The 132,700-nt window shown below is 45.2% G+C and overlaps 3 protein-coding genes and 1 pseudogene across 15 annotated transcripts; 2 read left to right on the top strand and 2 right to left on the bottom strand.

The window, feature by feature from the left end:
* Positions 1–60,184: 60,184 nt before the first annotated feature.
* On the bottom strand, positions 60,185–74,066 carry LOC127784569 (uncharacterized). Of its 8 annotated transcripts, none has more exons than XR_008019552.1 (10): positions 73,606–74,024; positions 72,239–72,362; positions 67,341–67,406; positions 64,920–66,229; positions 63,892–64,828; positions 63,015–63,107; positions 62,543–62,692; positions 62,300–62,448; positions 60,780–61,413; positions 60,185–60,574 (listed from the first exon to the last, which is right to left on the bottom strand). XR_008019552.1 is itself a non-coding variant. In XM_052311899.1 (2 exons), exon 2 carries the CDS (start codon positions 70,480–70,482, stop codon positions 69,589–69,591), a length of 894 nt encoding a protein of 297 aa, XP_052167859.1. In that variant the 5' UTR covers positions 70,483–72,362; positions 73,437–74,066; the 3' UTR covers positions 68,993–69,588. The 8 variants fall into 8 exon arrangements, 2 of the variants coding, with proteins under 2 accessions (XP_052167859.1, XP_052167858.1); XR_008019553.1 differs by having other exon boundaries at positions 62,271–62,437; XR_008019554.1 differs by having other exon boundaries at positions 62,271–62,437; positions 62,543–62,623.
* A 10,808-nt stretch (positions 74,067–84,874) lies between these two features.
* LOC127784300 (uncharacterized) lies at positions 84,875–96,504 on the top strand. Of its 6 annotated transcripts, XM_052311510.1 has the most exons (17): positions 84,875–85,535; positions 85,623–85,693; positions 85,855–85,946; positions 86,033–86,188; positions 86,324–86,428; positions 87,108–87,193; positions 88,813–88,984; positions 93,908–94,111; positions 94,914–95,021; positions 95,119–95,154; positions 95,236–95,331; positions 95,410–95,502; positions 95,607–95,717; positions 95,826–95,858; positions 95,951–96,001; positions 96,086–96,163; positions 96,281–96,504. In XM_052311510.1, the coding sequence occupies exons 7-17, from the start codon at positions 88,898–88,900 to the stop codon at positions 96,308–96,310; spliced, it is 927 nt and encodes a 308-aa protein (XP_052167470.1). In that variant the 5' UTR covers positions 84,875–85,535; positions 85,623–85,693; positions 85,855–85,946; positions 86,033–86,188; positions 86,324–86,428; positions 87,108–87,193; positions 88,813–88,897; the 3' UTR covers positions 96,311–96,504. The 6 variants fall into 6 exon arrangements, with proteins under 6 accessions (XP_052167470.1, XP_052167471.1, XP_052167472.1 ...); XM_052311511.1 differs by lacking the exon at positions 85,855–85,946; XM_052311512.1 differs by lacking the exon at positions 84,875–85,535 and having other exon boundaries at positions 85,542–85,693.
* A 20,901-nt stretch (positions 96,505–117,405) lies between these two features.
* On the top strand, positions 117,406–118,177 carry LOC127784665 (glucan endo-1,3-beta-glucosidase 14-like). Its single transcript, XM_052312005.1, has 2 exons — positions 117,406–117,844; positions 118,131–118,177. Exons 1-2 carry the CDS (start codon positions 117,406–117,408, stop codon positions 118,175–118,177), a joined length of 486 nt encoding a protein of 161 aa, XP_052167965.1.
* A 1,706-nt stretch (positions 118,178–119,883) lies between these two features.
* Positions 119,884–132,172, bottom strand: LOC127784664 (uncharacterized; annotated as a pseudogene).
* Positions 132,173–132,700: the final 528 nt, after the last annotated feature.

Below are 132,700 nucleotides of genomic sequence, written 5' to 3'. Positions count from 1 at the left end.
GGTTCTCATCTGCCAGATAAATTAGAAATAAACTTTCTAACAAAATTTATCTTGCCGATCATCTCCTGCAGTTCTGTCTTATTTTTTGGAGGCTGAATCTTCTTAATCGCGTTAACGCTCCTTTGCGTTATCTCAATCCCCCTCTCATGAACAAGAAACCCCAAAAATTGGCGAGTCGATACACCAAAAGCACATTTTGTCGGATTCATCTTCAGGCCATATTTCCTAGTCCTCTCAAAAACCTTCCTCAAATCGGATGTGTGGTCCTCTACCTCTTTAGATTTAACAACCACATCATCAATGTAAACCTCAACCAACCAGCCGATCAAATCATGATATATATAATTCAAGGCTCTTTGATATGTAGCCCCAGCACTTTTCAAGCCAAAAGTCATTACAACCCACTCAAATGAGCCGATTGCACCAGGACACCTAAAAGCTGTCTTATGGATATCTTCTTCAGCCATAAAGATCTGATTGTACCCTGCATTACCATCCATAAAACTTAAAATCTTGTATCCTGAGGTAGCATCAACCAGCTGATCGGCTACTGGTATTGGATATTCATCCTTTGGGGTAGCTTTGTTCAAGTCTCGGAAGTCAATGCACACCCTGACCTTGCCGTTTTTCTTGATAACAAGAACTATACTAGAGTCCTGAGAAGACAATTATATCTATTAATTAGGATATTTTATGTAATTTCCTTAGAGATATGTTTGGACAAAAGTCTGCCGCAAAGACTTATGGTATCTTAGAGTTTGTTAGAGATAAGAGTCGTGTCCGATATGGACATGTTGTGTAATCTTGGGTATAAATAGACCCCGAGCCCCATGTAATCGAATTAACACACGTTCAATACAATCTTGGCGCATCGCCACCCTTTTACTTTCGTTTTGTTTCGACGAGTTCTTGCTTTCCGGTTGAGCTGCATCAGTTTCTATCTTCAACAAGAGGTAAAACTTGTTATGGTGGCTTGCGTTCTCGAGATTAGTGCTTTCATCTTTATGATACTCTAATCTTATTTATGTAATTCGTTGAGTTATCATATATCTTACATAATCTCTGGCAATATCGATATTTAACCTACAATCGGCTAACATCTGTCAATAGAAGACAACCGATTAGGTTAAATACCGATGTTGACGTAGATTATATGAGATATCCACCACTCTATGACACTTCCAATGGCTTGATTGTCTAGATATTGTCATTCTTTTCATACTTATAGCTGCATCAGTTGAGTTTGATCTTATGAGTCGTGATTAGAATCTCAATCTATAGCCTGCTTCTTGGTTGCCGACTAGGGTAGTATCGGGGTTTCAGCTAATCTTACCTGATTTAACTACTTTTGTCCTATATGCCTCGTTGACATGTTAAATCTGCCCTTTATGTTAAGATCCTACTGCATTTAAGTATATTAGGCTTTTGTTTAGTATATTCTACTTGCTTTAATATCTTAATATAGAGTAGTATCGGAGTATTAGCCGATACATGCTAGATCTATCTGATCGGCTATGCTATGAACATATATAGTCTCATTATTAATATATATATTTCGATCTAAGTGATTTATACTGTCTCGGCATGGCGACTGATCTATCCCAATCACTTGATTTAAGTATACATTGATATAAGGACTATACATTGTTAATAACTACAGCCGATCGAATAGATTTAGTTCCTTCTTATTTTTTAATGACTGCCGATCGATGCATATATGACATCGGCCCGAAGATAAATGATATGTCATCGGCACCTAGCCGATCGGCTATCGTTTATGGATTTAACCGCGGTTTCCTGTCTTTGTTTCTTGTTGATTGTAGGATCAAATCAACTGGCTCGCTAACATACCTGAAGGCGAGTTTTGGACCTGCACTGGAGTTAAGCAGATCTCCCAGGCCTCGTGTTTTATGTCAATAGCCATTGATGGTTACAGCTCAATATGGGTATTCCTGTTCCTCATCCTTTGGACTCTTCTCTTCTGATTCTTTGTAAAAATACCAGAAGGCCACCATTGTGATTTCCACCTTCATCCTTCTCCTGAAGATGATCTTGATGCGTAGGACCCAACCTCTGATGAACAGGTAGTCTTTTCTGACTCAGCCGGTTTCCTCTGTTGTAGGATCGGCTTGGACCCCTGCATTGTCACTGCATCCAGGGCAATCTTCTATCGATGGCAGTCTCATCTCTTCGTTCCAGCAAAACCTGAAAAACTTACAATCCCAATGTGGGTCAAAGCCATCATCATCTTCCTCAAAATACCTTTCCTGTTGCTTGTCATGCCTCCTTTGATATTTATTGATAATCCTGGCTGAATTCAGCTGTGAACTCCGATTTTTTCCCCCATCAGCTACTCTCCCAGATGTATGCAACATGTTGACAGGAAAAAGATGGCTATCTACCTTCATTGGCTTCTTTGAGTCATCAAATTTAATCTTTCCTCCCTCAATAGCCAACTGGATTTGCTGCCTAAAGACTTTGCAATCATTAGTAGCATGAGATCCAGAATTATGCCACTTGCAATATTTCCTCTTTCATAGCTCCTCAGCCGATGGAATTATATGACCAGCAGGAAGTTGAATTTGATTCTCCCAAAGTAGCAAATCAAAAATTTTCTCAGCCTTGGTGATATCAAAATCATATTTTTCGTCTTTTCCAGGACTCGTCACCCACTAACATGTCACAACTTTTTGGCTTCTTGCCCACTCGGCCGCTGCTACCTCAGAGCCATCTTCTTCTTCAGATTCACACATATAAGGATAAACATGGTTGACCTTTTTGAAGTTTTTTTTAGCCTCTGCAAACCTTTATTCATGCAGGGTTACCTTCTGTATAAGATGAGACAAGCTTTCAAAATCTTGAGACGAAAACTTTTCCTTGATTGGAGCTATCAAACCCTGAAATGCAAGATCGGCTAGCTGAAAATCGGTCAAAGCCAAGCTATAGCATCTATTCCTCACATTGGATATAATCTTGCATGGTTTCATCATGCCTCTGTCTAACTGCTATCAAATCAAGAAAGCTTCATTTCATGGTTCCCACTGTAAAAGTAACTATGAAACTGCTTCTCTAAATCGGCCCAGCTGTGAACATAATTATAAGGCAATAAAGAAAACCACGTGAATGCCGACCCAGACAAAGACAAAGGAAACAATCTGACCCTCAAAGCATCAATAGCCAATGCCTCACCACACTGAGCCAAGAATCGGCTGACATGCTCATAAGTCGACACTGTTGGTATTTCTTACGACCACAGATAAATCCGCAAGCGCACGGAATACCGCTGTAGCACGTCACCTTCGGGTGACCCCAAAAGGATATCGAACTCAGGAAACGTGTGTAATCTACCTAAGGCTAAGATAATCCAAGGACAACAACTGATAATAGGTAGGCTAGGCTAGAGAGGACTTTCTATGTGTTTTAATTATCTACGCTAAGCAAGGTAATTCCCTATCTGTTGCTTCGGGCACTGACCCCTACTGGTCTGCCAGCGTGGTTCCGGCTATAGCTCTATGATGCATCCGAATGTGGAGGATTACTGGGACGGAATTCAGGGTTGTCACCACCTGCCGCCTACGTCTGACAAATCCGTGGGATACACAACAAACAAAGGTAATCTCTAACCTAGACATCACGCCTAAGTGTCACGCCTGGAATTTCTATCCAAAATTCCAAACGCTTACATGTCTGTAAACCCTCGTCCAGGAATCAGCCGAGGCACACAATAACAAATTGATAATAGAGTGCAATTATTACTCTAATTAATAAGCGAATGTAAAGTCATTACAGAGGTAGATAGTTCCTTTCAAACAATAAAGATCTAAGCAGCGGAAAATAAAATAAAGAGCGCAGACGCCTCCATACCACAAGCAGCTTGACCAGGGCTACGCCTAATCCTCCACACCTTCAGCATCACTGTAGAACTCCTTCTCTGATGAATGATTGCAAGGTGAGTATATGACATACTCAACAAGCCACGTAGCAAATATGCAAGTGCAGGGGATAACAAAGGATGACATAATATAGTCTCATTTGCATAAATGGCATTTAATAAATATTTTAGAATTTAATAAAACAGTAAAGTATTTAATTAAACAATATTAATCCAACGCTATACAACATATCCGTTGCATAGGTCCAACCATTCTGAACAACCATTCCCGGCTGCACAGTTCTATCTCCAATCCAGGAATATACCATTCCAAACTAGGAGCTAACAAGTTATTACCAATTACAGCATCATTTATTATGGTGAGAGGTATGAGACTAATCACGAAAGACATTGTTAGACCCACCCATAACCGCGGGCACGGCTATTCGAATAATTTTACTCTGGCCAGAGGTGTACCACTGTACCCACAAGACACAACCTCAACATCATGTCAACCATGCGTCGTGATACTTAACAAGTACCCGAATAGAGATTGTGACAATACCCTTCACATAACACAATTCAAAGTAGTGCACCGTTCCTGGATCATAATCACCCCCTTATAAACAAGGCATGGACTCCCCAACGACCCCCGTGGGCTTATCTTCACCACTTCATAGTCTGGTGCTCCACAATGAACCACACTATACAAAAGATAAAGCCGTTGCCCATGCTGGCTTGTGGTTGGCACAGTTAATGTTTCATAACCGAAAATCGTGAACCGGTCCTTAATTGTCATGAGCACGACCATCGAAACCATGTGCTCACAACCCACCATTATCAGGTTTTAGTTAGCATATTAATTAATTAACCAATCACGATTAACCATCGTGAGCTATCATTAAACCATCATTAAGTAATAGTGAATCATTAATTATCCCATTCATATGAGCTAGTGTCTCTAAGCATGGCTAAGCATCCTAATTGCTTTAGCTAAAACCATATAATGTTCTAGCTAATCCAATTATTAACCAGGTGACAAAGTATAGGTAAGCAATAACAAAGGGCTATAACAAAGGCAATAGGTTATTCCCACCCAATGACATTCAAAAATAAATGCAATAGTTGAATAGAACAATAGCTTTAAACGGGATCAACATGCTCAAAGGGTTGTTTGGGATCTGTGTGACTTGCCTTGCTGGCCTTGGAACTCTTCAAAATCTTCTCCTGCAAATTCGGACTCTCCGGGAACGTCAGAATCTAAGCATAAAAGAGCAAAATCACCAAAACAGCACATAAACAATCATAAACAGTACATGTGGATATTTTTATCATGTAGATCTCAATTTTAGAAAAATTTAGAGACTTGAACAAACTAAATCCGAGCTAAGATGAATTAGTTATGAATTTTTAAAGATTAAACCGGATTAAATTATTTATTTAGATTTTAATTGAATTATGATGCAATAAAGAATTATTTTTGAAAAGGAAAAAGGATTATTGCGTCAGCGGGCTCAGGTTCACGGTGGACCGGGTGCACGAAAACGGTCTACGAAACGAACGGCCGAGATCTAATCTAATCAAAACGGACGGCCAGGATCGATTCGATCCACCGCGGGTCTACGGCTGACGTGGCACTGACGTCGACGATGACGTCATCACCGGCGGCGGCTTGGCACCTCGTGCTCGCCGGCGAACGACGGCGCGGCAGCGCAAACGGAGGGCATCAACGGGTAGAGGGCAACGCGGCGAACTCACCGAGGGCTCGGACGACGACGGACGGCGACGGACGGCGACGGCGACGAGGTCGAAGCGGCGGAGACGTTCGGGTCGACGACGACGGCGATGCTCCGGCGGTCTTCGGCGGAAACGGAGGATGGGACGAGGATGGTGACGACTTGGCGAACCCAACGGCGGCCTTCCTGAGCGGCGACGACGACCGGAGCGGCGGCGGCGCACGACTGGACTTGCGGCGGCGACGGTGGCGCACGGCTTGACGCGGAGGCGGCGCTACAAGCGGCGGCAAGCTAAGGCGAGGGTGGCGACGAAGAGAAGAGGTCCTGGGGTCCTTTCATAGGGGCTAGGGGGCAGCGATGGAGGCCCGCGGCGGCCGGCGGCGAGATGGAAGGTTTAGGGCTAGGAGGGAAAAACAAATCCGAATCGAGATCAAATCGTTTTCCAAACGAAATTAGCCGAAGTTTCTAAAAGAGAAAAGGAAGAGGAGATCGAGGAGATTATTTCCCCTCAATTGATTTGGCTGGAGAAGGAAAGGGGCGACAGAATTTTGGAAGGGGGCGGCGGCGGCTTGCGCGCGGCACGGCTGGCGGCGCGAGGTTGAAGACGGCCCTGACAGGTGGGCCCCACCTGTCAGCGGGAGAGAGGAGGGAGAGTGGGCGGCTCGGCTCGGTGGGCTGACTTGGGCCGGGCGCGCTCAGGCCGGAGAGAGAGAGACTTGGGCCAACTTTCGGCCCAAAGCCAAAAGAGGATTTTAAAACCTTTTTCTTTTTAAATTAATCATGAAATGCAATTCCATTTATTAAAAATACTTTCTTGGCTCAAATAAATCCCAGAAAAATCTAGGAACTATAGAATCAAGAGAAGTATTTAATAAAATTTTATCTAGCCCACTTTTATATTGGAATTTATTATTTAAAATTAGATCTTTTCTTCTAGGCTTTTAAAATCATTTCTAATAATTCAATTTAAACAATAATTTATAGATTTGGGATTTTTAGGGTGTGACACTAAGTTATTAATTACTACTCTAATACTTGCGCAGGAACTTCCTTCTCTATCCGGAGTCCTAGTACTAGAGCACTTAGTACGAATACTAAACAATGAACCCGCAAAGATGGAAATCTATCTTACTTAGACTAAATAATTAAAGAACATAAGAAAGGAACACGAATGCTTACTTAATAGAAGAAGTTCTCCGAACCCGGAGCAGAGTGTACCGACAGCTCCGGTACTCCTCCCGAATTTCTCCTAAGAAGCTACACTCGTCGAGGTAGAAGTCGGATGAGCGCCAAACTTCCAGGCACTCCTCCAGAGCTTCCCCTCACTCTCTACCTTATTCTAATGTACAAAAGATACAATAAAGCCTCTTGTAATTTAGCTTAAAGTTGTGTATTGGAAATGAGAGTGAACTACTCCTTATATAGGCTCCAAATGACGGTTACTGCTATGGGAAATGACCAAACTACCCCGTAACCGCCATCAGAAAGTAATCAGGAGCGTACACGTGTAATTTGGTGATCAACGGCCGCAACAATGGTTCGGCCGAACCAAAAAAATGTCTTCCCGGCCTCTCCTTTGGCCGGAAGGTAGCTTATTGGGCCCCCAACATCATGTACTTTGATTTGGCTCAATTCTATGTGGTTTTGGTTGACATATGGGCCCTCCATTCCGTGTAAACGCGTCCTGAATGCGCGAAGGTACATTTTGTCGCATGATGGATGTGTTTTCTCCTCAAAATACCTGCATACACATATTTCACCAACACTAGTGGAAATGATCAGTAGTAAACCCTACCACTAAGTTGGATTCATATTTTATTTCATTATATGCAAGTATTGATAGTCAGATATTATGATTTAAGGACCGTCAACAGACACATTGTCTTGGGACCTTGTATCGGGTTGGCAATGGAACTCTCTCGAACCACTCAGGGTGGGGGTGCCGATACAGATTTCCAGTATCCTTCGGTTTAAGCCCAAACTGTTCCTTCATCACATCTACAATCATATCGGCCCAAGGCTTCTACTGAGGCACTCCTTGCATTTGCTGTTGGATCGGATCGAAATGGTTGAACTAAGGCTGAAGCTGAGGTTGAGGTGATCCTCCTAGTTTATACTGAACTTGAGGTGAATGAGGCTGATATTGAAAGTTTAAATTGTCACCAAGATAGTTCTGAGGAGGTTGTCGCACATTATGCAGTTAATGTTCAGGAATAAACTGAGCTCCAACAGGCTAATGTTGCTGATTGATAGGTGTTCTCTGCCCTGCTGGTATTTGTTGAATCGTCTACTGCCTAATTGGCTGAACCACTTGCTGCCTAATTGGAGTCGACTGAATCGGCTTGACAACCGGTTGAGATGGCCCAAAAATAGCTGCAATCTGCTCTTGAGTCAGCCGATTATTGTTTTGCCCAGGATGCTAAGGTTGCTCCCTGGTCAGCACATAAGGATTGACCGATGGTCTCTGCGCCGAAGATGATGCACCTGGTCTTAAAGCCGAAGCTGACACCGTCGGCTGCCCTAGAGGTACATTCGAAACAGGCTGTTGATTACCAGTCACCAAGTTTCTATATGGAGGGAATCCACCTTCTGGCATAAAGACTAGCCCCTTATCCTGATGCTCAGCAATTGTACCATCAACCATGGTCTTGATCATATTTGTTAAAGTATTGACAAGCACTCGCGATTGGTTAACCAAAGCCTGATGAACAGCGTAATCAACTTGATCCTAGAAGTTATTGAACTCTAAGGTCTCTTGCTCCTCAGTTTCATCCTCCTTGGGCCCTTCACCCTTGTCGCCTGAATCATCCGTACTACCTTTAGCACCTTTAGCTTTGCCGTCCTTAGATGCGCTTGTTTCAGGTTCATCGGCAGCAACCACCTTCAGCTTGTACTTCTGAACAACTACTCCTGAGCGGGTCTGCTTGAATGAATCCAAGAACTTGTTCTTCACATTGCTCATCACCTGCTCAAATTCCTACCTTTGTTCTGGTGTCAATTTGTCTATAGTGACTGGGATGATGTTCCCAGTGTCGACGTCTCCCGCCGGCGGCTTGGTTCCCGGAGGTTTAGTTCCCGGGGGCTTAGTTCCCAGTGATTGCTTGTCCGCCATGATGAGAAGTTGTCGTAACTCGGTCCTACCGGGCGTGCCAAAATCATATTGATGCGAAAAATACACACTGGCCTGGAAGATCTGCTTAACTCCTGTGCAGGTCCAAAATCTTGTTTTTAGAGTCGTGAGCATGCTTGTTGATTTGATCCTGCAATCAACAAGAATAAAAGACAAGAAAACCTAGGTTAAATCCATAAACGATAGCCGATCAGCTAGGAGCCGATGACGTATCGTCAATCGTCAAGCCGATGTTATTGACATTTGATCGGCGACGATGAATATAGCAATATAAAACTAAATCTACTCAATCGGCTGTAGATATTAACGATATATAATATTTCTCTCGATGTATATTTAAACTATCTGATTGGGATAGATCGACCAACACGTCGAGACAGTATAAAGATACATTAAGATCACGATTATAGAAACGTTTATAGCATAGCCGATCAGATAGATCTAGCATGTATCAGCTAATACTCCGATACCACTCTATATTAAGATATCAAGACAAGCAAAATATATTAAACAAGAAGCCTAATATACCTTAATGCGATAAGATCTTAATATAAAGGGCGGATCTAGCATATCAATCAAGCATACGAGATATAAAGTAGCTAAATCAGGTAAGGTCGGCTGAAACTCCGACTCTATCTCTATTAATGATCATGAAATAGGCTAGATATCACAGCTATAGATAGAACTTAATAGATCGAACTCAACTGATGCAGCATTAAGCATAAAGATAACTGAAAGATCTAAACAAGATAATGAAAACCTTTAAGAGATGGTAGATACACGATATAATCTAGACTAATAATGAGACATAACTCTATGGACTACTTTCTAATAGTAAAACCAGCCGATCACAAGTTATATATTGCGCAACTAATACAAATTATGAAGTGTATATGATAACTCGATGAATTACATAAACAAGATTAGAATGTCATAAAGATGGAAGCACTAATCCCGACAACGCAAGCCGTCATGACAAGTTTGCCTCTAGTTGAAGATCGCAACCGATCCAGCTCAACCCGAAAGCAAGAACTCGTCGAAATAGAACAAAAGTAAAAAGGGTGGCGATGCACCGAAAGTGTTATTGAACTGTTGTTGTAAATTATATGGGTTCGGGTCATATTTATACTAGAGATACATGATATGTCCCGGCCGGACACGACTCTTATCTCTAACAAACTCTAAGATACACATAAGTCTTTACAGCAGACTTTTGCCCAAACATTGCTCTAAGAAAATTACATAACATATCCTAATTAATACATACAATTGCCTATCTGAGAGCTTATCTCCATCGTGGCAATCCTTCTGTAGCATGTTGATCGATTCTACAAACAGTTTTACAATTGTCCCCAGCATAATTGGCTGTATCGGTTGTATCAGCCGTCCTCAGTACAATCCATCTCAGCCGATGCAGACTCCAGCCGATACCTTCGCAGCCAATATACACCCTGTTCTTCAAATCTAACTCTTTGCCGAACCTACTTTGATTCCAACGTATTGATATCTTACCAAATTTGGTCATTAACATGCGCCCAAATGGCATTCACCTTTCCATTGTGTAGTTTTCCACCGGGATCAATTGATTCGCTGGCGTTGGCTCTCCGTCGAGGTTGTAGGTGTAGTTTGAGGAGGAGCCAATGTATGGCATCAGGGATTTCCTAGCCATTAGTGATTGAACAGGGGATCAAGGAATTGGGTTGAGTTGGAGAGGGGAGTTTGCAAAGGTGGAGAGAAGGAGGAAGAAGAAGTATTCTGGTGTTGATCCGAACGTTCTACCTCCAAATGCGCATCTAAACGGACTCAAACGAGCGTGAGAGGGAGCTGTTCAAACTTGGGGCTGATCGGGTGACACCCTGGTTCGGCCGAACCCTGGTGGGCTCGGCTGGCTGCCAAAATTTGCACATGCTCGGTCTAACTTATTCTTAGCACAGAAATGACAATTTTACAGGAAATTAAGCATGCTCTAGATGAGATCATTATGGTTCATAATCGATTAATTCAATAATATCCACTTCTTCATCTAAAGACTCATTAGGCTCAAGGCAAATTTTTAAACCTTGATCGTTTACCTTAATTATATTACCTGAGTCATCGCGGAGTGTGATTGCCCCGTGTGAAGAGGAGTCAATAACATCAAACGGTCCTTCACATTTATTGCACAGTTTTCCATGGCCGAAGAGCTTAACCCTGGAGTTGAACATTAGCACTTTGTCTCCTGGCTTGAATTTCTTGATTTTTATCCTTTTATCATGCCAGCGCTTCGCCCTCTCTTTGTATGTCTTGGCGTTGTGATATGCCTTTTCTCTCCATTCTTCAAGTTTTGCTAACTGCATTTTTCTCCATTCTCCTGCTCCTTCAAAGTCCATGTTCCAATTCCTGATGGCCCAGTACTCTCGGTGCTCAAGTTCTACAGGGAGTCGGCATGACTACCCGTAGACTATCTGATAGGGGGACATTCCAATGGGTGTCTTGTATGCTGTCCGCTATGCCCACAATGCGTCTGACAATTTCTCCTTCCATCCTGTTCCCATTTTGTTGACCGTCTTTTGCAGAATATTCTTGATTTGCTTATTTGATATTTCTGCTTGACCACTAGTCTGTGGATGGTAAGGTGTGGCCACGTTGTGTTTGGCTCCCATGTCTCGTAGGAGGTCTTGAAAGGTTTTGTCGATGAAGTGCGATCCTCCATCACTTATGACCATCCTTGGGGTATCAAACCTTGGGAAGATGATTTCTGTGAACATCTCACCTTATAGTGGTCACTATGGTGCATTCTGCACCCAGGCCAAGATTTGGCAATACGGTTTCTTCTGGCCGACGATGTATGAAGATTCAAAAGAATTCGTCAGAAGATTCCCAAGTTGCCAGAGGCAAGGAGGAATCACTGCTCGCGATGCAATGCCCCTCACATACAACTTGCAAGTAGAGATATTTGATGTTTGGTGTATTGACTTTAAGGGACCCTTTCCTAAGTCCAGTAACTGCGAGTATATTCTGGTGGCAGTCGACTATGTCTCCAATTGAGTTGAGAGGTGGCGGTTCCATGATTGGAAGTTTGAGTCTCACCGGGTTCCGCTACCTCTTTGGTGAACTCAGGGGCTTCATTTTCCAGAAGGGTCTCGGGAGATTCGTGAGGGGGAACTGCCGTAACCTCCTCTACAGACTCAATTTCTGGGAGAGGGTCGGTCATGCCCATGAGAATGGAACTAAGAATTCATTCCCTCCCAAAGTTATTTTGAGGCTATCTAATCGAGGCGTGTTTACAAGGAGTTGCTCAATGGGAAGCCTGATAAGGATGTCAAAATCTTGGATTTCAAAGACGTGGAAATCCAAGATTGCCTCCCTGTCTTCAAAGCAGACAGGTACATCTTGCATAATCCCAAATCCTTCAATGATATTTCCATTCGGGTGCTTGAAGAATTTGTCTATCGGGGTTACTGCCTTATCGCTCAGATAAGTGAATGCAAACGACTCAGAAATGAGATTAACGCCGACAGTTGGACTGTAGAGAATACCAACGTCGTTCACTTCTAGGTGACAAGGATGAAAGCTTAGGATGAAAGCTCTTCCTACCTTAGCCATTCATCACTCATTATGGATGTCAGCTCCCGGACAGTTTCTTTTAGTAACCCAAGTTCCATAGGATCGGGAGGCGGCAAAGAGACGAGTGGTTTCTTTTTACTAAAGTAGTTCAGGGTGTTGTCATAATCTTCGTCAAAATCGTCCGTGAACAGAATTCCGGCATGATCCGGAATCTGAATTTCTTCATTCTCAACGGATGGTTGCTCGGGAACTTTGTCACCAATCGAGTCAGTGGAAGTGGAAGGTTCAGATTGTGACTCGATTGTTGAAGGTTCATCTATCTTGGACATGGATGCCTCCGGATGGGGTTCATCGGATTGCGTCATGAAGGAAGTATTTTCTAGAATGCGATCTAGAATTACTTTTCCTTCTGACGGTGTTTTGTGCATCAATGATGCTCCGACGGTTATGTCCAGATAGAATGCAGACTCCTTATCCAGACCCGTATGAAAATGTTACGAAAGCACATACTTGGGTAAGGACAAGGTTGGTCCGGACTGCACTAAATTAGTGAATCTGGACCAGGCTGCACCGATTGATTCGTTTTTAATCTACTGAAAACAGAGGATCTCTACTCGAAGGACAGTAATACGAGTAACTAGGAAGAAGGCAAGAAAGAATCTATCTCACAACTTTTCCCAACTACCGTTTACACATCCAACGGTAGAGGTGTACCATTGCTTCGCTCTCTCTTGAAGGGAGAACAGAAACAATTTCCACCATACAGTTTCTTGACTCATGCCACGAGTCTTAGGCATGAGCAGTCTTGCTCAAAGTCCCGTAGATGATGGTAGGGATTTTCTAGATCAAAGGCAGAAAAAGGATTTTCCCTAACCATGCTGATTAGTTCGGGGTGAATTTCATAGCCAGTTGTATAAATTGGCTCCAATGAAGGAGCAGACAACTCGAAAAGAGGTTGCTCCATCATCGAGAAGAATTTAACAGGAATGCTTCTCTGGGTAACAGGGGTGAAGGTAGAATAAAAATGAAAAAGAGATACGAGAATGAACTGGGTTCGGAAATGATCAACAACCGTTCCCCGGCAACAGCGCCAGAAATGCTAGTTGGTAATTGTCACGCACAGAAATTCACAAGTAATTTTCGAACTAATTTGTGCATTAAATCCTCATCCAGGAATTAGCCGAGGTACACAAACTAACAATTTAATATACAGATTCATCAAAAAAAAACTAAAGAGAATAAATACTTACATTAGAGGCACTTAGTCCTCACCACGAAGAAAACTGCAGTAGAAAATAAAATCTAGCGAAGCTTCAGCTCCACTCCCACAGGCAGTTCAACTGGGATCTAAGCTAAAGGTCTACTCCTTCTGGATCCTTTTTTCTTCAACTGAGGTTTGATAATTATTGCAAGGTGAGTACATGGAATACTCCGCAAGCCACACAGTAAGTATGCAAGTGCACAAGGATACCAAAGGATGGCATAATATAGGGTTCATTTGCGAAAGCAGCATTTAGCAAAGATTTAAGAGTAGTAAAACAATAGAGTAATTAATCATCAATATTAATCAACACTGAACAACACACCCATGCTGCATAGGCCCAACCAAACCTGAACAACCAACCCCGGTTGTACAAATCAAACCTCCAAACCAGGAATTATCCATTCCAAACCAGGAGTCAAATTAATTATCACATTATTAACATTAATGAGTAGTGTGGGACACGAAAACTATTGCTTAACCTGCCCATAATCGCGGGCACGGCTATTCGAATAGTTTTACTCTGGCTAGAGGTGTACCACTGTACCCACAAGACACAGCCTCAACATCATGTCTACCATGCATTGTGATACTGGAACGTACCCGAATAGAGGCTGTGACAATACCCTCTGCACAACACAACTCACCACAGTAGACCATTCCTGGATCATAATCACCCCTTCTACAACCAGAGGCATGGACTCCCTAGCGACCCCCACGGACTTCTCGCCGCTTCTCAGTCTGGCACCCTGCAATGAACCATGCTAAACAAAAGGTAAAGCCGTTGCCCACGCTGGCTTGTGGTTGGCACGGTTAATGTTTCACAACAGGAGCTCGTGAACCGGTCCATAATTGTCATGCTCACGACCTTTGTCATGACCGGAATTAACCCAACGGGCATTCCTTACGTGCGTGCATTATTCCTTGTCCCAGGAGGCAAGGTACACCAAAAGTTGATACAATTCAGAGTTTAACAAGCGGTAGCGTGAATAGTTAATTTATTACATGGGCGGCGAAGGCCCAGCACACACAAAGACAAACGGGAAACAGCGGAAGACTAGGGCGACGACCACAGGCGCTTGACGGCAGGCACGAGCTAGACACCAAAGCCTTCATCATCCAGGGGCTCCTCTTCTGGGTTTGGGAAAAATTGAGCAAGACTGAGTACAACCACCGTACTCAACAAGACACACCCACGAGTGCAGAATAAATGCAAGGGAGTACAAGGGGGTTATAATATAAGGGGTTACGGTTTGCAGTAAACAGCATTCAAAGGCACTTAGTTGCTCAAAGCTATTTTGTAAATACGATCCTAGAGCTATACAATATTATTAATCAAGGCCGTGAACCCACACGAACCTGCCTTAACCCAAGGCCTACGATGATTCAGACCGAACTGGCAACCCGACCCTGGGTCCCAGCTCGTCCCAAGCCAACCCAGGCCAACCATTCTACATTTTAGTTGTTAAGCAGGTTTTAAGAATTAAAATACTAACTTGGGTACATTGCTCGGCTTGCCCATAACCGAGGGCGCGGCTATTCGAATAGGTTATACTCTGATCAGTGGTGTACATCTTTACCACAAGACACATCTTCCTCATGTGTAACCACGTGCCATATACCACCACGGTATACGGACGGAAGACATGACATAGTTTCCAACCCATCCTAGCCATAGACAAGAGTACCGACCCAACCCCACCAACGGCCGGGACCTCCGGGACAGGTAGGCAGGACTGAGCCCCTAGCAGCAGGACACCGGCCCTGTGCCATGACATCTCGACTACCGGGCCGCAGCTCGTGTAGCCTTCATTTGCCCTAGAGATGTCCATCGACCCCCGACTTCGTCCATCTCTATCCGTGTACTTTTGTTTATAACCAGACTGAGCCACAAACTAAGCCTTACCCACTAGACATGTGGAAGTACGGTAGTGCTTTGCAACAGAGGCCCGAAGACCGGTCCTTATATGGCCGAGGTGCTACTATCAAAACCATGCACCCCGAGCCCAGCCTAAAACCATTTTGAGGATTTTGAATAGAGGGGGAGGTATGAATCCAATTCCACAATAATCCAACCATTCCATAGTGTCCAGGTGATATGAATATTCCCAAAGTCTAGAGTTGTAAAACCACCTAATGTTGCCTAATTAACCAGCGAAGCATCTACCTAAATTCATACTAGTGGTACCATAAATAGAGTACCCACTAGTTGGGGTTTTGTTTATTCTAGGGTGAACAAGGTATTAATAACAATAACAACAATAATAAGGTCATAACAAAGGTAAATAGGCATGGCTAAATAAAACAGTGATAACACGGGAATTTAAATAAAGCGATAATGCAATAATTTACATCAAAATAATTTTATAAAATGGGATTCAATATGTTCAAGGATGATGTGACATGCCTTGCTCGCTTTCCCAAACGTCGGCTTCAACCTCCACGAAGAGCGGATCTTCCGAAGCTGCAGCGTCTACACGACCAACGGAAAAGAAAAGGGCTTTTACTCTAATAAACTCCACATAACAAGCAGGAACAAAGCACAAAAATGGGTTCTTGACTTCTTAAGGAAAAATTAGAGACTTGAACGGTCCAATTCCGAGTTCAAATGGCCAAGTTATGGCCATTTGAAGTTTATATGCTCTTTAAATGAATATTTGCGATTTTCTTCATTTAAAATTTAATTTAAAAAGGATTTATTGCGTCAGCCGAGGGGGAGGGGCGCACGGACCGGGTCCACGGGAGTGGGGCCCACGCGGCAGCGTCACGGTCCACGGTGGACCGGGTGCACCCGGGCTCACACCGGCCGGCGCCGTGGGCCCCACGCGGCAGCCACTCGGCGCGCCGGAGGGCGGCCATGCCGGCGCGGTCGGCGGGAGGCGGCGCGCCCGCGCCCCTATGGTCGCCGGCGGCGGCCATAGGCACGGCGGAGCGGCGGCCGAGAGAGGGGAGGGAAAGGGGGAAACGAGGCGGCGGTCCACGGCTCACCCCGAGGCGACGGCGGCGACGGAGGAGGCGGCCGGAGCGGAGGGAGGTGGTGGCGCGGCTCGGGTCGACAGGGTTGGCGGCGCTCCGGCGGTCAGCGACCAAAACGGAGGGGTGGACGAGGTCGGCGACGATGCGGCGAAGCCGAAGGAGGCAGCGCCGAGGTGGGAGGCGGTCCGGGGCGACGACGGCAGCGGACCGGAGCTCGGCGGCGACGGCGGAGAGAGAGAGCGACGTCGCGAGGTCGAATCCGGCGAGGAGGAAGGGCCGCGAGAGGCGGAAACGGTCGGAGGAAGTGCGGGGAGGGTTTAAATAGGGTTGGAAGGGGGAGAGGGCGGCCGGGGAGGAAGGAAACCGGTGCGGGAGGTCGGCCGCCATCAATGGCGCCGGCGAGATTTGCGGGGGCAAATCCGCCCGTTTGAACGCAAGAGAGAGAGGGAAAAATGGGGGGAAAGGGAGAGGGGATCACGGGGAGTGATTTCCCCCACTTTATTGCACGCGGGGACGGCGAGATGCGGTGGATTTGGTGGCGGCGGCGGCGCTTGGCGCGGGCGGGGCGGCGGGAGCGGCGGGAGGTCAGGGATGATGGGTGGGCCCAACCCGTCAGCGAGGGTGGCGGGCGGGCCCGCCCGTCAGCGGCGCGCGCGCGGGGAGGGAGGCCGAATGGGCCGAGGGGGAGAGGAGAGAGAGAGGGGGGGAAAGATGGGCCGGGCCGGCCCAAGGGAGGGAAGGGGGACTTTTTAGGGTTTTTCTTTTTATAAAACTTTTTCAACTTTGTTTATTTCTTAATAATTATTATTTATGCTCTGAAAATTCCACTAAAATTTATTTACACATTTTAGGCTTTTAGGGTCATTTTGGGATGTGACAACCTTTAAAACCATGTGCTCATAACCCACCATTAATTAGATTTTAATTATCAATTAATTATCATAACACGATTGACCATCATGATCTACCATTAAATATAACCATAAGTAATAATGAAGCATGATTTATCCCATTAATGAGCTAATGTTTCTAAGCACGGCTAAGCAACTATAAATAACATCTAGCTGAACCAATCCAATATACAATGTCCATGCTTGTCAAATTATAACCCATAGGAAAATAAAGTCATATTCGGCCAAAATTAAATGGGAATGGCTCACCACCCAATGACATTCGAAAAATAATGCATAAGTTGAAATAAAACAATAGCTTTAAATGGGTTTAACATGTTCAAAGGGTTATTTGAGATCTGTGTGACTTGCCTTGCAAACAAGCATCTTCAATTCGTCTTCAGGAACTTCTCGAACGAACGAACGATCCCCCGAAACAACAGAAAACTAAATCTAGAATGCAAAACGAGGAAAAACACTAATAAAAACCAAATAAACAGTACAATTAGAATTCATAAATGGGTAGAGCTTGATTTTAGATGAATTATGAGACTTGAACGACCTCATTCTGATTTCGTATGAATTAGATATGAATTTTCCAAGATTTAATATAATTTAGCCTTATACAGAAAAGGAATTACAATTTATTTGGAAAAGAATAACAGCCGCTGACGTCAGCGATGACATCATCGCCGGCAACGCACTAGACCGCAAGGTCGTAGGCGCTAGGAAGCTCGGCCAGGTTATCCGAGAACACCAACGCGGAGAGGGCGATGAGACGCACTCACCGAGTGGCGGCATGACCACGAACGACGACGGGAGTGTTGGGATACGCGTAGGCTACGATAGCATAAATCAAAATTTTCTACCGCGTAAACCAGGAACCATGCAAGTATTAGATTATAGATCGTTACCACTCGACGTGCTGCGCGGCGGAAGAAAGCGCTGAGAAGTCGAAGGAACTCTCGCGAAGTAGCGTGCGTCGATGTAGAGGAAGTAGTCGATCGCACCGGCTCGACCTTCTCCTCCTCGTGTGTTCTCCTCGCCGTACTCCCACGCCGATCAGCACCACAAACCAGCGGCGCCTCTACCGGTATCCACACGTACAGGGACGGAACGCCACGCGCAGATGTGCTAGCACCCGCACGCGGCTAGGGTTTTGCTCGGGGAAGGAAGTGGCGGCTAGGGTTTCTCACGTGATGCAATACCTCCGCCGGTCACACCCCTCACGAATATATAGGATCCATCACTCGGGCCTCTAAGGCCCGTAGGACTCCTATTCGGATCCCTAACCGGATTAAGCTCATATTGGATCTCTGTCCAATCCCTTTATTCCGGCCCATTAAGCGTGCGACCCTGTAGGTTTATGTACACTCGGCTGTAACACGAAAACTCCTTTTCAGTCCACACGTCAATAGCGGCCCCTAGCAGAACGTATTGACCCACCAGGCATACATAAAGATCATATCGGCTGAACCTCTAGTGTATACTTGTATGAACCCCTTTGCCTCACGATATCGATTAAGCTCAAGGCTAGATATGTGCCATCCTCTAATAGCTCAATCATTCACTCGAACCTGTGATAGATTATATAACTTGTGATTGACTCCTCAATCACCTTTGGCATGGCCAATGCACTTTCGTAATCTATAACATCGATGGGCCCAGAGATATCTCTCCATAGGAGGGGCAAATTCCATCTTGATTATTCATATCTCACTACATGTTTCATGACATACCCGAAATCTACTTTTATAACTACCCAATTACGGAGTAGCGTTTAGCAGTGCCTAAGTAAGCTACTACACATGTTGGGAACCATGATAATCTCATGTCACGCCCGGAATTTCTATCCAAAATTCCAAACGCTTACATGTGTGTGAACCCTCGTCCAGGAATCAGCCGAGGCACACAATAACAAATTGATAATAGAGTACAATTATTACTCTAATTAATAAGCGAATAAAATGTCATTACAGAGGTATATAGTTCCTATCAATCAATAAAGATCTAAGCAGCGGAAAAAAAAAAGAAAAACGGCGCAGACGACTCCACCCCACAAGCAGCTTCACCAGGGCTACACCTAATCCTCCACACGATCAGCATCACTGTAGAGCTCCTTCTCTGATGAATGATTGCAAGGTGAGTATATGACATACTCAGCAAGCCACGCAGCAAATATGCAAATGCACAGGATAACAAAGGATGGCATATTAGGGTTTCATTTGCATAAACAACATTTAATAAACATTTCAGAATTTAATAAAACAATTAAGTAATAATTAAACAATATTAATCCAACGCTATACAACATACCCTGTTGCATAGGCCCAATCATTCTGAGCAACCAATCCCGGCTGCACAGTTCTATCTCCAAACCAGGAATATATCATTCCAAACCAGGAGCTAATCAAATTATTACCAGTTATAGCATCTTTCATTATGATGAGAGGTGTGAAACTAATCACGAAAGACATTGTTAGACCCACCCATAACCGTGGGCACGGCTATTCGAATAGTTCTACTCTGGCCAGAGGTGTACCATTGTACCCACAAGACACAGCCCCACGACATGTCACCATGCGCCTTGATACCACCACGGTACCTCGGAAAGGAGCTGTGACAGTACCCCTCGCACAACACAATCCACCACAGCGCACCGTTCCTGGATCATAATCACCCCCTTATAAACAAGGCATGGACTCCCCAGCGACCCCCGTGGGCTTATCTTCGCCACTTCTCAGTCTGGTGCCCCGCAATGAACCATGCTATACAAAAGGTAAAGCCGTTGCCCACGCTGGCTTGTGGTTGGCACGGTTAATGTTTCACAACCGAAACTCGTGAACCGGTCCTTAATTGTCATGAGCACGACCATCAAAACCATGTGCTCACAACCCACCATTATCAGGTTTTAGTTGGCAAATTAATTAATTAACCAATCATGAATAACCATCATGAGCTATCATTAAGCCATCATTAAATAATAGTGAGTCATAAGTTATCCCAATAGTGTGCTAAAGTTTCTAAGCATGGCTAAGCAATCATATCTAATATCTAGCTGAACCAATATATAATGCCCAACTAGTCAAGTTATAATAACCCAAGGTATCAAGGAATAAAGTAATCAAGAACAAAAGGGCTATAACAAACAATAGGTTAATTCCACCCAATGACATTCGAAAATAAATGCAATAGTTGAATAGAAACAATAGCTTTAAACGGGATCAACATGCTCAAAGGGTTGTTTGGGATCTGTGGGACTTGCCTTGCTGGCCTTGGAACTCCTCAAATTCTTCTCCTGCGAAAACGAACTCTCCGGAAACGTCGGAATCTAAAGAGAAAAGAGCAAAAACACCAAAACAGCACATAAACAAGCATGAATAGTACATGTGGATATTTTTAACATGTAGATTTCAATTTTAGAAAAATTTAGAGACTTGAACCAACTAAATCCGAGCTAAGATGAATTAGTTATGAATTTTCAAAGATTAAATCGGTTTAAAACACTTATATGGATTTTAATTGAATTATGACGCAATAATGAATTATTTTTGAAAAGGAAAAGAGGATTTATTGCGTCAGCGGCTAGGGTTTGCGGTGGACCGGGCGCACGGCGACGGTTCACGGGAACGGACGGCTGAGATCGATCCGTCCAAAACGAACGGCCGAGATCGACCGGTCCACGGCCAGACCACGGCGGACGGCATCGATGACGTCGGCGATGACGTCATCTCCGGCGGCGGCTCGGGCACGCAAGCTCGCCGGCGAACGACGGCGCGACGACGCGAACGGAGGGCACCTACGGGTAGCGGACGGCACGGCGAGCTCACCGGTGACCAAAGAAGCGGCGGAGGAGCAACGGACGGCGACGGCGGCGAAGAAGAAGCGGCGGCGACCTTCGGCTTGATGACGGCGACGGTGTTCCGGCGGTCGACAGCGACGACGGAGGGGCGGACGAGGACGGCGACGCGACGGCGACCATGACGGCGGCCTTCCCGAGCGACGGCGACGACTGGAGCGACGGCGGTGCCCGGCTGGAGCGGCGGCGACGACGGCGGCGCGAGGCTACACGGTGCTAGAGCTCTACCGGCGACGAGAGGCAAAGGTGAGGGTGGCGGCGGGTAGCGGAGACACCGAGGGTCCTTTTATAGGGGTTGGAAGGCGGCGGCGAAGGCCCACGGCGACCGGCGACGTGATGGAAGGTTTAGGGTTCGGAGGAGAGAGATCGATCCGAATCGAACTCGAATCCACGAATTTCCAAACCGAATTGGCGATCGATTCCAAAAGGAAAAAGGTAGAGAAGATCCCGAAGATCATTTCCCCTCTATTGATTTCACCGGAAACGGAAAGGGGAGGCCGGATTTGGAAGGAGATGGCGGCGGCGCGGCGCTAGGGTTCGGGCGGCGGCGGCGGCGCGAGGAAGACAACGAGTCCGACAGGTGGGCCCCACCTGTCAGCGAGCGGACACGCGTGCGAGCGGCGGCTGCCGGACTGGGCCGACTGGGCCGAGGGAGAGAGAGAGAGAGAGAAATGGTTTTGGGCCGACTTTCGGCCCAAAGCCAAAAGAGACTTTTAAAAACCTTTTTCTAATTTAAATTATTGATGAAATATAATTCCATTTATTAAAAATACTTCCTTAGCTCAAATAAATCCCAGAAAAATCTAGGAATTATAGAATTAAGCAAAGTATTTAATGAAATTTTATCTAGCCTCATTTTATATTGGAATTTATTATTTAAAATTAGATCTTCTCTTCTAGGCTTTTAAAATCAATTCTAATAATTCCAATTAAACAACAATTTACATATTTAGGATTTTTAGGGTGTGACATCTCAGGTCTAAGGATTCAACACCAACACTAAATGAGATCACTGATGACACAACACATATGGCTCTTGCAGTGTCTCATGTTGGGTCTATCCAACAACATGTTCACCAACATGTGTCCACATTATTAATTTGGTATCTCTATACCATGATCCATGAGACATGATCATCAATTAATACATGTGCTGGTCATTTAAACATATTTGTTCCACACATGATATTTGATCAGGGATCCTTTAGAAATAGTAACAAACAACATAAAGAGTCTCATGAAAACATAGTATGTGATACATTCATCTCTATGATTGCCTTTAGGGCATATCACTAACAGGGAGATGGCCGGCGACGAGTTTGAGCGGCGGCGTGGCTCTATCCACGGTGACGGTGGTGTTTCTGCGAGGGGAGACGGCAACCGAGGGGCGGACAGTCTTCACCTCGCTCCTCCGATCCCGTGGGTGGTGACGGCGAGCGAAGGCGGCGATGGACGGTGACGAGCGGCACGGCTGAAAACGCGGCGACGGAAGATTGCCTCGGGTTGATAGAGACGACGAAGCTCCGGTGGTTTGCAGCGGTAGCGAAGGGGTGGACAGGCTTCGGCTTGGCGTTGTGATGCCGACGAAGGCCTCGGGGAGGTCCGTCGACCTCGGGAGAAGCGGCAAAGCTTGGACGGAGATCAGAACATGGCGATGGCTCAGCCTTCACGGTGACGGGATTTGGCGGAAAAGAACGAGTGGCTGAGATAGAGCTCTTCACTGCGAAGCCGAGGGAGGCGACGGCGCAGGTTGGGGACGACCAAGGAGGCGGCGCGATGTGGCTGGAGCGGCGGCCGGCAAAGGAGAGAGAAGCCGAGCGTGGCGGCGGCCCTAGGGCTAGGGAAAATTTCAGGAAAAAGGAGGAAACGGAAGAGGAGGCCAAGGGGCTGCTATTTATAGCCAAAGGAGGAGGATATCGGCTCGGACACGAGGGGAATCGGCGGCGGAAGAGCTAGGGTTCGCCGGCAAAATAGAAGATAAACTCCACTTCGAATCCACACGATATACCACGGGATTTGCTCCGATTCTTGTGGGGAAAGGAATAGGAGGATATGGGCAAAAAATCCCCTCAAGCAATTCAGAAACGGGGCACGGGATGCGACGGATTTGGCGGTGGTAGCGGCTGCACACACGGCTCGGTAGGGAGTATGGAGGTTAGGGCTGAACTAGGGAGCTCGCCGATCGGTTCAAAAATTGCAGGGGAGCCTGGTACAGCTGCAAGGGGTTGAGCCCATACAGCATTCACCCCTTCCATCGTGTATTCTTCGACTGGAATCAATTGGTTTGCTGGTGTCGGCTCTCTGGTGAGGTTATATGTGGAATTGGATGAAGAGCTGACGAATGGAATCAAGGATTTGCCAGCCATTGGTGAGTTGGAGATGATGGAGCAAGGGAATTGGGTTGAGATGGAGAGAAAGGTTGCAAAAATGTGAGAGAGAGGAGGAAGAACAGGGGCTCTGGTTCTGGTACGACTGATCTACCTCTGAACTCGCATCTAAACAGACTCAGGACGAGCGGGGGAGACTACCGTTGAAAAATGGGGCTGAATGGGTGCCGCTCTGGTTCGGCCGAACCCTGGTGGGTCCGGCAGGCCACCAAATTTTTCCTAGGCCCACTAAAACCTATTCTAAGCACAAAAACGACAACTGTACAGGGTTTTAAGCATGCAATAGATGAGATCATCATGGTTCATAATCAATTAATTCAATAACATCCACTTCTTCATCTAAAGTTTCGTTTGGCTCAAGGAAAATCTTTAAACGTTGACCGTTTACCTTAAATATGTTACCTGAGTCGTCGCGAAGGGTGATTGCCCCGTGCGAAGAGGTGTCGATGACGTCGAACGGTCCTTCCCATTTGCTGTGCAATTTTCCGTGGCCGAAAAGCTTAACCCTAGAGTTGAACATCAGTACTTTGTCTCCTGGCTTGAATTTCTTGATTTTTATCCTTTTGTCATGCCAGCGCTTCGTCCTTTCTTTGTATATCTTTGCGTTGTGGTAAGCCTTTTCTCTCCATTCCTCAAGTTCAGCGATCTGCATTTTTCTCCATTCTCCTGCTCCCTCAAAATCCATGTTCCAATTCCTGATGGCCCAATATGCTCTGTGCTCAAGTTCTACGGGTAGTCGGCATGGCTTCCCGTAGACTATCTGATATGGGGACATCCCAATGGGTGTCTTGTATGCTGTTCGGTATGCCCACAGTGCGTCCGGCAATCTATCCTTCCATCATGTTCCCATTTTGTTGACCGTCTTTTGCAGAATATTCTTGATTTGTTTGTTCGATGTTTCTGCTTGACCACTGGTATGTGGATGGTAAGGAGTGGCCACATTGTGTTTGGCTCCCATTTCTATTAGGAGGTATTGGAAGGTTTTGTCAATGAAGTGAGAACCTCTGTCACTTATGACCATTCTGGGGGTACCAAATCTTTGGAAGATGATTTCTGGGAACATCTTCTTGGCATGCCTCACATCCACGGCGCTGCACGGCATAGCTTCAACCCACTTGGAGACATAGTCGACTGCCACCAGAATGTACTCGTAGTTGCGAGACTTAGGGAAAGGTCCCATGAAGTCTATACCCCAAACATCGAATATCTCGACTTGCAAATTGTATGTGAGGGGCAGTGTATCGCGAGCAGTGATTCCTCCTTGCCTCTGGCAGCTGGCGCATCTTCTGACGAATTCTTTTGAGTCTTCGTACATTGTTGGCCAGAAGAAACCACTTTGCCAAATCTTGGCCTGGGTGCGGAATGCACCATAATGACCACCATAAGGTGAGGCATGGCATCGTTCTATGATCTTCAGTCCTTCTTCAGTGTGCACACATCTTCGTAGTAGGCCGTCGGAGCAGACCCGATATAGGTATGGCTCATCCCATATGTGACGGCGACTTTCATACTTCAGTTCTCGTTGATTTTCCCCTGGTGGTATGTACTTGGATACCATGTAGTTCACTATGTTGGCATACCACGGGTTGGAGTCGCGAACCATCATCAGCATATCATCTCTTAAGAAATCATTGATCGGCTGTTCCTTCATGTTAGTGATCTGCAGCCTGGACAAATGATCTGCTATGGAATTTTCTACTCCCTTTTTATCTTCAATTTCTAAATCAAATTCTTGGAGCAGCAAAAGCTATCTTAAGAGACAAGATTTAGCATCTTTCTTAGTTAGCAGGTATTTCAAAGCAGCATGGTCAGTATAAATTATCACCTTGGCTCCTACTAAGTAAGATCTAAACTTGTCGATAGCAAAAACAACCGCGAGCAGCTCTTTTTCAGTAGTTGCATAATTCAACTGGGCTCCGGTTAGAGTTTTGCTAGCGTAACAGATTGCATGATGCTTTTTATCCTTGGTTTGGCCCAAGACCGCACCAACAGCGAAATCGCTTGCATCACACATAATCTCGAAGGGCAGAGTCCAATCGGGAGGTTGAATGATTGGAGCAGAAATGAGTGCCTTTTTAAGAATTTCAAAATATTTAAGGCACGCGTCATCGAACTCAAAGGGCGCATCCTTGGCTAGCAAATTTGTCAGAGGTCTGGCAATTGTAGAAAAGTCCTTAATGAACCTTCTATAAAAGCCGGCATGACCCAAGAAGCTGCGGATTCCTTTGATGTTCACGAGAGGAGGAAGCTGATCTATCACATCGATTTTAGCACAATCAACTTCGATTCCTCGTTCGGACACTCGATGCCCAAGAACTATCCCTTCACGGGCCATAAAATGGCACTTTTCTCAATTAAGCACTATGTCCTTTTCTTGGCATCGTTGTAAGACTTTGTCTAGATTCTGCAAACAATGAACGAAAGTCTTTCCATAAACTGAGAAGTCATCCATGAAGACTTCCATGATATCTTCGATCATGTCCGAGAAAATAGACATCATACACCTTTGGAAAGATGCAGGAGCATTGCACAGTCCGAAGGACATCCTACGATACGCATAGGTGCCATATGGACATGTGAACGTAGTCTTACTCTGGTCCTCCGGATGGATGTGAATTTGATGGTATCCGGAATACCCATCAAGGAACCAGAAAAAGGAATGATTTGCCAGCCGTTCCAACATTTCATCTATGAAGGGTAGCGGGAAATGATACTTTTTTGTAGCCTTGTTGAGTTTCCTGTAATCAATACACATCCTCCATCCGGTTACGGTTCATTGCGGAATTAGTTCATTTCGAGCATTTGCAACGACCGTCATTCCTCCCTTCTTTGGCACAACCTGGACTAGGCTAACCCACTCACTGTATGGTACGGGATAGATAATCCCGGCATGCAGGAGTTTTAAGACCTCTTTCTTTACAACCTCTTGCATTGCATTATTGAGCCGTCGTTCAGGTTCCCTAGAGGGAGTACTCTCGGGGTCAATAGGAATACGATGGGTGCAAAGCACGGGATTAATCCCCCTAAGATCCTGAAGCGAGTAGCCAAGCACAGAACGATGCTTCTCTAACACGATGAGAAGACGTTGAGTCTCATCTTCAGAGAGCTTTTCACTGATTATGACAGGGGCTTCTCTGCCATTGTGTAGGAAGGCATATCGTAGGCCTGGAGGTATAGGTTGAAACTCCAGCGGAGGTCGAGGTGGCGGTTCCATGATTGGCAGGTCGAGAGTCTCAGCGGGATCTGCTTCTTCCTTGATGAAGTCGGGGACCTCATCTTACAAAAGGGCCTTGGGAGACTCATGAGGAGGAACTGCAGTAACCTATTATGCTGATTCAATTTCTGGGAGAGGGTCGGTCAAGGTGATCCTTGCCTGCGAGAATGGAATTGAGAATTCATTCTCTCCCAGTGTTATTTTGAGGCTACCTAATCGGGGTGTGTTGATGAGAAGTTGCTCAATGGGCAGCCCGATTAGGATGTCAAAGTGTTGGATTTCAAAGACATGAAAATCCAAGATCGCCTCCCTGTCTTCAAAGCAGACAGGCACATCTTGGACAATCCATAATCCTTCGATGATATTTCCATTCGGATGCTTAAAGAATTTGTTTATCGGGGTCACTGCCTTATCGCTTAGATAAGCGAATGCAAAAGATTCAGAAACAAGATTGGCCACGACAGTTTGACTGTAGAGAATACCAACGTCGTTCCCTTCCAGATAGCAAGGGATGATTCGGGGAGCAGTATTTATCCGAATTACTTCGGATGAAAGCTCTGCCTCCCTTAGCCATTCATTGCTCATTATAGATGTCAATTCCCGGACAGTTTCTCGTAAGAACCCGAGTTCCATAAGATCGGGAGGTGACAAAGGAACGGGTGGTTTCCTCTTGCTAAAATAGTTCAGGGTATTGCTGTAGTCTTCGTCAAAACCGTCCCTGAACATAATTGCGGCAAAATCTGGAGTCTGAATTTCTTCATTCTCGACGGACGGCTGCTCAGGAACCTTCTCATCAATCGAGCTAGCAGAAGTGGATGGTTCAGCAAGTGGCTCGATCGTTAGAGGTTCCTCTATCTTGGACACGAATGCCTCCGGCTGGGGTTTATTGGACTGCGTAATGAAGGAAGTATTTTCTAGAATGCGATCCAAGATCGTTTTTCCTTCTGACGGTGTTTTATGCATGAACGATCCTCCAGCGGTTATGTCCAGATAGAATGCAGACTCCTTATCAAAACCCATATGGAAATGTTGGAGAAGCACGTACTCGGGTAAGGACAGGGTTGGTCTGGACTGCACTAAGTTAGTGAATCTGGACCAAGCTGCACCGATTGATTCATTTTCGATCTGCTTGAAACTGAGAATTTCTACTCGAACGGCAGTAATACGGGTAACTGGGAAAAAGGCAAGACAGAATTTGTCCTGTAGCTTTTCCCAGCTACCGTTTACACATCCAACGGTAGAGGTGTACCATTGCTTTGCTCTCTCTTGAAGAGAGAACGGGAATAATTTCCACCGCTCAGTTTCTTGTCTCATGCCACTAATCTGAAGGCATGAGCAGACTTGTTCAAAGTCTCGTAGATGATGGTAGGGATTTTCTAGATCAAAGCCAAAAAAACGATTTTCCCTAACCATACTAATTAGTTTGGGGCGAATTTCATAGCCAGTTGTATAAATGGGCTCCGATGAAGGAGGTGGCTCATAGAATTCGCCCCGAGGAGCAGACAGCTCAAAAAGAGGTTGCTCCATGGTCAAGAAGAGTTTGACAGGAATACTTCTCTAGGATAGCAGGGGTGAAGGTAGGATGACAAAAATGAAAAAGGATACGAGCATGAACTGGGTTCGGAAATGATCAGCAACCGTTCCCCGGCAACGGCGTCAGAAATGCTTGTTGGTATTTGATACGGTTACAGATAAAAATCCGCAAGCACACGGATATACCGATGTAGCACTTCCCCTACGGAGTATTCCAAGGGTATTGAATCCAAGGGAACGTGTGTGATCAGAGCTTCCTCTGGTTCATCCAAGGACACCAAGAAAATGATAGGCTAGGATAGAGAGGATTCACTAGTGAGAAACAGTGTCTAGGGAAAGCTTAATTTTAATCCTAACGCAATACTTCAGGCACTGGCAACCCGCTGTTCCCAGATGTCACTCTACTACGTACCCGGACAGGGAGGACTTTAGTGATCTCGAGGGCTGTCACCACCTCTACACCCACCTCAACATACTGTGGGATACGCAGCAATTACTGGATAACAATTACCTAAACACCACGTCTAAGCAATTAATATCTACTTTAGTGTTTATAACTCACCAAAGCGATCACTATATTTTAGTTGATTATAGTGAACAATAATCCCGTATGCTAATTAGGAACTAACCAATAGATAATTCTCACAAGATAAATCTAAATTACTCAAGAAGAATATTATATTGAATTCAGAGTAATAAACAGAATAAAAGAAATAGGAGAAGATTACCGACAACTCCGGAATTCTTCCGACTCCTTCTACTCTACTCTCTTCCTATTCTAGTATACAATATAGTACAATAGAGCCTCTTATAATTCAGCTCAAGCTTCGAAGTGTGTGTATGAAGTGAGGAAGCGAAGCCTTTATATAGAGGTAGGTATGACGGTTATACTATGCGAATTGTCAGAAATGCCCCGCAACCGCCATCAGGAGATGATCAGGACCGTCCACGCCAAAACCTGGATCCAACGGTGTTTGCTAGGGTTCGGCCGAACCTGGGCTAGGTCCATCTGGCCTGGCTTTTGGCCCAAGTCCTCCCCTGGTCCTCTTCTATTCATTTCTTGGTATTTTGGGCAGATTTAATGATGTCTCGATGAAGTTCACAACCCATCCTTGTATGGATACAGAATTCTCCTCACTTTAGTCTAGATTTCCTCCCGCACCGGGGTTTATTACCTGCATACAATTATATACCAACACTTGTGGAATATGTGAGATTAAACACCTATCACTATGTTGGTTGTTTTATTATCTGATCTTTATGCAGATGTTGGCGGTATAGAATCGACATTTAACAGCCGCCAACATGGCCCACCTCTCATCCACAGCATATAACTCCAAATAATGATATCCCGTAATCTAGACACCACATCTAAACTATTAGATACTACTCTAATATCATCGTCATGACATAGAGTAATTGCATATGCAAACATTATACTCGCACCAAAGCATCTCCCAGATAAGCTAGCAATGTAATCAGTATAACATGAACATATGTAAAGTAGGCATTCATATACTCGGAAAGTATTTCAACACCATAAATGTATAAAGAAGAGTATTCTAATAAAAGTACAAAGCTTACAAAAGAGGAAAGGAAAGCTACTAGAGCCATACCCGAACTCTTTTGAAGGCTTTCGGACTCCCGATTTCTACTTTATTCCTATACCACTAGCTTAAGAATACTAAACTAACTTGAGAGTATGAGAGAGCTCTTGCTTGAGGTGTGTGTTTGAAGTGAGAAGAGGAGCTCCTTTTATAGCCAGGTAATGATGGTTGTGACAGTTGGAATGGTCGGTAATACCCTCCAACCGTCATTGGGGCTTCATCTCAACCATCCAGCTAAAACCTGGATGCAACGGCGGCACGGCGGGTTTCTGCCGAACCCCCTGGTTCGGCCGAACAATGGGACGGCCCAATCCAGCCCAATTTCGGCTGGCAGCCTCTTCCGTTGTTCTCCTTCGCAGATTTGTGAATTTTGGCCCAATTCAGCATGTCAACTTTGAGTTCTTGGCCCATTCATACATAAGTCTGATTCTCGACATCGTCCGATTGATTTATCGTTTGTGTTTGATGTCGATTTTCCTCCACTTTATGGTTATTCTCTACAAAAGGTTAGTATACCCAATAGTAGTGGAATATTATTATTCTAACATGTATATGCATTGCAAGCATAACTTGTTATCCTCTATTTTGGAAATATCGACGGTCGAAACTAATTGATAACAACCATCAACAAAGTTCACAACCCATCCTTGTATGGATACATATTTCTCCTCACTCTAGTCTGATTTTGCTCCCAACTTCGGGGTTGATCATCTACATACAACTATACACCAACACTCGTGGAATATGTGAGATTTAACACCTATCACTATGTTGGATGTTTTATTATCTGGACTTTATGCAGATGTTGGCGGTATAGAATTGGTATTTAATAACCGCCAACAGCGTGCTTGCGAGAAACGCCGCATATACTCCCTTGTTGATTCGCCTGGCTTATGGGAATGCCGAAGAGGTCTTGCTGCATTTTCGGTTCCTCGTAGGTGCCTCGGAAGTTAAGAACAAAGACATCAGTAGTTGCTCCCACGAGTATATGCTATTAGATGAAAAATTTAAATACCAAGAGCGGGTGATCCCGTCAAGCGCGAAATGTATTACCTTCGCCTTGGTATTGTCATCGCTGTGAGCCGCTTTGATTGCGGACTCGTAGATCGACAACAACTCGCTTGGGTCTAATTTGCCCTTGTATATTGCCAAAGGTGGGTACTTGAACTAGGGTGGGATGGGATGGTTCATGAGATCCCAGCTTAACGGTAGTCTCCTTTCGCCTCCGCCCTTTAGCATTGTGCCTTGAAAAGGCGAGGTCAGGCTTGAGTATGGGACGGCAAACAGAGAAGCCATCGCTTGCCCGTGTGATTGGCCCATTGTGTTTGGCTGGGGCCCGGTTCCAAATGGTGCTCCCTGCATTTCTGCCGAAATTGCTTGGGCCTCCTGGATTGGGTCGAATTGTGGTGCTTGGGCCCAAGCCAAGCCATGGTGCCCGTGTTTGTCTAGTTTGCTTGCTGTGCGGAGCCAAAATCGGTAATCATCCCTTGAACATCAGTTGTTCGTGCCTGGGTCATGGCGTTCTGCACGAAATACGTCGCTTTCTGCTAGGCCACCGTCCCTTGACTTGGTTGGTTGGTTGCCGCACTGAACTGGCTTGATGGTTGCCAAATCGGAGCGCCCTGGCTTGGCTGGTTCGCTTGGGGCGCCGCACCGAACTGGCTTGATGGTTGCCAAATCGGAGCACCTTGACTTGAGTTCCCAACGGCATTAGCCGAAGGGGTTGACATGGGAATGGTGTGGGGGTTGATTGAGCTGTTAAAGGAAAGCTTGGAACTGGGCTTGCAAAGTTGAAGCCGCTTCCATGGCGGCGTGTTGTGCTTGGAATTGTTTCGTCTGTTGTACTTGGGCCGCAGTTGGCCGAACAGGTGCCACGAAGGTGTGAGGAGTCGGTCGCACCATAACGGCCGACCGGCTTTGGCGACATATGCCGGGGATCGATAGACTTGTCCAGACACGGCCGAAGCTTGCGGGGCGTGGGATTGTGCAGCTTGACCGAAAGCTTGAGTGGTGGCCATAGCTGTCGAAGCTGGGTGGGGGGCTGACGGTGCTGGCTTGACCTGTTTCACCGCTTCATAGGCTTGATGCTGCTCTTGCATTTGGCGGAGCATGTCTTGTAGCTTGTTCATGTTCTGCCTCCATCTCAGCTTCGGCTTGTGCTTCGAGATCGATGCCTTCTTGGGTCATGGTCGCCGCTTGTTGAGACGAAGCCGTCGCTTGGGGTCGAAGCTGTTGCTTAAGACTGGGTAACGGCGGTTGTCAAAGGGGCATTCGCCGTCGTGGCCATTCGGGCTGTGGCTTGTGAGGTCGAAGCCGCTACCTTGGATGGTACGATTGGGGCCGCGGCCGGGCCCAAAGGCTGAGCTGCTTGCATCACCCCCGGTGGTGGCATTCCTCCGTCTTGGGCGGCCGAAAGCTCTACTTCCTCTTCGCCGGACATCTCCTCTACGCCTTCGCCCTCCTTTCACCTAGGCACAACTCTCTCTTTCATGACTTTCTTGGGTGGCATCTGTGGTTTCGCTCTGGGTTCCCCACGGTCGGTGCCAGCTGTTGTCGAATGACAACTGCATCACGTCGAAGGATGTGGAAACCCGTTGGGTAATTGGAAAAGTAAAGCAATATATTAATTGGTTAAAATTTTTGGGATCCCCCCATTACATGGCCCTAGGGGGCTATTTATAATCCTAGTACAGGCTCATACCCTCTAGGGTTTGGTTAGTACAAGGCAATTTACATGGTTACCCTTGTGATAGGTGTTGGCGGTATGGCATGAGGCCCTTCGACCAAACCTGCCGAAACCACGCGACCAGTGAGGATTCAAGCCTAAGACGTCAAGATTACTCGGGGCGAAGCCCTCGTGGCGAAGACAATGGAGCAAAGATGGCAAAGGGTGGAGAATCGCACGGGTGCCTCGCACGGCCAAAGGCCTCTTGGGCGAAGGATGTAAGGCGAAGGATGTATGTCGAAGGGATACGACTTCGCTATAGCGAGTTCGGCCCCACAAAGGCCCATGAGGCCGTCCTAGCCTATCAAGCCCAGTGGCTATTGGGCCAGCGATCGGCTGGCGGCCCATTAGGAGCCCATGTACCTCAATTACATTGTATACCCATGTAAATGTCCCTTTCATAAGGGCAACCATGTAAATTCCCCTGTATAACCTAAACCCTAGTAGTAAGAACTTCTAATGAGGCTATAAATAGTCTCATAGGGCCATGTAATAGGGGGATCCCGAGGAAAAATTCTCAATTCAATACTCTACTTTTTTCCAACCACAGTTGAGTAACCACGTCTTTCAATGTATGCAGTTGTCGTTTCGACAACAGCTGGCGCCGACCGTAGGGACCTCTGAGCGAAACCACTGAGAGCGAATGCCACCGAAGAGGGTCGTGAAGGAGAAGGCTATAAGGCGAAAGGAAAGCGAAGCCGGAGGAGAGATGGCCACCGATGAGGGTGTGGCGCCTTCGGCGCCTATCGCCGAAGAGGGCGAAGCGCCACCAGCTTCGGCAGCCGCGCCACTACTGCCATCTTTGGCTCCTGTCACCTCGCTGGGGCAGGTGCCGAACACGGTTGACGCGGCGAATGCGGCCGCGGCGGCAAGGGCACTCAAAACCAGGGTGGAGGTCCTTTCGACAAGCCATCTGCTGGTGTCCCAAGCCGCTCCGTCACAGCCGGCAACGGTCTCGACTGCGCTCACCGCCACACTAGCCAACCCTGACCCCGAAACACAAACCGAAGCCGACATGGAAGCCATGCGACAGAACATGACCCGACTCCAAGACATGCTTCGACAAATGCAAGAATAGCAGCAGGCGTACGAGGCAGCCAGGCGGGCCAAGGCCGCTCCGGCCCCGATCCTCCAATATTCAGCAGGCTACGTCCCACCCCAAATCTATCCACAAGCGCCAATCCAGCCCTTTCCGCCACAAGCCACGCAAGCGCCGGTATACTTCACCGGCAGCCTTCGACCGCAGCAGTACACCCGGCCCCTCACGTGCAGCTGCAAGCTCAGCCGGTCGCTGCCCAAGTACACCCACAACCGCCCGGCCAAGTATCACAAGCACTGGCAGAAGGGGCTTCGACTCTGCAGGCGCAGCTTCAAGCTTTCCTTCAGCAACTTGGCCAACCCCACAGCATTTCAGGTACAGCCCCTTCGGCCCAGCCGGAGGGGAACACAAGTCAAGGTGCGCCCAAATGGTTGCCGTCGAATCAGCCAGGTCTGGGGGCTTCGCCTTGGAGTCAAGGACCGCAGCTCGACTTCATCAATCCTGCTCAGTGTCACGCCCAGAATTTGTGCATTAAATCCTCGTCCAGGAATCAGAAGAGGTACACAAACTGACAATTTAATATACAGATTCATCATAATAATAACGTTACATACTTACAAAAGAAAAAAAACAGTAGCGGAATTACGGTCTAGCGAAGCTCCGGCTCCACTCCCACAGGCAGCTCAATTGGGGTATAAGCCAAACGTCTTCTCCTTTGCAACTTGTCTTCAACTGAGGTTTGATTGATTATTGTAAGGTGAGCATATGACATACTCAACAAGCCACACAGCAAATATGCAAGTGCACAAAGATACCAAAGGATGGCATAATATAGGGCTCATTTGCAAAAGCAGCATTTAGCAAACATTTGAGAGTTATAAAATAGTAGAGTAATTAATCATCAATTTTAATCAACACTAAACAGCACACCCATGCTGCTCAGGCCCAACCATCCTGAACAACCATACCCGGCTGTACAAATCTATCTCCAAACTAGGAATGTACCTTTCCAAACCAGGAGCTAATCAAATTATTACCAGTTATAGCATCATTTATTATGGTGAGAAGTGTGATACTAATCACGAAAGATATTGTTAGACTCGCCCATAATCGCGGGCACGCTATTCGAATAGTTTTACTCTGGCCAGAGGTGTACCACTGTACCCACAAGACACAGCCCCACAACATGCCACCATGCACCTCAATACCACCATGGTACCTTGGAAAGGAGCTGTGACAGTACCCTTCACACAACACAATCCACCACAGCGCACCGTTCCTGGATCATAATCACCCCCTTATAAACAAGGCATGGACTCCCCAGCGACCCCCGTGGGCTTATCTCCGCCACTTCTTAGTCTGGTGCTCCGCAATAAACCATGCTATACAAAAGGTAAAGCCGTTGCCCATGCTGGCTTGTGGTTGGCACGGTTAATGTTTCACAACCGAAACTCGTGAACTGGTCCTTAATTGTCATGAGCACGACCATCAAAACCATGTGCTCACAACCCACCATTATCAGGTTTTAGTTGACAAATTAATTAATTAACCAATCACGATTAACCATCGTGAGCTATCATTAAATATCCATCATTAAGTAATAGTGAAACATTAGTTATCCCAATTGTGTGCTAATGTTTCTAAGCATGGCTAAGCAATTATGTCTAACATCTAGCTGAACCAATATATAGAGCTCAACTAGTCAAATTATAACCCGAGGTAATCAAGAAATAGGGTAATCAATGCAAATTGGCCATAACAAAGGAATAAGTTTACACCACCCGGTGACATTCGAAAATAAATGCACAGTTGAAAGAAATAGAGAATTTAAATATAGGATCAACATGTTCAAAGGAATTGTATTTGGGATCTGTGTGATTTGCCTTGCAATAATCGGTCTTCAATTAATCTTCTTGGATACTTCCAACGCACTCGCGAACCTTCGAAACGACGGAAACGACAAGCTAACACGCAAAACGAGAAAAAGACTAATAAAAACCAAATAAACAGTACATATAAAGTAAACAAACATGTAGAATATGATTTTAGATGAATTATGAGGCTTCAATGGCCTCATTCCGATTTCATATGAATTAGTTACGAATTTTACAAGATTTAATTCCAATTAATCCTATTAAAGAAAAAGACTATTCCAAATTAATTAAACAATTTACAACTAATTTATAACTGAGATAAAAGATTAAAACAACCTCCGGAAAAAGATTAGATTATATTTGGTAGATGACATATGATAAAGGACTAATAGGCCATTGAAAAGAGAGAACGAATTTATATTGATTTTGGGCGGCTGAGATTAATATTGACCGAGTCAACCAAGATCGGATGGCTTGGATTGATCTGGCAAGTGGGCCTCACGAGATACCAACTCAACGAGTCAGTTCTACGTGACACGGGATCACCCAAATGATCAACCGAAACCGGCGAACGGAATCGGCGGCTCTGAACGGCTCTAAACTAAAGGACGACTCAACATAGACGAATGAACGAAACACGGGGAACACCTTGTTCGAATGAATGAGCGAACGACTCAACAACGGCTGTGACTAAACCAGTGAGCTAGACACAATTCACGGTAAAGCCCCGGTACGGCAAAGATAGGCCGGTAGGAACCTAGGGATACACCTACGGCTAGACAACTTGGCTACCGAGCAACGGCTAAAGCGGCGGCTAGATTAAAGCGGCACACAGCTGCGACACGGCGGCACTAGGGCGACTTGGCTCGGCTAGGCGGCGGCTCGGTGGAAACACACAGCTAGGGTTAGGGTGACGGCACAACCTGTAGCGATGGTGCACGGGCTAGGGCAGTAGAGCTGCGAGCAACAGCGCAACGGCTGCGGCTGTGGCAAAGCGGTAAACAGCGGCAGCGGTAGCGATGCACGATAGCGGCACGACAACTGCAGTGTGTGCACTAGGGCAGCGGCTACGCGGCGGCTAGCAGCGGACAACAGCGGGTGCGGTGCACAGGCCCTATCGCTGCTTGACCAGCTGTATGCACCATATTAACAGGAAAAGGATTCCCATCGACCTTCATCGGCTTCTTGGAATCATCAAACCTAATCTTTCCCCCCTCAATGGCAACCTAGATTTGCTGTCTAAAGACCTTACAATCATTAGTAGAATGAGACCCAGAATTATGCCATTTGCAATATCTCCTCTTGCCTAATTCCTCAGCCGATGGGATCGTATGACCAGCAGGAAGCTGAATCTGCTTTTCTCGGAGTAGCAAATCAAAAATCTTGTTAGCTTTGGTGATATCAAAGTCATACTTCTCCTCTTTCCCAGGGCTTTTTACCCATTGGCATGGTATAACCTTCTTACTCCTCACCCATTCGGCTGCAGCTATCTCAGAATCATCTTCTTCATCGTCCGACCCATACATATATGGACAAACGTGATTAACATTCTTAGAGCTTTTCCTGACTTCCACCGACCTATGCTCATGCAAGGTTACCTTCTGTATCAGATGCGACAAGCTATCGAAGTCTTCGGATGAGAATTTCTCCCTGATTGGAGGAATCATACCCTGGAAGGCCAAATCGGCTAACTGAGCATCAGTTAAACTCAAGCTAAAGCACTTATTCCTCATATCTTTGAACCTCTGAATATACTCGTGCACGGGTTCATCATGCCGCTGCTTGATTGATGTCAAGTCGGACAACTTCATCTCATGGACCCCACTGTAGAAATAGCTGTGGAATTGCTTCTCCAAATCGGCCCAACTATTGATCGACCCATATGGCAAAGAGGAAAACCAAGTAAAAGCTGATCCGGACAGAGATAACCGGAACAACCTAACTCTCAAGGCATCTACAGCCGATGCTTCACCGCACTGAGCAAGGAATCGGCTGATGTGCTCATAAGTCGACACGCCCTCTTGTCCCGATGCATTTGCCGACCCCGGGTGCTGAATCGGCTGGACGATCTGCTGTCGCACCGGAGTCTGTTGGATCGGCTGAAGCCGCTGCCTTGGTGGCGTTTGCTAAATCGGTTGCAGAGGCTACTGCCCTGGTATGTTTGCTGAGCTGGTTGTACGACCTGTTGTTGGATCGGCTGTACAACTGGCTGGATTGGTGGTGTCAGCTTAATCGGGTGCTGCTGCACTGGATCACCAATAGATGGATGTGGCAAAAACATGGCAGCAACTTGATCTTGGGTTGGCTAATTTGCGATCTGCCTAGTAGGCTGTGGATGCTCCCTCATTAACAACCGAGGGTTCATCGGCTGGCCTGGCGCCATAGCTGCTGTAGCAGGTAGAGGAGTTGATGTTGGCGCCGTCGGCTGAGTTGTGGGTGCAACGGAGGGAACCGCCTGAGAAGATGGCTAAACATCAGTGATCAACGATCGATAATTCGGGAAGACACCTCCTTGCAAATAAACCGGGCCTGCAACCTGATGCTCAGCTATTGAGCCATCGGCTATTGTCTTCATCATGTTTGACAATGTATTGACTAGCCCTCCTGATTGATTGATCAAAGCATGATGCACAGCGTAATCGACCCGATCTTGAAAATTATTGAAAAAGTCCTATGCTAGTTCATTGTTCCGATTAAGATTTCCTCCTTGTGGTCCTTGAGCACCATCACCTTGATCCCCATGCGCTCCATCACCTTGTACTTCGTGGACTCCTTGCAGATTGTCGCCTTGATCGCTCAGGGAGCCGTCAGTAGCACCTTTAGCACTCGGTTGAGCCGAGCCGCCATGAGCTTGTTTCACTTCTCCATCTTTACAAGAACCGATCCCAGGATTATCTGCAACCACTTTTATCTTATACTTCTGAACAAGCGTTCCCTTGCGGGTTTGCATGAACGAGCTTAGGAACTGATCCCGTGCTTGCTGCATCGTTGCTTCAAACTCCTACTTCTGCTCAGGCGTGAATTTCTCTGGATCGATTGGCATGATGTTGTCATCAATGATGTCGGTCAATCCCGGCTTCGGCACCTTGCCTTTAACGGAACCTGGGCTTGATGGTGGCGGTGGTTGTTTCTCGGCCATGAGGAGGGACTGACGTCTGACTTCTAATCAGGTCCCACCGGGCGTGCCAAAAGCGTGTTGACAGAAAACACGTGGCCTAGGAGATCTGCTTAACTCCAGTGCAGGTCCGAAATTCGCCTTCAGATGTATTAGCATGCCAGTTGATTTGATCCTGTAATCAACAAGAAATAGAAACAAAGAAACCGTAGTTAAATTTATAAATGATAGCCGATCGGCTAGATGCCGATGACATATCATTTATCTTTGGGCCGATGTCATCTGTGTATCGATCGGTGTGGAGATTATGGGTACCCCATACCCACACGGTATGGTTATCTGACTAGTTATAGGGGATAACTTATATCTATGAAATATGTAACGGATCATGGCTTGGGTATTACGTTTCCTTGTATATTATGCAACGGCTTAAAGTCCTGGTTTGATAACATTGTAAAGTAGATTTAGAAAACCGATACCGTATTGGTTAAGGTTTCTATCTTGTGATCCAGGCCCCCACCCTATATAAGGTGGGCAGGAGGCCCTCTAGGGGGCATGAGCACATATGATCGTCAGATCTATACTATACCCGGCGGATTCAAATCCCCAAACAGGAGTAGGGTATTATCTCTCATTGAGAGGGCCTGAACCTGTCTAAATCCTTTGTCTCCACATCCATCCATTTTTAGGTCTCGTGCGCTACCCCCTTTTATTATTGCCGAATTCATGTTTCGATAGTTGGCGCGCCAGGTAGGGGCGGCGTCGAGTTTTCTGTCGAGAAGTGTGATGGAATTATTTACCGGCATCATCGGTGCTACTCTAGTCCCTGGGAGTTCTTCTTAATAAGATCGGCCGGAGTCATCATCGTCAAAAATTTCGACTGGATCAAGCCAGTCAACCAGAAGATTAACCACCGATCAATCTAATCTACAACCGGACGTCAGTCGTCAAGTTGTCCCCCTGATCATCAGAAATTGAAGTTATCGGCTTTTTCTTCGCTCCAGGCTGGGAGGATTAATCTCGGCAATTTTAATGGATTTAATCTCTGCTGCCGCTGAGTTATTTCCTTGATTAGGAAGACCAGAAACCTCCACAACCAATCGTACAAGTCTGCTTTACCATCTGATATACACACGCATGACCGTGCATGGGAATCTAGCCAAACAGTCAGGAGCTACCAACAGATTATCCCAATTAATATGATCAGTGCATTCTCTTTGTTGATCGAAGGAATTGTTATCATCAATCAACTTTATCCAGGAGGTCAAATTTCTCATCGCCGTGTTCGCCGGCTCATCGGCTTCCTTAAAGAAGGCTGCAGCTATCGTCATTCAGCTAGCTCAATCAATTCGGTGATACTGATAGTATTAATCTACATCACTAGCTGCCGGTGTCTTTTCTTGTTCGTATCAAATTTTCCGGCGAGATTCAATTATTATTTATCCAAATCGGAGTCAGCGTGCCCTACGAGCCAACCGATCTGAGCAATCGTCGCTAAATATCAAATCGATCTACAACAGGACGTCAGTCACCACCGAAGTTTTCGGTTCAAACTTATTCATCAGACACATGGCCATGCTGTCGGATCCGACAACTATTATTTACTCGGCCTGATTCCGACTTAGCACGGTCAGCAGATGCAGAACGAAGGGAGCATTTTTATGTGAAATTGGAGCATATATTCATTATGCGCGTGATTTCTCCTCCATATCGTGTCCTGTTTCTGTTAGCCTGAAAGAAATCAACGTGCATGCACACATCGAGTCGTGCATATTGGCAACCTGCATACATGGCTTCGTATACTGTACAAGCTCCCGGGCAATAAAGGATATATGTACACCCTGATCAAGCATATTCTTTTGGGCTCCATTTTCCAGCAACATCAGGCTGCGCCATATCTCCACGATTTCACTTCGCTTGGGGATCTCAATCAACTTTCTTCACCGCCGGCTGCCTTCGTCGTCGCCGACTGGTGTCTCCGCCTACCCGGTTGGTTAGTTACACCACCGTTGTTGCGCGTCTACGACTTCACCGCCGGCTTGCCTCCGTCGCTGCCGACTGGTGTTCTCGCCTATACGGTTGGCGGACTCCGCCGCCGTTGATGGGCCTCATCATCTACACCACCGGTTTGCCTCCGCCGCCGCCGACTGGCATTTTCATTGCCATTTGATGGACGACTTTGTTCCCACATCAGCCACCTCTGCCGTCATCAAGAGGAATATTACAAAGCTAAGTCATCATTTTTTCTTATATGATATTTTCCTTTTCTTCTGCCTCACTACATCAACTGGTTCGCCGTTGACTAGTCAGTCGGGGGCTACAGATGTTATATCATATTTTTTAAACAATTTTCATAATATTTATCTTGATTGCTTGCGACATATTCTGAGTACAAAAGTGCCTATCGAGTTATGGAGTTCCATCTTCCTATGATTTCCGTTTGGTTTGCCAATGGATAGTTGCCTTTGGGCCGATTCCTAGCACCCGGGGGCTTGTTGGATGGACCGAATAACGCAAGGTGCTAATTATTATTCGGAATAAATCAAAAGCATAGAGATAAGATAATTTATTTTCTGCTCTTAATAATTGCAAAAGTACCCGAGTAGTAAACTCCGACCCGTGAAACTTTGTTCCATTAATGACGAACTCATGTCACTCATATGCATGTTTGGGAAGTGCCTAGGCCGACTCCCGGTGCTTGGTGGCTATGACTAGTCGGGCAGAGTGTTTAAACGTAATGAGTCATCTGCTCGAGGAAATCAAAATTGACGAGAGGAGGAATACATATTTATAAATATTTTAAAATGCTTGAATTTTTCTCGAGTATTATATTTACATCAGATACTACTCATCCTATCTGTTTGTTCTGTAGGATCCAGATCCAGATATGCATAAAAGGAATTCATGGCTTTAAGCTTATCTCCTACGCTTCAGAAATGGATCAGTCAGAACATCACCACCGGCTTGCCTTCGCCGCCGCCGACTAGTGTCTCCGCCTACACGGCTGGCCTATTATGCCGCCATCTGTTGGGCGTCTACGTCTTCACCGACCGGCTTGCCTTCGCCGCCGCCGACTGGTGTCTCCGCCGGCCGGTCGCCTCGTCTGCCGCCGACTGATGTCTCCGCCTGCACGGCTGGCCTATTATGCCACCGTCTGTTGGGCATCTACGTCTTCACCGACCGGCTTGCCTTCGCCGCCGCCGACTGATGTCTCCGCCTACACGGCTGGCCTATTATGCCGCCGTTGTTAGGCATCTACGTCTTCACTGACCAGCCGCCTCGTCTGCTGCCGACTGGTGTCTTCGCCTGCACGGCTGGCCTATTATGCCGCCGTTGTTGGACGTCTACATCTTCACCGAACGGGCGCCTCGTATGACGCCAACTAGTGTTATCATCTTCACGGCTGGCCTCGTCGCCGTCACCGCTAATCGGCGTCATCATCTTCAATGCAAGCTGTCTACGTCTGCTGCCGACTGGTTTCTTCACTTCCATGGCTGCATGATTCTGCCAGTGTTGATTGGCCTTATCGTCTTCACCTCCGGTCGTCTCTTCTGCTGTTGACTAGTGCCGTCGCCTCTACTACTGGTTTATACAGCTACCACTACTGATGGACATCATCGTCTTCCGTCGCCGACTGGTTATGCCGCCGCCGACTGGTGCTTTTATCTTCACAATTGCGCGTCTTCACTACCGGTTTGCTTCTGTTCCCGCCGACTCGTGTTCACTTCATCACGGATATGCAACTTTGTCACCATGGTGGAGTAACTTCATTTTCTATTATCTTTGGCATCGGCAAACTCTATTGCCTCAACTTCGCAAGCTTTGCTACTTCACCAACCATGACAACTACAAGAGTTTCGACACCTCGGCATACGTCACCAAATATGATGCCGTGTTATTTTATTACAACAAGTGGTGTTCCAATCTTCAATATTTATCAAGCAATGACTACTCGACGACAAGAAGTTACAGTTCTCAACTCTATGTTCAGTTGTTTCCCAACTAACCAAAGAGTCGGGGGCTACACAAATACAAGACTCTCAAAATTCGACAAGCTGAAGCAATCAATTAATCAGCCAACGAGTCAATTCCAGGAGTCATTATCTTCGTCTTTACTTTAGAGCAGAGTTATCAACCAATCAGCTCAGTTTCGACGAGTTGGACAACATCATCTACTTTCCTCCAAGTGAAGCATTTGCAACAGCTGTAACACCAATTTGATGGATTACTGTCACTGACATCATCACCAGCACCTCTGCTTCATCGGCCCTGACATCAACTCTGTTGCTAATGGATGACTATGTCTTCGCCGACTAATTATTTCACTTTTACGGTTGCTATCGACTGGATCACTGACATTGTTATCTTTCGTCACCACCGACCGGTATCCTCGCCTTCATGGATGGCTTATTATGTCACCACTAATGGGCATCTTCATCTTCTTCACCAGCTGCATCGTCTGTCACCGACTGATTATTTCACTGCCATGGCTACACAACTTTATCGCTGGGCGCCTTCATATTCATTGCTGGCTGACCTGACTGTTGCCGACTGGTTTCTTCGCCTCCACGGCTATGCAACTTCATCACTTTTGATTGGTATCACTATCTTCACTACTACCAATATTTTTGCCACCTCTGGTGGGCAATATTATCTCTATATTGGTCGTCTTGTCTCTATGCCAACCGCGTCAGCTACCATCAATGGACAATGGTGACTACGACAGAAGGACAAGCTATATACTCAGGGGCTTACTACCTCAAACACAAGTATCATACCTTCAATTTGGACTTGTTACGGATACATGCAACATGAATTTGATGATCATGGGTCTATTTTTTTTGCTCAAAGACTGGACTATTTATTATTCCCCGTAAGGGTTATCAACCGAATACTTGCGCCAGTCGGAATTCAATTGTTATATCTATTTTGGAGTATCCCATAAAGGATAATCACTCAGATCAGAAGCTATTCATATGAGCTACACTTGGTCTATATCACCCGAAACATTTATTACTCGGGAGCATGTTACATGCGTCATCCTTTAAAGGGTGTCGAAGGCATATTTTTTGGCTTAGGCCTAATATGTCTGCAGCCCATATTTTCAGGTGTGGCCTGTCACGTTCTTTTAGGGACTTAGGCATCTTTTTGCTTAGGCAAAAGTGCGCGTGATTATGTGCCCTACTCCTTAAAATCCTTTTATACCGTAGTTACTCAACTTTTTAGGAGTTGGTACAATGCATTTTAAAAGGTGCCAAACAGTAATGCTTTATATAGCTCCCCGCTGACTTTTTTATATAAGTCAAGGCGCTGTTTGGGTTCATAAAGCAATTGATTGGATACAATATCATTGCTTTTTGCCACGTAAGTGTGCACTTTTATTGACCAATATTATGGCTTAGGTTGATTATATATTTTGGTCATTTTCCAGGCGGTTGGTAAATCCTTTATGAGTTTATTTACTCGGATTTTATACCACATATGCCATATATTTCCAGGTGTGGTGGAACCATGTGTCTTCTAGGGACTTAAGCACATCTGTTAAAGCAGTGTGCGCATGGTGTATGCCCAATACTTTGGAAATTTATTTATTCACAACATACAAGCTTCTTTATAGCTGTTTTGCTATGCGAATTTTCAATGATATAGTCAACTTTAGGTTGCTCGCATCAATTTTTACAAAGCAGTCGGTATATCACTTGGATCATGTTATTTCGGGGATTCACACAGCATATACTATATATTGATATCAAGTCACTTGGTTGATTACAATTATCAAAACCACTCGGTTGGTTGGATTATTTATTCCTTGACTATATGCTTAGTTTGTTCAGTTAACCACATAGTCGGGGGCTACACCTATTAGGTGCATCTAGTCGATGCACCTGACTTTATTTTTCAGCCCTCCATAGTCTTCATATTTGATAAAAGTACTTTGGAGACCATGGCGAAGATGATTGAAGCACTCAGCTTTGGAGTAATCTAGTTCGAGAGAAGATTATCTTTTCGACTGTGAAGGTCTCAGGGGCTACTGTGGAGATTATGGATACCCCATACCCACACGGCATGGTTATCTGACTAGTTATAGGGGATAACTTATATCTATGAAATATGTAACGGATCATGGCTTGGGTATTACGTTTCCTTGTATATTATGGAACGGCTTAAAGTCCTGGTTTGATAATATTGTAAAGTAGATTTAGGAAACCGATACCGTATTGGTTAAGGTTTCTATCTTGTGATCCTGCCCCCCACCCTATATAAGGTGGGCAGGAGGCCCTCTAGGGGGCATGAGCATATATGATCGTCAGATCTATACTATACCCAGCGGATTCAAATCCCCAAACAGGAGTAGGGAATTACCTCTCATTGAGAGGGCCTGAACCTGTCTAAATCCTTTGTCTCTGCATCCATCCACTTTTAGGTCTCGTGCGCTACCCCTTTTATTATTGCCGAATTCATGTTTCGACAATCGGCAGTCATGAATAAGTAAAGAAGAACTAAATCTATTCGATCGGCTGTAGATATTAACGATATATACTCCTTATATCGATATATACTTAAATCAAGTGACTGGGTAGATCGGTCATCATGCCGAGACAGTATGTATCACTTCGATCGAAATATATGTCAATAACAAGACTATATATGTTTATAGCGTAGCCGATCAGATGGATCTAGCATGTATCGGCTAATACGCCGATACTACTCTATATCAAGATTTTAAAGCGAGTATAATATATTGAGCAAAAGCCTAACATACTTAGATACAGCAATATCTTAACATAAAGGGCAGATTTAACATATCAATAAGGCACATAGAACAAATGAAGTTAAATCAGATACGATCGGCTGAAACTCCGATGCTATTCTAATCGGCAACTAGAAGGCAAGCTAGAGATCGATATTCTAAGCACGACTTAATAGATCAAACTCAACTGATGCAGCATTAAGTATGAAAAGAAGAACGATATCTAGACAATCAATCCGCTAGAAGTTTCATAGAATGGTAGATGTCTCATATAATCTACATCAATATCAATATTTAACCTAATCTGCTACCCTCTATTAACAGATATTAACCGATGGCAGGTTAGATGATGATATTGCTAAAGATTATGTAAGACATATGATAACTCGACGAATTACATAAACGGGATTAGAGTATCATAAAGATGGAAGCACTAATCCTAAGCACGCAATCCATCATAATGAATTTTACCTCTTGTTGAAGATCGAAATCGATGCAGCTCAACCCGAAAGAAAGAACTCGTCGAAACAAAACTAAAGCAAAAAGGGTGGCGATGCGCCGAAATTGTGTTGAACGTGTGTTGTTGTTGTTTACATAGGGCTCGGGGTCTATTTATACCCGAGGATTACAAGATATGCCCATACCGGACACGACCATTATCTCTAACAAACTCTAAGATACCATAAGTCTTTGCGGCAGACTTTTGCCCACACTTATCTATAAGGAATTTACATAAAATATCCTAATTAATAGATACAATTGCCTTCCCAGGACTCTATCCATGCGTGGCAATCATCTTGAAGTACATTAACTTGAACCCGATGTCGCATACAAATCGTATTGTCGGAATCGGCTACATCGGTTTATTTAGCTCGACTCAGACTCAGCCGATCCTAATCGTAGCCGATCCGGACTCCAGCCGATTCCTACTCTGTTATCGAACTTGATCTCCACTTCTGACTTTGCTTCGATCTAATCTTCTCTCCGACGCTGATGTTACCAAATTTGGTTGTTAACAGCCGTATCCGTAGCAAGGTACCGTGAACAGGGCAGAGGGGAAAAGGGGCTACCACTGAGCGGGGGAATCAAGATCCATCCAATCCCACCCCAGTTCAAGTTCCCACCCGTCCCAAAGGAATTCCTCTCCATCTACGAGTCCGCGATCGAAGCGGCTCATGGCGACAAAAATACCAAGGCAAAGGTAATACATCTCGCTCTAGACGGCATCGCCCATTCTTGGTACTTCAATTTACCAGCCAATAGCATTTACTCATGGGAGCAATTGCGTGATGTCTTTGTCCTTAACTTTTGAGGCACTTACAAGGAGCCGAAGACGCAGCAGCATCTACTCGGTATTCGCCAGAGGCCTGGGGAATCGATAAGGGAGTACATACGTCGCTTCTCGCAAGCCCGGTGTCAAGTACAAGACATAACCGAGGCGTCTATCATCAACGCCGCTTCGGCCAGGCTACTCGAGGGCGAACTCACAAGAGAGATCACCAACAAAGAGCCGCAGACGCTTGAACACCTGCTTCGCATCATTGACAGGTATGCAAGGGGCGAAGAGGATTCCAAGTGACGGCAAGCAATCCAGGCCGAGTACAACTACAATACCATCTTTGGCCATGCGACCTTGAACAAGTTTGAAGCCATTTCCCACCACAATTATCTCAAGCTCAAGATGCCTAGCCCGGCAGGAGTGATCGTGGTCAAGGGGCTTCAGCCTTCAGCCGCTTCAAAAGGCGATCTGGCCATAATCAACAGAGCAGTGCATAATGTTGAGGCCGAATCACATGACCGGGCGAAGCACGCGCCCAAACCCGCCCCTCATGGCAAGGTAATTAAGATACAGATTGACGATAACGATCCCACAAAGCTTGTATCGATAGGGGGTGACATGGGCGAAGGAACGGTTGAGAACATCCTAGAGGTGCTCAAGAAAAACATTGATATCTTCGCCTGGGGCCCTGATGAGGTGGGAGGTGTTTCCACTAATCTCATCATGCATCACCTGGCAGTCAAGCCGGATGCCAAGCCAAGGAAACAGAAGCTACGCAAGATGTCTGCTGATCGCCAAGAACCAGCAAAAGCCGAAGTCCAAAAGTTGCTCAAGCCTGGGGTCATTCAAGAGATCGACCATCCTGAGTGGCTGGCGAATTCGGTGCTGGTGCGGAAATCAAACGGCAAATGGCGCATGTGTGTCGATTTCACAGACCTGAAGAAGGCATGTCCGAAGGACGATTTCCCCTTGCCACGGATCGACCAGCACATGGATTCGACAGCCGGCTGCGAACTCATGAGCTTCTTGGATGCATACTCTGGCTATCACCAGATCCACATGAACCCGGCCGACATCCCCAAGACAGCCTTCATCACACCATTTGGCACCTTTTGCCACCTCAGGATGCCTTTCGGTATGAGGAATGCCGGGGCAACCTTCGCCAGGCTAGTGTACAAGGTCCTTTACAAGCAGTTGGGGCGAAATGTGGAGGCTTATGTCGACGATATCATCGTAAAAAGCCGCAAGGCTTTCGACCACGCGTCCGACCTGCAAGAGACCTTTGACAACTTACGTGCGGCTAGTGTGAAACTGAATCCTGAGAAGTGTGTTTTTGGTGTTCGCGCGGGCAAGTTGTTGGGTTTCCTTGTTTATGAAAGGGGCATCGAGGCGAACCCTGAGAAAATCGATGCCATTCAGCAAATGAAGCCCCCATCGAGCGTATGAGAAGTACAAAAGCTCGCAGGCCGAATTGCAGCACTCAGGCAATTCCACTCAAAGGCAGCCGAAAGAGGTTTACCCTTCTTTAAGACCCTCCGGGGCGCGGGAAAATTCACCTGGACACCCGAATGCCAAACAGCGTTCGACGAGCTAAAGCAATATCTGCAAAGCCCGCCTGCTCTGATTAGCCCAGCACTAGGAAGCGAACTGCTACTATACTTGGCAGCTTCGCTAGTGGCAGTCAGTGCTGCCCTCGTCCAAGAAACAGAGTCAGGCCAGAAACCAGTCTATTTCGTCTCCAAAGCATTGCAAGGAGCGAAGACAACATACATTGAAATGGAGAAGATTGCTTACGCCCTGGTGATGGCTTCGCGCAAGCTTAAACACTACTTTCAGGCCCACAAAGTCACGGTGCCAACGCAGTACCCTTTGGGCGAAGTACTCTGGGGCAAGGAAGTTACTGGCCGGCTCAGCAAGTGGGCGGCGGAGCTATCCCCCTTCAACTTGCATTTTGCTGCTTGCACTACTGTCAAGTCTCAAGTTCTAGCTGACTTTGTGGCCGAATGGACACCGGCGTTCACCCCTGAGCCCGAGCCCGTCGAACAATCATGGGTTATGTACTCCGATGGCTCGTGGTCGCACAAGGGGGCGGGCGCTGCGGCAGTACTCACTTCGCCAGGGGGCGTGCCGATTTGGTATGCCGCAAGGCTGCAGTTCGACACAACCAACAACGCGGCAGAATACAAAGCCATTCTTTTGGGCCTAAAAAAGGCGAAAGCATTGGGGGTTCGACGCTTGCTCATCCGAACCGACTCCAAGTTGGTGGCAAGTCATGTTGACAAGTCCTTTGAGGCGAAAGAAGAAGGAACGAAGAGGTACTTGGAAGCTATTCGGTCTATGGAAAAGTGCTTCGCCGGCATAACGGTCGAACATTTACCCAGAGGCCAGAACGAGGAAGCAGACGTCTTGGCGAAATCTGCAGGTTGTGGGGGCCCATATTCGCCTAACATCTTTTTTGAAGTCCTATACGCACCAAGTGTGCCCATAGAAAGCCTGGAAATTATGGCAATTGACCAGGCAGAACTGGGTGAAGATCCAGAAGACTGGCGAACCCTGTTCGTAAGGCACCTCAAGAGCGGTTGGCTTCCGGAGAACGAAGCAGAAGCAAAACGCCTACAGCTTAGAGCCGCAAAGTACAAGATGGTCTCGGCTCAACTATATCGCTCCGGGTGCTCCAACCTTTGCTTCGCTGCATCTCCTTTGACGAAGGGGAGGAAATGGCGAAGGAAATACACCAGGGACTGTGTGGCGCAAACCAGGCCGCAAAGCAAAGGTTTCGACAAGGTGTGTACTGGCCCACCGTGTTGAAAGTCTGTGTTGAGCAAGTCAAGAAATGCGAAAGCTGTCAGCGCCATGGCCGAAGCCAAACTGTGCCCCAATACAAGCTGCAACCTATCGCACCAATTTGGCCTTTCGCTAGATGGGGGTTGGACATTATTGGACCATTCCCGGTGGCGTGAAATGGGTACAAGTTCACAATTGTGGCCATTGAATACTTCTCCCGATGGATCGAGGCCGAACCACTTGGCACGATCACTTCGGCAGCAGTATAGAAGTTTATATGGAAAAACATTGTTTGCCGTTTCGGAGTGCCAAAGGAGTTCATCACTGACAATGGCAAGCAATTTGACTCCGACAAGTTCAGAGAGATGTGCGAGGGGCTAAACCTGGAAATCAGGTTCGCGTCGGTCACGCACCCACAGTCAAATGGGGCGGCCGAACGCACAAATGGTAAAATCCTAGAAGCACTAAAGAAAAGGCTTGAGGGGGCAGCAAAGGGTAAATGGCCGGATGAAATGCTATTTGTTCTCTGGGCCCTTCGGACGACCCCCACAAGGCCAACCAAGTTCAGCCCGTTCATGCTTCTCTATGGCGACGAAGCAATGACCCCAACAGAGCTAGGGGCTAATTCGCCAAGGGTGATGTTCTCTGGGAGCGAAGAGGGGCGCGAGCTGTCGCTCGAACTCCTAGAGGGGGTGAGAGTCGAAGCACTTGAACACATGCACAAATACGCCACAGGCACTTCGGCAACTTACAACAAAAAAGTTCGACCGACGAAGCTGCTCCCTAGCCATCTCGTCCTAAGGAAGAAAGCAAACCCGGTGGCGGTCAGCAAGCTTGAATCGAAGTGGGAAGGACCGTCCCTCATCAAGCACAAGTCCAGGACGGGCTCCTTTCGCCTAGCGACACTGGAAGGCGAAGAGTTTGACCATTCTTGCAACGCTGCCTCTCTCAAGCGTTTCTATGTGTAGAACGGGTGGCACCCGAATCGCCAACTTGTAAAAATGTACATATTGTTATGTAAGCCTTTCGGAACTATGTAAGCCCTTCGGCACAAAAATGCAAAAAAAAAGAGAAAAAAGAAAAAAACTAGATGTAGGGCTATTATCCATCCCGGAGGCCCGAACTAGTACAAAATCTTTGTGTCTTTCGCCTTTTTATTTGTGTGGTTGATAATTTGTGGAAAAACCCTAAGGCAAACGCCTGATCAGCGAAAATGCCAGGGGGGTGAAACAAATCGGCCAAAGCACCGCTCGCCGAACGTTGAAACTGCAACAGCTTATTTCGGGAAACAACTAACCGAACATCGTTACATTCGATCAAAGCGAAAGCACAAGTGCTTCCTTCAGCGTAGAATAAAACAGATCGAAAACGGAAGCCGAAAGCTGAAAAGTCAAAGACCTATTTCGCTAATACACACAAAGGGGCCGACACGTTCCAGCCAAACGAAAGCACGAGAAGTGACATTGCAAAAATAGCGAAAAGGAAATAAAACGCATCTTTATTGACTTCGAAGAAAAAATATATCGAAGAACACAAACCCTACAACATGGTACAAGTAAGGAAAAGCGATGGCTATACAGCCTAGCTTACAGATAAATTACATCCTCGCCCCCACAATCGTCCTCACTCTCTAAGGAATGGTCGAGCGAACTAGGTTCGTCACCACTACCAATATCATATACGACGCTGAGAAATCGCCTCTTGCCGATCGGTCTTTTGATGGTTTCGCCAAAAGCGAACCATATCCTCCAAACATTTTGTATGAACACGGTCGTAATCTTCCAAGGTTCGCCCGGGGTGCGCCCGCATCCAGCCGGCAACCTTAAAAACCTTATAGCTGTGGCCGTTTATTACCATTTCATGATAAACGGGCCGAAATGGGCATCGCACCTTCGGTAGACCCTTTAACGCCACAAACTTCTCGTTCTTGCTTCGCCAATTCCCATAGGGGGCCCGAATGCAAGATTTTCGGCGAACACCCAGCTAAAACAGTGCAAAAAGGCAAAAGGCGAAGTGCATAGTAAGAATGGGCGAAAAAGAGCAAATGTTAGATAATGCGAAAATGACGTAATCATATACACCAAAGGCATCGACCATAAAAAATGGCTAAAATAGAGTCATACATTCCAAATATCCAAAGGGCCTTTTTCGGCTACAATAAGGAGGGTAAGGGGCCGAATATACATTGTGAGCCTTTCCCGGCAAACGCAAAAAAAGAAGAAAGAAAAAATTCAAAAATCTAAGGAAAGGACGGAGGGCCTCACACCTCTGGGTGATCCTGGGCATCGCCTCCACCCCCTCCGGCCGCTGCATCCTCTTCTTCGCACCGGTCTGCCGCCTCCGCCTTCGCCAGTTGCTCCAAGAGGCGCGCCTTGGCGGTGGATCGGCCGTCTTTCTGCCCGACCGTTTTCGCCACGCACGAAGCGCGGCCGAAACATTCTGCGCACTAACCTCCCAGTCCCCTTTTGCATAATTAGGGAACTCGGCGACGTGCTCACAGCCGAACTGCTGCATAAGGCCCATAGTGAAGGCTGCCGATACACGCGCACAGCAATCGCCGTACGTAGTGGCGCAGTCTGAAACTGCACCACCAGCCTACTGGGTCCACTCCGAGAAGTCGAAGGCTGAGGCGTCATTGGCAGGGACTCCTCGCACCCTTGCACCCATGTCAGAGAGGGCAAGGCGGAGCGTTTGACACGCTGTCCTTGCGGACTCGGTGGCTTTCGCCATCTCCCGCGAAAACCGTTGCGACTCCTCCGCAGCGTTCGCCTCGGCCTTGCTGACCTCCAGGCGAAGAGCCTTCATCTTCGGCTTAGTAAGGTTGTAATAATCGGTCAGCGCGGCGGAATGGGCTTTTTCTTTCTTCAATTCGGCCTCGAGGCGATCAACCTCAGCTCGAGCCTCTTTCCCCTTCTCTAGTTCAGCCTTGAGGCGATCGACCTCAGCCCTAGCCTCTTTCCCCTTCTCCAATTCGGTTTGGAGCCACTTGTTTTCGGCCTTCGCCTCCTGGAGGGTGTTAGCAAGGGCCTCCATCTCCAGGCTCTTGCGGCCTATTTCATCATCTTTGGCCCGAAGACGGTTCCTAAATCTGTCAAGTCGGGCACGCACGGTTCACTCTGTCGAACAGTGAGCTGCAAGAATCTGGACGAAAGATAAAGCGGACGAAGAGAATAAATGTTAGGTATGGGATCTGTAAAAAAAGGGGGAGGGGAGGGAAGCTAAAAAGAGAGCGAAAAACATACCCGAACCGCCAAGCTTTTAATAGCGGAACACCCTTCGTCGAATTCATTCAGTTCAGTGAATAGACTCGGGGTGCCGGCAAGTAAGACGAGGTTGCTTACTCCCTCGACGAAGGGAATAAGCTCCGCTCGGGTCTCAAAATCACCAGGGCCAAAGTGGGGTGCCGCGAGAGAATACTCCGAGGCAGATGTTTCGACGGCCGCCCCCTTCCCCTTTGGCTTGACAAGTGGCGAAGCTACCGGCTGACGCAAGGGGCTTCCGAAAACCCTAGCCGCAGCCTTCACAACCCGATCAGCGGAAGCTGAGGCCCCGGCGGCGGCACTACCACCCGCCCCACCAGCGTCAATCGGAAGAATGGGGGCAGTCGAAAGATCCAAGCTGCAACCAGCGGGCAAGGTCAGGGTCTCGTCAGAAGACTCATCGTCGCTGAAAACGCGAGCAACATCGACGAGTCCTTTCTTCTTGGAGATTTTCTTAACCGGACCTCTCTTCATCACCTTGCCCGCCGAAAACGCAACTAGCGCTTTCGCCCCCTCCAAATCATTTCGATGAAGGGGGGAGCTATTCGACTCAAACCCAGTCTCGTTGTGCCCTGGACTTGGAGTAGGTGTGTAGCCAGGGGTCTCGGCGCGGTTTTCGACCGCCTCGTCCGCGGCCTTTTCGGCCACGGCCTCCGTCTCCTCTTCTTCTTCCCCTTCCTCCTTGCCGTCATGATCTTCGACATCGTCCTCGTCGTCGGCGTCAGAATCGGAGGAAGCAGGGACCCTTCGCTTCCTAGGGGCCAGCTTCACTTGTCCGCGCGTCCGCTTTCGCGAAGGCCCTACATCGTCATCGGCCTTGTGGGGGTTCGCCCGGGGAGGCAATTCGCCGTCGTGAACTCGGTTCGACCGACCGGCCACCTGTCGTGTGAGCAGCTGGCTGTACTCGACGACCGACACATTGCCGATCATCTTCCGGGCTTCGGCGTCGGCCTGATCGAGAGTCAACACTGCGAAAATAAAGGGTGTAGCCATATTAAGCGTCGAACCAGGCAAAATAGCGAAGCACAGGAGTGCATAGCGAAAGTGCAATCTCACCGTTCGCCCCCTCAGGAAGAACCAACTTCGGCAAACCATCGACCTCTTCGCCTTGGTCAACCATGACTTGCCATGACTGGGAGAGGGGAAAAATACGAAGCATGCAGAAATCCTCCACCAAGTCGCAGCAGCTAAGACAGGAGCAAACCTTGCGCAGCAAGGCGAACCATGCCTCCATAGCGCCGTCCACGGCGATCTTGGTTTCCGGCTTGGCGCAATCGCCCGGCGCCGACACCGGAGGGCCTTCACCCACTTAGAACCAGCCTCGAAAGGGATGGTGTGATAGAACCACCTCGCCATCCAATGGCGATCGCACGTCGACATGGCGGCATTCACCGGCCAGAGAACGGAGCGCTCGGGGCGAACGTTAAAGTTTACGCTCCCGAACACTGTCTTCTTCGTTCCGGCCGGGGTAATCACCGTCTTCGAATTCACGGTGGCGAAAAATATGGCACCGAAGAGTTCGGTGCTAGGCTCAAACCCGGAGGTCCGGCACGCCCAGTCAAAAATGGAGATCTGAACTAGCGCCGACGGGCTCAACTGTGGGAGCTCCACCTGGAAAAGGCAAAGGATCTCCGGCAACAACACGTTGCACGGAAACCGAAGCCCTGCCTCAAAAAAGACGGCGAACTCTACCGTTCGGTTGTCGACGGGCTTTGGTACCCACGGCTTTCCCCGGGGCGAAAGCCTGTCCCTCGACCAACGCCCCAGAGCTAACCAACTTAGCCAACTCGCCGTCGTCCATGAGAGAAATCCCCAAAAAGGCGGTGGTGTCGTCGTCAATCCGACCGGGGTCGGGCCCTTTCACCGAAGCAGGGTTTGGCTTGCGAGGAGCCATGGCGAAGAGTGTGTGCAGTGGCGAACAAAGAGAGCGGGCGAAAGATCTGAAGGGTCAAAGGGCGCCGTGAGAGGAAAGAACGGAGGAAGAGAGCACGCGCGGTGAAAATGACAAGTGTGGCGGTAAAAAGGAAAAAAAAGGGGGGAATATATAGCCCACCTAGGTGACGGTTCGCCTACCCACCAGTAGTAAAGCGCCACATGTCGCGAGGGTAGGCGAAATGGTAAATTCCCATCGACCGAGCCGCACAGTAATAAGCCCACGAAGGGAAGGCCCATTACTGTTCCTTTCGGCCCGGGAAGATTAAAAAATAATACACCACCGTCCGCAGGAGGCGAAAGTGGCAAAACAATCCCAACCAAAAAGACAACAAACTTTACTTGCAGGAACAATATAGGTTTCGACAGGAGCATCGGTTGAAAGGGGGTGCCACATACCATACCACATGGTTTGCACGGTCTCGGCCGAAGCTCCTATCTCACCCTTGCCCGTGAGGGGCTTGTTGGCGGTATGGCATGAGGCCCTTCGACCAAACCTGCCGAAACCATGTGCACCGGTGAGGATTCAAGCCTGAGATGTCAAGATTAGTCGGGGCAAAGCCCCCGTGGCGAAGACTATGGAGCAAAGACGGCGAAGGGCGGAGAATCGCGTGGGTGCCTCGCACGGCCAAAGGCCTCTTGGGCGAAGGATGTATGTCGAAGGGTGCAACTTCACCATAGAAAGTTCGGCCCCACAAAGGCCCATGAGGCCGTCCTAGCCTATCAAGCCCAGTGGCTATTGGGCCAGCGATCGGCTGGCGGCCCATTAGGAGCCCATGTACCTCAATTACATTGTATACCTATGTAAATGTCCCTTTCATAAGGGAAACCATGTAAATTCCCCTATATAACCTAAACCCTAGTAGTAAGAACCTGTAATGAGGCTATAAATAGTCTCATAGGGCCATGTAATAGGGGATCCCGAGGAAAAATTCTCAATTCAATACACTCTACTTTTTTTCCAACCACTGTTGAGTAACCACGTCTTTCGACGTATGCAGTTGTCATTTCGACAACAATAAGGACATTACAATGGGTATACAATGTCTTTTGCATTTATGGGCCCTGAGGTGATCTTCCTAGGCCATCCTATTAGGTGGTGAAGGGCCTCCATGGGCCACCAGGCCTCTCAAGTCCTCAACTGAAGGCATCCTCTACTCCAGACTACGACTTCGTACTTCGCTCTTCGGCTTTCGCCCTTCGTAAGCCTTCGGTCGGTCGCCAAGCTTGGTGGCGAACCCATCGATCTTCATCGTCAAGCTTCGCCCGATGCTTAGTGGTGAACCCCTTGGTCTTCATCGCCAGGCTCCGCCCGGTGCTCGTTGGCGAACCCCTTGGTCTTCGCCCTACGGCTTCACCCAAAGGACTTAACCGATGTTTTGATGGCTTTAGCGGTTTCGGTAGGTTAGCCGCGAAGTCCCTCATGACATACCTCCAACATACTACAACATCCGTTCTCCTCCTCTCCAATCCCCTTTGTAGCATCAGTTGGTCCAATTAATGGTGATGAGGACTAGGGCCACTAGATTCGAGTGCGAAGGAGGCGCAAGGCCACTGGGTATGCATGGCAGCAGGGACGAGCACCATGGTTGTCCATTCCGGTTGGCACTGGTGAGCGGTGGCCGCAGTCAGAGGAGGCGGCAACGGGTGGCACATGGCCAGCGACGCGAGGATGGAACGTCGTGCCGGCGATATCCAGGTGGTGTGGGCAGTGGGATACTCTTCTAACTGATAGCTCAATCGTACATGATGAGGACAGCGATGATGCCGTTCACATCCATGCACGTTCATCCTCCTGCCGTCGTCAGGCCAGCTGCATGACTGCATCGTCCTCACTCTTCCATTTGTGCTACGCACATCCAGCATAGCCATTGCAATGACCACACTGTCGTTCTCATCTTACACCACCTGTTTGACGTGTCGATTTAGAGGGTGATACCATGACTTGGAGAAGCCGCCGCCGCTTGGATCCAACCGTCAAGCTCGTTCCAGTTCATGCCGTCGGGATAGGTCGGCGAGATGGGTACGACCCGACTCATGCTAATTGTATAGAGTTCTTCTTGGTGCGGTTTCTGATGGAGGTTCTTGTTTAATTTCTTTCTGCAGTTTTATGTGGTGTTATCGGGGAACCTACCTTGTTGCTGGATGTGGGTAATTTGTGTTGCCTGCCTGGTTATTGAGTGGTCAGGCTGCCTCATGTCAAACCTGGCCACCGCAGCGTCGCTAATGCCACGCCAGTCTTCGCTTCTTGCTTCTTCAGATTTTTTTGAATTTTGCCTCACCGATGCTGGGGATGTTAACAAAATCGGCGGCGCTCGAAGAGGGCATCCATGCTGCTCACTCGCCTGTCATCCGCATCCACACACTTGCTAGTCGTGCTCATCATCTCCAGGCCTAGAAAATGGCTACTGTGTTGGCCATTTGTACTTTTTTTTACTTCAGCTTAGGGAATTGTGGATGCCATCGGGGGAGAATGCATGATTAGGGGTGGACAGGAAGTTCGTGGCTCGTTAGCTCGCTCGGCTTGTGACAAGCTTGGCTCGAATCGGCTCGACTCGTTTGAATTTCCTAACGAGCCGAGCTGACTTCAAAGCTCATTAGAGATAACGAGCTGGCTCGAGCTAGCTCACGAGCCTTAACGAGCCAGCATGAGAATTGAGGACCAACAGGAGCCCAACTGGACAGCCCACAAAAACCCTAGTGACCTTGAGTCTTTGACCTAGTCTCACTCTCCACCGATCCCCTTCTGGCCTTCTGCCCTTCTCTGATTCTCTCGGTCGGTCGATCCCCTTCTCTCGACCTTCTCTCAACTCCTACCCGCCTCCAGCCGCCAGCCGCCGCTGGCGTCTGCTACCGAAGGAGCACGGCGCCGGCGTATTCTCTTGCCGTCGCATCCGGCCAGGAGCACCAGGGGAGAACGCTGGCGGTGGAGTTGTGGCCACGAGTGGCAGCCTCTGACGATCTTCCTCAGCAACCTGCAACCAGCGACGGCGGAAAAGCTCTTCTGCCGCGGCGGCCAAAAAGACTTCTCCGGCTACAGAGAGATGACGATGAGGTCGAGTCTGCTGCCACCGTCCTGACGCTGTCCTCATTGACAGTGAGCACCAGATCCGATTGGGTTCCCAGTGGTAAATCTTTGTTGTATTGCTAAAAAAATTCAGGATTTTGTTTGACTGCATCCCTCTGTTCTCTCTTAATCTAATCTACTGCTGATATGTGATATGATCATGTGAATTGTGAATTGTCATGCTTGCTGTGCTGAAGCTCGCGAGCCTAACGAGCTAGCTCGTTATCCTAACGAGGTAGACCGAGCCGAGCTGAGCTGGCTCGCTATCCACCCCTATGCATGATGTAATTTTTTGTGTGAGTAATAATTCTTTTACCTACGTGTGATTCTAGGAAACAATGTATAGTAAAGAAATTATTTTACTGGCATATGAATCATGCGTAAAAATAGTAATGTCATTCTACCCCGGTAAAACGGAGCACGATAAATTTTTCTAGGTCCCATGGAATTTGCTACTGCTGTGTTGATTGTTTTGTATCAAGCTACTCAAGACCCTGCCTCGTCAGTCGGATCAGAGTAAAAGTACCCTGCCTCGTCAGTCGGAGAGTAAAAGTTACCGTCATGTTTGTGCTAGCAAAACGGAGTAAATTTATTACTGATTGGTGAAACTACAAGTCTACAACACTAAGTAAAAATATTATCGATGGAAGTGACATGATGGATGGTAATGTTTGGGTGATCGGGAACATGAACAGGGCACGATAGTTTGTTTGTAAAAAGTTTTACAACTTACATGAGGAACCATTCATCAAGAATGCAGTGTATACTGATATATATGCCACCAGACGAGACCCCAGCAAAAGAGGCTGAGGCGGCCGGTGCTGATTCTTGGGTGGGTCGACCTTGGTCCCGTTCTTTTCTCCAACCAGAGTTAGATGAAGATTAAAATTACTGCTAAACGTGTGTTTCGTACGAAAACTTTCTATATGAAAGTTGCTCTAAAATATCATATTAATCTATTTTTTAAGTTTATAATAATTAAAACTCAACCAATGATACGTTAATACCACCTCGTTTTGCGTAAAAAAACTTAATATCTTCATGAGAAAAGAATACCAGACCGTGGATAGAAGATTCGGCCCAAGCTCTCGCAGAGGACGTGGCAGGGCTAGGCACGCACTCCTCATGGAGTCATGGAGTGGTCGAGACTAGAAAAGGAAGGGGAATGAGGAAGGGAATGGTGTAGATGCAGTGATCGAGGGAGGAGTGTTTGTACCACAACACGGTATGCGCGGTCAATGGCAAGGGAGGAGTGTTTGTACCACAACACGGTATGCGCGGTCGATGGCGAGGGAGGAGTGTTTGTACCACAACACAATTTGGCTTATAGTTAGTGCATTGTCCAGACCAGATTGTTTTAGAATAGATTAGTAAAGGTGCACGTGCAGTGCACGTCATTAACTTAAATAAAATTAAGTCTAACATACAAGTGCAATCATATACTCTATTTGAAAACCAAATTCATTGCATAATATCAACAGAAGCTAGAGCACATTCTTTTAAAAAAAATCATATTTCAAAGTCACCTGCATAATACACAATAATTAATCAAATGCTCCTATTTTTTAACAGGTACGACTGGAATTACATGTAAAGACATGTTCAAAAAGTAATTTGGGAGATGTATTCTAGAACAAAACAAATGCATATTCCATTTGTTTTCCATTTGGATGTGTACAGAAAACTCATCACATAGTGCAACTGAGGTGAATTGAATTTCAGTTTGGATCATACTGTTTCTAAGCTTCCTAAAATGGGATTGACACTCATTCAGTTTCAGGCTTCAGCAGAAGGAACAACCACGAAATTTGTATAGCTCCCAAAAATCGATTCAATCTCGAGCATGTACTGGTGAAAGGAAATTTACCCATTACCAGAAGATTAATAGCAGTTGAAGTGTACTGTACTAAACTTTGGAAGGCTTACCAGTATAGATTAAACTATAGAAAAATGGTATCTTTTATCAGGACCAACATCTACAGCTGTTGCACATCCAATATGATCTAAATATGGCCATTTGCACAAATAACAGAAAACATGATATGCAATATCGATCTATAAATTGTATATTTGATTCAACTGCACATCTCTTGTACAATGGCAAATAACTGTACAGATGACCTAAAATTGATTAAAAGTTGTTTCACTCACATGTATTTATATAGTGATTGACTGAGAAACATAACATGGTCATTGATGTTAGCTCTGAATCTATATGTGTAGCTAACAGTTATCCTTCCCAGCTGATGATTAGTTCTGAATTAATCAGTACGTATTTGTCTTCCTGACAAATGATATACTTTGTCTATTGCTGTCTCAAAAATAGATAATTGCAGTCGCCTTAGGAATGTAAAATATAAACGTTTCTACTCTGCCTAGAGCAGCTAATTTACCAAAAATACCAGATGCAGTCAGTAGACTGACTGAAGCTTTATAAAAAAAAATTATTGGACTACTGAACTCAATGAAGAGTCTGTTACCATGCTTACTGACTGAAAGCTCAGTTAACCCCAAGCACATTCATTACAGGAAACAACCTCAACTAACCATTTCCTCTGACATAAACTGAGAAAGCATATAAACACATCAGTTTTTCCTAGAGAAAAAGATGGCAACTATTGCTACTTTTTTTATCCAACTACAAAATACAAATGTACATGTCAATCGATTGCCATGAGATCGGCGGAGATAAAAGCCACAACAAAGCATGATTGCCGCTCTGATTTGTCACTCGAGGCCTGAAAGAAAAGAGAAAACAAGTCCTCGTCATGCAGGAAATAAAAACCCCCAAGTACTTGACACGCACATCAAGAGCAACCAACCAACATCAACATAAATACAGAATGCTTTGAGCCTGTGACCTGAATGCATTAAGCCCGTGCTTGCATCGAGTTCGATTAAAAGTTGGAAAATAAGAGTTCAAAGTTGCAGCCTGAGACCAACCTCATGTGTAGAGACCATTGTGCTGGTGGAGATGGAAACTCGACGCAGCTCATGTGTAGAGACCATTGTGCTGGTGGAGACGGAAACTCGACGCAGATTGAGGCTGCCGGCGCCGGCACCGGCGATGGCGCCATTTGGCGGTTGGGATGGCCAATTCGGCTTGGACAGTTGCTGCTTTGGTGGAGACAGCGGCAGCCGCGTCGGTCGACATGGGCACGGAGGGGATTACTCAGGCGTGGAGCGATGCAGATTGTAGCACACGCAGACCATTGCCGCGAGAGAGACTGGGGCAAGCCTGCAGCGAGTTGCAACACAAGTGAAGGAGCAGGGCACAATGGGGACAGGGATCGCCAGTGGTGCTTTGCGTGATGGAGGGCTGCGATGACAGGAGTTGGAAGGCGATGGGCTACGTGACGGATGTAGGGTGGAGGACGGGAGGCGAGAGGAGTTACGATGGAGGGCAGAGGCGGCAGGGAATTGGAGGGCGCCGGGCTGTAGGATGGAGGGTGGGAGCGGGATTAGCACGACGTGGAGCGGAGTATGCGCGAGAATGATTTCACTGGGAGGATCGTCAAACTGATCTGATCCATTGGATATGGGAATCGAACATCCAGGTTGTGTACGATGATTTCACCTGTAGAATTAACTCCTTTTTATATTAGTATTTTTATATTAATATAGATGATATATCATAAACTGTTGGAATAACCATAGCTGTCTGTTAATAATATTCAAAACTTAACAGTAGTTAAATGAAAATGTATACAGAGAAATATCATCAAATGGCACATATTATTCACATCATTTGCTGAGACGAAATGCAGTAATATAAGAAGTTTTAGGGTTGGACACGGTTATTAAGAAAGTAGGTAGTAGTGAGTGGAGGGTTGTGATTAGATGAGTAGTGGAGGTAGGTGAGAAAAGTGAATGGTGGAGGGTTGGGATTGGTTGGGAAGAAAATGTTGGTGAAGTTAATATATTTTGGAATAAATCGTAAGGGCTAAAAGTTGTTATATTTTGGGACGGAGGGGGTACATGACTAGCACAAAAATCTGGCTACAGTTTCACGTTCACTTGCCTAATGAACTCCTCCATGAATGATGAAACATTGGAGGACTTAACCACTTGCTTTGTTGTTACTATCATCCATCTTGAGCATCTAATTTTAATGCTATCAATAGGATGAACTTGTCTAAAAAGTCATATGTTTATCTGTCCTATATTTCCTGAAACAAAGCATCAACTTGCTTGGTGAGCAGGAAACATGCCTTGGAACAGATAAGAAATATTTTGGTTTTACACTACTACAGATTACTTGAACAAAAATGATGAAGGAAATAGGCAACTCAGGACCGCAAAACCACAGAAACTCGAGGAAAATTGTAAGGAAGATACAAATATACAATTGACGCACACCATTGAAATAATTAACTGAGATATCAATCAACCAATCAATGTTGGGTTAGAAGCATGATTTAGGAATGAACTAACCTAATTTGCAATTGGTAATCGGAAAGCACCTCATTGGGAGCCTGAATGATAACTACACCAATTTCACCATTTCAGTGGTAACTGGAAAGCACTTCATTGGGAGCCTGAATGATAACTACACCAATTTCACCATTTCAGTGGTAATTGGAAAGCACTTCATTGGGAGCCTGCATGATAACTACACCAATTTCACCATTTCAGCGATGAGAACAAATCAATTGGAGAGTAGAGCAAGGCACTGTAATTATGTAAAGCAACGAAGACATCATCACCTATGACATTGCCTGAGCTCCATGCAGCAGTATACAGCAGGCGTGCTGCACAAAATACTTCCTTGGGTTTGTCGGTTTCACCTATGGATTGAAAGTTTTGCAAAATGAAATCATTCACCCTGCCTCTAAATGCATCATAACAGCAGCAACCTTAGAGCGAGAAAAATGAAAAAGGAAAATCAGTTGGTCTTGTTCATCAGTTGCATGAAGCAGGGATAGTTAACAATCAAGCACGAAGTAAAATCACCCCTGTGGAACATAGATTATCAAATGACCCTTAAAAAAAATCTAGATCCTTCATTTTTTCATCAAGATTCACTTAATCCCTCAAAATGAAAAGAAATAACACTTGTGTTAAGGTAAAGGTTAGGCTTACCTGAAAATCATAATTTAACAGAGAGGGAAGTAATGTTCCAAATTAGAGGGAAGAACAATTTATAATTTCAGTTTCAGTAGCAGTGAGAAAAATCACCTGGTCTTCTGGACAATGTTCATCAGTTTGCTGCTCTTCCAGTGGGTAGTCTACTGGGCGTTGGGTAGGATAATCATTGGTACCGTTGAAGACCTGCAAACAGCACAATTATTGGAAAACTTCCTTGCCTAACAAACAAAGATCTGATTTTGAATTCAGATTTGAATATAAGATTCAGATTTTCAGATTGAAACCATGTGTCGTCTTCTAAGGTAATCCCTAGGTCATTTTAACTAAAAGCTAATCTGAATATCAGAACAATAGACTTTTACACATCTTCTTACCTGCAAATTGTAGAAAGATCCGTATGATTGTAGAAAAATGAACACAACAACATTGTTAATGGACCTCACTCCCAACTATGACTTGCAGTAGTGAAAAAGCACGCGCACACATGCACACACTTAGTTATTCAATATAAGTATATTATTATGCATATCATTTTAGGTATCAGTATGGCCTAAATTCTATAATCTGAATATACACTAAATAACTTGAGGTATTTATTCCAACATCCAGCTATTGAAGGTAGCTTATTTTACTTAGCATTCTATGGATAAAAAAAATATCACGGATATGAGAGAAATTAGAGCTAACATGATTAAAAAGCAATATGTTTTCCTATTTTCAAAATTATTTCTTGGCATGTATTACTCGATTGTAGCAGAAAATAGCATCAACAGATATTGATCATTCACGCAATAACAATCACAAGTACAACTGTATGCATACATATGCGGACATGCCAAAGGATAATACCAGCTCTTTCAAATGCAATCCTATAAACCAAATATTCAGAGAGAACATATTAGGGATGGGGTAGAGAGGAAGTGGGGAGGGGAGGGGAGGGGAGGGGGTGGAGGAGGGGGATCTGTACCTTTCGGAGATGGCGGCGGAGGGTGCGTAGGGGTTGGCGGACAGGACGGCGCGACCACCGTTGAGGGCGGTGGAGGATCTGTCGACGACGGCTGCACGGCGGCGACGGTGGCCGTCGCGGGATCGATGGCAGTGTGGAGAGAGGATATCGGCGAGGCAAAGGACAAAGCGGCGGGTGATGGGGAGGAGGACGCGGCGGTGGCAGGTCATGGAGGCGCAGCGACATAGGGGAGGAGAAGGACGCGGAGGCGGCGGTGGACAGGATGGCACGACACCACCATCACCGAGTTAACCCCATCGGCGGATCTGACGACTACGGCTGCACCGGCGAAGGGAACTCGGCGACGGTGGCCGCCGCGGGATCGATGGCGGCGCGGATAGAGGAGATTGGCGAGGGCGAGGTGAAGACGCGGAGGCGGACGGAAGGAGGACGCAACGCCACGCCCGTGGGTGGGTGGGGAGGAGGAGGACGCGGGTGGACGGTAGGGATTAGGGCGATGCCGATGGACGGTAGTAAGGCAGTGTTTAGATTTAGTTTTGTCGTGTACGTGGGTAGACATTTGAAATATTAAACATAAACTAATAAAAAAATAAATTACAGAATCTGCCCGTAAACTGCGAGATGAATTTATTAAGACTATAGCACCACATTGTCAAATCATTGACTAATTAGGCTTCAAAAATTTGTCTCGCAATTTATACGCAATCTGTGTAATTAGTTTTTTTTTTGTCTATTTGATACTTCATCTATGTGTTCAAAGGTTCGATATGACAAGGTGTAAAGTTTTGGCATTGGAAGCCCTAAACTCCTTCTTTTTATAGAGGTCCTCGTACGCGGCTTCCATCAACTCAACTTCGACCTTCGAGTATCCTGCTGGAATCAGCCTGCAGTGGTAAGTCCCTGAAGGGTCCGTTGGGATGGCCATTCCCGACGCCACCTTCACGTGGTGAGAGGTTATCTATTAGTAATCAACATAAGTAGCAACTTGCGGAATGGACAAGTCAAAAGTCATAAAACTACAAGCATACCTTGATTGATAAGTTCTTGAAGGGAATATGCAGCTCACATGGTGTCCGCTGAGTGATCTCATCAACGGGGCAGGTGGTTTCGTCCTGAGTTTGCATGGCATCCATGCTCTGTGATCCTACCTACCCCATTGAGACGCAACTGCTACGATTGCCTGATGGGCTGACCATTGCAGGAGGAATGTACGGCTGGGGATCCTGGGACCGATGTGTGGCCATGCGTTCATCCACCTTCCTTGCCACCTCCTCTTGCATGCTGAGCTCGTAGCTCGATACCCTGTACTCAAGATCTGCAATCTTCGCCTCGGTATCTCTCTTGCTCCTCATCCAACTCCTGTACGTATGGATGTTCTCCTTGAATCCAATCTTCCAAGGAATCACCCCTTTCCCTCGTGTTCGTCCTGGATGCTCGAGAGTCTGCAGGGCGAGTGACAGCTCGTCCTTCTCTCTGTCGGGTCAAAACGTGCCCTGAGAAGAGGCTTCCACTGCGTCCGTTAGTCGACTGGCAGCCTCGTGTATCTGATCGCTAAAGACCAGGGAGCCATCAACTGGGTTAAGCGTTCCACCGTGAGCATAGTACCAGAACTTCGATCGATCTGGCCATTTAGCGGTGGCCGGTTCGATACCCCTTTCAAGCAAGCTTGCCTTCATCTTTGTTTCTGTCCATCATCGCCTGCCCTTGTTGCCTTGTCTTGTAAGCAACGAACTCGTCCCAATGATCCCTTAGCTTCAGGAATGTGTTGAAGTTCGGTGTCTACCCCCTTTAGGATGTATTTCTGGTAGAGATCTCCCTTGAAGCTCTGAAACTGTTCTACCATTTTCTTTAGAGTCCACCTTTTCACTATGTTCTCTGTACCCGCAGGAAGGGTGAATGTCTTGAGCATTGTGGTCCACAGCATCTCTTTCTCCGAATCTGGGACAAAGCTCTCATGATCTCCGCGTGCCCTTGTTCTGCGCCAGTACACCGTACTGACAGGCACGTTATCCCTCACAACCCAACCGCTGTGTCGTACGTAATTCTTGACTGCTTCTGCCGGGGCACTAGGTCGGCCGTCTTCGTCCACTTCTGTTACGATGTGTCGACCCTCTAGCTTCTTCGCGGCACCTCGTTGTCCGCGTGCCCTCTTCTGTCCAGCGGAGGATTGACTTCCACTAGCCTCCTCCTCCTCGTTCCCCTCCGCATCCCTCTCCACGTTCCCCTCCTCGTTCAAGTACTGGTTTGGATCCTCGTTTCCCTCTTCTTCGTTCCAATACTGGCTGCTTCCCTCTGCGATTATATCGTACAGTATCTGTTCCTCATCGCGATCAGCCATCTGTTCATACAAGAAATATTTGCTAAGTCTATAGGTCATATTTGCTAAGCGTAATATTAAAACTCTACTAATCTTGTATTAAAACTCTAATAATCTTATATTAAAAATCTAATAATCTTATATTAAAATTGTAGTAATGATATAAGCTAAGTCTAACACTCACATATGCTAAGTTTAATAATCCTATATTAAAAATCTAATAATCTTATATTAAAAATCTAATAATGTTATATTAAAACTCTAACAATCATATATGCTAAGTTTAAGTGTCGTATATCAGAACCCTAGATAATCATATATGCTAAGTCTAATTAAGTGTCGTATATTAAACCTCTAATAATCTTATATTAAAACTCTAATAATCTTATATTAAAATTGTAGTAATGATATATGCTAAGTCTAACACTCACATATGCTAAGTCTAATAATCCTATATTAAAAATCTAATAATCTTATATTAAAACTCTAACAATCATATATGCTAAGTTTAAGTGTCATATATTAGAACCCTAGATAATCATATATGCTAAGTCTAATTAAGTGTCGTATATTAAACCTCTAATAATCTTATATTAAAATTGTAGTAATGATATATGCTCAGTCTAACACTCACATATGCTAAGTCTAATAATCCTATATTAAAAATCTAATAATCTTATATTAAAAATCTAATAATCTTATATTAAAACTCTAACAATCATATATGCTAAGTCTAAGTGTTGTATATTAGATCTCAAATAATCATATATGTTAAGCCTAAGTGTCATATATTAGAACCCTAGATAATCATATATGCTAAGTCTGATTAAGTTTCGTATATTAAACCTCTAATAATCCTATATTAAAACTCTAATAATCTTATATTAAAATTGTAATAATCATATATGCTAAGTCTAACACTCACATACGCTAAGTCTAATAATCCTATATTAAAAATCTAATAATCTTATACTAAATCTCTAATAATCTCTAACACTCACATATGCTAAGTCTAATAATCTAATAATCTCTAACATTCACATTTACTAAGTCTAATAATCTAATAATCTTATATTAAAAATCTAATAATCTTATATTAAATCTCTAGCAATCATATCTTTACATCACTTACCTGCGCGAATTCCTTCGAAGGCTAGCTACCACTTTGGCTTGAAGGACGACGACGACGACGTCTTTTCTGCAACATGCAAAAAAATGTATTACTCTAAACGCAAAGGAACATATATTGTATTTCACGTTTTCAAGTATATATAATCATATATATATATGCTAAGTTTAATAATCGTTTAATTATCTCGTTCGTACACGTTTCGTTCGCGTTCGTTCTCACACTTTTAGTTCAAGTGCCTTCACGTTCGTTCACACGTTTCGTTCATGTTTCATTCACGTTCGTTCACGTTTCGTTCACGTTCGTTCGCGTTTCATTCACGTTCGTTCATGTTCGTTCACGTTTCGTTCACGTTCGTTCGCGTTCGTTCACGTTTCATTCACGTTTCCTTCACGTTCGTTCACGTTCGTTCTCGTTAAGTTCACGTTCGTTCGTTTGCGTTTCGTTCACGTTCGGCAATGACGGGGTGGCAATGGCGGCAGCGGAGCGGCGGCGTGGCGGCACGGCCTGGCACCGTGGCGCAGCGGCGTGGCGAGGCGGGGGCAGCGGCATGGCAGTGGCGTCGGCGTCGTCGGCAGTGGCGGTCGTGATGTTATACGTCGTCGGCGGTGGCGGCCACATCGAAGTCGGGGTCGGCATCGGCGGGAGGCGGAGTCGGGGTCGGCCGCGTCGATGTCGGCGGCGGCGTCGGCAACGAGGCGGCGGCGGTTTGGAGAGAGAGATCGAGATCGAGAGAGAGAGAGAGAGAGGCGGCGGCAGCTCTCACCCCATAGATGCGGCGGCGGCGGAGGCGGTGACGACGACGACCGCAAGACGACGGCGAGAGACGATGGCTGCGTCGGCGCGGGGATGCCCTAGGCAGTGGCGACGAAGGAGAAGCCGAGATCGGAGAAAAAACTTCTAAGTGTTGGTGGAGAAGAAGAGGGCGCATCAGGAATATATATACCTCTATATCTTTAGTCCCGATTGGTGAGAACAACCGGGACTAAAGATATCTTTAGTCCCGGTTCGTAAGAACAACCGGGACTAAAGATAAGGGTTCGTTAGTCCCGGTTGTTCTTACGAACCCTTATCTTTAGTCCCGGTTGTTCTCACCAACTGGGACTAAAGATATTTTCCCGCTATTTCCAAATTCTTTTTAAACCCGGTTAGGGTTAAGAACCGGGACTACAGATAATAGCACTGAATATTGAATTTCATTACGTATGTGTTTCTAAAATAGTAAATAATGCATTAAAATTATTTAAAGTCAAAAAATTAATGACAAAACCTTCGAAAAAATATTGTTGTCTGTAGTAAATTAAGTGGATAATATATAATAAGCACATAAATGATTTAAAATTGTTAAAAATTCTAATAATCATATATAATTAGCATATGCATGATATTAAATTGTTAAAAATTCTAATTAACATATGTAAATACCACATGCATGATTTAGAACTTTTAAAAATTCTAATTATCGTATATAATTAGCATATGCATGATTTAAAATTGTTAAAAATTCTAATTAACATATATAAATACCACATGCATGATTTAAAACTTTTAAAAATTCTAATTATCGTATATAACTAGCATATGCATGATTTAAATTTGTTAAAAATTCTAATAATCATACAAAATTAACATATGCCATACAGCAATTGATTTATATGGATATTCAATACATCCAAAATAGTTTACATCGTGTACATAACAATTACGGCAATACATCGGCGGTGACGGTTGACCGCATGTACTTTCTCCTCACTATTGTTCCTTCCTTGTGATCGCTACGTGAGTAAGGGGTGTCTTCATTTGATAGGAGGATGCTATGGTCAATCGTCACCGTGAAAGGGGGTTGCTCATCAAACTGATCGTAATCCTCATCAGTCTTGTCCTCTACTCCGACGATTTTTCTTTTGCTTGGGAGAACCACGTGGCGCTTCATCTCGTCAGGCCCTTTGCCCTTCTTTCCTTTGCTAGACATGTTCTTCACGTAAAAAATTTGCGTTACATCATTGACAAGGACAAAAGGTTCGTCCGAGTATCCAACCTTGTTAAGGTCAACCGTTGTCATCCCACTGTCATCAATCGTTACGCCTCCACCAGTCAACCTAACCCATTGGCACCGGAACAGAGGGACTTTGAGAGGACCATAGTTAAGTTCCCATATGTCCTCGATGGCACCGTAATACGCGCCAGTTGTACCATCGTGTCCCATGGCATCGATACGAACAACACTGTTTTGGTTCGAGCTCTTCATGTCTTAGGCTCTCGTGTAGAATATGTACCCATTGATCTCATATCCCAAGAATGTCGCGATCGAGCCAGATGGTCCCCTCGCCAGGAAGGCCAGTTGTTGGTTAATCGTCTCGTTACCCATGAGATGTTGTCGCAGCCACGCGGGGAAAGTATCAATGTGATGCCGTGTAATCCATTCATCGGACTTACCGATGTTTCTGGCGCGAACTAGAGCCAAGTGCTCCTCGATGTAAGGAGCCACCAATGAAGATTGTTGCAGAACCGTGAAATGGGCTTTACGGAATAAATTGTTGTCTACCGTCATTATTGCTTTCCTTCCGAGAGTCCCCTTTCCCCGTAGTCTCCCTTCATGGCGTGATTCAGGTACCCCGATTGGGCGAAAGTCTTCAATAAATTCTACGCAAAATTCAACGACCTCCTCTGTTCCATACCCCTTGGCTATGCTTGCCTCTAGACGAGCACGGTTACGAACATACTTCTTCAGAACGCCCATGTACCTCTCGAAAGTAAACATGTTGTGTAGGTACACAGACCCGAGAATACCGATCTCTTTGACAAGGTGACAAAGCAGATGGGTTATTATATTGAAAAATGAAGGTGGAAATATCAACTCAAAGCTGACAAGACATTGCACCACATCATTCTGAAGGGATTCTAATCTATTCAGATCAATGACCTTCTGCGAAATTGCGTTCATGAAAGTACATAGCTTTGTTATTGTTGCCCGGACATTGTCTGGAAGGATACCCCTTATTATAACTGGTAGCAGTTGTGTCATCAACACATGACAGTCATGAGACTTTAGGTTTGTGAACTTCTTCTCCTTCGTGCTTATTATTCGCTTTATATTCATGGAGTATCCAGACAGTACCTTGATGCTCTCCAAGCATTCAAACATACTTTCCTTCTCTGCCTTTCTAAGAGTGTAGCTGGCTGGACTCAAGTAATGGCTTCCTTTCTCCTTTGGTTCCGGTGAAGGTCGCCGCGTTGTTCCATATGCTTCAGATCATTACGTGCTTCCAGTGTATCTTTCGACTTTCCATATACACCTAGGAAGCCAAGAAGGTTTATGCAAAGGTTCTTAGTAAGGTGCATCACGTCGATTGCGTGGCGGACGTCCAAGAATTCCCAATAGGGTAACTCCCAAAATATAGAGTTCTTTTTCCACATCACTGCGTGACCATCTTCGCTCTCTATAGGCTGGCTGCCAGGCCCCTTTGCAAACACTACTTTAAGATCTTTCACCATAGCAAACATTGTTTTCCCGCTGCGATGTTTAGGCTTCATACGGTGGTCAGCCTTATATTCAAAGTGCTTGCCTTTCTTCAATACTGGGTGGTTTGCAGCAAGGAATCAATGATGACCCATGTACACAACCTTTCTACAGTGCTTAAGATACGTACTTTCTGTTTCATCCATACAGTGAGTGCAAGCCTTGTACCCCTTGTTGGACTGCCCGGATAGATTGCTAAGTGCAGGCCAATCGTTGATGGTTACGAACAGCAGCGCTCGTAGGTTAAACTCCTCCTGTTTGTCCTCGTCCCACACGGGGACACCTTCCTTCTTCCACAACAGTTTAAGACCTTCCTTCTTAGATACACATCGATGTCGTTACCAGGTTGCTTGGGGCCTTGAATAATAATCGGCATCATTATGTACATCCTCTTCATGCATAGCCAATAGGGGAGGTTGTAGATACACATCGTAATGGGCCAAGTGCTATGGCCGCTGCTCATCTCTCCAAAAAGATTCATGCCATCCGTACTTAAACCAAATCGTACGTTTCGTGTGTCCTTTCCAAAGTCTTTAAATTTTCTGTCGATGTTTCGCCACTGCGAACCATCGGCGGGGTGTCTCAGCATCCCGTCCTGTTTACGTTCTTCAGCGTGCCAACGCATCATTCTAGCATTCCCCTTGTTCCTGAACAAACGCCTTAGCCGTGGTATTATAGGGAAATACCACATCACCTTAGCAGGAATTCTCTTCTTTGTTGGCTGCCCGTCAACTTCACCTGGATCCTCTCGTCTAATCTTGTTTCGTAGTGCTTTACAAACAGGGCATGCTTCTAGATTCTCGGACTCCTCACCGCGATATAGGATACAATCATTCGGACATGCGTGAATCTTTTGAACTTCCAGTCCTAGAGGGCAGACTATCTTCTTAGCTTCGTACGTTGTCTCGGGCAATTTGTTTCCCTCCGGAAGAATGTTCTTGACGAGTTTCAATAAATCGCCAAATGCCTTGTCACTAACACCATTTTTTGCCTTCCATTGCAAGAACTCTGGAGTGGTATTCAACTTTTTGTGCCCCTGCTCGCAACCTGGGTACAACGACGTTCTGTGGTCCTCTAACATCCGCTCTAATTTATGGGTCTCCTTTTCACTTTCACAGTCCTCCTTTACGTCCTACAACATCTGACCAAGATTATCCGCAGCGTCGTTATCGCCCGTATCCTTGTCCACCTCGTCCGTTTGATTTCCTTCAAATCTAGCGTAATGAGCCCAGTCGGGGATGTTCGCGTCCTCCGCTTCATCTTCTTTCATTTCAACCCCTTACTCACAGTGGGATGTCCAACAATTATAGCTTGCATGAACCCAACTAAAACAAGTGAAAATGAATAGTCTTGAATGCAGAATACTCCTTCTAGTTCTTACACTTATCGTATGGACAACAAATAAAACCGTTATGCTTGTTAGCTTCAGCCACTCTCAAAAAATAATACACGCCCTCGATAAACTCTTTGGACCGCTGGTCAGCGTACATCCATTGCCAATCCATCTACATAAAATAAAAAAAATCGTACATAAATAAATTTTCGTACAATAATGACAGTCAAACAATAATGATAAAATAATTAAAAATTCTTTCGACAAGCATACAATAATGACACATAATTACTCCTACAATTAATAATTATAAAATAATCCAACAAACAATTCTTATTAACAATTTTTGAAGTTCTAAACTAATATTAATAGTGTACTTCTCTTAATCTTCAATTTATTTTGTTTTCTATTTTTTAAGATTAATTTTCATCATATTTTAAACTATGAGAATAAAATTCTTTTAAGTAAACAACAAAATTTCTATATATTCTTCTTCCCCCACCCAAATTTTCTCTCTCATCAACTTACAATAAAGTTTTGGAGAAAAAAAATGTGTGAAACATATCTCCAAAAGTAATATAACAACAAAAAATATTGGAGGATGAAGTTACTAACCTTTTAGACACCTCCGATTTGTATATAATCACTAAAAAATTTTACAAAAATTTTTGGCATGACCTCCCCTCTTTCTTTGAGAAATTTTGAAACTTACTCGGACTACAGGAGGAAGAAGACATATATAAACGGAGGATTTTTAGTCTCGGTTGGTGTTGCCAGGATCTTTTAGTCCCGGTTGGTAACAAAGTTAGGATCTTTAATCGCGGTTGGTACCAACCGGGACTAAAGATCCGGGGGGCCTAACAACGTCTGACATCTTTAGAACCAGAACTAAAGATAATCTTTAGTCCCGGTTGGTGTTATCAACCAGGACTAAAGATCACATATGCCCGTTATAGCCACCAACTGGAACTAAAGATGATCTTTAGTCCCGGTTTTAAATGGATCCGAGACTATTGTGAATTTCGGCCAACCGACCAAAGATGGTTTCTCCGCCAGTGGATCCGACCAACTCTTAGCTATAAGAGAGATGAGGCACTTCAAAATTTAAGAATTTGAATTCCATAAATATTCTGATTGGAAGCGGTAAAACTAGGGAAAAAATAAACGAAATTGAAGGAGAAAAAAGAAGGCCTAAAGCAAACAACAAGGTCAAAAGGATCCAGGATGAGGAAAATTAGCAGCAAACCTAAATCAAAACGCAAGACCACCGCTCCACCGCTCAGCTCATCCTACTTCTTCGTGGAACGAGAACAATGCGGGACGACGTCTCGAACGCTGATGGATCATGCCCCGACACAAGGAGGTACGAGGAAGAAAAATCTGAGAAGGGCAAGCTTTAGGGATGGGGAATGCACCGAGGTCACTGCCGATCTGCCGCAATGGACGAGCTGCTCCCTCCCTGCTCACTGTCGTTGCGCCTGAGAGCATGGATCCGGAGGAGCGCCACCGCCGTCGCGCCGAGGCCGCTGCTCACCGGAGTCGCCGCCGCCTGTGCCGAGGCCATTGCCTCTCCCGCTCGACGAGGCCGAGGTCGCTACTCGTCGGGGCTGCTGCTCGCACCGGTGCTGAGGCTGTCGCCTCTCCCGCTGCTCGACGAGGCTGAGGGCGCTGCTCTCCGGGTGGTGTCACTGCCACGGCTCGCAGGGGACGAGGCCAAGGTTGCGCTGCTCCCTCCATGGGCAGCTGCAAAAGGGGAAAAGGAAGTGGCTAGATGCAGTGCACTGGTGGGGACTGGGGAGGAAGAATCGAGATTGGTCTTATCCTATCCCCTCTGCAGCTTTAATTTTTTTTTCTCTCCTATATAACTCAAGTGTCAAGAGCGTTTGAGAAAAAAAAATAAAGGAATATAATCACTGCTGCTTTCTTTTTTACCTCTTGTCCACCCTGTTTTTATTCTTATTCTGTCTTTATTTTCCTCTCTTTCTGCTTTGCTTTTATATTTTTATTGTCTATTTTTAAATATTTAACCCCAAATGCATAAGCTGAAAGCAATACTCACTTACAAAAAAACATCGATTTTCACTATTTAAGATGTGACGTCAGCTTTTGCACGTCATGATTTAGATGTATCATCAATTCAACTTCATGCATTTTCTTCATATATCAATGCACGGATATATTCCCACAGTTAAATTACATAGAGTGCTCTACATAAAAGCAATCTCATCGTTTATCCTATCATTCCAACAATCGAAGCCACACGTCAAAAACAGTATCCACATGATAATTGTTCATAAATTGCGGGCTAGCGGCTTGATGCGATGCTTGGGCATGGAGGTGGCGGTGGGGTTGGCTGCGACACCGGGTGACAGGTCCGCAGCGACCAGGAGCAATGACAAGGCTGTCGCAGAGGATGCCGACAGGGCCACCACAACACCGATGAAGGGTCGTTCTCCAACGTCATCCCCCAGCCTGACCAGGCAACGGGTACCGCACCTGGGCATGTAGGCGGCGGTGGGAGCAGCTGTGGCATTGGGTGATGGGTTCGCAGCGACCGGGAGCGACGACGAGTAGGGCGCTGTTGGTATTTCTTACGATCACAGATAAAATCCGCAAGCGCACGGATATACCGATGTAGCACTTCCCCTACGGAGTATTTCAAGGGTATCGAATCCAAGGGAACGTGTGTGATCCGATCTTCCTCCGGTTTATCCAAGGACACCAAGCAAATGATAGGCCAAGAGAGAGAGGATTTACTAGTGAGAAACAGTGTCTAGGGAAAGCTTAACTTTAATCGTAATGCAATACTTCAGGCCGAAACCCGAACCTGGGCTGGGCCCTCCTGGCCTGGCCTTCGGTCGGTAGACTCCCTGTACCTTCCTCTATCCATTTCTCAGAATTTTAGGGTGATTCTCTGGTGTTTCGATGAAGTTCACAACCCCTCATTGTATGGATACATAATTCTCATCACTTTAGTCTGATTTTCCTCCCAACTTTAGGGTTTATCATCTGCATACAAATACACACCAACACTTATGGAATGTGTGAGATTAAGCACCTATCACTATGTTGATTGTTTTTTTATCTAAACTTTATGCAGATGTTGACGGTATAGAATTGATATTTAACAGCCGCTAACAGGCACAAAGGACGCTGACCGTGATGCCAACGGGGCCAACACGACACTGATGATAGGCATCCTTACAATATCCTTGTTGTATCAATTACTCTACTATCCTTTTTAATTATTTATTTTTAAAATTCTCTCGTTTAAAAATACATATGTCATCGAATGGCCAATCAGAAAAATATCGACAACGATTTTTTCTCAACAACAAAAATTTTAAATAATCAGAAAAATATCAACATAAACTTTTTCTCAATAAAAAAAATTAAATTAACGGTGTCACTGTTAGGTGGTGTCAAGACGAGGCGTGTGACACGTTAGCCGTCAACCGCTATGGCGATGTGCAGTTTACCATCATCCCACCAAGGATGAAAAATATGTACCGTTAAGGACAAATGTATTGCATTTTCCCTTTTTCCCATTGCAAGAATTAAAATTGCGATCAAAAGTTTAATATGTTTTAGTCGAAAGTTTCGTACATCGCCTAAGTCCGATTGCACCTGATATCATCTCGGCGGGCGAAGCAGTTCGCGTCCGATTCTTGTGTGCCTGTCCTTCCTGTGTCAACCACGCCGACCGAATCCGTTTCTGTCCGGAGGCAAGACAGCGATGGGCACACGCCTGCAGAGGAAGGGCATGTTTGCTTCGTGCCTTGGAAAACTCGCCTGACTTAGGCATGCATCTCAGGCATCCGATTTTGTGCGCATGCGGCTGGATGGACCTGCCTGAGCCAGGGCAGCAACCAAACAAGCCCGAAATGCAGAGGCCGGCCAATCCATCTACTCGCACGGCTGTGACCGTACAGTGGTGATTTTGTGGCGAATTGCTATATCCACCCAAGCTTGTGCACCAGAAGATTTTCAGATTTTCGCTTCGTGCATGTAGCGGGAAATTAATTCATCAACATTGCTTTTGTTCTGTTTGGGTACAAGACAGCGATGGGCACACGCCTGCAGAGGAAAAGCAGAGGCCGGCCAATCCATCTACTCGCATGGCTGTGACTGTACGGCTTTCCTTAAACCCCTCCGGCTGATTTTGTGGCGAATTGCTATATCCACCCAACTTTGTGCACCAGAAGATTTTCAGATTTTCGCTTTGTGCATGTAGCGGGAAATTAATTCATCTGCATTGCTTTTGTACTGTTTGGGTAAATCAAATTTAGGTTCAGTTTTTACTAAGCTCACATGCTAAATTACTAGGAGGTTTTTATGAAGATCAAAATACTTCTTCTTTTTCACCCAAAGTGTATCGTGTTTCTGCTAGGTTCACACATGTTTATACCAATAAATAGAATTTATTCCCAATCACGAGTTTGGAGTATGGTATACCTCCTTTGGATTAAGGGAAGATTCGGCCGAATTTTAGCTGAACTAAAGAGAGGTAGTGTACTAGACCGTGGCTGAAAAGGAGAAAAGAAATAGGGGTTCGACCTAAAAACAAAGAATAATTTTTATTAACTTTTTAATTCTATTGTAATGTATAACGATCATAATGTTTTAATTTATTATTCAGCTCCTTGTATAAAAAAAGACCTTACCCGTTGCAACGCACGGGTATTTTTTCTAGTTCTTATAAAATTGAAGATGTTTTTGCCGGTATTTTGGTACGTCATCAATGTATGAGTCGGTTTTTAAGTTTGTTTGATTTTGAAAATACATATTTGTATTTAAGTCGGTTTTTAAGATCGTTCACTTTTGGTAATACAGAAGGAATCATATAAGAAATTTGTTTAAAAAAATTTGCATGCTAACTTGAGACGATCGGACTCCTAACTGTAGCTCATGATTTTCTAAATATATATATATATATATACAAGCGAACTCCCACAGTGAATTTTATCTTAACTAAACTATATAACAATAATAAGATTAAAATAGACTTCACCGGTTGCAACACACAGGCATTTTTTTAGTAGAGGAAAAAAAAAGACCGATCTTGAAAGACGATTTCGATGACATGACGTCTACATAACAATGTTGATCTGATCTTCATCTCACGTGGTATCGACGTGACATTTATGTGACATTAGAATTAAAAAAAAATGTGAAACCTATTTATGGGATCCACTTAAAGTATCTCCAACAGACTACCTAAAATAAGCTCTCCAAACACCCATATAGCCATCCACCCAATCGGGGAAGATTTAGGCCTCGTTCGGTAAGGCCCGGAATGGCCTGGAACAGCCTTTGTTCCGGGCGGAAAGAAGTGGCCTGTTTCCAAATCTGGTCTGGCCCGGAAGCGTCGTTCGTTTAGGCCAGCCCGGATTGGAAATGGGCATGGTTTGGCCTCCCTCCCCCTGTTCCTGGACCGGATTCAATCCCCACCTCCCCCCCTCTGGGCTCCGGCTCCAATCCGGGCGCGAGGCGGCGGTGTGCGGCTGGTGACGCGAGGAGACGGCGCGGCGGCGCATCGACGTCGACGGCGGCAACGATCTCTTCCCATCCGCCGTCCGCGCTCTCCGCTGCCTTCTCGCCGGTAACGTCTTCCTTTCTCTCCCTGGCACTAGGGTACTTCGTGGAGGAGCTCTGGGAGCGGAGGGGGGAGGGGGAGGAGGAGGAGGAGCGGGCGCTGGCGCCGCTCGCCGCCGCGCTCGAAGCGGCGCTCGCGCTGCTCCGGCTCGGCCGCGAGGGGAGCCACATTAGGTTTCTTGATTTCTTGATTAGGTGAATTTGTGATGGTTGACGGCGGGTGACCTAGGTGAACTTGGTTCTTGATTTCTAGCGATTTTTTTCTCTTACCAATTTCCTAACTTAAAACCTATAATACGATTGAACCCTGAGTTTGGGGGGTCTGCTGGACCATTAGGAAACCCATAAAGGGTGGCGGTCTGGGCGAGCAGCGAGGGGTGCCACCTCAGCGTTTTGCTACAGTTCTACAGTGCGCGCGGGGTGGAAATTTTGTGAAAAGGCCCTCCGACTTTATTTAATTGCGTATATGTCCCTCTAGAACAGTAGTAATAGAGGAGATTCCAGGAATAAGGACCTATATGTAAAAAGTGGAAAACGTAGGGCTTTTTCCGCAAAATGGCGCCCACTAGCAGACGCCCCAGACCCTATTCGTTGCCGTCCGAGCCTCCCCTCTCACTCTCCGGCACCGCCAGCTCCGCCACCCCTCGCGCCGTCCCCGTTACTGACTGCCGCCGCTTGCGCCTCCCCCTCGCTCCGCCACGTCCACCCCCGCTGCCGCCGCCGAGCGCCGCCTCCGCCTCCGCCTCTGCTTCACGTCGCCGCCACCGAGCGCACGGCTCGCGCCGTCGCCTCTACCATCCCTCGCGTCGCCATCTCCGCTAGCGTCGTCGCCGTCGCCGTCACCTCGCCTCGTCACGGCTGCCTCCACGACCCCTCGCGTCGCCACCTCCGCTGTCGTCGTCGCCGCCACGCCCGCCGCTGCCTCGCGCCGCCACGCCCGCCGCCGCCTCCGGCTTCCCCGTCGCCTCGCGTCGTCGTCGCCGTCGCCCGTCCCCGCCACCATCGCCAGCTCCCCAAACCCTAGCCGCCACCGCCCGCTCGTTCCGACGGGGATTCGGAGGGGGTGGAGAGGAGGCGGAGGCGGAGGCGGCGGCGGTCGGCGAAGAGGACGAAGATGGTGACGGCGGCAGCGGCGGAGGAGGCGGACGCGGCGGTGGGAGAGCGAGAGGGTGGTGATGGCGGTCAGCGGAGAGGACGATAATGGTGACGGTGGCGGCGGCGGAGGAGGCGGACACGGTGGCGGGAGAGCGAGACGGTGCTGATGGCGGTCGGCGAAGAGGACGATGATGGTGACGGCGGCGGCAGCAGATGCGGCGGATGCGGCGACGGGAGAGCGAGACGGTGGTGATGGCGACGACCCGCGCACTCTCCCATGGCAATCTCAGAGAAGTGATCGTTCTTCCTCTTCTGTTTATGCTTGTGTATGGGCATATGGCTGTTGTTCCTAGTTTGAGCTCGCCGTCCATCGGATAGTCTCGCCGACAGCGCGTGGCACTTCCCCATCTGTAAGTGGGAACTCATAAAGGTTGGCAGCCTGGGCGAGCAGCGAGCTGTGCCACGTCGGATTGCTGTGCACTGAGCTGGTTACTGTTGCAGTCATGCGTGGTTCAATTGCTGTCATGACCGGAAATAACCCAACGGACGTTCCTTACGTGCGTGTATTATTCCTTGTCCCAGGAGGCAAGGTACACCAAAAGTTGATACATTTCAGAGTTTATCAAGCGGAAGCATATATAGTTAATTTATTACATGGACGGCGAAGGCCCAGCACACACAAAGACAAACGGGAAACAGCGGAAGACTAGGGCGACGACCACAGGCGCTTGACGGCAGGCACGAGCTAAACACCAAAGCCTTCATCATCCAGGGGCTCCTCTTCTGGATTTGGGAAAAATTGAGCAAGACTGAGTACAACCACCGTACTCAACAAGACACACCCATAAGTGCAGAATAAATGCAAATGAGTACAATGGAGTTATAATATAGGGGGGTTAGGGTTTTGCAGTAAACAGCATTTAAAGACACTTGGTTGCTCAAAGCTAAATTTAAAACACGATCCTAGAACTATTTAATATTATTAAACAAGGCCGTGAACCCACACGAACCTGCCTTAACCCAAGGCCTACGATGATTCAGACCGAACTGGCAACCCGACCCTGGGTCCCAGCTCGTCCCAAGCCAACCCAGGCCAAAAGTTCGCCGAGTACTGCGCCGAGCTGGGAATGCGGCGCGAGCTCACGGCGCCCTACTCTCCGTAACAAAACGGCGTCGTCGAGCGGCGAAACCAATCCGTGGTGGGCACGGCGCGGAGTATGCTCAAGGCGAAGGGGCTGCCAGGTATGTTTTGGGGAGGGGTGATAAATACCGCCGTGTATCTGCTCAACAGGTCGTCGTCCAAGAGTATCGGCGGCAAGACCCCGTACGCGCTGTGGAACGGCGTTCCGCCGGCCGTGCACCATCTGCGCACGTTTGGGTGTGTGGCACACGTGAAGACGACCACCCCGAACCTGAAGAAACTGGATGACAGGAGTCGTCCAATGATCTTTGTCGGCTACGAGCCGGGGTCCAAGGCGTATCGCGCCTATGATCCGGCTACTCGGCGTGTTCACATCTCCCGCGACATCGTCTTCGACGAAGCGGCCCAGTGGGACTGGGATGCTGAGGCGGCCGCTGATCTCAACACCGACTTCGTCGTTGAGTACACCATGGTGTACCATCCTAGCTCGCTGTCAGGAACACGCCAAGATGCTGGGGAGCCGCCTGCTCGATCTTCATCATCGCCGCGAATGCCATCAGACTCACCGACAGCCGGCCGAACACCTTCGGTGCATGGCGATGCGCCGGCGGTTGAATTTGTGTCGCCACCAACTGGAGCAGCTGCTAATCTTGATGCAGACCACGACGACGCACCACTCTGTTTCCGCACGATGGACAATGTGCTGGGGCCGGCCGTGCTGCCAGGTCTCGCTAATCGTGAGGTCCAGGAAGAGTTGATGATGGTGAGCGGAGAAGAACCGGCAACGTTCGCTCAAGCTGAACGCGATGAGGATTGGCGTCGGGCAATGCTCGATGAAATCTCTTCGATAGAGGAGAACAAGACCTGGAGGCTCGTCGATCTGCCTTCGGGACATCGGCCAATTGGGCTGAAATGGGTGTATAAGCTGAAGAAAGATGCTCATGGCGTTGTCGTCAAACACAAGGCGAGATTGGTGGCAAAGGGCTACGTGCAGAGGGCTGGAATTGACTTTGATGAGGTATTCGCTCCTGTTGCTCGTCTTGATTCTGTCCGTTTGTTGCTCGCTCTCGCTGCGCAGGAAGGTTGGATGGTGCATCATATGGACGTTAAATCAGCGTTCCTCAATGGGGAACTGATTGAGGAGGTGTATGTTGTTCAGCCACCGGGGTTTGAGATCGATGGACAGGAGAACAAGGTTTACAGGCTTGATAAGGCGCTGTATGGACTTCGCCAAGCACCCAGAGCTTGGAACACCAAGCTAGACTGAACACTGAAGAAACTTGGCTTCAAGCAGAGCCCGTTGGAGCATGGGCTGTACGCGCGCGGCGATGGCAGTGGGCGACTGCTCGTCGGTGTGTATGTGGATGATCTGGTAATTGTCGGGGGTGACAGTGGCATGATCAAGGGATTCAAAGAGCAGATGAAGGCTGAATTTAAGATGAGTGATCTTGGCCCTTTGAGTTTTTATCTTGGGATTGAGGTACATCAAGAAGCTGGAATCATCACTTTAAAGCAAGCAGCGTATGCGTCGCGTATTGTGGAGAAGGCTGGGCTCACCGGCTGCAACCCCTGTGCAACACCGATGGAACCACGTCTGAAGCTGAGCAAGGAAAGTGCAGGATCGCTAGTTGATGCGACAGAATACAGAAGTCTAGTGGGAAGCTTGCGCTATCTGGTGAACACCCGACCAGACCTTGCATATTCGGTTGGTTATGTCAGTTGTTTCATGGAGAAACCCACGGACGAACACTTGGCGGTAGTGAAGCGCATCATAAGGTATGTTGCTGGTACCATTCATCTTGGGTGCCGCTATGTGAAGGAAGGTGAAGGAGGACTGCAGGGTTACAGTGACAGTGATATGGCTGGAGACATTGACACTCGCAAGAGCACCACAGGAGTAATTTTCTTTCTCGGCAAAAATCCTGTTAGCTGGCAGTCTCAAAAACAGAGAGTTGTAGCACTCTCCTCCTGTGAATCTGAGTATATTGCAGCTACAACAGCTGCATGCCAGGGCATTTGGCTTGCCCGGCTCCTCGGTGACCTCAGGAATGCAGCAACTGAAGTCGTCGATCTCAGGGTGGACAACCAATCCGCTCTGGCCCTGATGAAGAACCCTGTTTTTCACGATCGAAGTAAGCACATTCAAACAAAATTTCATTTCATTCGTGAAGCTGTGGAGAATGGGGAAATCATGCCGAGTTACATCGGCACAGAAGGCAACTTGCAGATATCCTGACGAAGCCGCTTTCTCGAATCAAGTTTCAGGAGCTGCGGGAACAAATTGGTATGTTTCCTGTATAATCGGCACATCAAGCTTAGGGAGAGTTTTGTTAGCAGTAATCTTGTGTGCCACGGTTAGTTAGTTGATTAGTTATCTGCATGTTTCTTTTTCCTAAATAAACGCATGAGCTCACGTGTTGTGTGATAGCCATCGCGTGGAGTCTGTTATGAGGGTATCCGAGTTTAGCTCGTTGCCCGCGTCTTGTGCTAGGAGCTCGGATCACGTCGTGTGGTTGTGGGGATGGACGCAGCTAGAGCATGGCATGAGAAGTGGTCTTGGTGGTTAGTTGTTTCCGTTGTATTCGTTCCTTTATATATGGAAGTAAATAGAAAAGCAGCTGAGTCAAGCGCTGCACAAAATTTGCTCTGTTTCCTCTGTTCTGCGAATTTGCAGGTTTAGCCACAGTACGCGTGCGTTGTGTTCGTCCGGTTTCCTGCTAGCGATCGCTGGGGAAATTCCTAACAATATATACTCCATATCTCTTGAGATCTCATCTCAGCTAAAGCCTCAGCTTCAGTAAAAGACAGTAACTTAACTGTCAAAGGTTGGATGGCCAGCTGCAGCTGGTAGATTTACAGCTTTGTTGTTGTAAATTTTGTACACATATGCAAACAGCCATACTTTGTCTGAAGAATATAATGAGACAAATTCACTGCCTTTTTTTTTATTCGGGGGTAATTAACTTCAGTTTGGTGATGATGTACAGTGAGACAAATGCACTGGCTTTTTTATCAGGGGGTAAATTATCTTAAGTTTCATGATGCTGCTACTCATTTGTAACTGTATTAGTTATCAATTATCATAGCTTGCATCAAAGAATTGCTTTACTCATAAAAAGTTGCTCTGCTAATGCATTTCTAAAACTAGGCTAACTCACATGGTGAGATGCCCTCTATCAGTTATTTTCATATTATCATGCTTTGATAATAAGTAATTATTTTCTGAAACTAGGCTGACCTTTACATTTTTCTTTTGCTATTCTGTTCATACATTTGTCAACTAGGGGGCCTCACATGTACAGATGCCATCTGTCCAGTTCTTCTCATATCTGCACTTTGATACTAATAAGCAATTATTTGAAATTATACTTGTCTGGCACATTAATTCTTTGCCTTTAGGTAACATTGTTGCAAACTTAGTACCTTGCATCAAAGTATTGCTTGTTTCTAATCCTATGCCTGAATAAATGAATGCTTACTACATATTCAGAGACCGAATACTTCAGAAAAGTTACAAATGCTGCCAAACAGGAAGGAATCAATTAGCTTGGAATTGAATCATCAATACGGATTATTTTAGTTGTACTATATTATTGTAAAAAAATATTTTAGTTGTACTATTGGGAGACTATAATTCTTGTCCTGTAACTAGATACTGGCCTCATGCATGCATATGCTAACATTCCTAGGCAGGTCTGTCTTTCCCACTAGGTCATTATAATGTGATTAGAACACTCTAATATTTTTACCCAACTGATGGTTGTCTTCCAGTGTGATCATGTTGGTGTGTTTTTACTGAAATAGTACTAGTACCTACATATTGATATCCCAAATTTTACTGACTGGTGTAGGAAAGTGACGATAACTGGAACATCAGAAGCTATTCAGGCAGCAGACTCTGATAATGCAGAGGATGGAGATTGTCAAGTTAGGAGAAAAGAAGTCTGATGCCAAGTTAGGAGAGGATGGAGATTGTCTTTTCTAGTTTTAGCACTACCCGCAAAAAAAGCTTGAGAGAAAATTTAAGATAATCTATTGTTCCTTATTGAGTTTGATTGTGTTAGTAACTGGAGTAGTCAGTCAATCAGCTGTTCTATTTATTTCTTTTTTTTGTTGGGAATAGGATTATATTTCATATTTTTTTGATGACTGAAACATTAATGTTTGATCAACAACAGCAGCAGGAAATTTTATGATATTGATGTTATGATAGATGATGAACAAATTGAGTCAATATGTGACTACCAAGAGGAGACGTTGCTGCTGCTGTTGTTAAGTACTACTATAATGGTTAGGCACGTGATCAATCCTGGTAGGATTCAATCCTGGCTGGATCAGTGACTACTGGAATGGATCAGTGACTCCACCTGGATCCATTCAATCCTGGCCTGGATCAATTCCAGGCCTGGATCAGTGCCTGACCTGCCGAACAAGGCCTTAGGGGGAAGAAGGGACGGACGCTGGGCCGTGCCACGTCGGATTTTTGCTACAGTCCTACAGTGCCGGGGCTTTTATTTTCGGAAAAACCCTCCTATTTGTTCGTAATTCTAAGTAGGTCCCTACCGAACAGTACCTCTGAGGCAATATTTTAATTTTAGGCCCTTATAAAAGGAGAATATTCCATTCGAAGGATGGAAAAACAGACTGCGCTGTAAAAATTGAAAAATATAGGGTCTTTTTTGCAATACGACGTCCACTACCCCACACCCCCAACCCGCCGTCGCCGCCCGCTCCTCCTTCTCCCTCACGTCTCTCCCTCCCGCTCTCCCGCTGCTCCGCCGCGTCCACCGCAGCCGCCGCCGCCGCCGCCGCCGCGTCGCTGTCTCCGAGCGCCGTCGCCGTCGCATTTTCTCTACCCCTTCTTACCCTGAAAAAGCAGGGTCACCTTGTGTCCTTAAACCTATAACCATCTTTCGGCTAACCTAGCCTCCTCCGTCCCTCCGTACCAACAAGGGGTAGTACAGGAATATTGACCTGTTGTCCATCGACTACGCCTTTCGGCCTGATCTTAGGCCCTGACTCACCCTCCGTGGACGAACCTTGCGGAGGAAACCTTGGGTTTTCGGGGCATTGGATTCTCACCAATGTTTTCGTTACTCAAGCCGACATTCTCGCTTCCGCTTCGTCGACCCCCGCTTTCGCGGTTGCTTCCCTCTAAGGCGGAACGCTCCCCTACCGATGCATTTTGACATCCCACAGCTTCGGCAGATCGCTTAGCCCCGTTCATCTTCAGCGCAAGGGCGCTCGATCAGTGAGCTATTACGCGGCGAGGCGAGCAGCCATCTCCGCCTCGGCCCCCACCGTGGCCGAGCGCCGCCTCCGGCAGCCGGCGTCCGGATCTGGACTTCACGTGGTCGGAGGACGTCGATCTGACCGCCAGATGTGACGAGGAGCTCGGCGGCACCACACGGAGCTCAACCTCGGCGGATCGGGCGACGGCGTCGGCCTCGGCGGTGAAAAGTTTCTGTTGTTGCTGCCGCCGTCGGGCAGTCAAGGTTTTTCCGGCCGGTAGAGGTGAAAGAACTCCTTGTGTTGGTTTAGGGCTAGATCTGAATGGAAAAATGTCTCCTTGTTGATGGCTCCTTCTCCCTCTTCCTCCAGCGCAACCGCCATGCTGGCGCCCTTCTCTCGGCGATACAAGTGTGGTACGACGACGATCGTCGGCGAGAGAGGTATGAAAGTTCAGCTGTACCATTGGTTGTTTGACGGATTTGGGAGGAGGGAGCTCAGATCTGTGGATGCTAGAGGGTGGGGGTTGGTCGGGTGGTATAGTATCCCATTAGAACATGCTTTTTGATATGCTTGTTGATTCATCGATGGTCTGAACTCCCAGGTGGGAAATTTTTATCTACAAATTAATTTGGATTTGGATGCTCTACGCGGCCGGATCAGTGCGGTAGTCCGGTGGTGTTACGGTTGCTAGAGGTGTAAATCCTTGCTTGAATGGCTAGAGAAACGCAGATGCACCTTTGCTGCATGTTTCTTCCATGTTTCATGTCTTCTTTTTGCAGCTGTTGCTGTTTAGGGTCAACTAGGAGGAAGTGTCTGTGCGGTGATTCATCACAGTTGCAGCGGTGGCCTCCTCGACCTGCAGCATATGTGCATGATCGATGCGTGGCAGGAGCCGAAAAGGATCATCCATTGTCCGAGTGTGCTCTATGCGGCTGGTAAGCAATCAAACAATTATGTTTCACTGTTAAAGTTTGGCTGTAATATTCGATTAAAAATGTCTTTGATAATTTTACCTCCAAGGATTGTTTTGCCTTTGATTTAAATTGTTTTCCCCCTGATGGCTGATGCAGTTATGCAGTATGGAAAAGAATCTTCCATGTGCTAGGGCAAGGAAGCCTTTTGTAGTCAGCTCTCTAGAGTTGCTTATGCTTCTGCAGTGAGCACCCAGCAATATGGTTAGCTACATTTTTCTTGGCTTAATGGTTCGGTATGAATACATGTAATCTTGGCCAAATGGCTAATATTGGCTAATATTTAGAACACCACATAGCTGGTTGCCTGAAAGGCCATTCTTAAGGTTTGGTTATAACCAACTTTTACATGCAATTCAATCAACGAAATTTGGCAAACACAATGGGAAGTGAAATTCTAGAATTAATATGGCACCTTAAAGCTTCATCTAAGCAATAGTAACAGGGCACTATTAGTTTTCTATCTTGAAATATGCCAGAATCTTACTATCTTTAGCTGCTATAGAAAGCTAAGTGGTCATATATATCGTTTAACCTGTGCTAGAGAGATGACATTGGGGTAATTCATTGTGCGCATAGGCCGCGGCTCACAGTTTTTTGTACCTATGTTGCAGCACCTTCTTGATGGCCACTGTTTTCTGTATCTCCAACCACCTAGCCTAAATGTTAAGATCAGATTTCTTGTTATGGTTAACTATCCAGACAATTTACCATGGAATAGGCTGGAAAATCAACATAAATTCATACAAATCCCTTGTGTTGTATCTTGATGTGCAATCTTTTGAATCTAGGCTTAGATTTGCACAATTAAATTTATGATTTATATGCCTCCAAGTTCCATTACAGCCCTCTTTGTATAATATTATACTTCTTTCTTGACCAGGTTAAAGGAATTATCCAGGCAGATGGGATTTGGGGCCTTGCAGAAAGAGAACGAAGATCAAGTCAAATAAACGCCTATCTCACCAGGTACACTGTCGCCTCTTGCTCCATCCACCCCCAATGGCCCTTCTCACCTCATCGTTCCTCCTCCCTTCCCTTTCACCAGCATGCCGATCATGATCTCCCTAAACCTATCCATGATCAACCTCATCGATAGCCTAATAAGCTCTTAGATCTACCGTCAATAAACATGGATCTACCGATAGCAACATTCGTGCACACCAAAACATCATCCGCTAACAGAGTAGCATTTGATCTATTCTTTCAGTATAAGGGGTGCTATCGCGCCGCTGTCAACAGCCAACCCCTGCTAAATACAGGCTGCATAAATGCTAGATACCACACGGTTCAGGATAGCACAACAGCACACACACACCATCTAAATATTTTTTACTATATTTTTTATTTCCAAGCTTTGCCTTTCCAATCAAAGCAGCACTATCTTATCCAGGGCCAATCTCCTAAACGTTCCTATTAAATTACGGCTAAAAATCTTGCCATGTAACTGGTGTATAGTAGTAATCCACAGTACAGTATTACAACCCCTTTAGCACTGCATCTTACAGCTTACTTACAACGATCCATGAATTAATATACTTGCTTTACATAATCATTAGCACTGCAGATAAAATTTTACCGTAATGATCTCCTTGCTTCTTTAAGGTATATAAAATCACCAACAATGCTTCTGCCTACCCTCTTCCCAGTCCTCTTCCACACAGATAGATCCAAGTACCTTTCATTTATATATTTGCTAGCTACATTGTGCTTTACATTTAGTCTTGTTTTTTCTCCTGCTTGAATGAAAGTGCATGAACACAGTAATTCCGCCACATGAAATTATCATTCTTACCAATTTTTCCCACGGGGAGCTGCAATTAACATTGTTCAGCATACCACCTCCAGAAAAGCTATTTCTTAACAAAGTAGCCAAAAAAAATTATGTCCCTGTTCAGGTTCATTCAACCAGCAGGCTTTTTATATTTTTAACTGGCAGATCATAAATATTAGAGTAAATCTCACAAAACTACATGTTTTATGGTTCAAGTTGCATAAAACAACACACATTTTGACACTTGGCACTTAAGTACATATATTTTGGCAGTTTAGTTTCACAAAACCACACTATCGATGAATGGATTCACCCGTAAGATGACGCGGTTGTTCCATCTAGGATGAGGACGTTGCATCCTATTAATTTCGTGCGATGGCTGGTAATAGGATGTCATGTCCTCGTCCTAGGTGAAACAACCACGTCATCTCGTGGGTGAATCCATTCATTGATAGTGTGGTTTTGTGAAACTACAGTACCAAAATATATGTACTCAAGTGCCAAGTGTCAATGTGTGTGGTTTTCTTCAACTTAGACTACAAAATGTGTAGTTTTGTGAAATTTACTCTAAATATTATTATTCTGTTTTAGCACATACCCTTACACATTCATCTGTATCAAATGCTTATTGACCTTCTCCCGCAAGGATATACCTTTTTTCTTAATAGCAACAAAACCAAACTTTCTATTAGCAGCAAAAATCTACACTCCTATACTACCCATGGCCATCGGCATACATACACTTTGCTGTTTAATAATATGGTTCCCTCTTTTCACACATCTTATATGAGCTTGTAAACCTTTTTATATTCAGGCAATAACAGGCGCACGTTCAGGGATTTGTGCTTTTGTGCTTTTGTGCGAAGAATGTCAAAAGCACGTCTGACTTGAAAACCTACATGGAATACATCAGAGGGTGCTTAGCACCCTCAAGTAAATTCTATGCCGTAACTATGAACGACACATTCATGAAACAGGGTAGAGTTGTAAGTTCCTGCATCCACGCTTCTCTTTCATGCATCTATAATCAGACAAAACTTTGTCTAGATATAACAAGCCGCTAATGTATACTTTCGATTGCAGTACTTTCCTAGAGAATTTACAGAAGCATACATAGAACCGAAATTTGAAGTCCTTTGATTTTCATTTATTAAAGAGTGTTTAAGTCCTTGAAGTACTTTGAAGTTTTGTTTCAAATTGTCAAGGAGCAAATGCTTTTTTAACAGGATCTGATTATACGTTAGTAAATAGTAAGATGAAGAAAAATTCGATATACTAGGTGCAATAGTACCTAAGAGTCCCGAAAAATTTCGAAAGAGCCCCAAAAATTTTGGAATAGGAATTCTAGGATTCGATTCTTTTACCCCATTGGGATTTTTTGAATTCTTAAAAAAACCAATTCGAGAACAGTTGGATGCCGACAAAACCATCAAAGATTGGTATTCCTCATTGAAGGCAGAAAAACACTCAGTGTTCAGGTTCAAGCATCAGGTGGTATTTCAACCAACTTGATCCTCCACATCTGAACTGACGGTCGCTGCAACTTGAAGAAAGGGTGGATGAACTTTACAGCCCACAATCACATATATGTTGGATTAGTTTGTATCTTCCACTTCTACAAGGAAACTCGCGTGGAAGTAACTATCGATATTCTATGAGCAGCATGTTAACGATCGTACTTATATTAGGATCTTCCTTTTGCTAGCAGCAGGCAAATTGTACGCTGCCAAGATGAACCACTTACCAGCTCTACCGCTGTAACTACGCTAATTAGCTTTGCAGCTTCACTGCTTACCATATATACTGAACCGCCTTGCATATGTTAGATAGTACCATCTATATATGCTTGTTATCAAATATTCCTACCTATTTGCCTCTCTTTTTCGCGCTTCCTTTCCTGTTCTTTGTACCTTGTTATGTATGATTTCAATTTTGTTGTCTCCAGGCGGCGCGCCAACGGTGCGCCCTAGTATCTAGAGATGGCAACGGGGCCCCGCGACCGGAAACCTGTTGGGTTTTTACTCTATTAGGGTGTATAAACATTCTAAACATCATACCCATGGGTACGTTAACGGGCAAAACCTTCACCCATCGGGTACACGGGTGTGGGTACGTTCTCCTGTCACCCGAACCCATTAACCCGTGGGTTGAAAATACCCGTAGGCCTAGCCCAATATGCATATGGCCCAAGCCCACAACCATCAAAACCCTAGATATAAATCCTATTTTCCTCACTCCTCTAAACCCTATTCCCCTTCTCCTCCTCTCATCTCCCTCCTGTCTCCGTTTCTCCACTGCCCCCATCCCCCAAGCGGCCAAGCCACGGCCGCACCGCACGGGCGCACGCCACACGCCGGCACGCCACCGCGCAGGCACGCACGGCCGCAGCACCAGCCGCTAGCCGGTCTCGGTCGCGCCAATGGAGTAGGGGCGCCGCTGTGCGGGTAGCCGCCAGCGTGGGGGCGGACATCCACCGCGTCGGTCGCCGCCTGGGGCAGAGTCCAGGGAGCCAGGGACGCCGCCCTCCTGGGGGCGGGAGAGCCACCGCGTCGGTCGCCGCTTGGGGGCAGGGACGCCGCGCGCCGATCAGCTGTCGGCAGGAGCGTTGCCGCAGGTGCAGTGAGGTAGGTCGCTGGATCCGGCTGGGGCGTGACCATGAGTAGAGATGGCTTGCTGTTGATTTTGCAATGTGGATGGCTGTATGTATCCTGTATGGTTTGTTTGAGCCTTAGTTTTTCAATCTTGCTGTGTACATATCATTGCAGCCTATAACCTTATTGAGTTATTGTTGTGCACAATTGAAATTGTTGCAACGGGTGTGGGTACCCATCACCCGTGCGGGTGCGGGTATGGGGGAATTTCTCACCCGCGAGCGGGTGTGGGTTTTTTAGTGGGCAGATTTAGTTTCAATGGGTGTGGGTACGGGGAGTGGAAACCTGTCGGGTCCATACCCGTTGCCATCTCTACTAGTATCTAGTTGATTTAGCAAGCCAAACTCATTACTCACTCCAAGAGACTCTATCTACTCTTTCCATTTTGAGTCCATGATATTGGGACCTATAGTCTATGATATTGGGACCCATATGTCAGTCTCTGCTACCCCTTCTCTCTCTATCTTCCCTTCAACATTTCTTCCCCTCTTCTTCTTCTGATCTTCTCCTAGCCCTTGTACGGATAACGACAGCGGATGGCGACGATGGCGGCAGCCATAGCCTAGGCCTCGGCTCAGGGAGACAGAGGCTGCGCGCCAGCCGAATCTGGTGACAATGGCTGGCGACGGTGGGCAGGGGAAGTTGGCGACGACGACCTGGGTCGGCCACCGGCCAAATCCGCACGGGGGTGGAGGTCACGCACCCCCAAATCCGCGCCATGACAGCCGAATTCGGCGGGGGCGGAGGAGGTGGCAGTGGCTGCTCAAGGCAAGGGAGCATGTGGATGGGAAGTGTGTGGCGGTGGCGCCGTTTCGTGGACGAATCCACGACGGTGGCGGCTTGGCTACAACGATGGGAGAAGGCCGACGCTACACGACAACCACGGCAGCTACAGCAGATGGCGCCCTAAACGATGACGGTGGCGGCACACCGTATGTCAGTGTTGGCACCTGGAGGCGATGGCAGTGGTGCCTAGAGCACATGGGGGAGGAAGAGAGTGCGGAAGGAGAGAGGAGGAAGAGAGCATCTCGCGTAGGGCCCACGATTAGCAAGCCAATTTGGATTGGTCAAGTTTGGCCATTGAGGGTGCCAGTTTGGCTAGCCAGATGAATTGGCCATCCGTTTAGCAAGACTATTAGAGCTCGTTTTTGGTCCATAATTACCAAATTTTAGCTTGAAGAGTGGGATAGCCACTCTGTTGGAGATGCTCTTACATGTGGAAAGGGAGATAAGCGAAATGAAGGGAGGAGGAAGAAGGGAGAGAGGGAATGACATGTGGGCCTCACATGTCAGTGGGTTCTACCATATTTCTTTTTAAATGACAGATGAGTCCGGCATATATATTTTTTAATTCTAATGCTACATAAGCTCTATGTCAATGTCGTGTGGGACAAAGATCAGGTCAACATCGCCGCGTAAGTATCACATCAGTGAAACCGTCCTCTAAAACCGTCGAGAGAATCGAATTACACTTGTTTTAACAATTGAAGGGATCGAGATATCCAGTATTATCCTTCATAGATACGAATCATGTTCGGGAGAGTTAAGGTGAACTTATTTCATCGGGGGTAGAGTGTTCGACCAGAAGTCCAGAACTCTTAATTGGGCTTAGCCCGGCCTGCCAAGCGGCCTATTATATATATATATATATATATATATATATACATATATATATACATATATATATATATAGAGAGAGAGAGAAGGGGGGGGGGGTGGGGTTGGATAGGTGAAGTCTCTATCCCGGCAGAGGAGGAAACCCTCGCCGCACACAAACCACCACCATACCCTTCCCAAATTCACAAACCCTCAATCTTCCACCTCGATCTCAAACCCTCAATCTTCGACCTCGATCTCGCCCTCCCACCGGCCAAACCAAGCAAAGCGGAAGTGGAGAGGAAGGGTCTCCGATGCCGCTGAAGCAGGTCCCGGCGGCCTCCAGTGGAGGAGGGGACGGCGGCGGGAAGAAGAAGAAGAAGACTGAGGGGAAGAAGAAGATCGAGGGCCCTTCCAGGTCCAGGGACTCTGGTCTCCGTGCGGGAAGACCTACGCCCCCGCGACCACCTCTCCGACCGAAGACGCCCTCGCGACCACCTCTCCTACCAGTCGGGACCGCCCCAGGCACTCCTCCTGAATATTCTCTTCCTTGTGCCGATGAAGTTGATTTTTGGACAGGAGGTCCTCGCGTTCCTGTTAAAGGTTTTGAGGATTGGGATGATCTTTCTTGGTTTCATGGTAATAATAAGTGGGTAATTTGCGACGAACTCGCTATTGATTGGACCATCAGCGAAAAAAAGATTGGAGCTCCTTCTACCACCACAAGTAGAACGACGTCTGCTGCTCACACGAATTTGCCCCTGCATAAAAGTCAACAGCTGATCAGGTCGAGTCGTGCCGCTTCCTCCTCGGATGATCATCACAGCACACGGGCAAAGCGAGAGAAGCCGCCATTTCTTACGGGCATAGCACCACCAAAGCAGAAGGTGGCAGTACCCTTGGCTGGAGGTGATTCTGCTGCCAATCACCGCACACACAGACGCACAGCCATAAAGAAGAACAAGAACATGAACGACCAGGGGCCACACAATGGCTGTCATGTGAAACAAAATCAGACATTTCTTAATTCCTCGCCCGCACAGATGGATGACCAAGAAAACAAGACAGAAGAAATGGACCTTGCAATGCAGGAGATGAGCGAATTGGGCATGAGAGAGGAAATCACAAGCGACGACCGTGCAATGCAGGAGCTGAGCGAATTGGGCATGGGAGAGGACATCACAAGCGATGAGTTCCTCGCTTACATGGAGCAGCTGCCACTTAATCCACCTTATGTTAATACTCATGTTAAACTCAATCTTTCAGAGTTACGTCAACTACGTCAGCGCCATGCCTTGTTTCGCATCAAAGCCTATAAGGTTTTCACTTCAATCGATCTCCTTGCTTATGTTCTCACTCCTACTAATTAGTTTGACGAATAACCATATACCATGTCATTCATGCATTCTGCTGTCACTTGCCATCTCCTTGAATATGTGTTCCTACTCCTACTTAGCTTGACTAACAATCCCATGCCATACATTGTGTTACTTGCCATAAAGTTGTGTATGTTGCTTACTCATGCTTCTCCTAGTTAACCCTGATTATCATTGTCCATGAGCCATTCGTTCTACTTACTAACCATCTGTATATATATGCTGCTTTCATCTGATTCATGTTTAATTTAATCTCATGCGTGGGATGTGTTTGATGCCACTGTAGTTATCACAACTAGTGCCCAAGGAGCAGCTGGATTATGATATATTGAAGGCGTCTTATCCTCCAGACGTTCTTAAGGAGGAGAGATATTTTCTGCGCTTTGAAAGTGATGGCACTTTAGATTGGTCCTTCTACCCTGATTACTGCACCATTGCTGCTTTGGACGACTACCAACGACTAGTTCCACATAATGCCGTTATAGAACCTGTAAGTACTTATCATTTCAAGTTACAGTATAATATGCTGCAGGTAAAGAGAATATCTGGTTTTATGTCATTTGAAAACATGTGCATGTGTTGTGGATGAGATTGCTACTCCACTAAGGCCCAGTTTCTTTTCTCAATTCCAAACTTCAACTTCCTCCTTTTCCGTTAGCATGCTAAACTGTTAAATGGTGTGTTTTTGACAAAAAGTTTCTATGCAGAAGTTGTTTTTTTTTAAAATTAAATAAATCCATTTTCAACTTTATAATAGTTAATACTTAATTAATCATGTGTTAATGAGTTTTCTCGTTTCGCATGCGTTGAAAATATCCCTTCATTTGAAGAGATCGAATGGGTCCTAAGTATTGATATTTCATTGCCTTCAACAGAGCATTTTGCAGTTTTATATGCTTTGAAGTGCATACGATGTTTGTGAAAGACTGGCCGTTTCAACTGATTCAAGTATAGTCCCCATTGTCAACCTAGGTCATTGTTCTCTCGCCCTGCTGCTCTTACTGGTGCCCAATGCTATTTTTCTTAATGAAACATTCTTTGCATTTTCGCGAGACTTTATTCCCTCCTATCGCTTTAATTGATTTTGCCGAACAATTTTTTTTCTGATATATTTGTTGAGTACCAGCATCCATTTCTGTTTTTTCTTCCTCCTGTTCTTTGAAACAAATTTAGTTAAATTGTTTTTCCATTATAAAGCTCACATCAAGCTGTTCAAAGATAGTTTCTGTTGTGTACCATTCCAAAAAAAGTGTGTGAACTTTAATTGGTTTCCTCTCCTCTACTTTACATAGTATTGCTTTGAATACAACGACTGGGAAGATTACCGTGGAGCTTTCCATAGCTATGATATTGAACAAAACTATGCTGATTACTGTGACGAGTTAGCAAAGCAACTTAAGGTATGTATTCTGTGAATAATATAATAAAGTTAGTCAAATATAAAAGTTTCTACATTGTTTTAAAATTAGTTTGTCCTGACATCATATCTGGATACAGTGGCTTGATGCTTATATGAAAGTTGAGATGCCATTGGTAAGTACATATAACCTCACAAAAAAAAAACATGGTGTTAATATGTATTGTAGCATTACTGATCTCTCTTCTGTTCTCCAGTGGGGAAGAATAAGCTCGAGAGCAGCTTACCAAGCGTTCAAGATCGCAACTGGCTTTCCTAAGATACCTGTTGGTTTAGTTTACACTGCCTACTATGTAGGATCCCTCGTGTGTTTGTTTATCTAAATTTAGGTTATATATCTACCATCTAAAAATTGTATTGCTTTGCTTCAGGACTATTTAAAAGGTGTGGACTTTGATAATACATGGTACAAGGAGGTAGACGAAATGCATTGTGAGATTTGGAAACGTATTACCAAGCAAAAGGTCTGTAGTCCACTAGTCTTTACACAAGTATTAGTGGTGCTTCCATGTGCTTATGAATGGAGCATATGTTTACTGATGCTTCTTTTTTGTTTGCTGGCATTCAGAAGAATTTTAGAGATGCTTTGGATGAAGTATACAAACTGAACAAGTATCCCTTGCGCCAGCATAGAATGCAATATGCATTGGAGGTGGATTCTTCCTTTATTGAAGAGGAGGTAACTGTTTTTTCTTCATAGGTGCTTTGCAAATATGTGCTTTTATCTTCTATTGTAGTTTTAATGTTGCATAATGCTGATGCTGTTATCCTTTTGCACCCCTTTCAGTATTATACCTGCACCGCTAACCTCACTGAGGAAGTAAGTAATACTGTAATATGTTGTGTTTGACATGCGAGCTGGTTCTGTTGCAATATGGTTTTCTTTACATTATTCGGTTGATCTGCTTTTAGGTTGCTGAGGATGAAGCTCGGGAATTCATTTTAGAGGCCTTGAAAAAGCTGGTATTGCAGTAGTATACAATTGTCTGCATGCCTGTTTTAATAAATATATGGTTTGCTGAAATGAGAGACATTTTTATTTTTCAGAGGGTAAAACCAAAGTACTATGAGCAGTACGTCAAAAAGAAGATAAAGATTGCAAAAGAAATTGGGCTGATAACAGAGGTATGCTCTTAATTGCATTGATAATTGTTCAGTTTTTTATCGTGTGAATATACAGAACACCTGCAGCGTGCTGTGTGATAAGGCTGAAGCTGTTGCATATTATGTGTTCCTTTTCAGGATCAACCTCGGAGTGATTCGATTTGCTGACTGCGGCATCAGTTGATCTGGAAGATGGGAGACATTTTGCTATCCTCTAAGCTTTCTGTTCTGTGCTTTGTGGTCGACATGGATCAATTGTGATTGTATATAGGTTCACAACTCTGTGTAGCTACATTACGCTCAAGTTTAGTATCAATATTTTGCTGCTTTATGCAAGTTGCCAGCAAATTATTTTGAAGCTATTCATTAGTTTTACAAGTTGCCAGCAAAATATTTTGAAGCAATTTATTACTAGTTTTATCTGGCATGAGATTACGCTTCATGAAGCTAGTTTTATCATGTATGGCTGTATGGGTTATCAGCAGTTATTAACAGCTGAAACGCTACCCTTTTTCTCGGTTTTTGATTTTTTTTAAGTACAACATTCAACAGTTCTTTTGATGAAAAACTTTCAAGTATAATTTAAGACTAATTACATGTACTTATTATATGTGCCTCATATAAAACACTGAAATCGTATGGCAAACTTTCAAAGTATAATTCGAGTTTAAGTATATGTAACTTATACAAGTCATGAAAAACAAACTAAAGTCTTGTGTCGCTTGATTGGCTAGCATCACGCGCTCGATTCGCACATTGCAGGTTCGAAATCTTCGTGCTGCGCTTTGATGAATTTGTACCCCTTAGTGTAAATCTAAATGCATTGAGGGTTCACAAGTCTGAATTATCTTTTGTAACAAAAAATATAATGGATTTTTTTAAACGGAAATATAATGGATTTTGATTGGATATGATACATACTAATTCTGGAACATAAATAATACTTATTTTAGTGGAAGCATCTTGCTCATTCTTCATTAGCACGTTTTTTCAAGTGGTTAAACGACTTATCTTTTCAAAATGAACTTTTTTATATATTTTTTTAAAAAATAAACAAACTGCTAATGGCTTGCCACGAAGAAACGAACTGAGCCAACGTGGCTGCTTTGGGTGTACATGGAGGCCACGCATGTCCCTCCCTATTTGACATATTTAACTGTCGGTCACTTTTACAATTCGTCACTGGACCGATATGTCGTAGATTTATAAAGATCTACATGAGATGTCACACATGTACTGTAACTTAATAGTCCTAGTCTTACGTATTTTTCTAAATGCGCTTGACACTTCAGATAATACTTTAAAAAAGGCACTTGATGCTCTAAAAATGGTGATGCACTCTAGAAAATAGGCTCTGTATTTTTAAGGCAAATTTTACTATATGACACTCATTATGTGTGGTTTTAGTCCAGAGACACCGCAAAAACGTGGATTTGGAAAAAGACACTCCATAACCTTGGATATTTGCAGATGGACACCACGCTGTCTAACTAAAGCTTGCCGTGCTGACGTGGCGGTCGGGAGCCCGGTTTTTTACCTGGTCAGACCTAAATGCCCCTGGGCCTTATCCTCATATTAGACGAGAGAACACGAGAGAGAATGAGAGACCGAGGGAGACAGCTCTCTGGACGGCGTCGACGCATGGCCAGAGGCGTGTCCAACGCCAAACACCTCCTTTTCTTTTCCCAATTAAGTCCCAACTCAATCGCCCCATCTCACTTTCCATTCCACTGTCGACCACATCGAGAGAACGAACTCTAGCTGCTCCTTTCTTCCTCATCTTCATCACTGGCCACAAAGAAGATGATGGCTGCATTCGTCGATGAGCTATGGTCGTCTCTTCTCCTCTCATGTTCTGTTACCTTCTCAAGATGCCGATCCATTCCCTCTAATTTCGCCCTTTTTCATGTAGTGGATCGACGGGAACACCGTCGTGCCCAGAAGAGCTCTAGAGCGCGCACTGGGCGCTGCCGTGACAGCATCGCCACCGACGCCGTCGATCTGGACCAAGCTGGGCCAAGCTGTCGCGCCAGCATCTTTGCCTCATCCTCCCCTCCATTCCCCCTCAAGTACCCTGAAGAATGGTGCACCGTAGAGGGAGAGCACGCCCCTTTCTTCCTCGGCGCCAATCTGAACCCGCCGCCTAGCACCATCGTTGATTCCGCCTCCTCTGGTGAGCCATTTATCGATTCTTTGTGCATGAACCATCCCTAGAACCTCTCTAACACGAAGGACATACATTCATGGCAGTTCTTGGAGCAAAACACGCTGTCGCCGTCTTCCCGAAGAAGAGCACTGCCACCGAGTGACCGAGATGTTCCGCCAGCCGTCGCTGATGACCAAGCTTCGACATCTCTTCCCGACAGTTTGGTGAGCACCCTGGAGCCTAGAGGACCACATGCATGCACTTCATCCACTTAGAAACGGCCTCCAAAACCACATGCAACACCACCCCGAGAACCACCGCCGCTTCCATCACCATCGTCATTGATTCCGGCCACCATAGCTTGCAAGATAAACACCTATAACCTTGCCTTGAACCCCTCTACATTTTCTCTTTAGGTTGCATGCCGAGATCTTCCACCGTTCACCGCCGGCGAGCTCGAGAACGAGCTCGGCCATGACTCACACATGAAACAGTCATAGGACTGCGGGTTGGTTCCTAGAAAACTCAAGGGCCTTTCTGCATATTCGCACGGCATTTAGGTCCAACCGAGGCATTTAGGTTTGTATAAGGTGCAGGGGCATTTAGGTCCAACTCAGTAAAAAACCGAGCTCCCGACCGCCACGTCAGCACGACAAGCTTCAGTTAGACGGCGTGGTGTCCATCAGCAAATATCCATGGTTATGGAGTGTCTTTCGCCAAAGCCACGATTTTGCGGTGTCCCTGGGCTAAAACCACACATAACGAGTGTCCTGTAGCAACATTTTCCTATTTTTAAAGACACTTGATACTCTAGAAATAACGATGCAGTACTTTAACCTCTAAAACATTATTACATTTTTTTTACAGAAAACTCATTAGTTTTATTTTTATGCGATATCTTATATAGAAAAACCATCAGCTTTCTTACACGAGAATACGCCACATCTTTATCTTTATCTTTATCTTTACCAATCCTGACTATTATAAAAATTTAAGATGTTTTTGCCGTAAATCTTGGTATGTCGTCCCTCGGAATATCCTATACGTGTGCATCTGACTCCAAGTCCAAGCGGTGTGATACACCGTCCTTTGAGCGATTCTGCTTTCATCCGTCCATCCCGTGCATCATCAAAAGTTTGTATCCCGTGCGAGTGAACCAGAAACTTAATTTGGTCGTCGCAACAATAGGAGGTGTGTGTGTGGCTGAGCGCCTCGCCGGCATGGCGGCATCGGATTGGCAGCACATGATGTGCGCCACATGAATGGAGCGGCAGCGAGCACGCGGTCATGGGTGGAGAGCGTCAGATCATACATGGAAGACCTGGCAGAATTCGCCTCCGTCATGAAGCACCTACAGAAACCTTGATGTGGACAAGGGTTCCCGATCTTCCGAAAGGTTTTGGTAGGCAGTTGATTTGGGCGGAGTCGCACACAACTCAACCCGGCTTCTGAACGAACACGCTCTTGAGCCCCGTAATCACAGCACCACATCTCCTCTAGTTATCACCCCTATCGAAACGCGGATGACCTCGTCGAGAAGGCTAATCCCTGTTTGCGAATTGAGGAACACAAACAAGAACAAGGAAGAATACAACCAAAATTGCAGATGAATGATTAAGCTCACAAGTTGGGGTCTTACAACCCGATCTAGCGGCGGAACTGTTCTTGACAGAATAATCTAAGCAAAACCCCAAACCCTAGGTGATGGCAGGTACTGATATATAGAGTTTAGGGTCGTGCAAACAACCCTTGACGCAATTCTAATGGGTTCCAACATGTTACACGGTCCAAAGGCCCAAATACGGTGACGCAACACTGGAATAGATTCTGGACGTCAACTTGTTTGGTCGATTCCTGTTGACTCGAAAAATTTTGGACTTGGGACCAGGACCATTGGAACAGTTATCTTCTTAGCTTTCCATACATATAAAGAACGCTCTAATCCGAGCACGTATGCGACCTGGGCACCCGTTTTAGTGCAAACTAGTCCTAGACTCCAGATCGTACTCGAAGTCAACTTGGTTTGGGCCTCCACCTTGACTTGGACGTCCTTGATGATACCCTATGCCTCTAAGTCCTTCTCTAAGTGTCTCCTTGTCCTCTCCATTGTTCCTAATCACAACATAATCATTAGATAGCAATCTATTCTCAAAATCATATAAAGAAGAACATAGGAACGAGCTCACCTCTAATAAATTCAACTATCATCATGTCCTCTTAAGTTCTCACTATTTACCATCTACTTACAGTAATCTTCCTATGAATATGTTGTATAGAATGTAACACATCATTAGAAAAGCAAGAGTAGTTTTTAATTAAGGTTTGATGAGGACATCACTCCTTCGGATACACACAAAAATCCTCCATCGGTCATTCAAGTACCAATAACTACTTAACAAGAGCTCTTGTTATTGGTCAAATCCATCCCAACTTTGGTAGGGCAGTTACTACCGACCTCCCAATGACGGTTATGGCGTTAAAACCAGTAGAAACTGTCATTAGAAAGGACACTTGGCATGAGAGGAGTGAAGATGCCCTTTGGATTCCATGGAGGATCTCCACATTCCCAAACAAGCTTACACTATAAATACCCCTCTCCTCTCTCAATCTCACACACACTTGAAGCATGAGCTGAACTACAAGAGGCTATAGTGTACTTTGTTGTATATTAGAATAGTGAGAGAGTAGAGTAGAAGAAGTTGGAGGAATTCCGGAGTTACCGGTAATCCTCTTCCTATTTCATTCTGCTCTGTTTATTACTCTGATTATAATTGAAATATATTTTGAGTAATTTAGCTTTACTCGGTGAGAATTCTTTCTTGGTTAATTCCTATTCAGAGTACATGATCATCGCTCACCATAATCAACTAAAATATAGTGATTGCTTTAGTGAGTTATAAACACTAGAGTAGTTATTAACTGCGTAGACGCGGTGTCTAGGTAGTTGATTTCCGGTGTTTGCTCCACATTCCATAGTAGGTGTGAGGTGGGTGTAGAGGTGGTGACAGCCCTCAAGACACTAAAGTCCTCCCTGTCCGGGTGCACAGTAGAGCGATATCTGGGAGCAGCGAGCTGGCCGGTGCCCGAAGTACCTCATTAGGATTAAAGTTAAGCTTTCCATAGACACTGTTCTCCACCAGTGAAACCTCTCTATCCTTTCCCTATCTAGAGCTTCGTGTCCTTGGATGAATCTGAACCGGAGTTAGCACACACGTTCCCTGTGGAAATCGATACCTGAGAATAGTCTCGGGTGAAGTGCTAGATCGGTATCTTCCGTGCGCTTGCAGATTTATCTATGATCATAAGAAATACCAACAAGCATTTCTGGCGCCGTTGCCGGGAAATAGTTGTTGTTCATCTCCGAACCTTGTTCATCCTCGTATCCTTTTTACTTTTCTTTCTTCTACCTTTACCGCTGCTATCCCCGATAAGCGTTCCAGTAAAACCTTCTCAATCGATGGAGCCACAATCTATTTTTCAACTATCTGCTCCGCGGGGTGAATTTAACAAGCCACCTCCTTCATTGGAGCCTATTTTAACACCTGGCTATGAAATTCATCCCGAATTCATTAGTATGGTTAGAGAGAAATCTTTCTCTGGTTTAGGCTAGGAAAACCCCTACCTTGTTTGTACTCTCATACAAGATTTATTTATTTATTTAAATAAAAATGCTAAAAAAAATGACAATTTTACGATCGTGATTGGTGCCACTTTTAACCTTAGTGAAATTTAACCAGACCCGTTCCTTTTGGTATCTGAGTGTTTTCAATGGTGATAAAATCTTTCTTTTAATGTCTTGCTATTTTAAGATTTTGACAGGGGTGTGCGGTGTAATTCCATTGATTTTTGGATTTCGATCGTATCTAAGATCCTAGTTTATCTAGGTTGCTAACTCAATGGTAGAGTACTCGGCTTTTAAGTGCGACTATGATCTTTTACACATTTGGATGAAACAAAAAATTCGTCCAGACTCTTGGTAGAGTCTATAAGACCGCGACTGATCCTCAAGGATAATGAATGGAAAAAATAGCATGTCGTAATAAAATCAATTTCTTATTTTGGATTTTTGGAATGGAATAAAAAAATTCTGATTTTCTAGGTCTAATGAATAAATGGATAGAGCCTGGCTCCAATTCTGGTAAAACAAAAAGCAACGAGCTTAACTTCTTAATTGGAAGAACTCCCTGATCTAATTAGACGTTAAAAGTAGATTAGTGCCTGATGTACTGCGGGAATTCGAGCAGCTTTGCTCGTGCCTTAAGATTCGAGGCATGATCCAAGAGACTGTTCGGTGGAAATTGTTTCCATTCTCTCTTCATGAGAGAGCGGAAACAATGGTACACATCTACCGTCGGGTGTGTAAACGGTGACTGGGATAAATTGCGAGACAAGTTCTGCCTCGCATTTTTCCCTGTAACCCGTATTACTACTTTTCGTGTAGAAATTCTAAGTTTCCAGCAGATGAATAAAGAATCGATTGGTTAGCCTGGTTTAGATTCACTAATTTAGTTCAGTCTGGCCCAACCCTGTCTATACCTGATTACGTGCTATTGCAGCATTTTCAAGCGAGTTTAGATAGGGAGTCTGCATTCCACCTTGACATAACTGCTGGAGGGTAATTCATGCACAAAACTCTTGCCGAAGGCAAGGAAATTCTCGATCGCATATCGGAAAATACCTCCTTTGTCGGGCAGTGTGATGAACCCCGTCCAAAGGCTTTTGTGTCAGGAAGGGGGGAACCTTCTTTTGCCGAGCCTGAACCTGTGCCTTCAACATCTTCGGGTCTAACTAAAGAGTCCTCCTTAGAGCCATCGCCAAATTCCAATGAAATTCAAGCTCCGGGTTGCGCTCCTAAATTTAGAGATGATCCTCATAGCAATTATAAGAAAACCTTGACAGACATCCTCCCTGATAATACGCCAATAGAGGAAGTAATGGCGGTCTTGCCTCACAAGTCCCCTGAACCTCTTCTAGAACTGGTTGCTCATCAGTTCATTCAAAAAGAAAATTTTGGCGAGACCCTTGAATTGCTCTCCATAGAACCACCATCACAACCTCCTATCGAGCCTAAACCTTGTCTCTCTAACCTTCAGAATGTTGTTCTTGATAATCATCTTGAGAAGGGGAACTTTTAGGCCAGGGATAAGTTTGAGACATCAACTTTGGAGGATCGAAAGTCCACAAATGAGCATGAAAGCTTCTCTTTCAAAGTTCCTCAGGACTCATGCTCACTTAAGGAATCCCCAGAGTCCTATCCGATTAGTACCGCTTCATTTCTATCATAATTAGAAGTATGGTTGTGGATGCTTTTGTTTATCGTAAATACTGCAAATCTCGTATGTGTTAGTGGCACTAATCTTGCAGCGAGATGTCTCCATGGTCGAGCTTGAGATCACAAACAAAGCATAGCCGGGAGATACCCCAAATTATCTTGGTAAGTTTTCTTTCCAATAAAAGTAAGAACTAGTTTTTAGGATAGTATGCACCTTCGGGTATTCTTGGTCAGTAACCATTTCAGGTTAAGATTAAGAACGAGGGACGTACAATTCCTAAGAACATGGGAGCTACATCAACTGTTCATTTTGGTGATCCTTGGTGTTGGAACACAGTTTTATGAAGATCCCAGTCTCACACACTTGGTTTTTGATGACTCATGACACAAAAGTCCAAGTGTGGGGGAGGCAGGTCAACGAGCTTGCATGGCGAGTTCCGTCAACCAAGGCTATCTCGGTTTGAAGTTGGTGTTAGTGTTACCTTGCGGAAATAAAAAAGAAAAAAACATGAGGAAGATAAAAAAGAAAGAAAAGAGAGACGGAAGAAAAAAAAAGAAAAAGATGGGAGAAGAGGAAGATAGCAAGAGGGCTGACGGGCTACATCTACATCTAGGGCGCATTATATGCCAGCCTTTAAAATATGGCTATACACCTCGCCAATAGCAATCATGCTGCTTGGCTGCACCCAGCCCCTCTCTTGAGCTCATGTGCCGCCTTGGTTTAGCCTTCATCCACTTCTAGCCATGCACAACATCTCGCTCCTGCGGCACCTACACACATACAAGCAAGAGTAAATGCCCTCTTCTTTTCTAGGTGTTTGCTACTCCACTCTAGTTGGCACTTGCATATTTTCCCAAAAAGAGATGCATCACATGTCTCTACAGCATTGTGCCAATGGAACACGCCTTCAAGGCATAAGGTTCTTGCACCTGAGGTGTGTGCAAGACCAAACCGCTCGCCTTAGTTGGGAAAAGTGAATGGTGGAGGGTTGTGATTGGTTGAGAAGAGAATGTTGGTGGAGAAGTTGTTATATTTTGGGACAAATAATAAGGGCTAAAAGTTGTTATATTTTGGGACATTTGGAGTATTAAAAGTGGCATTAATACCTTCATCTATAGAACTAGATACGAGTTTTCAAGCGGACGAGATACCTCATCACCACTTACCTCGTTGATGGTGATTTTTGGAGTAAAGCTTGGCTTGCGAATAACCCCTTGACGAGTCTTGATGAAGCACCCCTCCAAAAGCGCCTTTTGCGTCGTCAAAAGATGTTGATCAATCTCTCGATGTTGCTCCTCATCCAAATCCTCCAATGAGATTGGAAGAACATTGGTAGGATCAAGCTCCGACTTGCTCATGATGAAGACGTCCCTAGCGGAGTCACCAAAAATCGTGTTGGCAACTTTTTGACAAGTAGAGAAGCACGATCGCAACACCTAAACGCCTTGCGGTGATATGTAGAGTCGCCAAGCACTCTAATCCAGCAAAAGCTAGACTAAGATGGGTTTTGATAGATTAAACCGGCTAGCGGAGCCGATTTAGATAGAATGATGGATAAATACTCGTCTCGTGGGCAAAACGGAAGATTTTCAGGACAAACTTACAAAGGATTTTGCACTCTCGCAGGGAAGGCAGACGTAAATCGATAAAGATGGACGAACTAAAGTAGAACTAATTGAAAAGTAAAAAGCAATATTGAAAAATCGATTCTATTGATTGATCGTAGTGTGATACATTTTTTTGAACTGGCCTTGTCCCTTATATAGGAGTTGGTCTTGCCCTCTACAGAACCTCCTCCACGTTCAACTCGGAGTAGAAACTAATGGAAACCCGAAACATACCTTCCCGAGCAAGGAAACCCAAGACCCGACGAAAACAGACTCGGGCTCGGGCTTTGCCAGTCAGACTGACCACATACCACCGGTCTGACCGGCCCTCTGGCGGCGGTCTGATCGGCCCATACATAACGGTCAGACCGGCCCTTCTGGAGGAAACCGACAGAGTTCCAAATTTTGGCAAATTTTTCTATTCCAATTCTAGGTACCAAATTCGAGTATAAACAATTCGAGTATAAACAAGCTGCCGAACGTTTGAAGTGCCCGGGCGCGGGAGCTGGTCGACGACGGCGCGTGTGCCGAGCACGCAGATGTTTGCACCCGCGGCTGCAGCGGTTGGCGTTGGGCGGCATCACCTGCTAGCCCTTCGAATTGGTGCCTTCCAGTAATCCGATCCTTCGATCGCACCCCTGCATGTATTTATTTTTTTTCCGTTTGCTATAAGTACAAGATCATTTTTACTTGAATTAATCACTAAGATCTGAGAACCGGCTGGTCTGTAGTAAAAAGGATGCGCCTGTGGGAAACAATAGTGGAAGAAGATACCGATGAGGCCGGCGATCGGGAGAAGGACCCACTTGCCTCCACGCGCTTTCTTTTTTGCATCCGCCCTCTTCTCCCCCTTTCTCCTCCCTTTCTTCTTTTTCTACTACAGTACACGGTACACCACACAATTTTTTTTAAAAAAACAAAAGTTATAAAAATTTATGTATAGAAATACTATATATAAAAAAAAATTTGAATTTAAATTCAAATTTGAATCGGGTATGTAAACTTTTGACTTATAAACTTTGGGTCTATAAACTTTAGGTGTATAAACTTTAGATGTATAGAAATACTATATATAGACAATATTTGAATTCAAATTCAAATTCTAATCGGATATAATTCAAATTCAAATTTGAATCAGGTATGTAAACTTTTGACTTATAAACTTTGGATCTATAAACTTTAGGTGTATAAACTTTAGATGTATAGAAACACTATATATAGAAAATATTTGAATTCAAATTCAAATTTGATTCAGATATAATTCAAATTCAAATTAGAAACGGGTATATAAACTTTTGACTTATAAACATTAGATCTATAAACTTTAGGTCTATAAACTTTAGGTGTATAAACTTTAGATGTATAGAAATACTATATATAAAAAAAAATTTGAACTCAAATTCAAATTTGAATCGGATATATAAACTTTTGGTCTCTAAACTTTAGATGTGTAAACTTTAGGTATATAAACTTTAAGTGTATAAATTTACTAAAATAGGAAAGTAATGCGGTGCCAAAAAAGGAAACCAGGTGAGGGGCTGGAGGGAGGGAGGGAGGGGGGAGTGGATCGATCGCTGATCCATCCCCATGGCGATCGATCGCGAAACAGGATTTCCGCCATCTTTAGGGCTTGTTTGGTTCCCAAAAAGTTTTTTCCAAAACATCACATCTATTCTTTACACACATCTATGAAGCATTAAATATCTACTTCTACTCTACTATCTATCTACTACTACTTAAAAAGTAAAACCTGTTTCCGTCGTCCGTATGACGAAAAAAAGGCGTGAAAAAAAAGCGAGAAAAATAGTCCGACTCCCATCATAAAAAAAAACTTATGAAGCGATGTATGAGGATGTGAGGGGCATTCGGTCTGAGGTTGGAAGGATTTCAACTCAAGTCTCTTCTTTGGATCGGCGCATGACAACTTTGGAAAACTCTTATGCATATGTCTACTCTCGTCGCCGTGACCCTTCCTCTACATCTCACTATCCCATTCCTCGTCCTCCTTCTCCTCCACAAGAGTGAAGCCTTTTTGGTCCTTGATGCCAAAGGGGGAGAAGATTTCTAGGCTTGCATTTTATTTTGTGGGATGGGACTAGGAGTAGTGAGGTTACACCTCCTATCTAATAGGTTAAGGTGGTTTGGGCTATACTATGTATGGGAATAGGCTATTACTCTCTATATTGTGTGTTCTTTATCGTTTTGTTGAACTCTGTCATTTGGACCCTTCATGGTCTTGTAATAGCCTATGTTTATTTGTGAGCCCTTTTAGGATGATTTGTGACTTATGTGGTTTGAATGGTTAAGTGATGTGAACTTGTGCGATGATGGATGGTGTTTGTGATATTGATATATATATGACCATCTTATGCTCATGGATGAATATTTCTTGAAGTTCACATTGAAATTTTGCATATGTGCTTGTGTTATGTTGAATTGTGAATGAGAGTGCATATGTTGCATAGTTGCTATTTGTGTTTGATATGCACATGTTTAGGGGGAGCATTTTCAATTCATTGCAAAATGTCCATGTGTTTCATGTTCAATTATATATAATTGTGGTGTTTGTCATCAATTACCAAAAAGGGGGAGATTGAAGCATCTGGGCCCTCGTTGTTAATTTTGGTAATTAATGACGAGCACTATTTGTGGACTAACCGTTGTCTTTGAGCTATATATTTTGAGTTAGGTCCACGTCATATGTGCGCATGGATGATTATCGATGGATTAAAATTTACGGCGCAAAGCAAAAGGGAAAGAAGACGGTAAAATTAGTGCTTTAGTTTTAAAATTGATCGAGGTGTAGGGCGATCAAATTTGCTAGTTTATTTTTAGCTTCGCCGTACTATTAAGAGGGGTAATGACCTAGCAAAGAGATGATTTTAATTGCCACATTAGGTCATTGCTTTTAGACTTGTGCTTACTCATCACACACACACAATTCACTAGGTTCGGCCTGACCAGGGGCGGTCTGACCGGCGTGCCCTGGCCGGTCTGACCGGCCCCAAGAGGGCGGTTTGATCGGCGCATAAGGCCGGTCTGACCAGCGGCACTTGCGCGGTCAGACTGGCCCCCTGGAGGCCGGGATGGTGCTGCTCGGGGTGGCCGATACAGAGCCGACGGAGCCGTATTCGGTAGCTGATGGCGGTTTGACCGAGCCGAGGCCGGTCTGACCGGCTACAAAACGTCGGTCTGACCGGCCAGGCCGATGGGGCCCTCTGACAGGGCTACAATGGCTAGTTTCTAGCCGTTGCAGAGTAGCACGGTCTGACCGGCCACATACCTCCGGTCAGACCGGTAGAGCACTGAGTTGGGGGATTTTGCCCCCAACGGCTAGTTTTGGTGGGTGGGAGTATGAATACTCCCCCACCAGCAGCAAGGGGACTCTCTTGGCACCCAATTCAATTGCATACACCCCTTGCACCTCTCTCACACACATTTGAGCTTAGTGTTCATCCATTGTAGTGTTGAGGTTGTTCTAGCCAAGAGTCAAGTGCATTTGCTTCCATTGTAGAGCTAGTGTGGCACTTGATTGATCATCTCCACGCCGGGTCATTGCTTGTTTCTCTTGGAGGTTGCCGTCTCTTAGACGGCTTGTGGAGGAGTCGCCTAGTGACCTCTCCGAGAAGATTGTGGAGGAGGCTTGGTGCCGGTTTGTGAGTGGTTTGAAGTTCACCACCTTCGAAGTGAAGGAAGAACTACCCCGAGTGATCGAGTCTTGGGTAGTCCTCTCCGTGGGCTGGCTCCCGCCTTGCCCACCCCTTGATGAAGGGGGCGTGCGGTGGCTTCGTGGTTGAGCGGTGGAGTTGGGCTCGCCTCAACGGGGAGTAGGAAACTGGCAAGTTTCCGAACCTCGGTGAAATATCTCTTGTCTCCTTGTCTCATTTACTTGTTGCATTTACATTTGTGCAATTTACATTTCTAGAGACCTACTAGAGATCATTTCACCCTAGGATTGCTAAACTAGACTTAGGAATTGTGATTTACTTTCCTAGTGATATACTTGAGCCACTTTCACCCTAGGATTGCAAAACATAACTTAGTTGCTTAGTTAGTCTTGTCCCTCACCGAGCCTAGCAACTTAGGTTAGTTTTGATTAGGTGTCATTTATTTTTGGTCGCTATTCACCCCCCCTCTAGTCGACATCTCGATCCTACACACTTTTAGTCCATAGAAGACGAGAGATCAAGTTTTACACGCTTTGGATTCGAATTCGGGCCTCCTGACAGCATCAACTTCAAATGGACCTAATCGCTGATCTAGAAAGAATTTCAGGGCCTATGAGTACATGTTGGAAAACTTATGGAGTCTACTTTCAGATGGTTTTGGTCCCACGTCAAAATTCCTACCGAGCTACTGGGAATCTGGAAAATAAGCCACGTAGCTCATCCAGTCCGAATTTGATTTTGAGTTTTGGGCCTTGTAATTGTGTCGTGGGCTTAGCCCAATGGGGTGTGCCCCCTAGGGCAAACCTAGGACGTCCCTAATCATACTTAATCCGTAGCCGTCATTGTTTAGAGTTCGGTTTTGCTTAGATTAATCTGTCGAGAACAGTTTCGCCGCTAGATCGGTTTGTGGAACCCCAAATTCGTGTGCTTAATCATTCATATACAATTTGGTTGCAATCTATCTTGTTCTTGCTTGTGTTCTTCGATTCGCATGTAGGGATTAGCCTTCTCGGTGAAGTCAACCGGTTTTCGGCACGGTTGATAACCAGAGGAGACGTGGTGCTGCGATTGCGGGGCTCAGTAGCGTGTTCGTTCAGAAGCCGGATCGAGTTGTGTCGCGACTCCGCCCAAATCGACTGTTTATCAGTATCTATCGGAAGATCAGGACCTAACTCCCTCATCATAAGAGATATGCAAATTTTGTGAACAATGTTACTATCACTTTATCGGATGAAGAAATGACCAAAATAAAAGTTATAGATATTAATGAGTTATACAACTTTGCTGTTGATGACTTTTTCAGGTGAAATAATTTAGTATTTGAAAATGTTGTTTGCAGTTGTCATAATTTGAAATTCAAATGAAAATTATTAAAACAGAGTCATACCAAAATGACCAAAACAAAAGTTGTAGATATTGGTGATTTATACAACTTTGTTGTTGATGACTTTTTCAGTTGAACTCATTTAGTACTTGTAAATGTTGTTTGAAATTGTCATAATTTGAAATTCAAATTCAAATTATTGAAACAGAGTCGTATACCAAAATGACCAAAACAAAAGTTGTAGATATTGATGATTTATACAATTTTATTGTTGATGACTTTTTCAGTTGAAATCATTTAGTACTTGTAAATGTTGTTTGAAATTGTCATAATTTGAAATTCAAATTCAAATTATTGAAACAGAGTCATATAGCAAAATGACGAAAACAAAAGTTTTAGATATTGATGATTTATATAACTTTGTTGTTGATGACTTTTTCAGTTGAAATCATTTAGTATTTAAAAATATTATTTGAAGTTGTCATAATTTGAAATTCAAATTTTATATAGTACAATCAAACTCGAATGGAGAAATGACTAAAAAAAAATGGTAGATCTAAATGAGTTCTACAACTTTGTTTTTTACAACTTTTTCATACGAGTTCATTTAGTATGACTTTTGTGTGTTACTTCACAATGGTATAATAAAAAAAAAGAAAAAAAAGGTTAAACATAGAAGGAATGAAACAAGGCCTGTTATGGGCCAGCCCATTTTGCTCCTCCCTCTCCAAGAAGTCCATTATTCCTCCCTTCTTTCCATTAATTTCAAAATATTAAACCTTCGAATCGAATTTTATCAAACTAAATGAACTTATGTGTAAAAGTTGTCAAAAACAAAGTTGTATAACGTATTGTGGTCAACCTATTTTATTTTGGTTATTTCTCCATATGAGTTTGATTGACCTATATAAAATTTGAATTTCAAATTATGAAAACTTCAAATAACATTTTTAAATACTAAATGATTTCAACTGAAAATGTCATCAACAACAAAGTTGTATAATTCATCAATATCTACAACTTTTTTTTGGGCCATTTTTCTATATGACTTTTTTTAAACAGTTTGAATTTGAATTTCAAATTATGACAACTTCAAACAACATTTTTAAATACTAAATGATTTCAACTGAAAAAGTCATCAACATCAAAGTTGTTTAACTCATTAATATTTATAACTTTTATTTTGGTTATTTCTTCATTCGGTAAAGGGATAGTAACATTGTTCATAAAATGAACATATCTCTCCTATAGTTTATAAACTATAAGAGAGATATGTTAATTTTGTGAACAATGTTACAAATTGTTTTATCGGATGAAGAAATGACCCAAATAAAAGTTATAGATCTTGATGAGTTATACAACTTTGATGTTGATGAACTTTTCAGTTGAAATCATCTAGTACTCGTAAATGTTGTTTGAAGTTGTCATAATTTGAAATTCAAATTCAAATTATTGAAACAGAGTCATATAGCAAAATGACCAAAACAAAAGTTGTTGATATTGATTATTTATGCAAATTTGTTGTTGATGACTTCTTCAGTTGAAATTATTTAGTATTTAAAAATGTTGTTTGAATTTGTCATAATTTGAAATTCAAATTTTATATAGGTCAATTAAACTCAGATGGAGAAATAACCAAAATAAAATTGGTAGATCTCAATAAGTTATAAAAATTTATTTTTACAACTTTTTCATATATGCTCATTCAGTATGCTAAAATTCGATTCGATGGTTTAATATTTTGAATTTAAATGAACGGAGGGAGGCAAAATGGACTTCTCGGCAAGGGATGAGCAAAAGGGCTGGCCCGTAACAGGCCTTTTGCTCCTCCCTCGCCAATTAGTCCATTTTGCTTCCCTCCTTTCAATTAATTTCAAAATATTAAACCGTTGAATCGAATTTTATCATATTAAATGAGCATATGTGAAAAAGTTATCAAAAAAAAAGTTGTATAACTTATTGAGATCTTCCTATTTTATTTTGGTTATTTTTTCATCTGAGTTTGATTGACCTATATAAAATTTGAATTTTAAATTATGACAATTTCAAATAACATTTTTAAATACTAAATGATTTTAACTGAAAAGGTCATCAACAACAAAGTTGTATAACTGGCCAATATATACAACTTTTGTTTTGGCCATTTGTCTATATGACTTTGTTTAAACAGTTTGAATTTGAATTTCAAATTATGACAGTTTCAAACAATATTTACAAGTACTAGATGATTTCAACTGAAAAAGTCATCAACAATAAAGTTGTATAACTTATCAATATCTATAACTTATGTTTTGGGTATTTTTCTATATGACTTTGTTTAAACAGTTTGAATTTCAATTTCAAATTATGACAGCTTCGAACAACATTTACAAGTACCAGATGATTTTAACTGAAAAAGTCATCAACAACAATGTTGTATAACTCATCAAGATCTATAACTTTTATTTGGGTCATTTCTTCATTCGACGAAGTTATTTGTAACATTGTTCACAAAATGTACATACCTGTTATACCTTTATAAACAATAAGAGAGATATGTAGATTTTGTGAACAATGTTACAAATCACTTCGTCGGATGAAGAAATGATCAAAATAAAAGTTATAAATATTGATGATTTATACAACTTTGTTATTGATGACTTTTTGAGTTGAAATCATTTAGTAGTTGTAAATGTTGTTTGAAGTTGTCATAATTTGAAATTCAAATTCAAGCCATTGAAACAAAGTCATATAGAAAAATGACCAAAATAAAAGTTATAGGTATTGATGAGTTATACAACTTTGTTGTTGATGATCTTTTCATTTGAGATCATTTAGTTTTTGAAAATTTTTTTTGAAGTTGTCATAATTTGAAATTCAAATTTTATATAGGCCAATGAAACTCATATGGAGAAATAACCAAAATAAAATTGGTAGATCTCAATAAGTTATACAACTTTGTTTTTAACAACTTTTTGACATAAGTTCATTTAGTATGATAAAATTCGATTCAAAGTTTCAAAATTTTGAAATTTCCAGGTTAAATGACCATTTTGTCCAAGTAAGTTGTATAATAAGTTTCCAGATACTAGGGTTATTCTGGTAAAATCGCATCAAAATAGCTTCTTATACATATATCCAAACCCTAGCCATCCATCCTTCACGTTCTCTTTCCCCACCCTCACGCCACCGCCCACCACGCCGTCGTCGTCCTCCTCTTCTCTTCCCCCACCATCCACAGCCCCCTCGGATCTCGCCGCCCCTTCCGCCTCCCCCTCCGCTCCTCTCATCGCTCCTTCGTTCTCCCCCTCTTCGGCAATCTCGCCAGTGTCCCAACTCCAGCGGGAGCGGCAGCGGCAGCAACGAAGCGCGGCGGCAACGACCTACGGCGGCGGATCCGGCGGCGCCGTCCTAGGGAAAGCCGGATCCGCCGCCCTAGGGAGGAGCTCCGCTCTCGGCGGCGGGCGGCGGGCACGGCGACAGCCTGCTCCGGCGGATCTAGCGGCGCCGTCCTCGAGAAGGCCGGATCCGCCGCCCTAGGGGCTCTCGGCGGCTAGCGGTGGGCACGGCGACGGCTTCCTCACCCCTCGCTGCTTGCCACACCGGCATCCGTCTCCGTCGCCGCCTGGCGCGGGAACGGTGGATCCGCCGCCGTCGGCGCCTCCCAGTCTCGTGCGCCGCCGCCGCCACCATCCGCCAGCGACCACCGGAGCGAGGCAGCAAGGGGAAGCGGGCAGCGTGGGCGCACGGCCATTCATGCAGGGCGGCCTCACGACAGCCAGCAGCACAGCAGGCCGCTGGAGGGTGGAGGCGGCGGCGGCGGCTCCCCTCCCTCCTCCAAGATCTGGTGGAGGCGGCGGTGGAGGGCGGATGCAGCGCGGAGGGTGGCGGCTTCGCCGGGAGGGTGGAGGGAAGATAAAATCCTCAAATGCCCCCAAATCAACTTACCCAGATAGGGAAAAGAGTGGTAAGCAGCTCAACTATTTTCTCATACTGGTTTGCTTCACTAGGAATGCTCTCTGGCAGATTACTGGATATGTTAGCTTCAGCCTTGCAATAGTTGACAGCTTCTGAGGAAACAACAGATCATTTCATCATTGCCGTAAGTAATTAAAATCGGAGCAACGAGTGTTTAATAATGAGATTATTCAAGAAAGGCCAAGAATATAGTTTTGCTGATCTGTAGGATCATTAATCATTTGGATGAAATTGCACTATTTCAATTCCTCTTTCAATTCATGTATCGATAATTACTCTTTCAATTCCTATAACACCGGATATATCACGTCATGGAATCGTTTGCATATAATCTATGGTGTTTAAATGCAATGGACTCCTATAACTAGCATCAGGATATCATGCCACATTCCTATTTCATCCAATGTTTTTATTAATCTTTTATCTGTTAGAATTGATTTTAATGTATTTGTTATTTGTAGTTCAGGTATGCTTTTACCAGTCTTAAAAACATATATTATATTCATTGAGAATTGAAGATTTTACGTGCAAATATTTTTTTGCCTCACAGGACCATCGTTCTTCTATAACCACTTTCTATTTCACTTTCTGCTTTCTTATTCCTTTCAAACGAAAAATTACTAACATATACTACCTCCGTTTCAGGTTATAAGACTTTCTAACATTGTCTATATTCATATAGATGTTAATGAATTTAGACACGCATATATGTTTAGATTCATTAACATATATATAAATATGGACAATGTTAGAAAGTGTTATAATATGAAACGGAGGAAGTATACCTCGTCATCTGACGTCCTTCCTGCTAATCCACTGCTGCTTTACTGTAGTTCCGCCCAGGCGGCGCGCCAACGGCGCGCCCCAGTCTCTAGTAGCAGTTAACCTATGCCACCGGTGACCTCATCCACCACGCCGTCACCTCCTCTTAAGTCAATGCTCTAAGCAGGTAAAATACTGCCTCCTCTCTCTCCTGCTCACTGTTCCCTCTAGTGATGTCAACAGCATGTGACCACTGCCATATGAAGGTTTGCAGTTCGCACGTATATGATAGCATATGAACTACACTTGCTTTGGGTGCTGATTTTATTTGTGGCCTATAAATGAATGCTAGTTCATCTTTCACAAACATTAAACTGACTCTCCAATATCCTACAAATAATTAAGTAAGTTTGTCAAGGCTTCATTGTCCCTTAGCTAAGGCAAGACCCTTGTATAAAGTTTGTTGGAACGAACCGCACCTCAGACTACTGCGTTCTTCTGAAGAATTTGTCTTTTAGGGTGCTTTAAAATGGCAGTGAGATAAATCGGGCTCTATCAAGCACAGAGTGGTGGCAAAGCCAAATAGCAACACTGCTAGCCACGGCATTTGTTGCTACTGATATCCTTTCCTGATTTACTAAGTACTAGTACATAGGGCACACATCCACTAATCTTATTTGGACAGTAGTTACAACATTCAGACTTGAATTTGTAAAGTCAGTTATTTTTACTGTATTGGCAATTTTTAGGCAAGAAGCTCATCTCTGCTCTGAAAGGCCATCGAAAGATTTAGTTGATAGAGACTAAACTGTGAAATTAAAAAAAAAAACATGTTTAAGTTCAGCATATAAATCTGTACTGAACCAAGCAAAACGTGGAGTGTAACAGCTGATGTGTTCTTTATTTTAGGTCCGTGGGTGATTGAAGCCGAAGCATGTGGTCATGCTACCTCAGATCTCAATATATTGTTTGATTCTGGAAACAGAGTATCTGAGACTATCTGTTATTAGGTTTAATCTGAGATGAACTATTGTTTGAATTCTGTTGTATTCTGATTGTATCTGTTATTAGTTGAATCTGATATGGTATCTGTAATTCGGTTTCGGTTTGAATATGAAATGGTATGAGAAATTGGATTGAATTTGGTGAGCTCAAATTTAATTGAATCTGAAATGGTATGAAAAATTGGATTGAATTTGGTGGGCTCAAATTTAATGGGCATGTTTAGTGGGTTTTGATCTGATAGTTAATTGATAAAATGGGCTTGTTTTGAAATAGGCCTAGTTCTAAAATGGGCCTATTTTAAAATGGGCCAGTTAAAAAAATTAATGGGCTGTTTAAAAATTAATGAGCCGTCCAAAAAATAATGGGCCGTTAAAAAAATAATGGGCCGTATAAAAAAGTTGCTGACGTCAGCTGCCACGTCATCAGTGACACGTCATCGCACACGTGTCAAAATGACCACGTCAACTGCCATGTTGGCCACCATGTGGCAACATCTGTGACGTTTAATTTCGTCACAAAGGTTGGGCCTGGGCTGGACTACACAAGCCAATAAGCGTTTTACGACGATGGTTAAAAAACGTCATAGATTGTGCTGATCCGTGACGATTTCGGAGAAAACGTCGGCAGATTTAATCTGTGACGCTCAATAGATGACGATAGGTATAATCGTCACAGACAAATTCCTGTGACGAATTTCCAGTGATCCATGACGAATTTTTTTCATCATAGATTAAATAGATTCTTGTAGTGAACACTCATGCCTAGTAAAAAAAAGTCTAATCTGAGTCCCACAAATATAGTCAAATTTGATTTGCATGTATCAATTTGTCCGACTATTAAAACCGGTGTAAAATGACTCATAAGACAATATTGATAGTGGTTTTCTCTAGGTGTTGCTTACATCCCTGGCATGTTGACGTCAGGGTTTAACCTTTCGTTTACGGCATTTTTATCGGGCGTGCCGATATTCCAAAATTTTGGTGAGAAATTATTTGAACCTTTAACATAATTTGGTCAAATTTTAACAAAATATAACCAAATTAAAAAATTGGAAAAAAACTCCGGCCAAAATAATATCATATAGGGGAGGGCGATAGAACCGAAATTTTGAACCGGCTTGACGTTGACATAGTTTTTTTTTTTTCCTACGTGACATGTGTCAGGAGTCATAATCATAAGAGAAAATACTAAAGGCAAAATTTGCTACAGGACACCGATAGATTGCTGATTTTATTGTGAGATACCCGAAGATCATATGTTTGCTTGTGGACTCTTAAAAAATGTAGTAATTAGCTGCTGGACACTTCTCCTATTATTTTGTTATTTCCAGTGAAAATAGAGAGAGAGTTGTATAAGTACCAAATACCCCAGCTCTCTCTTCTTTTCTTTTCCCTTCTTCTTCCTCGCGCTTGCTACTGAGCCGAGTAGAGGCGCAACGTGCGCGGCCAATGCGGCCGGCCCGAGCCGGGATGGCTAGGCCACGGCAGAGCGGTGGCGGCGCATCGCTTGGGTTCACCACCGATGGCGATGACGCACGGCGGCGTCCCGGTGCACGGCGCAATGATGCACGGTGGCACCGAGCTCTTGCCGGCGATGCAGTCCGTGTACAACACCGTCGTCGCGTTCGGGCTGCAGGGCCAGGTGAACGTCACGACGACGCACTCCCTGGACATCATGGGAAGCTCCTATGCCGTGCAGTACATCCAGCCGCTGCTCAACTTCCTGTCCATGGCGAGGTCCCCGTTCCTGTTCAACTGCTACCCGTACGTCGTCTACAAGGCCGACCCGGGGAGCGTGCCGCTGGAGTACGTCCTCTTCCCGCCCAACGCCGGCGTGACCGACCCAAACACGAAGCTCAACTACGACAACATGCTGTACAACCAGATCGACACGGTGTACGCGGCGATGCCGCAGGCGCTGAGCCACACCGATGTCGACTTGAAGATCTTCGAGGCGCTGGGCCCAGATGAAGAAGATGAACAGAGAAACAAAGGAAGAAAGGAAGAAGATGAACATAGAAAGAGATTGACAAGTGGACCCATGGGCAAACTTGTCTTTAACTAAAGCTTCTCTCTCCGTTTCCATCGGAAATAATAAAATAATGCGGCGGTGTCCGCTAGCTAATTAACATATTTTTTAAGTGGTCACGAGCAAACACACGATATTCGGGTGTCTCACAACAAATGCTGCAATCTTTCGGTGTCCTGTAGCAAATTTTGTCAAAACTAAATGGAACCATGTGTAAGGTGTGTTTGGTTGGGTGGATGAGCCTATATGGGAGATGGCCGCCTAATTTTTTATGGTGTTTGGTTGGAGGGTAGGGTGGATGGAACGGCCCAGAATAGGGAATATTCCCTCAATATGCTAGATGAGTGCATCCGGTCGATTTGGTTGGATGAAGCCGTCCAGTTTTGGTCTGGGTGATGTGTCCTATTCTGATTGGCTGTGGTTGGTTTGATTTTCTGTTAAGCAAGCTCTAAATGATTTTTTTCTAAACCTAAACCGTTTTTCTAATTTATGGTTTGATTACACCATTATATTTGTTACAATTAAATCTTTGAAATAAGATCCCGGATGATTATATTATGATAAATATATATATATGACAAACGGGTCCCACTAACTTATGGCTTCTCCTATCCATGCTATATCCCTCCAACCAAATAAAAAATTAGATCGTCATATCCAACAAAATATGGATGGCCATATCCCATCCATGTATGACCGTGAACCAAACACACCATCCATCTCATCTAGTGCATCAGCTAGCTGCTAGTTCACAATTCCGGCCGGGCACTGCACTGCCAAAGAGCCAATTAAGGGCCTGTTTAGTTCGCGAAAAGAAAATTGGGTGTCACATCGGACGTTTGACCGGATGTCGGAAGAGGTTTTCAGACACGAATAAAAAAACTACTTTCATAACTCACCTGGAAATCGTGAGACGAATCTTTTGAGCCTAATTAATCTGTCATTTGTACATGTGGGTTACTGTAGCACTTATGGCTAATCATGGATTAATTAGACTCAAAAGATTCGTCTCGCGATTTTCGTCCTAAATGTGGAATTAGTTTTTTTTTAATCTATAGCAAATATGCCCGTGCGTTGCAACGAGATTTAGTAATAGAGGTTAAACGTTCCGTTGCTTTGTTGCACTCTACTATAGTATGTTTTCAGTTTTTTTAATGCTAAAAAGGAAAAAGGTAAAAAGCCATCTGCAATGGGAAAGAAGCACACACTTTGTAGTATGGAAATAAAATCTTTAGTGGAATATGTTCGAATTCTAGAAATAATTTAATATTTAAGGAAATAATAATTATTTCGACATAAAACATATCAACTTTGGTCACATACAATATCATATAATTAATACTTTCTAGATAAATATTTTGTTGGTTTCATTTATCTAAAAATAATCTACTAAGTGATTAAATAATTGATCATAATTTCCTAGCAATTTTAAATGGCTTAAAACTGATTTTGGCCTTGGTTTAGTAATTATCTAGGACAACTGGAGGGACCAAAACTGAACTTATCCGTGCGGAGCATACATCTGGCCCAATTGTGTGGCGGCCTGGGAACGGCAGCCCGAGTGGGAGAAGCCATAGCCGTCCGATCTGATCGACCGTCTCGATTGATCCGAACATATATAAAACGTTGGCAGCCCTAACCCTAATCGTAAATCATTTCCTCTCCACCTCTCTTTCAAACGACGGCGTTGGCGGCGCCGCTCCCCTTCCCCCTCCCCCATCAGCGGCGACGCTCCCCCTTCTCCCACCAGCGGGGACGTTCCTTCTCCCCCTCTCCTTCCAGTCTCACCGGCATGGCACGGCGTCAGCGAGTGCTCGATGCAGTGCAGTGACGGCAAGGGTACGACAGCGACGACGACGGCGGCGATGACCATCCTTCCCCTTCCCCTCTCCCTGTCGGCCTCAATGGTGGGGCTACGAGCCTACGGCGCGGAGCCTTCATGCCCGGTGGACAAGCGTTGAATGCTCTCACTTAGGGTATTAATAGCCCCAAGCACCGGGTTGAAGTACTCATTGGGTTGCATTCAAAGTAAGCATACTGTGGATGGAAGAAAGCATTTGGATCATACCTAGGAGGAGGAGGAGGTGCGGAGCTTGAGCTAGCTCCAGGGTGAGAAGAGGGCACCGTCCTAGGAGCACGGGAAGCTCCAAGCTGAAGGCGGGGCTTGTGCTGCTTGTGCTTCTTCAAATTTTTCCCAGCAGCCCCAAGCTTGTCTTGAATCAACCTCATGATGTAAGGGGCATAATAGATTCCCTGAGTGAATGTCCCCTTGGAAATAGCAATCTCTTGCATCATGAGGGACACAATGTCGAACTGACGACCCTGAATGATTGCATCGATGACGTGCCAAGCCACACCCCTAATGTCATCATTGTTGCCAAGTTGAGGGAGGGTAGTGGCTCTTACAATCCTAATAACCACACTGGGGATAGTCCTCAAGCCGTCAACCTTCCCATGTGTGTACCGTTCTCCATCTTCATAGAACTGAGAGAGATAGTCTATGGAGAGCGGATTGTGAGTGTGCTCCTCATGCAAATCATCTCCAAAATCCAAGCGAATATTGAGGAGCCGCCGAAACTGCCTCCGAGAGATAGAACACTGGAGGGTGTCAGATATCCACTTCATCTCACTATAGTCTCCAGCCACCCACACTGTAGCATAAAACTGCCGGATCAAATCTTCATTGTAGTCTTGCTTGAGGGTCACAATGCGGTCAATGCCAACAGTCTTGAAGAGATCATGCAAGCTCTCAAACTCTGGAGTCTCATTGATGTCTCTCCAAAAAATCCACTTATGCTCTGCAAAAGCTTTCCCTGCATAAACCTGCTCATACACAGTTTTCTGGAAAGCGGTGTGAAACCGGGGATCCGTGGTGTCCCGAGGCCTCAAGAACTGATCATGATGCCTCAAGATGGTATACTGCGCTGGATTCCTCATGTTCACAACAAACTGGATGGTGGGATCAATTTGCATCTCATCACCTGCTTCATCCTCATCCTCCCCACTTCCACTGACATCATCTCCACTTTCCTCCTCACTAGCCCCCTCAACATTGGCCTCAACCTGTTCATCACTCTGAGCATAATTCTCTCCGCTCGACTCCTCAGACTCACGGGAACCGGAGTGGGCGCACAACGACCATGGCGAATGCGGGGAGGATATTAGCAATAATTCTAGAAACAATTTGGAGAGGTGAAAATTTGCTTATATCCTGTGGAGGGGTGGTCAGACCGCAGCCAGTAGGGCGGTCAGACCGACGGCATCAAGACGGTCAGACCGCCCATGGTGGCCGGTTAGACCGACGGCTGCCGGCCGGTCAGACCGGGCGCGCACGCCGGTCAGACCGGCGGCTGACCCACGGTCAGACCGCCTGTGGCTCCGGGCAAGCCACCTCCCACAAGTTCAAGCATCCCAAAATTTTCACAACTACACATTTGGGTCTAAAATTTGCTAGAACAATATTGCACAAGTTTGGAACTTGAACATCAAAGGGTATGGCCTATTTCATCAAGATTGGAATAATGGGGGAAACTACCCTAAACCCTAGAGATTGAAATAGACCGATTTGAGATAATGCATAAGAGGGAGAGTGATTTACCGGTTGAAGGAGTTGAATCACACAAAGAAACTACCCACTATTGGTGCAAATCGAAGAACACCTCGTGCTTCACCTAGGGTTCCATGCCATGGATCAAAAACTCAACAAAAACACAAATCAATCCATGGAATAGAGAGAGGAAGCGGAGGAGAATCACTTATGGTGTAACCGGAGAGAAATCCGTGGTCAAACCGAGGGGATTTGGTGGAGGAAAGAGTTAGGGTTTGAGGGGAGGTGAGAGAGAGAGAGTTTTTCGAGTTGGGGATGAATGGGGATGAGATGGAAGAGGGTAGGTGCGGGATGGAGAAGAAAAGGGGCAAAACTGCTTAGGCCCACCTCGGCCGGTCAGACCGGCCCTATGTGGCCGGTCAGACCGCCGCACCTGGCCGGTCAGACCGCGCATATAGCGCCGGTCAGACCGCCAGGCCCCCTGCCGGCTGTGCACAACCCTTGCACAAGCCGGCAACCCCCACACAATAAAATTCAACAAAATTTTGATTTTTGGAGCAATTTTGAAATGTGTGAGTTGAAATATTACCAACCATTCATAACATTTGAAAATTATGAAGATTTGCAACAAAACTCACTTGAGTGCTAGGAGGTGACCTTTTATGGTCTATAGGGGTTTTTGGGCGAATTTGATTTTCAAACAACTTTCGAAATATTTGACTTTTGAGATAGGTTTGAATACCAAAAATATTTCAACTCCTCTGCTCTACCAACTTATTTTTGAAACTTTTCTCAAATTCCTTCTCAATCTCATTTTGAGGATAAATCTTATTTTGGCCAAAACTAAGAATCTAGTTTCTTCAAAAGAGAGCCAAAATGACATTTTCATTCAAAAAAACATTTTTCTTGCAATGAGAGGCTTGGAAAACATATAGGGAACCTTTTGAAACATTTTCCTAGAGATAGTTTTCAAATTACATTCATTTTGCAAAAGTTTTGACTTATGTTGACTTGGGCATTTTGAAAATACTACTAGCACCACTAGTTGATTTGCTCACATATAAAACAAAATAGAGCACATGCAAGAGTGCAAAACTCCCCCTTAATGTGACATGCTCCATTTTCACAAAGAAGAACCAAATGGCAATAAATCCAAAGCATAAGAGCAAATGAGAGCAAATATACAGTATGCAAAAGAACCAACCATGGTGCACCATCTCAAGCCACATTAGAGAAATCTATGACATTTAACTCATTCCTCAACTTGCAAAAGCGGGTTTCATCAAGTGGCTTGGTAAAAATGTCGGCTAGTTGATCCTCGGTTCTTATGTGGCTAATGACTATGTCACACTTGGCAACATGGTCTCTTAGGAAGTGATGGCGAATATCAATATGCTTGGTTCTAGAATGTTGGACCGGGTTATTGGCTATCTTTATGGCACTATCATTATCACATAGGAGTGGGGTTTTGGTGAAAGATATGCCATAGTCCAACAAGGTTTGTTTCATCCAAATTAAGCAATAGGGCACAACAACTACCCGCCGAAACATATTCCGCCTCGGCAGTAGAGAGGGCTACGGAGTTTTGTTTCTTGGATGACCATGACACAAGGGATCTACCAAGCATTTGGCAACTATCGGATGTGCTCTTTCTATCCACTTTGCAACCGGCATAATCCGAATCGGAATAGCCAACTAGCTTAAACTTAGCACCTTTTGGGTACCACAAGCCAATAGTTGAGGAATGCTTTAAATATCTTAGAATCCTTTTCACGGCCACTAAGTGACACTCCTTAGGAGCGGCTTGAAACCGTGCACACATGAAAACACTAAACATGATATCTGGCCTAGATGCAAGGTAAAGCAAGCTACCAATCATGGAACGATAAAGCTTTAAATCTACCGGTTTACCTCCCTCATCAAGGTTGAGATGCCCGTTGGTTGCTATAAGTGTCTTGATGGGCTTCGCATCCTCCAAGCCAAACCTCTTGAGTAGATCCTTGATGTACTTGGTTTGGCTCACGAACGTCTCATCCTTGAGTTGCTTAATTTGACATCCAAGGAAGAAGCTCAACTCTCCAATCATGGACATCTCAAATTCCCTAGACATCATATCACCAAATTCCTTGCAAAATACCTCATTAGTAGAACCGAATATGATGTCATCAATATAAATTTGACACACAAAGAAATCATCACCAATGATTTTTGTGAAAAGGGTGGTGTTAACTTTTCCAATTTTAAAATCCTTTGACAAAAGAAAATCTCTCAATCTTTCATACCAAGCCCTAGGAGCTTGTTTTAAACCATAAAGAGCTTTTGAGAGTTTGTAAACATGGTTAGGATTTTTAGGATCTTCAAAACCGGGAGGGGCTTCAACAAAGACATGTTCGGCAATTTCACCATTTAGAAAAGCACTTTTCACATCCATTTGAAATAGTTTTATATCAAAGCATGATGCAAATGCAAGAAGGATGCGAATAGCCTCAAGTCTTGCCATGGGGGCAAAAGTTTCACCAATGTCCAAACCTTCAACTTGTGTGAAACCTTGTGCCACCAACCTTGCCTTGTTTCTCATCACCAACCCATTCTCATCTTGTTTGTTCCTAAAGACCCACTTTGTCCCTATGACATTGTGGTCTATAGGTCTTTCAACCAAAGTCCACACCTTGTTTCTTGCAAAGTTGTTGAGCTCTTCATGCATAGCATTCATCCAATCCGGATCACAAAGAGTTTCATCTACATGTTTTGGCTCAAGACAAGAAACAAACGAGTAATGTTCACAAATCGAAGCGACACGAGATCGAGTTTGAACACCCTTACTAATGTCACCCAACACTTGGTCAATTGGGTGATCCTTGGAAAGAGCGGTGTGTATCCTTGGTGGCATAGGTGGATCTTGTACCTTCTCCTCCTCCATTTCAACTTGAGCTTGACTTGGCGAAGCGGAAGTAGATTGTGGACCCCCGTTTTTATAATAGGAATCAATCGTGTAAACAGTACCATTTCCCTGGATCAAGTAGTCTGGTATACACGAGTTCATAGCTGAAATACCAAATGCACATACACGAGAGTCTAGTGCGAATTATTACATCATAAGCCCGCAGGCATAGTCTTAGATCATCGGACCGAGCGGTCCGGAATACATTCCAAAAGCAGAAGTAGATAAGGCAACGGAGTTAAGGCAGCGGCACGCCATTGCCACAGGCAACGACCGTAACTAAGACCTACTGAGCGCCATCGTCTCCATCACCCTCCTGGTAGTAAGCGTAGGGATCCTCCGAAGCTTCATCTCCGGCCTCTGATTAAGTTTGTATATTGCAAGGGTGAGTACCAACCGTACTCAGCAAGCCACCACAGCAACAATGCACATGATAGGGGTATTCAAAGGATGGCTATGGTTCTTTTGCGCAAAGCAAGTTTTGTAATTCTTTTCACAAGCCTAAGACCTAGCATAGACTAATCAAATTTTAGTACCAGTGTTCACAGTAAACAACGACGGTTCTGTCCACCATCCATTGTGATCCCAAGGATAGCTTCCCGCCATTGAGTCGTCATGGTTTTCTGATGACGTCCACCGTCCCGCCTCTCAGGAAGTGGCTCCAACAGCATAAAAATCATCATGCAATATCCCATCCCACACAAGTTAAGAATTTACAGACTAGCCAAGTGTAATATATGTCCCGGTGCTCAATAACCGCGAGCACGGCTATTCGAATAGATTTGATTTACTCACACTGCAGTGGATGTTCACTTTACCCGCACTCCGCGACTGCCCAACACATGAGCCTCGTCCCAACACATGAGACGCGTCACGGCAAAGCTTTTCGATAACCTCGCATTGGCAGTACCCGCTCCATGAAGTTAAATCCTCATGCACTCTAGGCGTCCATGTTTCTAGCAGTGAGAGTAGTTCTGGCGCTCCCGGGAAAGAGAAGTCTCACACACATATTAAATTATGGTTCAAGTTAAGTTCTCTCTCTCACACACTCATGGCAGTCCTACCAATGGCGACACCGATGTAGGGCACGCCTCTCGGCCCTACCTCAACGGCTGTCCCACCGTAGCACACCTGCCTCACTCAGGGGTGAACCATCTATGTAGGGATACTGCCTCCGCTCGGCTATCTAATCCGCTAGGTCTATACCCATACGAGAAGTGCGGTTGTACGGGGGTCGTTTCATGCTTAACTTCATGGCTCGGTCCTTAATTGACCGGGGACGGTACTAGCCTTTTCCAGATACCACCGAAATCCTCCGTCCGCCCCAGTCGAAAACAGTTGTTTAGTTTATTTCTCCTTTCACAAATCATGTCATCAATATCATGGCAATATGGCGCTCATGTCTCCACATGCCGCATCTCAATTACCTTCCCAAAGGTAATTGCCCAAGCATATAGCATTTGATAAATATGAGTATGCATGATTCTAGAATAGCATTTCTAAGCAATTGTCATAATTGACTAGGGACTCATATGTAAACATGGGTACGAAGGAATAAGGGTAAACAATAATCAAGGCATGGCATCATCACAAGTTGGATGTTCATCATTGCATGCAATTTTATTTGTAAACAAAATAATTTTGCAAATGGGATCAACATGTTCAAAGAATAGTGATGACTTGCCTTGCTCGTAGTCCTGCGGGTCTTGATCCTCGCTCGGATCCGCAACTCCCTCGGGCTCTAAAATTACGTGCGAAGAACGATTTGAATTCAATTAGAATTCAATAAAATCCAAATAAACTCCAATAAAAGTCAAACGCGAATCGATCTTTCTATATCGACTACAAAGTTTGCGAAACCAAGTTATTCCAATTTTAGGGTCATTCAACCTAAGTCATTTTGTGATTTAGAAGTACATTCCTAAAAATTCAACATAATTATTTAGTTCTTAAATAAATCTAAATTCCTACCGCGAATTGATTACTTATAGATATTACCAAAATAATATATAACTATATTAAATCTTGCAATTCTATGACTATAATTAATCTATAATTAAATTCTAATTATTTTAAATTTTCTAAACCTCCTCAATTTCTCTCAAATTTTCTATTTATTTTTCCTTTCCTTTTTCTCTCTTCTTTCTTTCTTTTTCTCTCTTTTCTTTCTTTCTCTTTTTTCTCTCCCTCTTCTTTCTTTTTCTCTCCCTCCCGGCTTCTCCCTTCCTTCTCGGCTCACTGCCTACCTGGGCGTCAACGGCGACCAACAGGGGCGGGGGCTTACCGACGACGGTGGCGGCGACGGCGGCGCAAGGTGAGGCGACGCATGGCACGGCACACGGCGCGGCGCGGCGGCACGAAGGCGGCGGCGCGGTGGAGAGAAAAGAGGGGAATGGAGGGGGATTGGTGTGGGGAGGATTGGAGAAGGATGGGGGTTTTTATAGGGCACGGGGGAAGGATGGCCGGCCCTAATGGCGTTGGGACGGCACGGCTTGCGGGGCTCGAGGCGGCGACGGCGACGGGCGAGCGGCGCGGCAGGCGGCAGCGGCGACGCGACGCGTGCGGCGGCACGGGCCTCGGAGCGATGGGACGGGCGGCGCGACGCGGGGCTCGGTGCGGCTTGGCACAGGGCTCGGCGCGATGGCGACAGGCGACGCGATAGTGACGCGGCTCGGCAGCGGGGCAGGGCGCGAGACGGCGAGTGCGCGGCGCGAGGCGACGGGACGACGGCGCGGCGCGGCAGCGGCGATGGGACAGCGGCGCGGCGCGGCAGTGGCGATGGTGACGGTGCGCGGCGACGCGACGGCGACAGGCGGCGATGGCGACGGCGCGCGGCGGTCTCAGGGCGCAAGGCGCGCGCGGTAGGGGAGGGGGCATGGCTAGGGAACGCACTCGAACACCTGGCGGGCAATGAATATTGACTTTTTCTATTTTTTCCTAATTGGTTGTTTTTCCTATTCAAATCTTGTCCCGTAAATTCTAATTTTCACACAAATGAGGTTTCCCCAATATTTGTGTTATTCTAATCAGAGGGTTCACCCGAGATTAATATTACCCATATTTTATTTTTATATAATTTACTTGAATTTAATTAGAGTTAATTCTTATTCCATCGCACTTAAATTTAATTGTTACCAATATGGTCGCGATAATATTTTATTTATTTCCAACTTCACCTAATCTTTATTTTAAATTATATTTTAATTATTTATCTTGCCAATTCAATTTTTAGGTTTTATTCCTAATTAGTTATCCTTTATTCGCGATCAACAAACTCCGAAATCAAAATCCAATGAAATAGGCGAATAAAATCGGCATGATGCAATTTATTTAAAAAGTTGTTGATGGCCCATAATTTTAGAGTTTTGATTTTTGTTGGTCGAATTTTCAGGGTGTTACAAACCTACCCCCTTTAAATAAATCTCGTTCCGAGATTTCTTACCGGTTTTCGAATAGATGCGGGTATTTCGCCTTCAAGAATTCTTCGCTTTCCCAAGTGGCTTCATCCTCAGTGTGATTACTCCATTGTACCTTGTACATACGCCACACTTTGGTCCTAGTCCTGTTTTCAGCTTCATCCAATATTCGGACTGGGTGTTCTGGATACGTGAGATCATTGCTAATATGAATTTCTTCCAACGGAGCTTGTTCCTCCGGCACTCGTAAGCACTTCTTTAATTGAGACACATGGAAGACTGGGTGCACATCGGCAATATTTTCTGGTAGCTGTAACTGATATGCGACTTCTCCTCGTCTAGCCATGATTTGGAAAGGTCCCACGTATCTTGGCGCTAATTTTCCTTTGACCTTAAACCTTTTCGTACCTCTCATCGGAGAATCCTTCAGATAAACATAATCTCCTTCCTTAAATTCCAGGTTTTTTCTTCGGGTGTCAGCGTAACTCTTTTGTCGTGATTGTGCCACCTTTAAACGGTCACGGATCAGGCGAACCTTTTCTTCGGCTTCTTTGATAATGTCAGGTCCAAATACCGCCCGTTCTCCAGTCTCGGACCACATCAGTGGGGTACGACATCGTCGACCAAATAATGCCTCATTTGGCGACATCTTTAGGCTAGCTTGGAAACTGTTGTTGTAGGAGAATTCGGCGTAGGGCAAACATTTCTCCCAATCCTTGCTAAAATCCAAGGCACAAGCTCTCAACATGTCCTCCAAGACCTGGTTTGTTCTCTCTGTCTGGCCATCTGTTTGTGGATGATAAGTTGTGCTAAAAGTAAGGTAACTTCCTAGGGCTTCATGTACTTTCTCCCAGAAATGTGAGGTAAACTGTGTGCCTCGATCGGATATAATTCTCTTAGGCACACCATGAAGACATACTATCCTGGTCATGTACAATTCGGCGAGCTTGGCACCGCTATAATTTGTCTTGACGGGAATGAATCTCGCCGTCTTGGTGAGTCGATCCACGATCACCCAAATGGAATCATATCCTGTTGCTGTCTTGGGCAATCCAACAATAAAATCCATACCTATCTCATCCCATTTCCACTCGGGAATCCAAAGGGGTTGCAGCAAACCTGCCGGTTGCTAGTGCTCAGCCTTCACCTTCTGGCATACGTCACAGAGTTCTACATATTCTGCCACATCTCTCTTCATGTTGGGCCACCAGTATCCTTCCGTCAGATCCTGGTACATTTTCGTACTTCCGGGGTGCAATGAATATGTTGATTCGTGAGCTTCCTTTAGGATTAATCCTCTCAGTCCACCCTGTTCAGGCACATAGATCCTCTTTTTTTACCACAAGACATCTTTCTCATCGGTCGAAAATTCCTTCGTGAACCCTGCAGCTAAGCATTCCTTCACCTCTTGGATTTCTTCGTTGTCCTTCTGGGCTTCTTCTATTTGGGTTCTCAAAAGAGGGTGAATGTCCAGGGTGTTTATCTATCGACGAGGTACTATATGTAGGTTTAGCTGGGCTATTTCCTCTTTAAGCTCAGGAGCCATCCCTTCCATTCTCAGATGATTGCAATGGCTCTTACGACTCAAAGCGTCGGCCACAACGTTTGCTTTGCCTGGTAGTGAACCTCTAGATCATAATCCTTGATTAATTCCAACCATCGCCTTTGCCTTAAGTTAAGATCTGACTGAGTGAAAATATATTTCAGACTTTTGTGGTCAGTGTAGATATCGCAATGGTTTCCAATCAAATAGTGTCTCCAAATCTTTAGCGCATGAACCACGGCTGCTAGTTCTAGGTCATGGGTCGGGTAATTTTCCTCGTGCGTTCGTAGTTGTCGCGATGCATAGGCCACAACCTTTCCGTCCTGCATCAGTACTCCTCCTAGTCCTTGCCTTGATGCATCACAATATATAATAAAGTCTTTCCTATTGTCGGGGAGAACTAGAATAGGCGTAGAGGTCAACTTTTCCTTGAGCTGCTCAAAGCTTTCCTGGCACTGCTCTAACCACACAAACTTCTTTTCCTTTTTGAGCAGTTGAGTCATTGGTTGAGCTGTCTTAGAGAATCCCTCGATGAACCTTCGGTAGTATCCAGCCAAACCTAGAAAACTCCGAATCTCGGTCACAGATTTGGGTGCCTTCCATTTTGTAACGGCCTCCACTTTGGCAGGATCCACTGCTACTCCACCGGTTGAGATCACGTGGCCTAGAAAAGCAACTTCTTTTAACCAGAACTCACATTTACTAAACTTCGCATATAACTTATGCTTCCGAAGTTTCTCGAGTACCAATCGCAAGTGCTCCGCATGCTCTTCCTCGTCTTTGGAGTAGATTAAGATATCATCGATGAATACTACCACAAATTTGTCCAAGTAATCCATGAACACTTTGTTCATAAGATTCATAAAGTATGCCGGGGCGTTGGTTAATCCAAACGACATTACTGTGAACTCATACAATCCATAGCGTGTTGAGAACGCGGTCTTGGGTATATCCCCGGTCCTAATTTTCAATTGGTGGTATCCTGATCGAAGGTCAATCTTAGAGAACACCTTAGCTCCTTTAAGTTGATCGAAAAGATCATCAATCCGTGGTAATGGATACTTGTTCTTGATAGTTACTTCGTTCAGTGAGCGGTAGTCTACACACATTCTCATGCTACCATCCTTCTTTTTGACGAATAACACTGGGGCTCCCCAAGGTGACAAACTGGGGCGTACAAATCCCTTCTCTTGCAACTCTCTGATTTGCTTTTTAAGTTCCTCCAAGTCATTGACTGGCATCCGATATGGTCTCTTGGATATGGGGGCAGTTCCGGGTATCAGGTCAATAATGAACTCTATGTCACGATCTGGTGGCATTCCAGGTAAATCTTCTGGAAACACATTGGGGAATCGCTGCACTACGGGCATTCCTTTCATGGGTAGCATGGTAAATATGCCTCCGGCACGTTCGGCTAGTCTAGGATCTTGATCCATAGTTGCTCTCATATCCGATCCCCAGGGTGTGGTCAGGGTAACTTCTCTACGTCTACAGTCGATTACTCCTCTGTTCTTTGTTAACCAATCCATACCCAATATGACATCAAGGGTCTGAGGTATCAAAACCATAAGGTTGGAGGGAAACACCACATCCCTAAGGTGAATAGGTACGTCAATGCAAGCTGTATCCATGGCTATCTCACCCCCAGGTGAATGTACTAACATTGGTTGCCTTAGTTTAACCCTGGTCAAATTGTGTTGTTGGCTTGCTTTCAAAGATATAAATGAATGCGATGCTCCTGAATCAAAGAGAACTTTAACTGGAGTGGAGTTGATAGAAAACATACCCATCAGTACGCCCTGGTCTTCCTGGGCCTCTTCAGCTCGAACATGGTTCACTTGTCCGCGTCCAAATCCGGTACCGGTTCTGTTAGTCTGCGGAGTCCTGAATAGACCTCGTCCAGCAGCAGGGGTAGTAGTCCCGTGAATAGCCGTTGCATTAGCTCCGGTGTGAATGGGTGTCTTGTTTGGATGAGGGCATTTGTTAGCGAAATGCCCGTACTCTCCACAGTTGAAACAGCTTCCTGGCCTCATTACTCAAGTAGCGGCCTGATTCGGTGCAGGAGCTCGGTTCTGAGTGGTAACCGGCCCGTTGAAGTTGCTAGGTGCGGTAGGACGATTGGTTGTTACCACCGTTGGTTTCCATCCTGATGAGGTAGTACCTTTAGGACGCTAGGGTGCGGCCTGAGGCGGGCGGTTCATGGCAAGCCTCCTCTTACGATTGTGCTCCACAACCTTCCGGTCGTTCTCCAGCCTAACGACCTTATTGATCAAACTCTGAAAACTATCATGGTCTTGTCCAATCATGGGCCCACGCAACTCGTCGTTTAGGCCTTCGATGAACTTGTTGATCTTTTCCTCCTCGCCGGCAAGATCTCCAGTTGCGTAACACGCCAGTTGAGTGAAACGATTCAGGTACTCTTGTATAGTGGTATTTCCTTGTCGTAGTCTCCTGAACTCATTCTTCTTCATTCGCATCACAGCGGCAGGTACAAAGTTGTCACGGAAGGCCGTAGTGAATTCCTCCCAGTTTGGTTCTCCAACATCTTCTTCTCGGGCTTCTTTGTAGGTGTCCCACCAGTCTCCTGCTGGTCCTTCCAGTTGGTTCGCCGCAAAGATTACTTTATCGGCTTCACGTACTCGAACAAGGGTCAGCTTCTTCTCAATAATCCTTAACCAATCTTCAGCGTCCATAGGTTCTTCAGCTGTGGCGAACGTGGGTGGCTTAGTTCTCATGAATTCTCCAAAGCTTGATCCTCCACGGTTGCCTTGATTATTTGCGATGGCTTGCAGAAGTTGGGTTTGAGCAGCCATGACTCCGGCCAGGGTGGTTAGATCGGGTGCTTGGTCTCTTCATTGCTGGTTGTCGCCCGACGTCGGCTTGCCATCTGTGTAGGCCGATTAGGTAAGTATCCTAATTTCCTAACTAGCCCTTATGGTTTTATCCCATTAAGGGAGTTGTTTTGATGTGAACTTTGTTTTGCAAGCATGGTGGAATAAACTCATTCATAACACAACAGTAATAATATCATAAAGAACCTCACAGAGTTCCACAGATAGTACATAAGTCATGATGCAATCGACTGCACATATACGCAGTCCAAATAAAGTTCATCCAAAAGATACATCGAACTAATCATCAAGCTACTCGTCAATCTAGGTAGGGGGTTGTATCTCGCATGCTATCCAAAAACCATCTGAAGCGAGATCGAAGCTGCAATAGTCCTCCAGTCTAGTCATCCAACCATCCGCAGGATCCTGGGGCAGGAAGAGGGTGGTCGCTGGCTCGTGCAAACCTGAGTCCCCACGGCTCGGAAGTAGTGGCCTCAGGATCTGGCTTGG

Source organism: Oryza glaberrima, chromosome 9, assembly GCF_000147395.1.
Source record: "Oryza glaberrima chromosome 9, OglaRS2, whole genome shotgun sequence".
Classification (NCBI taxonomy): Eukaryota; Viridiplantae; Streptophyta; class Magnoliopsida; order Poales; family Poaceae; genus Oryza; species Oryza glaberrima.
Note: the sequence above shows the minus strand (reverse complement) of the source record. Positions and strands in the feature narration are given on the sequence as shown.

What these genes read in the sequence shown, in the direction of transcription:
- LOC127784569 (XM_052311899.1), bottom strand. Translation starts at nt 70,482, where the DNA reads ATGTTTGAATGCTTGGAGAGCATCAAGGTACTGTCTGGATACTCCATG.
- LOC127784300 (XM_052311508.1), top strand. Translation starts at nt 92,560, where the DNA reads ATGCCGCTGAAGCAGGTCCCGGCGGCCTCCAGTGGAGGAGGGGACGGC. An exon ending in TTCGCATCAAAGCCTATAAG is followed by an intron (nt 93,565 to 93,907) that starts GTTTTCACTTCA and finishes ATGCCACTGTAG; the next exon opens with TTATCACAACTAGTGCCCAA. An exon ending in TAGTTTACACTGCCTACTAT is followed by an intron (nt 95,332 to 95,409) that starts GTAGGATCCCTC and finishes GCTTTGCTTCAG; the next exon opens with GACTATTTAAAAGGTGTGGA.
- LOC127784665 (XM_052312005.1), top strand. Translation starts at nt 117,406, where the DNA reads ATGGCGATGACGCACGGCGGCGTCCCGGTGCACGGCGCAATGATGCAC. An exon ending in GAAGATCTTCGAGGCGCTGG is followed by an intron (nt 117,845 to 118,130) that starts GCCCAGATGAAG and finishes ACCATGTGTAAG; the next exon opens with GTGTGTTTGGTTGGGTGGAT.